Below are 144179 nucleotides of genomic sequence, written 5' to 3' on the forward strand. Positions count from 1 at the left end.
CCATTTAAATAAATATATTTTTTTGGCACAAAACACATATGAACGTGATTATACTGCTTGGGTGTTTCAGGCATGTTGTAATAAGACCCGATGCTGTATCTGAACTCTAGACCCTTTACTAATGCCTTCAGTGCAATGGGAATGAGCTAAAGTCACTGAAAAGTCCATACAGCGTCTGAAATTTGGAAACTGATTGTACCTCTCTCTCTTACATACTGTTCCCCCACCCTCAGTCGCATCAAAAGCTGTGTTTCATAGAGAGCCATAGAATATGTTCCTGCTATTACATGTTAAGGACAGCCTCCATGCCACCCATGTCAGTTATTTAAGTAGTAATCTTCTCATGAAAGGTAAAGCAAAACCGAATATTCAAAGTCCAGTAGCCCATTGGACGATGAAAATTGTGGGAGAAGCTTCAAATATCTCTGAGCTGAGCCCTTGCGCCTGGATACCCTCTCGAGTGATTAGCGCACTATACAAATCAAAATAACATAACATAAGTGCTTATTATTCGATCAGCAGTCTGTTTGCAACACATAAGCGAAACATGAATTTCTATGCTGTTCAGGGCCTATTTTTAGCAGAACATTGCAGGAGTATCTTAAAAAACTCTTGTAGGATAGCCAATGTGTATTCTTTAACCAGAAGTAATTCATGCTAGCTGAACATCCGAACTGCAGTCAAGGACCATTGTTAGCACTACCTTGCTGGCAGAAGCTTTAACAATCTCTAGTTTCTACTTGCAGAATGTATTCTTTTAATAAAGCAAATCCTTGTTATGTTATGTTAATTTCGATTTATATAGCGCCAAATCACCGACAGGTCTCTTAGCGCTTGCTTTGGGAACCCGTCCTGGCTTTCCCTGCGAGATAAGCCCTACTGGGCATCCCCAAGGTGAAGACCAGGCATCCCATTGCGGTGGGGCCGTAGTGGAGATTAAGCAAGCTATTGCCCAGAGTTGCAGACTGTGAACCCATGATTCAAGTAGGCACTGAGGCGAAAATTATCAAGTCCGTGGACATTTTCGAGCTCAAGACCCTGCCGCGTCGGGAATTGAACCCTGGTCCCGGGTCTGACCTCTTCATCAGGGTCTGCCTCCTCTAGCCTCCTCTAGCCAGTGAGCCACACTTCTCCACACTTCTTCAGTGAAACCCTGTATTCGTAGCCACATATATAAATACATCTTTCTAATTTTTACTAGAGTCAATCAAACTGTAGAGCTCAGTGTTTTATTTACTGTTTTCAATAAACATTTCCCTGTTTGAAAAAAACACTGTTTAATGCTAATAGCACCAAACGCATATATAATATAAATATATTTAATGGTAACATATGTAATATGTCCCTGTATTAGAATCTTGGCGTTCTGGTGGCAGTTACAAACCACTCAACCTTTGGCCGAGTGATTTATGATGTTTACTAAATTCCGCAAGGGCAATGTTAGACTGTATTACACAGTTATCTATTATGTATCCTATGCATGTGATTTAAAGGAAGCGTGTTAACCCCTTCCATGCTCATGACGGAACGGTTCCATCATGAGCGTCGGTTGAGCTGTGCTCATGACGGAACCGTTCCGTCATGAGCCGTTAGGCTCATTAGAACCTTCAGCACAGCGCGAAAATTCGCGCCGCGCTGAAGGGGTTAATAAATGCATATTGACACATTTATTACTACAGTGCAAATGCAAATTCCATGCTATTACCAGAGGACAATATAACTGACTTACACGAGGCCCGTGAGTCATGCACCCTCCCATATCTAGCAAAGCAATAAGTAACATATTACATTCTGCACATTTGTATATATATATATATATATATATATATATATATATATAGAGAGAGAGAGAGAGAGAGAGAGAGAGAGAGAGAGAGAGAGAGAGAGAGAGAGAGAGAGAGAGAGAGAGATATATATTGGTAGCCGTGTAATATGGCTATACATTGCCCTTGAGGAGTCCTGGCAAGAGTATAAGCCGCAAGGACACAGGCCAAGTGCTTAGTTAATAATGAAGTTTAACAATGAAGAACAGTAAATTTGACAGAGTGGGTTGGAGCTGAAACATATTTCAGAGGAGCCCATTAAATATTTTCCATATTTCACGGGTTCCTCTGAAATATAGGTTTTGATATCACTGTATTTTGACCAATGAAAGCACACAATTACTGCCATGTACATACGCTGAAGTGGGATCTGCCCATCCCGTTCACATTGATTCAGGTATTTGGGACTGGACCATGTGCTGCTAAGCATCGTTTGCCTGCCAGTGCCTCTTCCTAACATTAGGAAGAATATATGTGTGTATTTGTATGTGTTTTTGCATATGTGAATTTAACCAAAACAAACGTAAGCATGCAAGAAATAGTTGTTTAACAGGAGCCTATGAACCCCCCACCCCTGTAAACTATATGCCTCAAAAAATCTACCACATCAATGCATTTCATTTTATGTCCCCCATGTGTGGGACTGATATTTTAAACAAAAAGACAATCAACCTGAAAAAACGTAAGTGTATTGGAAAGAATCATATATTTTTAGAAAATGACATAACTAGACACGTATGAAACCTACAAAACAAACATAATTGATTATCTACAATGGTGACATATAAAAGGGGATAGACAGTGACTGTACATATATCAACAATACAAACGTAACAAAGCAAACACAGTACATGCAGCATCAATTTTTCTTTTGGTATCATTGTATAAGCAATAACAGAAACCCTAGCCAGACCTTCTTTATTGTATGGGTCTGGTTGGACACCAACGCTTAATAATGAGCATTGACGTTTCGAACCCTATAACCGCGTGTATATCAATGAAATCACTGTAAGGTCTTCATCAGGACAATAGGAATATCAAAATTATCAGAAGTGTAGAAATCTTCCTCCTTAAAGTGGCTCTCCCAGTACACTCCGAGCGCAAGATACTGAAGCTTCCAAGGACCTTGCCTAATTGATATTTGATGAGTGCAGCTGCATAGGCATAAGACGCAATCACGTTCTCCGAGTGCGCAACGCCAGAGATTTGTTAGGAGCAGGCTTGCTCCTGATACTTCAATTTTACTGAATATGCCATCAAATTGTTGAGATACGAGGAATTCCAGGAGGAAAATTTCTTCACTTCTGATAATAATAAAGTCACGGCTAACCTGGCGGCTCCAAATGATACATAATCCTGCGACTGACTGTGCAGGTTACAAGTTACTAACAGAGTTGAGCTTCTTAAACCTCCTTAGAAGGCCTTACACAACTGTCCTGTTGTCCTGATGTAGAACTTACAGTGATGTCATTGATCTACACACGGTTATAGGGGTTGAAACGTCGACGTTCATTATTAAGCATTAGTGTCCAACCAGAAACATACAATAAAGGAGGTCTGGCTAGGGTTTCTGTTATTGCTTATACAACGCTACCAAAAGAAAAATGTATTTTACATGTAATGTGTTTGCTTTGTTAAGTTTGTACTGTTGATATATGTACAGTCACTGTCTATTCCTATTTATATGTCACTACTGGAGATAATCACTTATGTTTGTTGTGTTATGTTTGATACGTGTCTAGTTATGCCATTTTCTAAAGATATATGATTTTTTTTTAAATACACTAACTTTTTTCTAGTTGATTGTATTTTTGTTAAAAATATCAGTGTTGTGCGTTTGTTAATTATTGTTGATCATCCCACCCATTGGGGACACAAAATTAAATGTATTGATGTGGCAGAACAACTGTTCACATAACGTACCTATCCCCAGGTTCTGCATTTTACTGGGTTACCCTATTGAGATTATCAATCAAGACATCTACCGTCTTTTTTTTATCCTTTATGACAAATGTATGTAGATGGTTCTGACCACTAAAGCATACGTGATTAATTAAAGAGCAAGTTTCCAGCACACCTATAACCCACTCCAACCAAAAGTATCTGCTGTTTCACTGCCTGTATTTCAGTAAAACATTCACCCTACCTGAGTGGGAACAGACATGTAACATGACTTGACAGCAAACACGTAATTTTTTAACATGATTTCAATTTATCAGAATGCTATGAACAAATCACCCTTGTTTCTTCCACAGCTGAAAAGTCCACTGTCTTTCTCATCCAGCGATAGCCATACTTAAATACTGTCCTCTTCTTTTTTCACGTCGTTGTCGCCGATCAGGGTGAAGCTGATTTCCGAGATCTGTATGTTGTCTTTGACTGCAGTAACCCCGGTGTTGGTGTGACTCTGGGTCGGGCTGGGTTGACGCACAGGAGGCCTGGCCTTGCAGCACATGACCTGCTTTTTGAAATGCTGCCTGAAAGATTTGCTCAGCCAATAGAGAGCGAAGGGGTTTACGCAGGAGTTGCTGAAAGCCAGAGCTCGAGAGAAAATAGTGGCTGTGAGGTGAAACACGGAAGAATCGATCAAGGAGTGATATGTGAAGGATCGGTACAAGTAGAGGATGTGGTTGGGCAACCAGCAAAATGCAAACAACCCAACTAACACCAACACAGTTTTGGCAACTCTTTTACGTGCCTCGATCTAGGGAGAAAATAAGGAAAGGCATAATAATTAGTCCTCTTACAGTTCATCCTTGCTGTCAAAAAACAGTAACATATTCCAAAACTGAAATGATTCACTATTCAATCTTTAGGCTGCTGTGCAGAATATTTACGTTTCTTTATTTGTGAAATATGTCATTTTCTAAAAGGTACACATTGAGCAAATTGCACCGAATTTTAGGGTAATTCTGCAAGGAGGCAATAACCTCCAGGATTAGGGGTCGTACCATGATGCCGTTTTCTGTGCTGCGCCTGCGCAGAAGGCGTCCGTGCGCATCTTTTTGACGTCTTCAGGGCTTACACTAGCTTGAAAAAGCTCCAGTTAATGCTTGTTTATCCGACAGCAGAGCTCGAAAACTCATGTCAGTAATTGCATGATTTTAGACAGCACTGCTTGGAAACAAAGGGGCATATTTACTAGGGTATGCAGTCATAATATCGATTTTTTTGATCGACCTACACTAATGTCGAGTTTTAAATAGCGTAGGGACAGAATATAGAAGTCAAGAATATCGTTGACCAGAATATCGACCTTAAGGTAAGTAATATTGTTTTTTAAAATATTGAAGTAAGTAATATCGAAGTAACTAATATTGTTAGCAAAAATATTGTTGTTATTAATATCGATATTTATATTAGTGTCATGTATTTTATATGTATGTGTTTAAAATTTTGTGTAGTGTTTTTTAATTATTTTTAAATATATGTATTGAATGTTTAGAAATTAGTAATTTATTTTCAATGAAATTTAGCTTTTTAGTATCAGAGCGGGTTGTGTGTTTATAGGGGAATAGGGTGGGAAGTAATTTAATTATAATTAATAATTTTTATTTTTTATTTTTCATGATTATTAATTTATTATTAATTAATTATTAATTATTAATTCATTTTTATTAATTGATTCATTGATAATTAAATTAATGTGTTATTTTGTATGTGTAGCGGGTTGTGAGTTTATGGGTGAATAGGGTTTGAGGTAAGTTTTTTATAATTAAGTACATTTAAATTTGTATTAATTGATACTGATTATTAATTTATTATTTAATTATTAATTGGTAATTAATTTTTATTAATTTATGAATTGAAAATGTAAATAATTTTTTTATCTATTTGTGTAGTGGGTTGTGTGTTTATAGGAGAATAGGGTGGGAAGTAATTTATTGTTATTTTAGTAAATATTTGCACTCACTGGGTGTGGGAATAGTAATTTTAACCCCTATGCTATCCAACAATTTCCCTACTGTTGCACTCACTGGAGTGGGAATAGTAATTTTAACCCCTGTGCTATCCAACACTTTCCCTACTGTCGCACTCACTGGAGTGGGAATAGTAATTTAACCCCTACGCTATCTAACACTTTCCCTACTGTTGCACTCACTGGGAGTGGGAATAGTAATTTTAACCCCTATGTTATCCAACACTTTCCCTACTGTTGCACTCACTGGAGTGGGAATAGTAATTTTAACCCCTGTGCTATCCAACACATTCCCTACTGTCGCACTCACTGGAGTGGGAATAGTAATTTAACCCCTACGCTATCTAACACTTTCCCTACTGTTGCACTCACTAGAGTGTGAACAATAATTTTTACCCCTAAGCTATCCAACACTTTCCCTACTGTTGCACTGTTTGGAGTTGGAATAGTAATTTTATTCACACCACTATCTAATACTTTTTGTATTATTTAGTTAATGTAGTATGTAATTAATTTTAACAATATTGAAAATAATTTTTGTGGTATTTATTATTACTATTTTTGTTAATTAATTATTATGTTATTTAAAACATTTTTTTATTAATAAGTATGTTTATTTAACCCCCATGCTATTCTACATTTTCCACACTGTTACACTCACTGGAGTTGGAATAGTAATTTTAACCCTAACGCTATCCAACACTTTCCCTACTTTTGCACTCCCTGGAGTGGGAATAGTAATTTTTACCCCTACGCTATCCAACACTTTCCCTACTGTTGCACTCACTGGGAGTGGGAATAGTAATTTTAACCCCTATGCTATCCAACACTTTCCCTACTGTTGCACTCACTGGGAGTGGGAATAGTAATTTTAACCCCTATGCTATCCAACACTTTCCCTACTGTTGCACTCACTGGAGTGGGAATAGTAATTTTAACCCCTGTGCTATCCAACACTTTCCCTACTGTCGCACTCACTGGAGTGGGAATAGTAATTTAACCCCTACACTATCTAACACTTTCCCTACTGTTGCACTCACTAGAGTGTGAACAATAATTTTTACCCCTAAGCTATCCAACACTTTCCCTACTGTTGCACTGTTTGGAGTTGGAATAGTAATTTTATTCACACCACTATCTAATAATTTTTGTATTATTTAGTTAATGTAGTATGTAATTAATTTTAACAATATTGAAAATAATTTTATTGGTATTTATTATTACTATTTTTGTTAATTAATTAATATGTTATATAATTTTTTTTTATTAATAAGTATGTTTATTTAACCCCTATGCTATCCTACATTTTCCACACTGTTACACTCACTGGAGTTGGAATAGTAATTTTAACCCTAATGCTATCCAACACTTTCCCTACTTTTGCACTCCCTGGAGTGGGAATAGTAATTTTTACCCCTACGCTATCCAACACTTTCCCTACTGTTGCACTCACTGGGAGTGGGAATAGTAATTTTAACCCCTATGTTATCCAACACTTTCCCTACTGTTGCACTCACTGGAGTGGGAATAGTAATTTTAACCCCTGTGCTATCCAACACTTTCCCTACTGTCACACTCACTGGAGTGGGAATAGTAATTTAACCCCTACGCTATCTAACACTTTCCCTACTGTTGCACTCACTAGAGTGTGAACAATAATTTTTACCCCTAAGCTATCCAACACTTTCCCTACTGTTGCACTGTTTGGAGTTGGAATAGTAATTTTATTCCCACCACTATCTAATCATTTTTGCATTATTTAGATAATGTAGTATGTAATTAATTTTAACAATATTGAAAATAATTGTAATTATTTTAGTTATATATATATATATATATATAATTATTTAATTTTTATTTATATTATTGTTTTATGTGTAGAGATGTATTTGTAATTTATAAGATTTTTTTAACACTTTATAAGTTAATAAAAGAATTATTAAAAAGTATTATTGAGTAAGTATATATTAAAAGTTATATGTATATGTTTAATTTATTTTTACCACATATATATTTGTTATAATATTTTAACATTTTAAAATATTTATAACTATAGTTATTTTAATTATATGTATTATTTACTTTATTTTACATTATTTTTGTAACTTTAAAAAAAACTATATTTTAACGATATTTTTGACTTTGATATTATTTTTTTCGATATTTTTGTACTTACCATAATGTAGATAGGTTGTCGATATTCTTGACTTCGATATTTTTGCGTCAATATTTCTATAGGTCGATTTTCTGTCGGTATTCTGTCATATGTCTTGGCTAAAGACATGCTCCGTCACTATAGAAATGCATGGCTGCACCATATTTAAAAGAATATGGTGCTGCACTGCGTTTCCACCTGCTCTGCCGAGCGCCAACGCATTCACCCTTGCACAATAGTGCAAGGGTGCCGTTGAAGGGGAAGATGTTTATGTGCAGGAAGCTGTCCCTTCCTGCACATAAACAATCATTAAAAGGCGTTTTGTAACTTCTGTGTGTGCTTCTCAATGCAGGACATAGAAGTTGCAAACATCACTTTTTTTAAATGATTTTTTATGTGCAAGAAGGGACACCTTCATGCACATAAACAATCATTGGTGTTTTCATGTTTTCATTTCTCCTTGTTTCGCCAGGGTAAGACCATTTTTTCCCTGGTCTTAATTTTGGCACTGCCTCCTATTAACGCCACTCTTGTAAATATGGAGCAGCATCAATATCAATGGGTGTTGTGGTGGAACGCCCACAGCAACACTCAGTGCCCTCTCCATTCATGCTAAGTATGCCTTGTAAATAAGGAGAGGCCCCTGTCATGTACACAGCGCGCAGCATGCAGGAATCACTCAGGACGCTGATCGTGTGTATAGAGGTACTTCTTTATTTCGGTATCTCGTCAGTCCGTCAGGGCACGTCTGTCCTCGTCCTCTTCCTATTGTATAATGTCCTTTCCTGTCCCTCGACAGGAAGTGGTGTCCGGTGACCTGGTCACCACCCTGTGACCCACAGGGTCCTAGCGTCCAGTGTCTGTCGTGGTCATCACATCTCCCCCTTGTCACAACAAATACTTTCCCCATGCACAAGTCCTGGCAATACTATCCACACTGTGGAAAGCTTGTGAAGGAGTGCAAGAGAGAGAGAGAGAGAGAGAGAGAGAGAGAGAGAGAGAGAGAGAGAGAGAGAGAGAGAGAGAGAGTCTCTACATTTCTTCTATCAGTCTCTTTGTCTTTTTGCACTCTCTTCTTGGTCTTTGTTCTCCGCTCTGTTCTGGTCCTCCACCTTCTTCTTTGTGTGTTGTCACTTCTCCGTTTGTTCCTTGCTCTCTTTCCTCCACTTCCGGTGTCGTTATTGCTCTTTCTCCTTCTTCCATTTTGAACTCCTTGAAGTGTGAGCTGTTTCTTGTTATCTTTCGATGGTCTGAGACCGCGGTCACCATTGACCCGTTTACTCCAGTCACTACCAGCGGATCTTTTGAAAAAGGGCTGTCGGATTTTCTATGCTGTGTTTGCTTCACTATTACTAAGTCTCCTTCCTTTAGTTGGTGTTCAGCTGCATGTCTCTTTTTGTCAGCATATTCTTTCATTTTCTTTTTCTCTTTGTTGTCTCTTTCTGCGATCTCTTGTCTGTTGTTGTCTGCTATGGCTTCTCTCTGTGGTAGCCTTGTTTTGCTTATTCTTCCTAACACCAGTTCTGCTGGGCATCTGCCCGTGGTGCTGTGAGGGGTGTTCCTATAATCTCGTAGTACCTGACACAGCGCTTGTCCAATGGAGATCTGTGTCAATTTTGCTCGCTGGATGGCTCTTTTGATGGTCCCCATAAATCGTTCTGCCATTCCGTTGGCTTGTGGCCACAGTGGAGTTATTTTCCTGTGTTTGATCCCCAGGTAGTCCACGAACCTGCGGAATTCTTCTCCTGAAAATGGAGGACCATTATCTGTTTTCAGTGTTTGTGGTGAGCCCCAGGCAGCAAATATGTCGTCCAGCACTGGTAAGGTGGCATTTGCCGATGTCGATGACACTTCCCTCACTATTGGGAATCTCGAAAATTCGTCAATGACTACCAGCAGGCACTTTCCAGTCTCCAGTGGCCCATAGAAGTCTGCCGCTAGTTCAGTCCATACTGCCAATGGCAGTTCCGACATCCTCAACGGTGTGGGCTTACTGGATGATCCAGTGACTTGACAGGTGTGACATTGTGACACTTCTTCCTCCACCATGCTGTCTAGTCCTGGGAACCACACTCTTTCTCTCAACATCTTCTTTGTCGCTACTATTCCTCTGTGTGATTCATGTGCTATCTTGACTGTTCTCTTCCTTAGTCGATGTGGTATTACAATCCTTGAACCTCTCATCAGAACTCCGTTCTCCGTCTCCGACAGTTCTTCGCCTATCATTTTGAACGCCAACAGTTCTTCTTTGTCAACCCCTTCTTCTGTGACGGTGTTGCTATTGATGTGTCTTCATCTCTGTAGCCTCACTATCGTTCCTATTGTCTTCATTGTCGGATCTCTTTTTGTCTCTCGCTCCAGTTCTTCACTTGTTATTGTCTCTGGAGTGTTTTGTTTCACGATGAAGTTTAGGTATTCTTCTGCCATTGTGGTACCACCATTCTGATAAGGGAGCGGGTGTCGCGACATGTAGTCGGCTGGGTTTTGGTCTTTGCCTGGTTTGTGTATTATTTTGAAGTTATAGTCCATCAGCCTTATTCCCCACCTTTCTATTCTTGGTGGTATTTTTGCTTTTGGGTTGCCATAGATAGTCACTAGCGCTTGGTGGTCTGTCACTATTGTGAATGGTTTTCCATATATGAACATGTGGTAGTGCTCACATGCCCATACTACCGCCAAGCTCTCCTTCTCTGGTTGAGAGTAGGCTCTCTCAACATCGGACAGGCTTTTGCTTCCGTATGCTACTATTTGTTGAGGTGAATCTTTCCCAGGTTTGTGTTGTGCTAGTATTGCGCCCAGGCCTACCGGGCTGGCGTCTACTGTTAGTTCTGTGCATAGGTTCGGGTCGAAGTACGCTAAGTGGTCTACTGCCGTCACTTATCTCTTCAAACGCTTTTGTGCACTCTGTGGTCCATTCGAATGGGTGTCCTTGTTTTGTCAGTTCTCTCAATGGTGTGCTCACCGTTGCGAAGTCTTTTATGTACCTCGCGCAGTAGCTGGCAAGGCCAAGAAATGAGCGTACGTCAGCGACGTCTTTTGGTTCACTCGTTTTTTTGAGCTTGTCTATCTTGCTCCTGTCTGGCCTCATTCCTTTTCGTGAGAATATGTGTCCAAAAAACACTAGTTCTTCTCTTCCCAGCTCGCATTTCTTTTGGTTTCTGTCAGGCCCACCTCTACTAACCGTGAGCATACTTCCCTCAGTGCCGTGTCATGTTCTCCGTCTGACTTCCCAAAGACCAGAATGTCATCGCTGTAGTTTAGACTGTTCGTTATCGGTCTTATTATCTGCCTGATCGTTTCTTGGAATATTTCTGCTGCTGAAGATATTCCAAAGCTCAGCCTTTTGTAGCGAAACAGTCCGAGGTGCGTTGAGAAGGCCGTTATGTATCTGGATTGCTCATCTAGCTCCAATTGATGATATCCCTTGCACAGGTCTAGTTTGGAAAATTTTCTCATTCCTGTCAGGCAGCTTATCATGTCGTCCAAATGTGGCCCTGGGTGCCTTTCTCTTTCGATGGCTGTGTTTGGCACTCTCATGTCCACACAGATTCTTATCTGCGTAGTGTCTTTCTTTGGTACAGCCACTATTGGTGACACCCATGGCGTTGGTCCTTCTGCGGGCTCAATGATATCCTGTGCCAGTAAGGCCTTTATTTCTTCCTCCACTTGAGGTTGTAGATGTATTGGTACCCTTCGGTGGTGCTGTGCAACTGGCCTGACAGCCTCATTTATGTGTAGTGTTATTTGTTTTCCTTTTAGTTTTCCTAGTCCTTCCGTTAGTTTCGGGAATTCCTGTAGTATGCTCTCTTTTTCTGACATGTGATACATCATTTTCAGTAGTCCCATTACTTTTGCTGTTACATTGCTTAGTAGACACGTGCTGGAATGTCTCCTCGTAACACATGTATTTCTTCTACGACAGTCTTGCCTTTGTGCGTCATGGTGTCCGTGAATTTTCCCATGTTTGTTACAGGATTTTGTGCACCCCATGTAAATACTCTTACACTTGATGGTTGTAGCGGCGGCTTCTTCTTCATCTTGTCATATTCTGTGGCACACATGATGTTGCACGTGGCTCCGCTGTCCAGTACAAATTTTGTTTGATGGGGCCCTACTTCAATTGTCACCCAATCCGTCTTCTTTATTGACTTCCTGTCTATTAGCCTGATATGTTCCTCTTCATGCCCTTCGTCCGTGGTCATGAGATATAGGCGTTCTACTTTTCTTGTTGTTTCTTCCTCTTCCTCTTCTTCTCCTGATTCTCCCGACGAGCTCCTCTCCGTCGCTTCCATGTGCCGTACATGTTTTGTTGTTGTTGTTCTTGGCTTTCCTGGCCTGCCACGTTCACTTTTGAATTGTCCACCTTGGGACATAGTAGCAAAGTGGTTGCTTCTGTTGCATTTTCTGCACGTTTGACCAAATGCTGGGCATGGTCCTCTGTGAGGGAAATTCCAGGCCGCACCTGTAGCATTGGGAACTTTGTTTCTTCGCCGCTTGTTCCTTGTGTCCTCCTTTCCAGTTCCCTTTCTTGCCGGTGTCTGCCATTCTATGTATTTGTTCACCCTTTCGATCCATCTGTTTCGCTTGTATCATCGCTCTTGCGTCTGCCCTCGCAAGATCTAGAATTTTTTCTACAGTGGTCGGTTCTTTTAGTAGTCTTGTGCGAAATTCCGTGTCTCGGCAGCCTTCTATCAGTTTGAGGCGAAGTGCCTGTTCGTTGTCGTATTTTTCAAATTCGCAATGTGCTACTAGCTTTCTCAGCCTCGTTGCAAAGTCATCCATTGACTCTTCTGGCTGCTGATATGCCATGTGAAAAGAATATCTCTCAAAGTCAACGTTTCTTTGCGGGTCGAACTTGGCCGTCAGACACTTTATTAATTTCTCATATGTTTCTAATTCACTCTGTGGCAGTGTTATGAGGAGGTCATCCACCTCATCCCCCACTAGCTTTAAGAACAGATCTAATTTTTTTTCATTCACCACATCAGTCGCCTTCATGTATCGTTCAAATTTTATGATCCACTTTTCCCACCGGATGCCCACTTGTGGCTCCGATACAACGAAAGGCACTGGTCTGCGGTATTGTGCACTCTGTGACTTTGTGTCTGGCATTTTCTTTAAACTCTTTTTATTTCGAGCTATTTCTGTTGATATCTTTGTTTCTTTATTTCTTTCTTTAACGTTCTTCTCTTATGGTGACAGTGTTGTCCCTTTTTCCTTCTTTTTGGTGCACAGGACACGATGTTTATTTCTGTGAGTGTTCTTTTTGTTTTCTTTCCTTTTATTTAGCCTTTATCTCCTATTCCTTGGCTTTGCCTGTGCTTTGTTTCTCCTTTTTCTTGCAATCGGCACTTTTTTCCTTTTTTCGACCTTTTCCTGACTTTAAAATGGCCGCCCGACTTTCCTGCTCGCTGATTGGCCCTCGCGCCTGACTCCAAAATGGCCGCCGAGACTCTCGCGAGACTTCTTCGCCAATCCGGGCACTGCCTGACTTCAAAATGGCCGCTGCGCTCATTCTTCGTTTCTATTGGCTCTCACGCCTGGCCCCAATATGGCCGCCGAGACTCTCGCGAGAGCTCGCGCTGGCTTTTCAGCTCTTCGAACTTCGCGCTCTTGTTGCTGGCGCTTACCGGCTGTGTTGCTTTTCTCTTTTGCGGCGGTCGGGGTGGGCTCCCACGTCGCTGCTGATTTCTGGACGGCGCTTCACTCTTCCCTCTTCCTTTTGGCCACGACGCGATCCCGGGTGGGCTCCTGGTTTTAAATCGCGATTTCTGCACGCAGGGACCGGATCCGTCCTTCGTCGCCAGATGTCATGTACACAGCGCGCAGCATGCAGGAATCACTCAGGACGCTGATCGTGTGTATAGAGGTACTTCTTTTTTTCGGTATCTCGTCAGTCCGTCAGGGCACGTCTGTCCTCGTCCTCTTCCTATTGTATAATGTCCTTTCCTGTCCCTCGACAGGAAGTGGTGTCCGGTGACCTGGTCACCACCCTGTGACCCACAGGGTCCTAGCGTCCAGCGTCTGTCGTGGTCATCACAGCCCCTATCGCCATCACAATGTCCTGAAAAGTGATGTTGGGGTGGCGACAAGGGCTTGAAATTATGCCCCAAAAAGTGTCAAACCCATCTCCAAGCTATGCTCTCTGCAAATCAGGCACTAACTTGAAGAACTATTGGGTTCAATGAATTCAGTGCAAGTGCATAAAATAGGAGCCAGCTTAACTGTTTAGGATTTAGCCTTGGGCGTTGAGTTGTAATGCACCTACAGAATCTAAATCTCATACATGTAACTAGAATGGATTCCAATGTGATGCATTAATTGTAGACAACACAGATCAGAAAGAGTGAGTAGTCATTTCCTCGCTCTTCTTTTGAACTGTGCTGTCTGCCTTTCATGCATTAATACAGTAGACTTCCAAGTTATATGTATACTCTTTAGACACTCCAAACACTGAAAAGTAGGCACTCGCCTCTGCACTAAACCAACACAGTTGCATATGAATCAGCCACAGTTTCGCATACATCATCTTATGTAAACAATGGTTGTTTCTCATCTTTTCTGCACATTGCGTCAATCTGATATTTGCTGGTGGTAATTTGTGTGTCCTGGGCCTATTTTGCCCCATTACTGAAAATCAGTTGGTAAGGTAAAAATGAACCGGTTAATACTCATCTCAGTCATCCTCATCAAAGTTATGACAAGACTGATATTTTGCTTCATTACACAGAACTGACCTCCCTAGCCCAGCAGTAAAAAAAAAAACATTTGTGGGAAGTCTCCTCCTTTTTAATTTAGGCAGGGACGGAATGGGAACCCAAAGCAGCCCTGTAAACAGGCACAGTCGACACAGGTAAAAGTGGTGGGCAGGGTGGGGGGTGGCGGGAGTCGACAGACTACGGGATAAGTAAAATAAAAAATATATATATAAAAAAAACAGCGATGCGATGAGTGCAAGGTAAGTGGTTTTATCATTTTTTAATTTAATTTTACTTATCCCGTCGTCTGTTGACTTCCCTCCATCCCTGCCCCACTCCACCACCGCACCGTCCCACCGCTCTTACCTGTGCCCGCCACGCCTGCCTGGAAATTTTGTTGGCCAAGCCCCAGTTGCTGGCTGGAAACGAAAGTGATTGATTTATACTTGCTTGCTGCTTGTGGTATTGCTGGGGCTGATATTGCAGCACCGCTGCAAAATCAGCCTCCAGTAACAAAACTAGCTCCCATCCTTCCAGCCTCCCAGGGAAACACCTCATGCCCTTATCAGCTGGTCTGGGCCTGAATCTAGGTTCCTCTCTCTTCTTTGCAGCCTGATATGAAGTCACCACCTTTTCACTTACTGGTAATATTCTAGCAAATGAAAATACAGGAATAATACTGTGGGTTAGTTTAGCCAGCTCTTACTCCTCTGGAGAGAATTTATTCATGTTGGATCTTGAAAGTGCAGTACTTTGTGGGACAAGATGATGATGATGGCACCCAGTATCTCATTGGACAGTGGTGTCCCCCTGCTTGTCACCCCAGAACACTGAATAAATATGTGATACCTGCATAGCCTCTCAGATCTGCTGCCTGAAACTATAAGGTGAGGAAGGACTGGAGTGTAATGTAATGTAATGTAATGTAACACGTTTTTGTATAGCGCATGGTTACCCAGAGGCATCCCAGCGCTGCAGTAGAATCAGGCTCAAGAGGGAAAAAGGAGAACAAAGGGTCATTTAGGGAAAAGGAAGATTTTAAGGAGCTTCCGGAAGCGCAGATAACACAATTTCACGGGGAGAGAGTTCCATAGCGAGGCCGCATTACAGAGAAGCGGCGGCCTCCTGTGCGTGCTTTCTCTACTCTAGGCACTCTTGCCAGGTACTCATTGTCGCAGAGCAGGAGCTGGAATCTGCCTCTGCACCCAAAGTCCTGCACTCTGAATGACTGCGTCTGTTACACTATCCGGTGCTACTGCCCTGGGAAGGACTGTTCCCTGCTTCAAGAAGGATTAAAGAGTGGGCTCCCTGCAAGCTACATGTTAGGACAAGGCTGGTCTACAATTTGTAGAAATGATTCTCAAGACAGCAAATATCCCCTTAAGAAAATCACAATGGCAAATATTCCATTGAATTCTCGTTTGCCCAAACTGTGGAATTCCAGTTATCAAATGTATTGTATGCAGATGACTTATTCCTCGTAAGCAGAACCAAGGTCGGCTTACAGGATCTGTTCAATGCAACCTTCACCAATTTAGCAAGAAATGGGCTGACCATTAACAGGAAAAAAACTCAAATAATAATAGTGAAAGGAAAAAGTTACAGAAGCATACCTGGTTCCTTGAGGATAAAAGAATCAAATCAGTAAAAAGCTTCAAGTACCGTGCAGTACAATTGAAAGGGAATGGAGAATATAGTGACTAATTGGAGGAAACAAGGAAGAAGGGCAACACAATGACTTTTTGCCTGAGGTCTATCTACCAAACTAAATGGCCCCATGCTTACACCAATCTTGCAAGTGGCTCAAGCTAAGATGCTCCCCACTCTGACCTATAGGAGCAAGGCGCTCAGGGGTGGGGACTATGCTACCTGGAAAGAATGGTACTTAAAATATACAGGTCTATCATCCAACTATCTCCAAACACATCACCTGCACAAATTAGGCTGGAGTCTGGCATTGCCAAAAAGTCTCTGGGTTGGAATGCAGACTTCAAGACCTGTTGTCATAGGCTAAGGATGGCACCAGAGGGCTCTTTGGGCTGTCACCTTTGGCATGACCTGGAACTCAATTCAGTGCACAGTTGTTATCAATGCTTGAGGATAAAGACAAAATGTCTAAGCGCAGTCATGCGTGGATGACACTTTAAAATTACACCAGGCTAAAACCACAGGGCTACCTACGTGAAACTTACAGCAACCAGGCCAAGGTGCACTTCCTGAAGTATTGGTTGAGCCTATTACCCCAATTAAAATATTTTCCCAATGGAGAAGGAGGCTGGGGCATGAAGTCTATTGGTTATGCATGCAGGAGCCAGATAACATTGTTCACGTCTTATGCCTGTGCCTTTCTGGCATAGGGGACTGATGTGGGTGGCGAGTAAACATGTAAGGCATATAAAAAACAACTTCAGACTAAAGCAGAGTTGAATTTATCTCCGCACCCAACCACGCTCCATTGCCCACTTCCCGCGTTTCTTTTGTATCTTGCACGCAAACAGCATAACAATAATGTTTTGGGGCACAGAAGCAATTAACGTCACAAAAGTAGGCACCGTATTTAATTTTGCTGTTGTGAAGCAAAAGAATAAGGCAATCATTTTGATTGTATTATTCCATCTCGAGATATATTTTGCATTAAAAAAAATGTGACGCATATTAGAAATTGCAAATTCCACAATGCAAGTCCTAACAATAAGCTGTGTGATTGAATTATTCACACCTTTGATATGCTCCCTTAATGACACCGTTTTGTAATCAGAGTGCAGAGCCTGCTACCCATGCATTACGGATGTTGCCCAGGACTTAAATGCAGAACATTATGATGCTCTCAGTGGTTACGTAATTAGTTTTCCACAAGGCAGTACTTAGGGGTCTAGTAGGATGGTGGTCGGAAAATCACTCCGACCTGCATGGTAGCGAGTAAACAGCACCCGCTAGGACCGTGGGAAAACCGCCGGTCCAATTAGTATGCTCCGTAGTCGAAATCCAACTGCAGCGGTCGGATTACGACATTTAACATTGCGGCAATTGCTGCTGCCAGCATCACTGCCGCGATGTTAAAAAAAGAATGTCCTGCATGTCCCTGCACTGCGTGACAGGCACTGCACAGTGCCTGCCACCTGGTACAGAGACATGTAGGGGATAGCATGGGTACCCACCCAGTGCACCCACACAGCCCCCCAACACATTGGGGGCCCGTAGGGCCCCCAGAGAACTTCTCAGCATGACTTTCCATGGCGGTCCCACAGCCACAGAAAGGCTGGCTACCGCCAGCATCATAATCTTGCCAGCAGAGCCTGGCCCTGCACTGGCACCATTGTGGCAGTCCAGTTCCGACTGCTAGTTAGGTGTGCGGACAGCTACTGGCGGAAAAGTGGAAGGCGGAAAATCTCACAGCCGCAGTCGTCACCGCCATGCTAATGGGACGGGCGGTTTTCCGGGTTGCGATCGCAGGCGGATGCCTTCCGCCGGTCCAGGGGTTGCTACCACTGGCGGCCATCCATCCGCCATCCTAATAGACCCCTTGGATATTAAAGTGATGGGGTAAGCGAAATTCTGTGAAATCATGCAGAATTTTTATGTTACCCAGTGAATTCCGGGGAGTGAAACACCGCAAGTTCCTCCCACTCCTAGTGACGTGAGCGCTGCGAGGGATATCCAGGATGGGTCTGGCGGCAGTGTTCTGGGTCATTTGGAGCCTTTGAATGAGTTGGTTGGAGATGCTAGTGTTGCTGTAGTCCAGTCTGCTTGTTATGAGAGCTTGGGTAACAGTTTGTCTTGTGTGCGTGGAAGCCACTTGAAGATCTTGCAGGCATCCTTAATAGGAGGAAACAGGATGAGAACACGACATTCACTTGCTAGGTCATTTTGAATTTGTTGTCCAGGATGATTCCAAGGTTTCTTGTGTGGTCTCTAGGTTTGTGTGTTGGTCCTAGTTCTGCTGGCCACCAGGAGGATTGTAATGGGCAGCTCTTGTTTCTGAATATCAGGATTTCTGTTTTGTCCATGTTGCGTTTCATGCAGTTCTATTTCATGCAGTTCGCCTGTTGATCATATAGGTTCTGAAATTAGTCTTAGTGGTGTTGTTATTTTCAGTGAGGGAGAGTATGAGCTGGGTGTCATCAGTGTACGAGGCCATGTTGTCTCGAGGGCTTTGATGATGTGTGTGAGGGATATCATGCAGACTTTGAAGAGGAATGGGCTGAGAGAAGATCCCTAGGGGACTCTGCAGTTGAGATGATTGTGTTCAGAAGTGTATGGAGGGAGTCTGACCTGTTGGGTTCTGTTGGAGAGGAAGGAGGTCATCAATCTGAGGGTAGGGTCTTGGATTCCAGAGTCGTGTAGTCTTGAGATCAGGGTGGCATGAGATACGGTGTTGAATTCTGCTGAGAGGTCGAGGAGGATGAGGGCATGAGGTTTCCCCTCTGTCCATGATGGTCCTGAAGTCATCATTAGCTGCAATGATGGTGGTTTCAATGCTGTAGTTGCTGCAGAATCCAGACTGAGTGATCTCTAGGAGGTGTTTTTTTTTGAGGTGGGTGGAGAGTTGCATGTTGATTGCTTTCTCCATGACCTTGAACTAGGAAGTCAGGAGAGAGATGAGTCTGTAGTTGCTACATTCTTCCGGGTCAGCTGAGGGTTTCTTTAGAACTTTGACCTTACCATGTTTCCAGTTGTTGGGAAGTTTGCTGTTGTGTATTGATGATGGAGGTGAGGAAGTTGCTCATCTGGGTTCTTCCCAGGTTGTAGATGTGGTGTGAGCAAAGGTTCGAAGGTGCTCTGGAGTGGATTGTTTTCATGATATGTCAGTGTTTTCCATTATGAAGAGGTTCCAGTCCATGAGTGGGGGTATTGTGGTAGTGTTGTGTAGTAGTTGTTTGATGTGGTCTTCTGTGTAGGGTTGAGGTTTGAAGTTGCTGTAGATCTTGAGTATTTTGTTGTGGAAAAAATCAGAGAGGTTGCCAAATGTGATTCTGTGATGAGTGATGGTGTTGGTGGCAGCGATGAAGTTGGAAACTTCTCTGTTGACGTTGAAGAGTTCTCTGGCAGTGTTGGATCCAGTCTCTGAGCTAGGTCTGCTTTCCTGGCTTCTTTGATCGGGGCATGGTATTTCCTGAGAGCTGCTTTATAGGTGTCCCTGGTGGTGCTGTCACTGCTGGTTCTCCATCTTCTCTTTAGCTCTTTGCAATGATGTTTGAAGTTTCTCATGTCATACGTGTACCAGCAAGCTTGAGTGTGTGTTCTTGCTTGTTTGAAATCCCTGGGGGAGCATGTGCATCGGCGCAGTCAGAGATCCTGTTGCTGAAGTCTCTTACGTCGGGTTGCTGGTTGCCAGTAGGGTCAGGTTGGTTGGATCTGAGGGTGAAGTTCCAGTCTTCTTCCGCTATCTTGCTCCAACTGCGTCTGAGGTTGTTGGTTTTCTTGAGTGTTCTAGGGCAATGTTCATTGATGTGGAAGTGTACGATTGAGTGGTGAGTCCAGGGGAGTTACGTGAGGTGCCTGAAAGTGACTTTGTTGCTAGCAGTGAAGATTGGGTTGAGGGTGTGTCCTGCGTTCTGAGTAAGGTCTTTAACAATTTGGTTGAGTTCGATGTTGTAGAGGCTCTTGAGGAGGATGGTGAAGTTGGAGTGAGTTGAGTCATCAAAATGAAAGTTGAGGTTATCAGCAGAGCTAAGTTGTTCGGTTCGATGGGCATAGGGTTTATGAAGTCAATGAGGAGATTTCTGAAGGAGGTGCGCAGTCCGGGTGGTTGGTAGGTGAGGGTACCTGTGATGATATCTGTGTGGCTGACTTGTAGACAGAAGTGAAGCTGCTTCATGATGGTAATGTCGGCGTCAGGAGGTGTGGTGCATGTGATGGTCTCCTTGAAAAGTATTGTGAGTTCTCATCTGGACTTTTGCAGCCTGTCCTGGCGGGTGATCTTGTGTCCTAGAGGGACGTCCACAGTGATGTCAAGGTTCTGTGAGAAATTGCACGTCGGAAGAATCGGTGTCTAGAAAGTACCATACTTCTGGGGCATGCCTGAGGAGGGATCTGGTGTTGAGGAGCATGCATGTGGTGCGGGGAAAGTAGAGTGTGGCAGGGGAACTGGCAGTGTACGCAGGAGAAAGATCCTACTGTGGAAAGGGGTGTGGCACAGAAGCAGTTGTCATGTAGGTGTCAGATGTTGAGAGCTAGCAGGTCAGAGAAAGTGTAGAGGCAGAGGTCAAATGAGCAAGTGTCCCGGGCACTGGACGTTATTCTGACACAGACAGTCGTGGATGGACTTGACGTTGGCATGTGTTTGGCCATCCGCTGAACAGATGCACAGTGGCTGCCATTAAGTACGTCCTGGGAGGGGGAGGTCTGTGAGGGGCTGGGCTTTGGAAGGTGTAGGAAGCGGAAGGCAGGAGAAGCATGGGGAAGATGTAGGAGAAACAGGTAAAGAGGGAGGCTGGAGAGCGCAGTTGGAAGGAAGTGGGGTGCAAGGGTAGAAAAAGCACACAAAAGGCATAGAGGCAGAAAGGCACAAAAAGGAAAAAAAAGGTGGAAAAAACGAGGCATAAGCGCAAAAAGGCAATAAAAAGGCAGGAAAAACTAGACAAATGAACAAACAAGCAACAAGCAAATGAAAAAAGGAAGCACAAAAGGTAGAAGAGCGAGGTGAGGAGCAATAAAGGCAAAAAGGCAAACAGAGACAGAAAAACAATAATAAAAGCAGAAAGATGAGGCACAAGCGCAACGGGCGAAAGAGACAGAGAGAGAGGTGAGAAGCCTAAAAAAGAGGTGACACAGAGCATGAAGAGTTCATATTAAATGTATGGTCCAACTCAAATAATACATGTGGCCATAACTATCATTGTTTTTTAAAATCTTTTTTTCTTCTTGTCTCTATGATTTATCCATACATTTTTCTTTGAGGTGCACACTAGGTGAACTTTTAACTCATGACATTTTTTGTGTAGGTATTAATGTACCCAGTGATCTTGTGTGATTTGTCTTCAGATGAACACTTTTTTCATTTAATGCAAAGAAAAATAAGTACTGTACCCCTGGCATATCAAGCCAGCGCTCTAGTATAGATGGAATCTAAAATAGTAATTTGTTTGTATGGAACTTCAGTGATGCCAATTGTTGTGCTATCATCAGGTTTAAGGACATGTGATGTTCCTTCCTGGGAATCGTCAAGGACCATGTTCAAATGATGTTCCATCCTGTGAGGTCATTAAAGTCAAAGGGTATGTGACGTCACCTCCGCTATCCTTGGCAGTTTGGTGAATAGATGCCTGGGCATTCTACATCCCTGTCTTGAGAAGACTGAGGGGGAGATATACAATGAAGTGGCGCAGCGTGTCGTTAGCCTCCTGGGCTTAACGACACGCTACAACACTTCGGAAACGCAAGGCTGCACCCTATTTACAAGAATGTGGTGCAGCCTTGCCTTTCCCCCTGAGAAGGCGCTAAGTTTCGCAACTTAGCGTCAATGCAGGCACCCTTGCACCACAGTGCAAGGGTGTCTGTGTGCAGGGGAAGATTGGTTATGTATAGGAAGGTGTCCCTTCCTGCACGTAAACAATCCTAAAATGCCATTTTGTAACGTTCATGTGTGCTGCTTCATGCAGCACACATGAAAGTTACAAAATGGAATTTTTAAAAAAGGTTTGTTTATGTACAGGAAGGGGTACCTTCCTGTACATAAGCAAACAATGACATTTTACATCCTGGGACCGATTTACGGATAACTGCCCTCATCAGCCAGGCTAGGTTGAATCCAGAGGCAAAGTAAGCAAGGGATCCACATCTGGGCATGTTCTGGCAGTTCGGGCTGGACTGTTCCAATGAGGCACAGGGTAAAGACTGATTTGCATATAGCTGTGTCTGAACTGGGATGGCAAAGTGAGCAAAAAAATGGCGAAGGATTCAATCCAGATCTGTGACTGAGGGTAAGTGTCTGAAAAGTTTCAGTGCTCCGTTCATCATCACCTTGTGTTTGCTTTGTTCGCCCGAATTTGGCAGGGTATGCCCAGACGTGGGTCCCTTGTTCACTTTGCCACTGGATTCAAGCTAGCCTGGCTGATGAGGGCTGTTAGTCCAAAACCGGTCCCAGGATGCTTTTTTCCGGTCCAGGGAAGCATGGCTTGGCAGTTCGGGCTGGATTCATCCCATGAGGCACAGGGTCAAGACTGATTTGCATATAGCTGTGTCTGAACTGGGGTGGGGAAGTGAGCTAAAGAACGATGATGGATTCAACTCAGATCTGTGACTGGGGTGAGTGTCTGAAAAGATTCAGCGCTCCGTCCACCATCTCCTTGTGTTTGCCATTTTTTTAAAACCATCTTTATTGAGTGCATATAGCGTTACAAAAACCATGAGATACATTGTGACTGTTCACGCTCTTTAGCTACACATCATGTATTCTGCAAATAATATATATATGCATGGTACATCGGAATTTGGACTCAGGATGGTACAACAATTTGAAAGACAGCAATAGGAAACAACATCGTCAAGCCGACATCCCTGATGTGGGTTTGCACATAATAAGATGTGTAGTGTTCTGTGGTACACCGGGTTATGGCCATGTGCCCATGAAAGTAAAATTAGAGCATTACCAGAGGAATACTCTTGCTCCATGTCCCTGGCAATTCCCAGTCACACTTGGGGGTAGCCTAATTTGGAGCTATGGTGGTCGGGGATCATCTTCTGAGCGGGTCTAAAGTGCATAAGTGAGTTCGTCCCATGCTGATGCTATGGGGCACCTACGCAACCAAGCATTTTCTCCCGTCACAGAGCCATACATTCCACCTGTGTCCATTTAATCATTGCAGCCTACCAATGTGCAATCCCATAGAGTAATGCCATCTTCCGACGCATCTAAATCATGCATCTAGCCAGTAATTGTTCCAGCTCAATGAAGCGAGTGGCAGCCCCCCGACTCATTACTCACAGGAGTGCCATGCAAATTGTGTACCAAAAAGCCCTCATTAGGGGACAGTCTCAAAACATATTGAAAATATCAGCAGTACAATGAGGACAGGCAAGTGACGCTGTGCGGTATGTATACTATGTGCACGACTGGACTGTGTGAGGTAGGTCCGGTGGAGGATGTTATCTTGAATATATTGAAATCAGGCTTTTTGGGAGACATTTTATGGTCTATGAATGCCCTTTGCCACACTTTGGGAGTTAACGGATGCCCCAGTCCTGCTTCCACATGTGCCGCAAGTCAGCGCAGGTGCTAGTAGTCCTTTCTTGTATGGCTGTAGTCATCCAGGATGTAAGCCTCCTTCCACTGCCAAATGAGAACATTTTTTGAGTTAGTGGGTGTGAGGGGAGAGTCACTACCTGTAAATTCCGAGAGGCATTGCAGTTTGAGCAGAAGATGCCTTTGATTCAAAAACTGCCCTGCCGGGAGGTCTGCCTTCTCCGACAGAGAATCAAAAGAGATTAAATTGCCTTTTAATAAATCACCCATTATGTCCAACTACTGTGAATGCAACATCTAAGTTCACTTCCTCCGGGTATAAGGCATTACCTCCAGTGAGACCCACAATGCACGCTGATAGCTGGCGTATGTCACTCACAGTCGATACTTCCATCAGGTTGAGTCCCACTAGCCAATGAGCTGCCCATTGGAGTTGGGCTTCAAGAAAGTAATGTTCGAACATAGGGACCCCAAGGCCGGCATTCCATATTAAATTCCCCACCATTCCATCTAGTACTCAGAAAACCTTGAGAGGTATGGAGATGTGTAGGTTTGCAAAGTGATAAAGTAATCTCGGGAGCATCATCATCTTGGACATTGCGACCCGATCCTGGACCGTGAGTGGGAAGGACTTACAGAATACGATTTGAGGCCCGAGGGCAGCGATAAACCTTATCAAGGACATCAGAAGTAGAATGGTATATATTAATACCCAGATATCAGAATTTATGGGACTCCCATTTAGTCCAGTGGTTGTCTACCATAACTGGGAGAATCAGGCAACCCTGATGCAGAGGAATAAGCACGTTTTCAACCAGTTAATCCTCTAACCTTGAGGTCATCCTAAATTTGCTCAGCTCTTGCACTAGTGTCTACCTCACCTTTTATGTCCCCGATGAATATGAGTACGTCATCAGCATACAATCATTCCTCATGTGTTTCACCCTGCAAGGGAATATCCCAGATCCTTCCAGAGAGAGTGGCACTACAGTGTCTACCCCACCTCTTATGCAGGTCATGCCTTGGACTATAAAGGGACTGGTGTTGGGTTGTGAACACCTTACGGATATCTGGTTGCGACTATACCACAGTAGAGGGGCTCGTACATATGGTAGTCACTGGGCATGTGCGCCCTCTCTATTTTTTTTTTTTTAAATACTTTATTGACAGTAGGGCAGAGAAGTTATTCACAGTAACAATTACGATCATTAGGTCCATATCTGTACTTAGTCGTATCAAAGCCACGCATAGAAAAAACCCATAGTCCAATGTTTGTGATTAAGTCCACATTACGGAGATGCAGGAAATAAGAGCAACTATTTTGCACAGAGTCTCAATCATCAGTACACCACATCCTATTCCCATTCCCAATTTGCCCAGTTACGATACTGCATTCAGTTTTTACCAATTTTTAACTAACAGTAAGAATAGAAATTCTGTAACTTGAAAACGCAACTAACGTCATCGTCTTAGTAGAGTGTCGCACCCTTACACAGTTAATTGTCGCGCATTGCATAGTGTCAGTACAGTTTATGGCATTAGCAAGTTCCCACTCCACCCCAACATCAAACCGGGGTCAATATACAAGTCCGCCCCTTTTAGTCCTCATCTTCCTCCGACTCTGAGTCGTCACTCTCCGGCAGGGGTGTGCATGGTTCCCCTCTGTATTTATTCCAAGGCATCCACACTTTATTCCATTTTCGGGGGCAGGCCCGCAGTACGTATACCGCCCTCTCCTTCACCATCAGAAGGTCCATATTCCTAATCCACCCATTCACCGTAGGTAATTCCGGAGCACCCCATTTTTGTGCAATGTCTCTCTTGGCCACTGTCATAGCCAACGTGGCCCACAATTGTTCGTACCTGTTCAGGTTAGTAGGGTCCCAAACGTTTAGCAAACATTTACGGGGCTCAGGTGTAAGTGAGACCTCAAGGGCCTGGGAGACTGTGCGCATAACTTGTCTCCAAACATTTTGGATTAGTGGGCAGTCCCACAGTGTGTGGAGTAGAGTTCCCTCCTCCCCGCATCCTCTCAGGCAGAAGGGGTGTGGCGCCCGTTGAATCTTGTGTAGGAGTGTCCTGGTGTAGTACGTGCGGTGCAGAATTTTAAGCTGTACCAGCCTGAACCTTGCCGATATACCCACTTCTTTTGGTGATGCAAGCGCCTCATTCCATTCTGTGTCGTCCATGTCACCCAGTTCTCCAACCCATCTCTCCCTAAGTTTCTGCGTGGGGTCTGGGAGGTTATTGACTAGCTTTTTGTATGTAAGAGAGGTTGCCTTCTGTTCCATGAAATCTGTCAGTAACCTGTCTTCTAGTGGGGACGAGTCCGGGAGTGTTGTGCCAGGTGGAATTGCGTGTAGCAGTGCGTGCCGGATTTGTACATACCTATACGTCTCAGTGGACCCTAGACCATACTGCTGTTGTAATTGGGGGAGCTCTACCACTGAACCCTTGTCCCAAAGGTCGCCCACCACAGAAATTCCAATTTGGTCCCAACGCGAGAAACCCTTACTGGATCTCAAGTTCCCCAGCGATTTCGAGTCCCATAACGGCGTCATCATTGTGATCTTTCCCTTCCAACCCAGTCGAGCCTGTGCCGTGTGCCAGAGGGTTGCTGTATGTAATGTCGGGCCAATCAATTTCCGAACCTGGGAGTGAGTATACAACACTGAGAGCATGCCGTCCGTTCCTAACTGTGACCAGTCTGCCTTGTAAGCGGGGTCCTCCCGTGGGATGTGGATCCAATGATTGATTATTTTAAGTTGGGACGCCCAGTAATACAATTGAAGATTGGGTAATGCAATTCCCCCTTCATACCAGCTTTTTACTAGTTTGTCCTGTGCTATACGGGCTGGGCCGTTATTCCACAGCAGAGCAGACACCAGTGCAGCGACTCGTTGGAAGTAGCGTGCAGCTACCACATAGGGGGTGTTCTCCAGCACGTAAAGAAATCTAGGGAGCGCCATCATTTTATATAGCGCCGCCCGTCCCAGGAGGGTGAGCGGCAGGGTAGCCCAGTATTTAATGTCGGCACGGAGACGCGCCAAAGGCGGCAGCAAGTTTTCGGTGTAGAAGTCCGCCGCGTTAGTGGTGACGAAAATACCCAGGTATTTAAATGAGACGGTCGTTAATTGCAGGGGGCAGTCGTCCCGCAGTGATGGCTCTGGGCCCTTGAGGACGAAGATTATAGATTTGGACCAGTTTAAGGTGTATCCTGATGCCTTCCCGTGCTCGTCGAACAGGGTCAATAGTGCAGGAATACCCTCATTGGGATTAGTCATGTAGATTAGCATATCGTCTGCATACAGGGAGACTTTGTCCTCCCAACCCTCCTCCCAGACGATGCCCCGAAACAGTGGTGTTGCTCTAAGCAGGATAGCCAGTGGCTCCAGTACTAGTGCAAAGAGTAGGGGTGACAGCGGGCACCCTTGTCTTGTCCCGCGGCCCAGGGGGAAGGCTGGCGAAATGCGGCCGTTTGCCACCACCTGCGCCATTGGCGAGCTGTATAGTAGCCGCACCCACGCGATATATTTCGGGCAAAAGCCCATACGCGCCAGGACAGCAAACAGGTACTCCCATTCCACCAGGTCGAATGCCATTTTGGCATCTAGAGACAAAATGACCGTCTGTTCGGAGAGGAGATGTGTACGTGCCATGACTCCATGGACCCTACGTAGATTGAGTGCCGTGCTTCTATGTGGCATGAATCCCGACTGGTCAGGGTGTACTAGGGTATGTAGGTGTTTGGTCAGGCGACTCGCCAGGAGTTTCGCCAGGATTTTCGCCTCCACGTTGAGCAGAGAGATGGGTCGGTATGAGGTGCATAGCGTCGGCGGCTTCGCCGGCTTAGGAATGGCGACTATAGTGGCCGTGCGCTGATCCAAAGGGAGCTCCGCCCTGCTCATACTCTCAAACATACATATCCAGCAGGGGTTTGCTCAACAATGGAGCCGATGCTTTGTACCCCTCCACGGGTATCCCATTGGGTCCTAGCGCCTTGCCAGACTGCAATGACTGTATTGCCAACTGTATTTCGGTTTCCGTCAAGTCCGTGTCTAGTTCTTGTTGCGCTTCTTGTGAGAGTGTGGGGACTGCGATGTTGTTGAGTGACGCCGATGCCTCCCGCTCAGAAACTGCCCTAACCGGTGTGTATATGTCCTGATAATGGCGCGCCAGGGTGCGCACTATTTGCTCAGGGTGTGTCAGTAGCTGGCCCTCCGGTGTATAGAGTCTCTGAATACCTCTGTTGCTGCCACCCCGCTTGTCCAACCAGGCCAACATCTTTCCGGCCTTGTCACCCACATCATATATCCTGTGTGCTGTGCTTGCCAAGTGACCTTTCGTGATCGACGTGAGATGGGCCAGGTGCTGCTGTTGTCTGAGCTGCAACGTATGTGTAGTGTCAGGGGTAGGGTTTGACATGTGTGCGGTATTCGCAGTGTCAAGTGCCAGTGCTAACTGGGCCAGTTCCTGTCTTGAGTCTCGCTTGTGCCCTGTAATAGCCGCTATGGCTGCGCCGCGCAGGACTGTCTTGTATGCCTCCCAGAGTATTGCTGGTGAGGAAACCGTCCCTGCATTTTCTACAAAATAGTGCGATGTGGCCGTTTTAAGCTTCTTCCGGATAGCGGGGACGGTTAGGTAATTGGGATAAATTGGATAGAGCCTGGCGCGCTTCCTGTCTTTAGACGTAATATGGAGGGACACAGGTGAGTGGTCAGATATACCCCTGGGCAGGATGTCTAGTTTATCTACTGATCCCAGTCCTACCCCCAAAAAGAAAAAGTAATCTATGCGTGAGAGAGTGTCGTGCGTAGACGAGTAGTGTGTGTATTGAGTCGCTGTGGGGTTCAGGTGACGCCATACATCTGTGAGGCCTAGCGCGGTCAAAAAACCAGGAAGTGCGGAAGTCCCCCTTTGGCGGTCCCGTATGGGAAAGGTGTCTAGCAAGGGGTCTGTTATGGCATTAAAGTCCCCCCCAATGATCATGTCTCCTTCAGGGAGGTCAAGAAGGAACTGGCCCAGCGCCGGCAGCGCCGTAGAGTGTAGCGCCGGGGGGATGTACACAGACACCACGTTGAGGGGTTTCCCTTCCCATTGGCCGGACAGTGCCGCAAAGCGACCCTGGTCGTCCGTCTTACAACTTCGAACCATGAAGGAGGAGTTCTTTTTGAGGAGTATCCCAGTGCCCCTGGACCCTCTAGTGAATTCTGCATGCGCCGCCATGGCATACCCCCGCCTGTCGAGCGCTTTGCACGTTGACCCGGCCAGGTGTGTTTCTTGCAGCATCACCAAGTCAGGCCCGTGGCGTTTGATGGATTGGATGACCAGGCCTCTTTTAATTTTATCCCCCAGGCCTCTAACGTTCCATGTGAGCAGTTTTATAGGGGGCACCCCTATTATTGGCTGGCCGCCCTCAGCGGGTACATGTCGATCTCGTCGGGCCATCCAGGTAGATATCTAGGGGTACTGATGTGTGGAAGTGGATTATGACATATGTGCAATGACTTGTGTTGGGGCACCATGAATGTATGGCCCGGTGCGATTCCGCTGCCCATACTAAAGTGACGATGACTAAGAACATTAACCATAACATTACAACTCCCCCCCCCCTGCCCCCTCCCTGCTCCCCTGCACCACGGACGAACTCCCGCCCGCTTCCCCAACTTTGCAGAGTGCTTTGTCCCATCCCCGTTCATCTTACTTGCTCGTGGGGTTGGTGAGACCCCTACAGGCACCGGCCAATGCCCGCCCTACTCAGCTTCATCGGCATCAAGTCCCCAAGGGCTATAATTTGTTGTCCCACCTGCAGTCTAATCAAATCAGCCCCGTACAGGTTGTCCAGAGTCAAGCGGGTCCCTTTCGAGATCTGATTCCAGTTCCGTTGCCTCCCCCCCATTCGCGGGGCTGCTGGACGGATGATCTGTCGGCCCTCCGTTGCGCTGGTGTTGCCTTTCCCTGTGTGGACGTTGGGGCTGCCCCACTTGCCTCCATCCATCAAGCCATTCTCTAGCTACCTCCGGAGTATCGAAGAACCATGTTTTTCCTTCAGCCACTATGCGCAATTTGGCTGGGAACAGCATAGAGTATGGCAGGCCCTTGTCTTGCAGCGCCTTCTTCACATCCGTGAACGATTTCCGTCGTCTAGCCACCTCCGCCGTGTAGTCCGGGAAAAAGGCCAAAGTTGAGTTTTGAATCTTTACCGGTGGGGAGACCCTTGCTGCCTGCAGAATTGCGTCCCTGTCTCGAAAGTTGAACAGTCTGGCCAGCACCGGCCGCGGGGCAGCGCCCGACTTAGCCGCTCCACCCGGAACCCGGTGTGCCCGTTCTACAGAGAAGAAGTGTGACAGGCCCATGGGTTTCAGCTGGGTTTTGATTAGGTCCTCAATGTATAGATCCATTGCGGCCTTACCTTCCGACTCCGGCAGGCCCAGGATTCGGACGTTGTTTCTTCGGGAACGCCCTTCCTGATCGTCGAGTTTCTCTTGTAACTGTTTTGTGACTCTCTCCATGCGTTCCATGGCGACTTGCAGGTCTGAGGTGTCTTCAATGAGTGACTTTGTGACCACCTCCACCTGGGACACTCTTTCCGCCATTTTCTTGAAGTCCGCTCGGAGGAGAGTCACCTCGGAGGAAATGGAGCCCACTGTCGTCTGGACGTCGGTAAGGGTTTTCATGACGTCCTCTAAGGTTACCTTCGGGGTCCCGCCCGTTTCTGGGGCTGTGCCAGCAGAGTGGCGGCCGCCACTCTGGGAGTGCCCAGACTGGTTGTACGCAAATTTATCCAGTTTTGCTTGGGTCGACGTACTCCTCGTGCCTTTGCCCGCCATATTGTTGCGCTGGCGGAGGGAGCAGAAAGTCTTGTTTTAGGAGGTGTGTGGTGTGTCCGGTCTCCAGGCGGTCAATTGCGCGCCCCACTGAGATCGAGGGGCACCGTGTAGTCGCCACAGGGTCCAGGCGAGCTGCTGCTGGTGGCTGTGCTGATCGGTGCACCGGCCTGCAAGGCGGTCCTGCGCAGTTCAGTGCTCTGTCTTGTCCTTTCCTTCGCGCTCCTTGTAGCGCCGCCAGTCGCTGCGTAAATGTTATTTTGTACAGGAGGCACCCTGCGGGGCGCGCCTAAATCTCCCCGTGTGACGGTGCAGGTTCGTTAGGATAGGATTGTCTTAGCAGTAGTGCGCCACAGGGGGCGGGTGCCACTGTAAGTCCCACACGGTACTTTCCTACCGTTATCGGAGTGTAAACTGGCCCCCGCTGAATCAGAGTGTAATCCAGGTCAATTTGTGGCGTGGGGGGGCAGCAAGTTCCCTGGTGCAGAATGTGCAGCACCTCAGCCTGTATGGTTCGCCTGGCCGCCTGACCTTGTCAAAATGGCGCCTCCCGGGGATCCGATAGTTCTTCGCCGTCACTGGTGATTGCGCTGTCTCCGGACGACACCTGCAGTTATGCTGGGCCCCCACCGCCCTTCCAGTTCATACAGAGGCGGGCGCTGGACAGGTGGCGTGCGCCGGTACCTCTAGCGATAGGGATGCTTGTGGCCGGGTGTACCTACTGCACCCCCGCCGATGAGGACGAGCTTCCGCCCGGGCTTTCTGGCCACTCCAGGCCGGTGCGTCCAGGCAAGTGCGGGCCGTTGTTTGTCGCTGCAGGATAAAGCAGTTCCCGGCAGCCGATCACCACCGGGGTTGGATCTGGCTGTGCCGCTCGGTTCCCCGAGTCGATGTCGCTCCTTCGAGCGGGCGTAGGATCGGATTATTGTACGGATTTGTGATGCGGGCTGGTTAGCCTTGAGGAGCTCCCGTCTCAAGCTGCCGCCATGCTCTGCAGTTGGCCACGCCCCTCGCGCCCTCTCTATTTTAAGGAGCCAAGTGAGTAGACTGCCTGGCTTTTCTCGCACTCCATTTTTTTTAAGGGTGATACATTTTATACTTCAGACCTCATAAAGATTTGAGTAAGCGACTGTGGTGTTTTCGCCCCTCTTGCAGTTTAGCTCAAGCCGTAGTATTCGCGATGGTATTATCTTCTAGTCCCTGTAGGGCCCTCTCTAGTTGGTCTAGATCCGGACTCATTACTCCCCATCACCGATGAGCGTATATAAGGAATGCCCCCTGACCACTGTTTTCATTGCATCCTATTCCACTGCACATGTAAAGGCCAAATTTGCATTTTCAGTAAAATAAGTTGTAAGTGTGTCATGCTTGGTGGTGCGAAACCTTGGTCCTCCAGTGCTGCGGGCTGAAGACGCCAAGTGGGCACTGGTGGTGTGTATTCCCCCTAAAAGGGTCACAAGAGGAGGGTGTTATGATTAGAGAGGGTTTAACCCAGGTATTCAAAATCTGACACAAGGAGGTGTGTAGCTGAGTACCACAGGAAACTATTGAGGCGAACGTGTAAATCATGAGGAGGGGAATAGGAGTATTCTCTCACATATGGGTGCATCACTCTCCAGCTCTCATCTAATGACCGTTGGGAGGCCCACGGTTACATAGGCTGCAGTGTGGACCGTGGGGGGGTTTGGTGGGGTGCAAGCAATCTAGTGTGGTATCAAGGACACAAAAAAGCCCTTCCTAAAATCCAAGGTAAACGTGACCAGTGCAGTAAACGGGCCGATAGGGCAGCCACAGCCTGGGAGGCAGGTATACACTAACCAAAAATATTGCATTCCATCCTAGATTCCTTCAACCAGAATATACCTCCAATCTGGGTCCACCTCCACAGCAACTCAGCTGAGTGGTACTGTTGGCCAGATCCATCCAAACTCCTGTTACCATAGCCCGTCAAAACAAGGTCACATAGACTTTGTGGCTCGAAAAGAGGAGATAGGTGTGCAGTGTACATATGAGATGAGACCTTGATGGTCTGGAGCTTGCCCTCAGAAGAATCAGCTGGGGGTGTGACAAGGTCCATATGCCTTAGTCACACATGAGCAGCATGCCAGTCTCATTGTGGAAGAAAAGTACCTTAGGTCAAACCATGTGGAACAGCAGAACACTCCAGAAGTATCTGAGCTCTTCTTTTGCACTGCACTTGAAGGTTCCACACAAAACTCTGCTGAACTTTGAGTAATTGATGACTATTGTATGTCTTATCCGCAAATTGTTTTACAAATTTTGCATAAAATTCAGAAAGACCTATAAAAGATCTTACGTCATTCTTGTGTTTAGGGGCAGGTGCATCATTAATAGCCTCCGTAATCTTCCTCTTGGGGAAGATCCCTTTGTCACTGATCTCGTGTACCAAATACATAACAGACTGTCAGCAGAATTTACATTTGTCCTGTTCAGCTGTTAGCCCATACTCCCTCAGCTTCTCCAACACTTTATACAAATTATGATGATGATCATCTTTACTTTCCCCCATGACCAGAATATCATCCTGGAAGAATACTACAGAGGAAAAATCATTCAAGCGTTTGTGATTCAATTGCTGGAAGACCACCGCAGTGGATGCCAACCCAAACAGCTCCCTAACAAATGGAGTGGTGTGGCTCACTGGTTATAGGCGGCAGACCCGTAAGCAGAGAACGGCCAGGGACTAGGGTTCAATTCCCGACGTGGCAGGGTCGTGGACCAGGGTCAACGGACTCGATAATTCTCGCCTCGGTGCCCACTCAAACCAGGGAACACACTCGGCAACTCTGGGCATTAAGCTTGCCTCATCTCTACAACGGCCCCCCACAGACGCCGGGGATGCCTGGTTTCACCATGGAGATACTCAGAAAGGGACCATCTCACAGGGAAAACCAGGATGGGTTCCCCAGCGGTCATCAGCGCTAGGACACTCCGATGGAGTCACAGTGCACTTTCCAAGTACACACACATTTACATTTTACATTTACAAAGCGGAAACCTCGCATGGGTATAATGAAAGCAGTCAAATCCCTATTTTCTGCATGTAATGTCAGCTGGTGATAAGCAGAAGCCAGGTCAATCATGGAAAATCACATGACGTCCTTGGTTCTTGCCAGTAATTCAGATTTCCTTGGCAATGGGAATTTGTTCAACACCCTAAGATCAATGCATAACATCAGCTTCCCATTTGTATTTCTGGCCACAACTAATGGAGCAAGGCACTCTGTGCTTTTTATTGGCTCTATTATGCCTTTCTTTTCCAGCATTCAATGTACAGGAATGTTCCTTACCTGATGACTTGCAGGCTTTGCTCTATCCTATAAAACAATTCCGTAAACAAAGTTCCTTAGTTTACCTACTCTAGCATTAAGTGTGGGACAATTCTTATCTCTTGTCAGATGATCCTTGCTGACACACCAAAAACAACTGAAAATCTTGTCCTTTTATGGCCCCTTAAACTTCCTTTTTGCGCCATCACTGTCTTTTATTTTTTTGTTGCGCACACCAGAATCTTGGCACACTGTTGCTTTCTCTTGAAGATTAGATGAGGTAGTTGCACAGTTAGAAGCCAAGCTAGCACATCTCTTGGAATGTTAACTTTTTTAAACTGAAGCAATTATGTCCTTGAGAGAGGAATCACCACTAACCCACAACCTGTCTTGTGAGTTAGAATCATTTGTGAGCATAAATATCTGGTCATGTATGAAATCATAAAGCAAGGTACCAAATGTACAAGAAATAGACAACTTTTTAAGAGTTGATACGTAATCTTCCACAGGTTCCGATTTCACTTGTTTCCTCTGGAAGAAATTGAACCTATCAATCACAGCACAAACCACAGTTTGATAGTACCCATCAAGCTCCTCCAGCGCATTACAAAAAACATCTTGCTCCCCCCACTCTAGCCCTTTTCTCCAAATGATGCAATGGTGGCAGTGTAGTATGACAGATTGTTTTTGTGCAAGAAGGAGCACCGTCCTGCACAAAACACTCTTGAGACGCAAATTCCTCTTTCTATGTGTGCTGCAGAAAGCAACACACATAGAAAGTAACGTGGAGAAATATATTTATCCTCATTACTCCTCCCCGGGGAAGTCACTATCTTTTTGGTACATTCCCAGGTTTACCAGTTCTGATAAATCTGGGAATGTGTCAAAAACCATGGAAGTTGAGTGAGAACACCCATTCAATGCCCATGGAATGCCTTCCCAGGGCAGAGTAAGGCAACTCAGTGATTTACGCTGCGTTCTGTTACTCCAGATTTATGAAGCCACTCAGGGCCATGCAAGGTGGCTTGCGTAGCTCCATAAATCTAATTTTGGACTTGCATCGTGCTTGCACCACCTTGTATGGTGCAAAAACGATGCAACTCTTGTCATAAATATGCCCCAAGGATCTTCAGGAACATCCCTATTTCCATCAGAACCTCCCAGACGCTTCTGCAATTTTGAGTTGAAGACTCATCTCTATACTGCATCACACTGCATTAACCATCCACAATTCAGATTTCTCTCCTATTCCTTGCTGTCTTTAAACTTGTCTTTGACCATGCTCCTCCAGTGCCTTTTGGCTATGTTTGCACTATAGAAAAACTATATTCATACATACATACTTCTGAGCCATCCCCAAAGCAAGCCACATCCTGGCCACACCACTTTCAGAAAAAAAAAAACTTTTGCCCTGCTGCTTAGCTAGAGTGACCCAGACACTGGGAGTCCAAAAATATCTGTTAGTCATCTAACTCCAAATATGATGCATGGCTCCATGTGGTACAGACTGAGACAACTTGATTTCTTGGGAGTAAAATTCACATGGTGTGCAACAGTCAAAGAAGTAGGATGTATCTTGTACATTATCTAATTGGGATCATGCAACAGTGGCTTGATCTGGGCATTTGTCTAGGGTTAGCTGACATTTGGAGTTGTTAAATTATGAAAGCGCTATGTGATAATTGGATTATGTCTGTGTCAGAGTCTGTAACACTATATCACTTGATCAGCAGTACCCACCAAAGTGTTTCTCGTGAAGATTTCAGAGATTGATCTCAAACGATTAAAACAGTATGTGATTTAAATATGTAAAATTTTCATCAACTGGAACACAGGGTATTAATACACAAAGTATGTGTACTGTAGAAAAGTAATATTGATTTAAAAAAAATATTTTAATAAACATGTGATGATTAAACATTTTTAGCTCCTTGACAAGAGGCACGCAGTAATATTTAAAGTGATTTATGTATGAAATTTAGGGTCTGATTTCAAGTATAGTGGACAGCGTGTACTCAATCAGGACATTACCTTCACCATCTTGAGGGACCTCTATCTGTCAAATTTAGAGATATTCTCCAGCCCCACATTTCTCTACATTGACAGGTACTGATGTCATAAGGGTTCCTGTCAATGTAGTAAACGTTTGATGGATGGTACCGTCAGCCATTATGGGCAGGTATCACAGTTTTTCAAAGGATTTAGTTTTTGTAATCAAACTCCCAAATGGGGGGATTTATTTTTGAGAAAAAATAAAACTAATGACCCCCATGCCTTGGGAGGTTACTCCCTGGGCCTAGTGTTATTTTGCGTCCTGGTGGCGACAGACAGAAAAATGGGCACTCCACGGTCCACCTTTAATAGGTACAATGCCTGTCCTTTGACGGCCCCTACTTCGTTAGGCTGTCTGAGGAAGTATTGCAACAGGGTCTCCATCCACAGAATATTTCTGGTCTGCTCATCTCTAAATGAGGTGGGCAGACCAAAGGTTTAGTGAGCAGGGTACTCTGTTGCATTTGCCTTGGTGTACCTGTTCGCCAAACTCTAAATTTGGCCTTTAATAGTGATCACTTATTTGTACCATAACAGTTGTATTACATTGTAATTTGGTTATTTGCAAAGAGGTATTCCTAATATTTAATAAAGCTGAACTGAACTAAGTACTGCAGGCACTGTGCCTTCTCCCACAATGAAACTTGAAGTGGATGAGAGACTGATCCTCATATCCAATGCTTTCAATTAAATGTGGAAGAGAGCCCCAAAGTGACTTTTGACAAATTAGAAAGGTGACCCAGGAGTGCTTGAAGAATGGAAAGAACATATTATTTTTTTGGAGTGACTGAAAGCAAGTATACCCAGCAAATGGAAAAAGAGTATGTTTTTGGTGTAGTATCGTGTGATCATAATGTTTCATAATAGATGCCTTTCCTTGAGAGAGATGCAATGATGCTCTCTCAATAGCGTAGGCCAATCCCTAAGATAAATCTCATAGTGGAAAGGCTGTAGAGTGCTCCTGGTGATTACTTTTGACATGTGGGTTTGGTAATTTCTTAGAGGGATAGATTGTTGGCAGTTATTTGCAGTGACAGTGTGTTGTGGCTCATTGATTTGAGTAGGACATGATGTCGCGTTCTAATCTAGGACCCCGATCAATACTGTGACCTTATGCCCCTATACAGCTATAATCCATTTATTCCCCTATAATGGCATAAACGATCAAGAGTGATATTTCAGAAACTCGTCTCTGGCCTAACACGATCAGAGCCACATTTCAGAATCTCTTCCTCTGCAGCTTCCTCTGAAGCTCATTAGAGCAAATGACACAGCAGAAGCCACTATCTAAGATTCCTAGATTACACTCCGAGTTCTTCAGCAAGATAAAAACTCAGCAACCTGGGAAAGCCCCGCTTGCTATGTTTTGATTAGTAATAGAACTCTAATGAGCACTGAGAGACAATCACTTCCTAGTGACATCTTTATTGACTTCTTATGTCCAAAAACTTACGTCAAACAAGGCACCTTTCAGGTATAAATATTACCAACCTTGCCATAAGCAAACGCTGCCTCAATGACATCGATGATAGCGATGGTGTGGTGAACATAGGAGCAGAACAGCTGTCCCCTGCAGAGCCCAGCAGATACAAGCTGCCCACGGACGCTGCCCCTCCTCCTCCTCGACGCGCTGAGAGAGACGCTATCTTTCCTCCTGCCGAGAAAATCCAGCTCCGGCGTTTCCAGCCTACTCTTGCGAGTGACTGGGATATCGAGTCCTGGAAGGAGATACAAGACCTCCAACATTCTTTTCCAGAGGTATGGTGTTGACTAAACCCTTAGAGAGAATTCTTGAAGCAAACCTTGGCAAAACCAACTTAACTAAAACTGCTACTTACTTACTCCCTCCCAAGTATTAGGCTTAGGTCAGGTACACTGGGGTAGGCGTAGTTAGAAGCACCAGTTGAGTACGTTAGTCAAATGTATATATGAATGTATATATTTTATTCATTTTAACCATTGTATGGCTAAGAAACCATATCAATGCTTTTACAGTACTATTTCGCAATCCTCATTTTACTGTACGCACTTTTTATAATAACTAGTCTTGCAATTGTGGCAATTCATTTCTCTTGCACGAGAAGAAAGACTGTTCAATAAATAATACCTTTTTATTGAAAACGCCCGTCTCTCTATTCTCTGCATCTTGGTGAAAGTAATCTGCACAACTGACTGAGTAAAATAACTGTCTATTGTTTCACACGACTCTAGAGATTGACTCTTATTCTAAGGAGCAAAGTTGTCATGTTTATGCGGTTATTGGAAAACTGAATCCCTTCTTGTCTGTACCAGGGAAGCTGATCACTTCCTATTCAGTCAAGAAAGTTTCCAGTGACCTCTGAGCTAGTTGGTAACAAACCCAATTAAGTTTAGCATAGTCAGTGGAGACCTGGAAGATCCGCACTTCTACGTCCATACTACTGTTTATGTTATTCCAATGCGCAGGGCCTATTGGGAAAATAGGAACTACACTACAATGAAGCTCACTTAGCTTATGTTCTGTGCAAATGATGTTCAGGTGCTTTGCCTGACAGTCTGATGAATGTTCCTATACAAGTCACCCCTTCGTAGACAAGAACTAGACCAACAGTTGTTTGATTCTGACATTACCATAAGAATATCATACATTACCACCTCACAAACCTATTCCATGATAATGTAAGTGAAGGACAATATGATGCTGGACATGCATCCTCCACTATGGGTACCCACATGGTTAGGAAAATTGTAATCTGGTGCTTCTATACCGTGGGAAGGATACCTGGATCATGGAGCTGTAAAACTATTGTTAAACATACACATTAAATGTGTTTATTAACACAGATCAGAAATAGTTAGGTAAATGGGTCCAAAATAGTCTAAATAATACTGTTTCAATATTTGTCCCATTATCATCTGACACTTGCTTAAAAACACCATTGGTAAATTGAAGGATAGAGCATTTCTGGGTTAGATAACATGCACTGTATCAGCGACCTTACAGTGTTGCACTGGTGACTGAGCTATTTTACACTAAATGTAGCAATAAGTAATCAGTGCAAAATTTCATTTTAGGAAGTAAAAGTGTCGTCTTGCACTGATAGATTCGTTTAAATGTAATTTTGCACTGGTCGATCAGTGTAAGTGCTGTTTTGAGATAAAACAGGTGTCTGGTTGTCCTGCTGTTCAAGTGCAGAGAATTATTTCTAGGCAAAAAAAAAATCGAAGTTGACACCAGGCATGGAAGTTATCTTCCTAGAGCATAAATTGTTACTGTGGTCAGAGAAATGTCTGATAGAACTTAGCTTCCACTTGTGCCATACCAATATTAATAGAACATGATATACATAGAACATAGGGCTTAGACAGAACTGCCTTACTGCACCATGATGCTTCTATACCTCTCTCACTCAACCATTTTCACCCAGTCACAAAACCAGCCACTCCTCAGAGAATTCGTCCCTGTTGTTGGTTTATCTCAAAGAGAAGATGGCACAGTGTTAGACTTTTCCCCAGGTTATCAAATTTACACATAAACAAAATTATATACTGCATGTATTTTTTTTAGAAATGTGATAAGATTGTGTATCAGGCTTGATGAATTATGATTGGTACAAAAGGGGGTGGTGATGGATGGAGCATCTGAATAAATCAAACACTCACACCCAGTCAAAAGATCTGGGTTTAATCCATCACCGTTCTTTAGCCCACTCTGCCACCCCAGTTCAGGCATGGCCATATGCAAATCAGTCTGACTCTGTGCCTCATGGGAACACTCCAGCCCGAACTGCCAAGCCATGTCTTCCATGGACCGGAAACAAGCTTCCGACTATAGTCCACGAAAAATAATTAACTTAAAAAGACTCAGAACATCATTAGAGGTTTAAAACTGAAAAGTACTTGTAAAATGCTGACATTACATACCTGTTTCCGAGCATGGCCATGCACTTCTGCCGGCATGTTGAATGTACTTCGGTATAGTGTTCTAGCGATCAGAAAATAATAAATGGAAATAATCGATAATGGTATGATATAGAATACCAAAAAGCACATGAGGGAATGGACCTCTTGTAGTATTTTTTCAGAAACTGGGTAAGGAGCACAGGCTTCAAAAGTAGTATTTTTATCTGGACTTATAAATATGTATATATCCGAAAACACCGCCTCTGGAACAGCAATTAACATAGAGATGATCCAAACGCAACCAGCTTTGGCACAAGTCTTCATTACTGCATCTGATGTCTGCAGCTCTAGTGGCTTCACAATCGCTCTGTATCTGCAATTAAAGTTCACAAGAAAAAATATTTAATTAAAACTGAGATTTTTTCTTTTTCTGAAATATATTAATTTTAAAATCATGTTATTTAAATCAAATTCTTTTTTGCATCTTATTTGGCGCATCAATGCTAAATCCAAGCAGATGAAGAGGCTTATATCTGTAGGACTAGCCATACACAACAACACTGAAATGAACAGCTGCTTATCATGAAACATTTCTGAGAAAAAACAGAGGATAAGGTGGGATCTCAGAGTCTCAGTAGAGGTCGATACCACACAAACCAGACATTTGTAATACATGCTTTGCTACACTACTTGCTCTTGAAATAAATACTGGATTTATTTCACAAAAATAAGTGGTTTTACAACTCATGTTTCACGAGTATGATGTTATACCTTTAAATTAATTTCATATATATTATTCCCTCTACTAATTAATCTCTAATAGTACTTAGATAATGACAGACCCAATCCACACTTCTGAGATTCACCTTAGCCCTTTCTGTGTCCTCTTTGAATTCGGGAAAAAAATAGCTTTCTAATTGTAATCAGAACTTTTGCTAGCTGAGTGCAAAAAAACAGGACTTGCAAAACCCATGCTTCACAGGGATGATGCCATACTCATAAATGAATCTTCATAATGACCAAGAAGACGCATGATCGTTCTGATTTACATTGCTAACAAACGAGGGACAAAGTGCTATCTTGCCTGCTTCTGGCCAAGTGGATTCTGTTTCAGTATTTTACCAACTCCTCGCGGCCCCCGCTTCGAGGGAGCCGCTCGAGGCCAACTTCACTGGGGAGTCCCTGATCACAAGAGGAGCTGCCCACAGACGCTTTTACCCCTGCGGGACTGCGAGGACCAGCGGGTGCTGCGCTGAAGACTCGCCGCAGCTGGTCCTCTTCCCGCCCCCCTCCCGCCTGAATGAATGAGCAGAGTGCTGGGGAGGTCAGTGCATTGCTAACAAACGAGGGACAAAGTGCTATCTTGCCTGCTTCTGGCCAAGTGGATTCTGTTTCAGCATTTTACCAACTCCTCGCGGCCCCCGCTTCGCGGGAGCCGCTCAAGGCCAACTTCACTGGAGAGTCCCTGATCACAAGAGGAGCTGCCCACGGACGCTTTTACCCCTGCGGGACTGCAAGGACCAGCGGGTGCTGCGCTGAAGACTCGCCGCAGCTGGTCCTCTTCCCGCCCTCCTCCCGCCTGAATTAATGAGCAGAGTGCTGGGGAGGTCAGTGCATTGCTAACAAACGAGAGACAAAGTGCTATCTTGCCTGCTTCTGGCCAAGTGGATTCTGTTTCAGCATTTTACCAACTCCTCGCGGGCGCCGCTCGAGGCCAACTTCACTGGGGAGTCCCTGATCACAAGAGGAACTGCCCACGGACGTTTTTACCCCTGCGGGACTGCGAGGACCAGCGGGCGCTGCGCTGAAGACTCGCCGCAGCTGGTCCTCTTCCCGGCCACCTCCCGCTATATCCAGATAGCGTCTGACGCGCACGCGGGACGTGCGCGGGGCAAAGCGCGGAGCGAAGCCCGGGCACAGGGCGGGCCGTTTGAGGCCGTTCGAGGACCGGAGAGACCGGGCCCGGGCCACCCCTCCTGGCCGGACCTACACCCTCGTTCTACTTCCCACGGACCTGGCCCATTAAGACTTTGTGATGAGCACCAGGGAAACAAGAAGTAAATCCGCACAGGCCGGAGCTGGAGTTCCCAAAGGTACTATTGACAACTATTTTGTTAAAGCTGGCTCATTGTTGATAGATGAAATCTCCGTTCTTGAAAGACGTATTTCCCAAGAAATTGACTGGGTGAGGAGATCATCAATGGGGCCAATGGCTCTAGCAAAGACCCCTGAAGGAAGGCCAGAACCTCACAGTACCACCCAGAAGGGCTCAGAGATAAACCAGTCAGCCACCAACCCAGATCTCACTATGGAGGGTTTAAATGACCTTGAGGATATGAGCCTCATGAACTTACCAACGATTCAAACAACATCTGTCCCCCTCCCAACCCCTAGTAGAGATCCGGCTACTCCCTGCACCAGCGAGAAACCCCCTGGTTCACAGAGAGGAGTAAGGGAGGGAGCTATTCAAAAAAAGAAGAAAGGGGGGAAAACCAAAGGTGGTAGCAAGTTAAAAGCATCTGAGCTTAAGCCTGTGAGTGATGCTGCTAGCTCTGGCAGTAACACTCTGGGGCAACCACCTATTAATATCATGGATACCCAAACAACTGCTACTCTACCTGCAGATACCCCCTTCTACCCTACTAATACTTCCATAGACCTCACGAACGAGGACATTACTCTTGCAGATATAGGCTCACTGATTAGGTCACTCCTAAGCCCCTTGGAAGCCCGGCTGATAAAGATCGAAGCAAGGCTGGTCAATATAGAAAAATCAACAGTCCAGCTGGCAGACAGTCTTAAGTCAGAAACCAAGGGTACCAAAGGAGGGTCAGATAGTATGCCTAAAAAGAGCACAGATCATATAACTCCAACGAATAAAACTGGTATATCCACTTCCCAAAACATTAAACCTAAACCCAATCATAATAAGATCATCCAAACCCCTGCCACTGTAAATAAAACCATACCGCCTATACAAACCCAATCATCCACACAAATTCAGGCATCCATACCTACACCATCAATTACATCCATCAAACCCACAGATAAACCCGATCCTCCAGACAAAGCCAAGAGCGTTACGAGGCCCCCTGATAACATTCAGATTAATTCTCGGAAAATCAAACCCGTAAACTTACCACCTGAGGCGTCCCCCTATACAGTGATCTTGGTGGGTGTGCCTGAACTATATCCCAATTCCATTGAGACGACAGCCTCTCTCATGAACAAAGTTATCAATTGACTGTCCATATACAGACCCCTCCCGCAAGGAACAACTGTAGATGTACTCATGGTGAGACGCGTCGCCTGGGTGGGCAACCTGAGAAAGACAACTAGGGGTGATTGCATTGTGGTCAGTTTTAGGGAACCAAGGACAGCCTCGTACATTTGTAGTTGGGCCCCCGACGATCAAGGGAACCTAATCCAGGCTCTCCCTCTCTCATCCTTCTACCCATCAAGTATCTATCTATCAGAAGATCCAAGATGGGGCACCATCAGGAGTTATTGGGAGAGTGGGAGAGCAATAGTGCAGGAAGGAGGGAGCCTTACTACCATAGGAACATGCTGCCTGAATATCCACCGTCATATGGAGAGGGGGAGGGTTGGGAGTACAGCACTAGGAGGAGGGGGGGATGGGGCGGTAGACCGAGAGGAGTCCCTGGCCCACATAGAATGCACCATCCAGTCTACCTTCCAATTTCGAACAGGTATAGTAGCCTCGAAATGGTCGACTGACTGGTTGGCTGCAATGCCAGGGTGGCAGATCAGCTTGCTATAATATATCATAGTGAGGATAGATCCATCTCTGGGGAACAAACCCAGCTACAAACAGAATTGAAAACTGCTCCCGACATATTCAACCACTCCCAAGATCCCGCTAACCACACAGTTGTTGTAGGGGATAATATTACCAACCTAGAGGATGAACAGGGTGAACTGTCACAAAGTATAAATCCTAATCCCGACCCCACAGAGAACAACCTTTCTAACACCGAACCACCACCTCCAAGACCTGCTGCGCTTAACATAATTTCATGGAACGTAACTTGCTTGGGAAACAAAATAGAATGCCCAGAGTGGCTGTCATTTATCAGCTCAAAACGCATTTGCCTCTTTCAGGAAACCTGGGCAAGAGAGGAGTTCACATGCCCAGGTTTTGAAGTCTTTTTATAAAAAGCAAAATGGGGGGGAAGGGGATGTCCGTCAGGAGGGTTGGCAACATTGATTGCCTCCCACCTGGGTTGTAAGGCTAGGTGTTTAGCCAAGGATTCTGAGGATATATTACCCGTCCAGCTAGAATGGCCAAACTTGGCCAAAATTTTGGTCATAAATGTCTACTCGGGACCCGTGGCTACATCAGGTGAATCAAAAACGATTGAAGATCTCTCAGCTTTTCTGACTGATATCCCTAGGGACCTCCCATATATGGTAGCAGGAGACCTCAATTCCCACTATTAGCCACTCCCTGGCCTGCTTGATGGACCTTCCCTAGAGGAGGATGCCAGTTGGCTGATACCAGACACAGTGGCTCCCCCACCAAGAGCCTGGACACCCCTTGCATTACAGATAACTGCACTGACCCTTAACCACGGTCTAAGAGCATGTAATGGGCGCACAAAATCAGACAACCCAAGTAAATGCACTTTTAACAAACCAGGTAGTGAATCCAGACTCGACTATGTTTTAGTTCAATTATCATGCTGGTCACGTATAATTGATTTTAGGGTATTGAGTAGAGAGGACAGTGACCATAACGCCCTCGAACTCGATTATGCTATTTCTGGCATCGAGGATATGGGTCTGAATAATGAAAATGCAACCACTGGGTTACTCTTAGAGAACAATAGGAGGAGAGTGAGGTGGGGGAAGCTGGCCACTAACGACGTAAAGCTACCCAGGCTCTACGCCAGAATTACTCCAGTGCTTGAAAAGGCATTTGGTCTTGCCGACAAATTAGATGATCGAGCGAACATAGAACTATTGGGGCAAACCCACAAAGAACTATTAAATACACTAGAGCTAGACCTATTTTCTAAAGCACCAGCTAAAGTCAATGGGTTAAACAAAAAAATCCTGGTATAATGCCACAACCCGGGATTCAAAACGAGAACTCCTATCTGCAATAAAGGCGCGTGAATGCCACAAGATAATACAAGGGAAAAGACGGCCTATAGGATATTGCAGGCAAATGCTAAGGCCGAATGGGATCAAAAACACTGGGAAGACCTCTCCAGGGCATTAGCCAATAAAGACTCACGTAAATTCTGGCGATTGGTTAACCATGGGACAGAAGATCTCCCCTCGGCTATTGAACCTAATATTGCCCCTGGCACATGACAGGAGCACTATCAATCCCTATACGCAATGGAGGATGCGTCTCAAAGCAATACTAATTGCATTATTCTGAGTAGTCAGGAGGGTGAACCTTTCACGGAAAAAGAAGTCCGTGCTGCAATTGCGGGGCCGGCAGGAGGAAAAGCACGATGGCTGGATGGGGTCCCGGGAGATCTCTTCAAGCAGGAACCAGAGATATGGGCACCGTATCGGCTGCTGATATTTAATGCGGTTCTTAGGGGAATGGAGGTTCCCGATACTTGGCTGGGCGCAGAAGTGGTCCCAATATTTAAAAAGGGATCCCCTCTGCTCCCAGCCAACTACCACCCCATAAGCCTCATAGATGTCTCACAGAAGCTTTTTGGTAGATTAATATTGGATCGCTTGCAGAACTGGCTGGAGGAAACGGACACTCTCAGCCCGTATCAGGCAGGATTCAGGCGGGGTGTCTCCACAATTGACCAAATATTTAGATTAAATCTTATATATTGGAGGACGGCACTCATCGAGGGCGGCACTATGTACAAGGTCTTTGTGGACCCACGTGCCGCCTTCGATTTAGTGCCAAGAGCAAAATTGTGGGAGGTAATAGCAGAACTAGGCGTCCCGAAAGACATCCTTGCAATCTTGATCAAATTACATCATAACAACTTCGCAAGGGTCAGATGTGGGAGAAGTGGGAAACTTACTGACAGATTCCCCGTTCGCAGAGGGGTGAGGCAGGGTTGTGTGCTCGCACCTACCCTGTTCTGCCTCTTTGTGAACAGGGTAATCGCACACCTGACCGGGATTGCCAACAATGATGCCCCAAAACTGAATGGTAGCAGGGTGCCGGCTATTATGTTCGCGGACGACACCCTGCTGCTATCTAAAACTCTGATGGGCGTACAGAGATTGCTAGATGGCTTCCTAGATTTCTGCACAGAAAGGGGCCTCGAAATTAACCCCCAAAAAAACAAATTTATGATCCTAAATCCCAAGTTCACAAAGCGTCCAAATCCCCTACTTGGTTCAGTACGTTTGGAAAGGGTTCATACCATTGAGTATTTGGGGATAACCCTAAACCAAAACCTGACGTGGGGGGCTCACCAGATTAAAGCTAATATGAAGCTGGCCCAAAAGGTGGGGGGCATTATGAGAATAGCGTCCAAGTCAACTTTCCGCCCCCTGACCTCCGCTATCCAAATTTACAAAACACAGGCGCGGGTTGGTGTAATCTACGGGGGAGAGATGTGGGGTTATACCTCATCCTCTAACCTGCAGGTGACGGAAAATAAATTCATAAGGCAGCTGACTGCCCTCCCACCTAGTACTCCACTCCTCCCTCTGAGACTGAACTTGGCTTTGAGGCCCATCACAGAAGAATTAGGGCTCAAACCCCTAACATTCTGGCGTCGCATTTGGAGCAGCCAAGACCTCATCTCCTATCGAGCTGAGCTGCAGGAATTTTTAACATTACCCAACGCCACCAAGATTCCTTGGTTAAATTACATCAAGACAACATGCGAGACCCTTGGAATACCAGAACTGTGGTCACACCCAGAAAGCACGAGTACCAGGATCCCAAGGAAAGCGCTCTCCAGAGCATACTATGAAAAAATGCTTACCCGAGTCCTGGCCAGTACGCGAGAGGGTTCTCTGACACATCGTTTCACTGTACTTAAAGACTCATATAACTTTGAAAGTGTCTTGGATGGAATGGCTTCAGCTTTAACAAAGAAACTATTCCTGCAATGGCGGTATGGGACTCTCCCTCTAAAAACTTTCACCAAAGCATGGGCGGGACAGTATTCTATTGAGATGTGCCCTGCTTGTGCCCATACTAAGGAGAAAGAAGTACATGTCATCTTCTTCTGTCAATCCTACCATAAAAGCAGACAACATTGGCTGGTCCCACTGCTCAAAAATCTGGGTTTTAGAACTTTCCTTCCTGCATTCAGAGTTTTAAAGACAGACTTATCCCCGCCAACGGTGTTCGCTCTGGCTAAATTTCTAACAGCAATGTGGCATGCCAGATCCCGGTACGCAAAGTTGGCAGGAGACTCCTGAAAATCCCTTGTTTTGATATATTGTTATTCTTGTTTTAACACCTTTTAAAAAAAAAATTCAATGATGTGTCTACTGTACATCTTTTATGATCAATCGATCGAAATAAAGATTTGAAATTTGATTTACTTCCCTCCACATAACTGATCTCTAATATTATGTAGATATTGATGGCCCTGATTGACATTTCTGCAATTCACCATTTCCGCATCCTGTTCGTATAAGCTAAACAAACCTAAACATTCAGTTGCAATCTGGATTCTTTGTTATCTGAACTTTGCAGATTGACTTCAAGAAACCTCTCGACTCTAAAGAAATCATGTTCTTCTTAGAATAGGAAAATGTGTCCTTACAAATACCATACATTCTGAATGACATAATTAAACACACTTTGAAACATGTTTTTCAATCAAAATATATTAAATTAAACAAGACATATGAACGTACTATCGGGTGACAATGATTTGTGGGAAAATACAGAATAACAAGCACTAAAGTACAAAGGGATATGATGTGCAAATGACTGTACTATATTTCAGTAGACAATACATGCATTAATATAAATACTGTTTTGATACTTTAACATAAATGTTTGTATTTGTCTATATCTTGTCTGCCTAGTCTACAATGTTGCTTATAAGAAGAAAGCCATATCGCTAACAGGCTGCTGGAAAAGTCGTGAAGACCCCTTCTAAAGGAAGGGGAAGCACTGGTAGCTTAAGTGTGGGAAGGAGAGAGGAAGTGCACAGTGACATCTTACATAAATACATGTTTATTTAAAGAGTGGTGCTTCTGTTTGTTTCTAAATGAACAAACAGCTAATTACCATTAAAGGTTGTTAGATGACACTTGGAAAAAATATGATGCTTACAATTGTGAAATGAAATATGCACAACTTGCAAAATGTAATTTAAAAAGCCAGGGTCTTGAAATATTCGCAAGCGTTCAGCCTGAATGTTATTTTGCTAAAATAAACGTAACGACATTAAAATAGCAATGATTGAATAGATTGCAGAACACAAGAGAGTCAATCCAACCAGTTGGGAAATCATATTTGCTAGATATCTGATAAACAAAGTAACCCCAAACAATGTGTACAACAAGGCAGACACTTTGTTGACTGAACTTCAAAGGGATTAGATATTACTCATATTAGTTATATTAATGGTAGACTCTTTATTAATGCAAGCACTTCAGGGGAGTCCGGGGAGGTAATAGGCAGAGGGTGTGTCCTAAACTGAATGGAATAATGATACCTTTGCCCAGAAAAGGACTGATCGGTTCCTTGTCTTGGAATTATTTTTTGAAAAATAGGTTCCGCTGTGAAGGGTTAGTTTTTTTTACCGGAAGCTGAATTTTCACCTACACACACTTGTGTGGCATACGTAATTATCTAGTTTGACCCTAGCTGTGGAATTGTACCCTGCGAGATGGAGGCTGAGAACCCAGATAGTAAATAAAGGATGTCAAACTCACGATGAAAATCGAATTTATTTTGTTCCAAGGGTAGCTGAAGCCTGAAGCTGTTAAAATTGTGTCGTGAAAGGTATGGAAAGGCACATATATTTTACCTTCCTAACACATGATTAAAAACCAGTTGAATGGCACACGGATATGAATATAAAAATCGTTGAGTGTCGTAACTCAAGGTGTCAACATGTTTTTGCTCTCACAACATCACCACAGAGAGCCATGGCATTCATCAGAGCAAAGTTGTCTGTGAACCACAACATTGGCAAAACTACAGACAGTCCCAAGTAAGGATGAGATAGCATGAAATATGAAAGGAAAAGGGTCACATGCAACCTGATTCGGCAATAGTGAAAGTGGACCCTTCCTGGATGTATTCATCTCAGGGTTAGAGAACCGCGCCCCTAAGGTCCAGGGGGTGCAACACTCACAGTTGGCTTGTAAGGTGTGAGATTCACACAAATATGTTGTCTCAGCTTGGAGACAATTTTAATTGTGAGTTATCTGATTGCTTAAACCCTAAAACATATATTGACTCGGCTATTTATTACAGATAGTAGTCTTACACACACGCCTTCTTTTTTCATATTTTGTTTGGGTGCCCAACTCATTTTTATGCCTATAACGTGAATAATTATCAATTAACAGAGCAACCACAAGCAACTTGCACAACATGGCAGACACTTCGCTGATTGAGCTTCAAAAGAACTAGACATCACTTATTACTTAAGTGATGTTATTGGTAGACTATTAATTACATCTTTGTTGGCAGTACATAGCTGTTATAAATTACAGCTCACTATTAGGTAAGGAGGAATAAAGATTCCTTTGGATTCACAGAACATACCTTCTACCATCAATTTTTCATTTATTAATACGTTTTAAGGTTGCATACAGTACTTTGTAATAATTTCAGCCTCACAATGGTTGTTAGCTTTATTATGAAGTTTAATGGAACCACAATGATAATGAAGATTTTTGCAAATATACCAATAAAATAATGGAGTGCTATTAGACATGATAGTGTTAGTTGGAATATATGACCAAAATAGTCACAATGTTTCTGGGATGGTACAACCATGAGTACAATTTCATATGAAGAATTCCCCATGGAGCACTTCTGGAATCTCTTTGAGCGTGTACCTGTGCTGTCAGCCTGTTAAGCCTGGGACTGTCTCATCTACCACTCTATAACATGTGCTGGAGGACTGCTATCCTTTGAGAAGGTCCTCAAGTCGCCCACTTAGGAGTAAGAAGTAGGATTCACTACTATTGGGCTACTACTTCTACTACTTTTGGGCCATACAGTGTAGATGGAGTTCTAATTGGCAGGGGGCCTCTACTCTTCTCAGGGTTTACAGTTTGTCACTGGATCACCTGTGTAGGTGCATTTGGATGGTTCATCTGACCTTCCTTGCCTCCTCTCAAATCCACCATTTGGGCTTTTATTATAAACCCATTAAATGGCCTAGATTTTAACTCTGGAGTTGCAGGTACTGTGGGTGCTGATAACGCAAGGGGTGGGGAAAATCTAGCCTATTACAAGTTTGGTCATTAGAGTTCACAGAGAAATTAGGTATTGCCAGGGGAATACGTTTTTTAGGATCCAATTTGACTGGTCAGTCTTCATTATGAACCAGACTGAAACCCGGGAATAAAAGCAGAAATCTCAGTGTGAGAGTTAAGACATCTGCAGTTTTCCTGCTGATCAGAATTAAGAGGCAACTCGTAATAAGGGCCTTGGAGTGCAAAATGTAAATCACGACTAGAGCAGTCTAGTATCTGGTCCCCATCCCAGCTGTTTCCTTCCCCCAAGTGAAAGGGAAAGCAATGTTTCACTCACCTGCATGGGGAATGCCACAATACAATTGGAGGAAGTCCCCAGTCTAAGGCAGCAGCAGAGGATCTCCTCTGACATACATGGAATTACATATACAAGCTGCACGTAGTATACATAATGTAGGCTTCTGAAGGAATTCTTTCTTTCATTGTATAGCAATTACTAAGGGTCTGATTTAGATCTCGCCGGACGGGTTTCTCCATCACAATGGTGATGGATACCCCATCCGTCGAAATATAAATCCCATAGGATATAATGGGATTTATATTTCAGTCGCCGGGATATCCGTTACCGTTGTGTCTGAGTTACCCATCTCCCGAGATCTAAATCAGGCCTTAAGTTCCTGAAAACATTTAAGGCAATCGCCTCTGAGGCAGACTTTTGGGACAGAAATGGCCCCCTGCATGGCTTTGTACATTGTGCACCCGTTGCCTGAGATCCCACAGCAAGTCCCTGGTTAATTTTGATGTTTTACCTCATTGCACTAGACTACAATGCATGTACAGCGACGGCCCATTCTGACACAGAAAGCAACAATGATTTGGGCTCTGCGAGCTGAAGTGCCATACCATATGCACTCCTCCCCCTTTACTGCATATGACTAATGTCAGCTCATAGGCTGGGGTGGCTGACAGTGGAGGCAGTGACTGACTGTGGATGCAGGACAGCCATTTTTACCAGTTGCCTATGTAGGGATTGTCTACCGGTCTGCCTGTTTCACCTGGTCCTTGATTCCATTTGCAAAATTGATGTTGCATACATTTTTAACTCATTTATATCTGTAGTAGGATCAATGAGGAGCATTAATTCCAGAGCTGGCTGTGACAGCACAGATTTAATTTGAATCGCGTACATAATACCTAAGATGATGGTTTGGCACGGCACGGTAGACAGCAATATGAACTCCAGTACTTCTCCAAAGCCCATCAGAAGTCAGCGCAACAGGTTGTGTGGTGAGGCCTTGTAACCTTGGATCCCCTGCAGCAAGCCTTAAAACCAGTGCTTTAAATTAGCTGGTACTCACTGGTACTGAATCCCTGCACTTTTTAATGTTCTCCTTTTGAGTACCAGCACTTTTTCTAGAACAAAGAGAGTACTGGTACTCATGGGTGCCTGAATTTGACCCAAGCAGCACTCCTCTCACCAATCAACTGATACCTAGGCAGAACCTTTAACATGCACAGCACAGATGTAATCACAGCTGCTTTTGACACCAGGACACAGCGTGAGCTACTCTGGAAGTCATCAAAGAAGGGGTGTGGCTGCAGGGTGTTTAGCTTATCCTTTGCTCTTTCACAGCGAGGACGGAGAGGGGGGCTGTACAATATAAAGGGCAAATCTGTGGGGCCTTTGACAGAACAAAATAATATTTTACTATTACTTTCACGATCTCTAACCACTTATTTGCCTATTTGCATATGTAAATAATAAGGGATTTTGTTATCAAACTCCCTGGTCTCTATTTTATCGACCTTGGACGGATGCGATGGTACACCACCTGGGCTTACATACCTCTGTGTTTTTAACAAAAGCCACTAAATGTGTTGCATGGCTAGGTATGTATGAGTTATTCGCTCTCATGGTTCCAATGTATTGCACACTGTGATCGACTACCAACAGTAGGAAAACAGACATTTTTCATTTATTTTGCACTCCCAGGTGGTCCTCTGTACAAAGTGTTTTGGTATAAGCACAGAAAACATATTTAATTTGTAATAAGCCCCGTCTCCTGACCTTGACTTCATGTCATTGGTCATATTTCGTTTCAAAAAGACCATTTTGCCATTTGTATCATGACTTGAAGGCCTGTTCCTTTTCATTTTAATATTTATTTAATCGACAATTGCAAATGTAAGAATACATTTGACATTTAGTACAGTAAATATATGAGACATAATACACATTATTCGCTGAACTAACACAAGTGGGCTCATAAACATTATTGTAAATTATTAGCTGGATTTAAACAGGTGGGATCTTGGTATGTGCAAGATCCCACGTGTGTGAATTCAGCTAATAATTTACAATAATCAGATCAGCCCAGTAGATTATTTATTCTTTCTGATATCACATCTGCAGCGTTTACTCCGTCTGCAACTCATTTTCAACCACATAAAGTCGAATGCTGAGCCACCAACAGCAATACTGACTGTGTCTCTGTGTCAGCATTTCTCATCCACTGGTAGTGAGAGAGGGCAAAATATAATATGCTGCTCACTAAAGTTTTTTTTTATTTATTTTTTTTTTATTTTATTGTTAACACAACGAACTCCGAGTACACAGCTTCAGGCCTACAACCTCATGGGCCGGCCGCGTATTATACCTATGTCAGATGAATAATGATCACTTCGGTACACATCCCATCAGCCGACAACCCGGGGGTCCGGCGGCGAGTTCGTCATAGCAACTAATCGGTTCGCCGTCGCCACCGCCAACAGCACTGGGCGAGAGCTTCTTGCCCCAATACTTATTGCAACTACAAGTGCGACACCGCCCTTCCCCCCGTTATTCCGCAGCTAGGTATGTCCGGGGCTTAGCTAAACTCAAATAACTAACCCAACCCCCTCTACAGTCCCTCCCCCTTTCCCACCGCAACATTGTGAAGATCATTGTGTGCAACTATGGAGCGCACGCTTTAGTGCAGTCAGGCTCTGTGTTATAGCTGCTCACTAAAGTTATACAAAGTATGTCTCTTGGAAAGGAACTCTGGTTTCCAGGTTTGACAGAAACACACACTAGTGCCGAGAATCAAAAGAGTGCCCAATGAATTGCTTACTTTTTTGCAGCTGCGTATTCACTAATTGTGAGAAACAGGAAGATGAGGCCCTTCTCTTAAGTAAGTAAGCTCTGGGAATATTAAGTATCAATGCATTGGATAACTTTGAAAGATCTGTGTATATTCAAATCAAAGGTTCAACTCACCATAACATTTCACAGAGGAGCATTGCATCTGATGGAAAGCACAGCATGCAACATGTAAATCACAGATTTGTTTTTTATGTAGATAGCTCAGTTGACACTGTAATTGCTGCATAGAGCCTCCTGTTACCTGCAGGTCAAAAGTTAACATCCTTATAAAATAGCTTAGTGAATTGACAGCAAGGACCTGCATATTAACAACAAGGATTATATTTAGAACCTTATTGTATTTTCCTCAATCTTTCCTTATTTTAAGGTTGCTAAAAAAGGGTTACTTTGGGTAGTAATAAACACGTTTTAGTATGTGTTATCTAAACGGAAATCAGTGTGATAACTATTGGACAGATACATCGGACATTCTAACAACGCAAGTAGATTTCTTGCATAAAACCTTGGTAAGGTCAAAAGCCTATCGCTGCCCGTTGTTTCGCCTTTAGCACCACCCTTGTTCCCGTCCTAAACACTCCTTTTGGTGATACCTGCACTTACTTTTTTCCATTTAAAGCACTGCTTGAAACGAAGCAACTTGCTCACTGATTCTGTATTTGCTTGTAATCACAGGGACCCTCTCTCTCCCTGGATTGGAAGGAAGCCTTGAGATGCACAAAAACCATAGCTGTTTTCTGTAGTGTCAACAAAAGCTGGAGCACCTGTTACAGCATTGAGCTAGAAGACATCACAACAGTAATTCCCATTACATACCCTCAACAATGCTCACCGCTGTGATTTGGAGTGGGGTCTTCACTTGTTTGGGTGGGCAGTTGAGAGGAAGGTCCAAAACCCAAGCTTTGTACCCCATGAGAAGCATTAGTGAGCGCAGTGAGTGCTGTCCGCATTGAACTGTGCCTGCATAGCCCCATCTCCTTTGGGCTGGATGTTTGCTTTCACGCCCAACTGCACCATCAAGGACTGGCGAACGAGTCAGCAGGACTGCAGCACTGCTGCTTCCCAGGGACTGTGTAGAAGCATGAACCCTAGCAAGAGTGGTGCCTCCTCCTCACAGGCAAGGTCCAGCAGAAACACCAAATAAAACTGCTCGTATGATACAGTATGTAGGGCCAGCTTTAGAGCTGTGTGATAACCATTTTTGGCGCCCCATCCGCCATGACCACCTCCTCGGATTCCCTCACGACCACCCGGCAAAAGTGCCCCTCATCTCTCAAAAGGCCCTCTCTCACATACATTTCATTTGTTTAAAAGCACTGGTAAAGGCAGGCTTTACTAATAAGAAGGTATATTTAACCAAAGGTATATTTAACCAAGCAAACCCTTTTCAGCAATATTAGGAATAGATAATGAAAGACCGGGGAAAAAAGCCACAACATTCTAACCTATTTTATGCAGTTTGTATGCAGCTCTTTCATGAAATTTCGGAACAGTCACTGCTCTTTATTAGGGTTGCATCTTATGAAGTTTGGTAACAAAAGGATCTCTGTGACAAAAGCAGTACCCTCCAGGCTAGTCACATAAAATACAGATAAGTGATATACAGTACGCGTTCCTTGCAGCAGGCGTAATAACCCTCCGCGCCTGAGATGTTTTAAGGCATGGGCTAAGCAGGCAATTGCCCGGGGCCACCACCTTTCAAGGGGCCCACTGGTAATAAATTGGGAAAGTCCAATGAGGCTGGTGCTGTGATAAATAGTTATTGCCTGTTTTTACAAAAAAAAGGATTGACTGACATTCTCAGCCTTTGTACAGTTGGCTGGCCCACACAATCAGTAGGTAAAGGCTTCCTGGTCATTAACTGGAGAAGAAAACAAACCTACACAAACTTGGGCAAACACAGAGAGATCTTTCCCTGGATCCAGGGTGACCAGAGAAAACCAAAAGCCTAGAGGAAATGAGGCATTTCCTCCTACACTCTATAAGTTAAGATAGTGTCAGATTAACATATGTTACTTCCGGAAGCAATTTGAAAATAATACTAAAGAGAACGAAAAGAAAAACTGCAGCATCCTAAAAGAACTTAGAAGTCATCTACAATGGCGGCAAGATATGTATCATTCTGTCATTAAGTCACATCCGATATACAACGTCCAGCATGACTAGTCCACCAAATGTATGTATATTGTTTGCATGAAAACAAAATAGGGGCAATGGCCAAAGCCTGCTCTGTATCTATTGGTTTTGTGGGAAGGTGTTTCTGTATTATTTTTGGTAACACTGATGTCATTTGTCTTGCCAGTAACCTTTATATGAATTTTAAGTTAATTTGCGTCGGAGCCCACCGTTACACACTGTGTGACCTAGCCCTCAGCCACTTTTAAAAAAGCATTAGCAAAGCCAAAAGGTTAGTATTGGCAGGTTTGTGCGATGATTCATGTTTTTTACTACAAGGACGTGCCACAAAATGTAAAAGAAGAATATATGCAATACAAATTTTAAACTAACGACGATTAGCCTTTGTATATCATTTTAATATAACAGTACAGTTATTTCCTAGCAGGCAGGAGTACATGTACAGAAACCCTTATAGTTTGCCCGAAAATCACAGAAAAATATGACTCTTAACATAATAAAGAAAATATACGATTGACTCTGAATTATTATAACCTGAAGATATAGTTTAAACATTCACTATAAAGTGCACATCTTTTTAGGAGCATGTCCATATATGATCAGGAAAAGTGGGGTTCCTCGCAGTGCAAAAAGGGCCAAAGGTTAAATTACGCAGAGTCACTGCCCCATGATGCATGTTGTGGTGTGCAGAAGAAAAATATGCATGACAATTGCACAGATCAATGGATGAAGAGAGCAGACCTAAAATCCTACTGTTCATGTATGTATCTACGTATTTTTTATTTATGATTTTTAGGTCGAGCATTCAAGATCTCTTGTACATACTTTAGAATATACGTACATATGTATGTGTTTTGTGGGCTCTGGAGATCAGCCCTGGGACTTGTCTGCTTCCGCTTAGGGACTTTTTTCTGTTCAACTGCCTCTATTTAACTGTCTTGATAGAAAACGACCAGCAGAGGTCAGTAAAATACCAGAACTGCTTTCTGCTGAGGGACTTTCCTTTTTTTAAAATTTTTCTGGCAACTACCTTTATTTAATTTTCTTGATAGAAAACGACCAGCAGATGTCAGTAAAATACCAGAATCACTTAAGCATTCTCTAGATTCCAGTTCATAGAAATTGTCTTCCATGAGCACCCATAGACAATAATTTTTTTTTCAAATCTTGTATTTTCAGTGATATGACCACCAAAGGCCCTGATTTTATATTAAAAACAAATATTTATACTATACCATTTGCTGCTGAAAGGCAATATTTCTCTCCATGTGTTTCCATACCTGGTGTGTTCACTCAGTTTGGTGCTTACTTTCCCTCCATGTTGAAGAACATTAGATATTTCAGCACCGAGGCTAATGTGCTGCATAGCTAAATCCAAAGGCTAGACTGATTGCATTGCAAATGCTTGCAATGCATTTGAAGCTGTTTTGCTAGGCCTGTAACAAGATTAAAGAAGTTTCACTTTCGGTTGTGACTCTACCTCCTCCATTATTTGCTGTTGTTGCTTAATGGCAGCCGTGATATGGACTCTCTTATAAAACACATTGTGAATTAGATCTGGTTTCATTTTGACATCTGCTTCTTTTCTTGTAGCTGAACATCTAGTCCCAAGGGATGCCTGGACCTTACAATCACATTATTTCAGCTGGTTTGCTTTCTTTGGTATTTTCTTCTTGAACTTGGGTTTGTCTGACCCTATGTACATTATTTTAATGTATTGGTTTCATTTTGTTCATTTTTGCCTGGTCTGCCTCATGTTGATTGGGGGCTGGTGCCGTTCTCTCATTGGCTGTGAGGTGCCTTGGACAGCTGTTAAAAGTGACCACTCCACAGGTGTGGACAGCAGGCCCCCCTACAGCTTATCCATCTGGAATCGTCCATACCTAAATGCAGCCACTGGCTATCCATTCTGTTCTTAATGAGGCCTGCTAAAACTACATTTGCGAATTTCTGGTTTTACTGTTTTCCACCAGCTGCACTTTAAATCCCTAATCTATTTATTTTCTTCACATAGGAGACCTATACCATCTGGTGCCACATACACAACATGCCTCTGGGTTAAATACTACTCACCAGCTAGAGCTAAATAAGAACATTTATAAGACAACATTCTTATTAATGCCAAGTCTGTAGTAAAGAAGAGACACATATAGTGCACTTATTTTGGAATAACATTTAGAACTTTTGTTTATTACTGAAACATGGATTTTGGAAGAACTGTATCGCTCATTGATGTTGTCCCTCGGTGATTCAAAATATTGCCATGACTATACCAATTATAAAGGTGACAGGATACCAGTTATGTTTCATGAGTGTCTCTTGCTTACAATTAAGACATGTAATCAATTTGCTGGTGTAAAGTCAATGTAATCTGAAAGCAGCCATGATAAAACAGACCAGAGACTGTAAAATATGTGTAATTTGAGGGATGGTATTACCGTCAGGTGTCTAAGTAATAGGACTGCTGTCTGAGGTTTGAGACTGTAAGATCTATGTAGCATGTAGGCCAGATCTGCAGTCTGAGGTTCGGGTTTGTCCAATCTATTTTACCTGAGGGATAGCTCAGAGGCCAAGATTTAGCGAGATACCTTAGCCTACACAATCTACATGTGCAACTTTGGGGGTAGTTTTCCTATGTGAAGTCTGAGTCCATGTTTGTATTTGTGTTTTGTGAGACATTACTTTGCTGGCAAAAGCTTGAATGTTTATGATTTGAGAATTATGAACAAAGCTCAGTTTTCTAAAGTCAGAGTCTGTTACTTTGGTTCAGACCATCATTAGCTGAGCCTCAACTCGGTGTAGAGCACTTGGATGACTACAAAACGTCTACACAATCACAGGGTTCCTGAAAAGGCTGTAGTGTGCCCCCTATCTTAAGTGAAGTACTTTTTTTTAAAGTCCTAAACATCTTTCCTATTTTTAAGTTTACTGATGTTCAAGTCTGTCCCTTCTGTTTCATGATCTATGGTTGTAAGGTCTTGTAAGTTGATGGGCCTTTGAAATTGTTAGCTTTCTTTTTTACCTATGAATGAATACAGGGCATTGTGTCTTGTGGGTCTGAAATGTGTACCATTTATCAAGTTTAAATTGTCCAGTTCGGGGTCCCAAGAATTTTGTAGCCAGGGGTCCAGTATTTCCTTTGATGGATGCCTGTGATCTGGAACAAAATAGGCATAAATGAGCTGAAAATGGTCAATAAAGACAAAGTTGTTCCACGTAAGGGCCACAAAATATGTTTGCCCCAGGGTCCCCAAAATCTTCAAGAAGTGCCTGCTCTGTGCTACTTTATGGCGATTCAAAACCGGCACTAGACAAAACTTTGATCTCTCTCTTTCTCTCTAGCAGAAACATTAATCACAAGAGTTATCTTGACAATTTTAATGCTGCATGAAACCTGAATGCACATGGAGCTCTGCTGCAGGTGTTTTAAAATGTTAAATTATTGCTTAACACAGAGCCCCTTCCCTGACATCAGCACCCCTTCCCCAGGTCAGCACCCAGTGTAGCCACACTAGTCTCACTTCCCTAAAGCTGGCCCTGACAGTGTGCAACAGAGACCTTGTGGTTGGGATGCGACAGACATTGAGGCAATAATACCTTACTAGGTAGTCAGTCCTTCAGAGTGGGGCGTGTAACTGTGGAGCTGAAGGAATGTCAAAGGAGTACACCGTAACAATCTCCCAGTGATCAAATTGACCTATTCCTCATTGACTGTATCAGTACGATATCCCTTACCTACATGCATCTGGGAAATGTATTTGCTGGTTCCCCCATGAATGATAACTCTGAAACTATAACTGTGGAAAATATTTTGCCCTGTACTTTTTATGTACTGTATGGAGTTGTGTGCTGTGATTAAAGTACCTTTTCTTTTATAAATTAAACACGCTGGATGGATAATACATTATTAACTGTTACTATAAGCTTATTTGAGTTTTGAGCCTTTACCCTACTCACCTTCCCTAAGTAAGCATTGGACTGCTTGACTCTGTTACGCTAAGTCTTGAGTGCTAGAGGGTTGTACTCGGTGCTCACTTTTGCATCCAATATTATTTGAGAATATGGCTGTTTAAAACACATGTGAATACATCGCATGCCATTACAACACAGCTGTTACAACGACCACGTTGCTAGAATGCATACCATTACATTGCAAGTCATTACAGCGACTTGCCGTAGGGGGCGCGCTGGACTTAGGAATAGTATTATTTACTGTTCCTACTCCAGTTTGCACAACAGCAGGGAAGGTGTTGGATTTGAAATACAAAACCAGTGCGCCCCCTACAGCAAGTCGTTGAAACTGCTTGAGATGTAATGGTATGCGTGGTAACAACACAGTCTTTGTAACAACCGCCTTGTAATGGTACTGTGTAGTGGAGATAGCGTTCTTATATGTTTCCCACTATTTTATCCCCGGAACTTTGACTGCCCTGTGAATCCCAGAGTGATTTACAATAAAACCACATGCTTGTTTGGTCTGAATTCCTCTTGTGATGCTCTTGGTTTTTGCCTGAATTCCAGGTGTAAGTCGGGAACGGCACAAGAGTAATCCACAACAAATTCTGTGTGAATAGGGCCCATGGATTACCTCTTACAATGCGCCAACTATTATTCAGTTCAAAAAGTCTTTATTTCGAATATCAATTCATAAAAGACAGTACATAAAAAACACCAAAATTTTATAAAACCATGATACCAATCATCATCTAAAAGTTTTCTTCATCTAAAAAGATATTAAACAATTTAATAAACAGTTTAATAAAGACTTCTAGTTATAATAACAGCCAACTTTATCAGAGTATAAAGTATATAAAAGCGAGCATTAAAAGACATTGGGGTTCCTAGTTCGAATGATCCATGCCCAGCCTAGATACTTGGCCACACCGACCACTACCATCTCAGATGTGTTAGTACGAAATATCCTCATGGCTTCTAAGAACCCTTTGATTTCAAGATTACTACATAGGGGTTTAAGCCATTTTAACCGTGGAACACGGTAGGCTGGGCATGCAAAGAAAAAATGACCCATGCTTTCCGAATGGTTGGGGCACCAAGGACAGGTATAATTTGAATTCACAGACCATTTCCCGGCAAAGGAATTGACTGGGAGTGACCCGACACGGAACTGGTGGTATAATTTCCGGTCGAGAATTTTAGTGATCACATCCCAGTAAGGTTTTAAGGAAGGGGTCAGTTTATGTACCAAAAAAAGTCCAGTTAAGTTAGTGGCGTCTGACTGGACCACTGCTAAATGCTTTACTGTGGCCCAGTATAGGTCCTTGAAATCCTGTTTAGAGGGAAAGGGGGAACCCCCCGGATTAGACCAAAGGTGGTTGAGTCCCATCTCTTCCAGCACAGATTTTACTTCCCTTAGCCAGGGGATTCGAGATGCGCCCCACAATGACTTAACTTTGTCCAGTTCCTTGGCAAATAGGCTAAGCTCTGGTGTGGTCCAGAGCCGTCACCACATGGCCACCAGACGAAAGCGGGCCAAATCATTGAAGGGTTTGCAGCCCAAATCTAGCAACAACGGTTTGGTGGGTGTAGATTGAGGGAGACCCACCAAATTTCGCAGGAATTTATTTTGTGCCTTAACAAGGAGAGACAAATCTTTATACCCTCACACAGCAGCGCCATATAATATGGCTGTATTAATTTTTGCTTCATAAATTTTTATCGCCGGGGCAATACGTTTGGTCAGGGACTTCTTTTGCTCCTGTAATAAGCAGCCCGAGAGGCGGACAAACTTAAGATATAAAGCCTCAATCTGGGGTTTCCAGCTAAAGCGGTAGTCCAGGGTCACACCCAAGTACGTCATTGTGTCCACTTGTTCAATCAGGGCACCATTCAAGGTGATAGAGCTTTTAATTGGGCTTTTATTGCTAAAAATCATAAATTTGGTTTTATCTGTGTTGATCTGCAGATCATTAACCCTGCAAAACATAGCGAACCTGTTGAGGGCTATTTGCAACCCCCCTCGTGTTTTAGAGGGAAGCAGGGTATCATCTGCAAAAATCAAGATCGGGTATTTAAACCCGCCCAAAGATGGTGCATCAGTCGGGGTATCAGAGAAGAATTTTACAACCTGATTGATAAACAAAAGAAATAAGGTGGGGCCAACACACATCCCTGTCGCACACCGCGTGTAACTGGAAAACTATCAGTCACCTGACCTTGTTTACCCCATCTTACTCTAGCGAAGTTTTCTTCATGGAGTCTAACCACTAAGTCAAGAAGTTCAGGTGGCAGACCCATGAGTCTAAGGGATTTCCACATTTTCTCTCTTGGTACCAAATCGAAAGCCGACTTAAGGTCCACGAAAGCGGCATAAATAGCACCACCACCCAGCTTGACAACCTTCCAATACAACATATTAAGTCTAAAAACCTGATCTAGGGTACTGGTGCCTACTCTAAATCCAGCTTGCATAGGGGACAGGATATTTTCCTGCTCCATCCACCCCTGGATTCCCGCAAGTACCATCCTGGCAGCTATTTTTTGAAGGGAATCTATCAGGCTTATAGGGCGATAGCTCCCCGGGACTGAGCGGTCTCCTTTTTTAAATACTGGTAGAATCTCCGCCCTTTTCCAGGAGCCCGGGATCCTTGCCCCTGCAGCAATTGCATTCACAAGCATGGTTATGTAAGGAACCCAAATGTCAAGATTCATTTTAAAAAGATCAGTGGGTATTGCGTCCATCCCAGGCGCTCTACCTGAATGGACTGCACCCAGGGCATACTTCGTGTCAGAGGTATTAAAAACAAGCAAGCAATCAGGGTTAGAGGGCAAGACTGCTTACAACTCTTGATGAGTATCCTGATCCACGTTCGGAACTGCAATGAATAGAAAGCCACCCAGTCTTCCGCAGAGACATGATTCACAGGGGTTTGGGAATCCGGGTTCGCACCCCACTTAACGATTTCCCAAAACTTAATTTGGTTTGATGTTAGACATGCCGAAAGGAGCTCTGACCAATGACGGTCATCCCACTCCTTCTTCGCGGCCCATAGCGCCTTTTTGTAGGTCAGCCGAGCCGTTCTAATAACGGCAATGTCTCTAGATTTAATCGCTAAAATCAGTCTACTGTGCGCTACCCTACAACTTTTATTATACCATTTGTTCCGGACTTTATCCTTCCTTAGTATTAATGGGGTTGTTAACAGGGTTTTTAGTTTCGCAAAGCACAGGTCATGAAGATCACTAATCTGGGAGATAATCCCCTGGGAGAATGATGCAACTTCCATTGCAACCAATGTCTTCGTGACTTCTTCCTCTATATCTTTTATTATGGAAGGATCTGCAACTACCCTAGACCATTTTACTCTTTTTCTATCATTATACAGAATGACCTCTGAAGTTAAACAGGCGGTAATAGAAGGCCCACCTCCAACGCCTAAAAGCTTGAGACTCAGTGAAAGGGGGTTGTGATCGCTCTCTCTAGGCATTCCACAACCTCCATGTCAATAACCAGGGACCAGAGCTTAATTTTAACAAGAAAATAGTCGATACGACTCTTACTGACCCCATTATTAAAGGTCGGGTGGCCCAATTTATCGGAGGGCGTGCGTCCATTAGCAGTACGCAGCCCCCACTCCAGACATAGCCCCAGCCAATGAAGTGCAGCCTCAGTGCCCTTGACGCCCCTTGTCAGTGATAAAGGCGGGATGTCCCATGCCGCATCTTCGTCAGCCCCCAGATCCTCCCCCACGCTGTTCAGGGGCTCAAATGAATAGTTTAGGTCACCAGCGACCATAATAAAACTGTCACTGCCTATTTTCCTCAAAAGCGAGTCCAAATCATCTATAACTGGCTGCTTACGACCTCCAGGGCGTCCTCTAGCGTAAATATTTATAAGTACTAAGTCCTTATCGTTACCTCTACTAAACTTAATACACAGGAGATCCGGATTTTCTACCGAAATCTCCGATAGACTATACCCCATTGACTGTCTTATCCATACCACTAACCCTACTGAGGGTCTACCCTTTGGGCCCTGTACAGCAGGCTTGAAAAAGTTTAGGCACCCTGCCCTATGAATTGGGGCAATTGCCCAAATTTCCTGTAAAATGACAATGTCAAAGGAGTCAATGAAATCAGCCCAATTTTCACTATCCATATGACCCCTTAGCCCTGCCATGTTCCAGGAGACTATTTTAGCTGTCCCCACCTGGTTACAAGTTGGGACTGCGTCTAAGGTACACCTATCCTCCTCTAATACAACATTCGCCCTCCAAAGGGGACTAAATCTCAGGGAAGGTGATTTAGGGTAACATTCTACACAATCCTTGCTTTTATCCTCCTCAAGGGCACTATTTCCTGGGGAGATGGGCAATTGGCTACAACCTATGGAGTCCCTACTGGTGCTATCTGGACCATGATCATACCCCAGTCAATCAACGCATTCCAGCCCAGACAGTGGGTCAAACCTGTTCGAGAGACACGGGTAGAAGGGTGAGTTGGGAAACCGCTCTACCACGTTTCTCCCCACCGGTCTGTATAATGGAAAATCGTTAGGAGGAGGCGGACCATGCCTTTTAGGATAAAAGTAAGACAAACATAAGGATTGTACATCCCCTGTTCTTCCGAATCTTGCCTCCCTGTGAATATGGTCAACCACCCATGGATCCCGAAAGTTTATGAGGATGCAATCGCCTTCCAAGTCCTTTACACAATAACCCACCCAATCAACTCTACGGACTGTCAGAATCTTTGTAGAAGAGGAGGGGGGAAGGGGACGATTTTTATTAAGCCAAAAGGCTACCTTGTTCATTAAATCCCCATGTGATTCTGATTGCCCGTCCCTAAGGGGTGCGACACCTGTCAGGACAATAGTATATGGTGTGGCATCAAATGGTAGGTCTGCTGGTGGAGGCCCTCTTCTAGTAACTCGCTTAGGAGGTTGTGTATGCCCAACTGCAACACAAGTACTGGCAATTTGAGGGGCGGTCGATTTAGAACTGCCTACCCCCGAGGTAGAGGCCTGTGCCGTGCTCATAGGCTTGGAGGTGCTTAACAGTGGTAATCCATTAGATTTAAAACTTGCCTTCGGGGGTGTAGCTGTTTGAGTAACCGTGTAGGAGGTTTGTTGTGGACACTAGGTGGCTTCGGATTCCTAGCTTTAGGGACCAGTCTAGTATTGCTAACATTTGATGATTCCCCAGGTGGGATAACCTTGGTAGCTGTAGAAGTATTGCCTTGAGATTAAGGGTTAGAATGACCAGAACTACTGGAAGAAACCAACTGCTTAGCCTGGTCGCTGACCAGTTTTTTAAGTAGGCAGGAATTATCTGTGATAAGGGTCTCTAAACTGTCGATTTTAAGGTTCATAAGTCTGGTTCTCTCTAATACCGGCAGCAAAAGTGTCTTAAATAAGATTTCCATTTGCACCAGCAGGTCGACATTATTTCCATTCGTATTTACTTTGCTAGTATGGGGGACCCCTGTGGGAATAATAGTGGAGGTAACAGAGCCACCCGATAGTATAGTATGCAATGGGTCCTCCCTTAAGTGGTGAGTATCAGACACAAGCAACGATGGGCTAACGGTTTTTAATGCCTTTGAAACTCCACCTTTCCGCTGGCCCTTGTTACGCTTCCTCTTACCAGGGCGATTCATCTCCAAAGTCTCCTCTTCAGAGGAGGAGTCTAGTAGTGATGGTGTAGCAGATAGTACGCTATCTTCTACTCCACTCACAGATGAATCTGCATCACTAATGTTGGTATCAGAATTACAATGCAGTAGAGGGGAACCTTCAGTGTCATTATGTATCTCTACTGGTACAAGAACCAAATTAGGGGGAGGTGGTAAACTAGGTAAGGGGCTTGTCACAGAGACAATATGCCCCAAGGAGGGACGTTTCCCACTTAATAAATCTAATGACAACCTTTTCTCGACAAAAGCTATTTCTTTTTCTAAAATGCCCATAGCTTTGGTTATAAAAGCATCCAGTGGGCCTGATACCACCCCCTTTGAAGTCTGAAGAACTACAGAACGGTCTTTACCCGAACGTAGCGGCATACTGAAGAGTTAACAGACTATACAACCGGAATACAGAAGTTATAGCCACAACAGACACCCAGCAACAACTATGACTGTATGGGCGACTACAACTACTCTGCCCTCTGTACCTAATATTAGTGTTCACCAGGTCATTGTCCAAAGGCCAAAAGGGGTGGCCCAGCCCGGCCTCCTTCGACCCCTGACGGCCACAGACGGTCCCGCCCTTGTCCCGGGCTTCTCCCGGTCGCTCCCGCGCAGCGGGACCGGACTGTTGGATTTGTATGATCAGAGTAAAGGGGAGGAGCCTGCAGGGAGAGCGTCCAGGTGCTGACAATGGAGGCGGGCGGGCGCTCCTGGGACTTGTAGTCCTGCGCCCACCCTCGCTTGCAGCCCTGCTCCAGCAACAGCCCCTAAGTGTCAAAACAAACGTGTTCCTCAGGCAGTCTTCGCCAATGGTGCAGTAACAGCAGCCCCACACGAAGCGGGATCCGCGCAGCGGGTTCCGCGAGGAGTGAAGGGAAGAGAAGAGCATCGTGAAATACCGCAGCCCGCAGTCCCAAACTATAATTAAAAGTAACTGTATCCGGCTACATGTATGATAAATCGAATTGATCAAGAAATAACAGACTTATGCATTGCTGTATTTGTGGGCCGGGACTACCGGGAGGACTAGATGCCCCAGGCTCCTCTCCCAGCCTCAACTGCGCCATATAAGGAGCCCTCGAGACCTGCTGCATGGTATGCACTTGCCGATATTCTTGGGCCGGGGCTTCCAAGAAGGACTATACAATGCAGGCTGCTCTACCAGCCTCACCTGGACAATAGAAGGAGCCCTTGAGACCTTCTACGAGGTGTGCAGGACACCCCGGGCGCATGCCTGGGGTGAAGATCGGCCCAGGATTGGGCCCTTCTGCATCTGTAGCCGATCGTGGCTGAGCTGGGCCACCCCATTTAGTTAATTGTTTTTAGTAAATAGCAGGTGTTAAGAAGACCGGTTACGCACCGTACCCTTGCGCACTATGGGTAAGAGGAAATCTCTGGCTGTAACTAAGTCCACCAAGGACCGACCACTAACTGCAACTATTACTTGCTTTCCCTATAATGCTATGGTCGTCATCCACTCAGAGATAGAATGTGTCAAAGAAAGATTGGGAGCCGTTAGGAAACTGTTGACAAAAAGGGCAAAGAGAATGATGCGGCTGGTGAATCCCACTCTGCCAACATGACTGGCTATAAAGATCAGAGTAATGAACATGTTAGCCCTTGTGATTTTTATGGGAAGCTCTTTATTAACTCAGGAATAATTATTTCTGACAGCAATGAGCTCACGGAACCCCCCCCCGCTTAAAAAGAAAAAGGGGATGGGCTGATTGACACATTCCCTGGTAAAGAGGGGGCCGACTGAGTCTCTTACGCCAGCGTTACCTGCAAAAAATATAGCATCTTCTACGAAAGATGGTGCAGGAGCCTTGACTTCAAAATTATTAAGCACGGTACATGGGTAAGGGTCAGCACAAAACACTTCTATCTTAAAAGCTGCTGAGGAATCTTGTGCTTATGCTAGATCTCGTACCAGCTCAAGCTCACAAGAAATTACATCGACAGGGAAGAGCTCAGGGAGTATGATCGATTTTACTGCTGTTTCAATGGGCTGGAGCAACAGGGCTAATCACTTCTCCATTCTACAAAATGGTTTGAGAGATTATTACCCACTACCACTGAAGCTGTCAACCAACTGTTCTTTGGCAAAGCCTATTTTTTTGATTCCACCAGTAGAGATTAATAACAAGAAGAGCATTCTGAGAAAATCGGCCAGAGTGGACCCGGGACACCGTTTAACAGGGATCGTGATACAGAATAGAGAACATCTGATTATCTACCTGAATCAAGAGACAGAACCATCTGGTATGCTTACAGCTTTTAGTGAGATATGCAGAACTCAACCCAACTTTTATCTACCAAAATGCCACGGGGGAGGGTAGGTAACAAAAAAGCAATTGTTTGATGTTGCATGCTCCTACCTACACCCGTAGTGGACTATTAAAAGCTCTTAAGAGGACCCCAAGAAAAATAGATGAAGTGAGGTGGTGTAGGAGGTTTTATAAGCTGGCTATCAAAGAGAGAAAGGCAATCATAGGAGGCCTGGGACAAATTACATGAGGTCAGCTCAAGAAATAATACATCACTTTTCTTGAAAATGGTAATGCTCCCTTTTTTGCAGACAGTCATAACACATCTACAGATATGGTTATTCCACCATTTAAATGGGTTGAACATTTCTTCCAAGGTACATAATATTAGCAAAGAGTCTGACCACCCTTATATTCCAACTCTGAGCGACAATACTATGGGTAGTCGCAAACTGACCCCAATCACTCTGAAGAAAATAATCGAACACAACTCTAGTAATATGACTTTAGAACAGATGGGGTTCCAATTGATTTATTTAAACATAACACAGTACTGGGAGGAGAACATTCTTAGGATTCAGTCTAATCTCCTGAAGATAAACGCTAATGAGGTTGGCGGTATTTAGTCCAATAATACCCCCAATACAGGGGAACCTGCCGCATTTGACCCCCCACCGAAGAGGAACTGAAGAGTTACCTAAGTAAATACAAATAAGGCTCTCCTCTTATATCCTGAGGCAAATAGAGGACAGTATAAGCCCAATATATCTAGAACTCCTTACTGCATTGTTGCTATCAGTGAGGTTTACTAACCCTTGGAAAAGGATGAATGCTATCCCTCTCCTTAAAAAGCCTAATGCTGATCCCAGAACCCTGTCTAACTCTAGACCCATATCTCTGCTCCCAGGGGTCTCAAAGCTGCTTGAGAAGATTGTTAACACCCAAATATCTGCATTTTTGGACACTTTCAACCTCCTGCACCCATAACAATCAGGTTTAAGAGTCTGTCATAGCACAGAAACAGGCCTTAGGGAAAGAACTGATTCCATTAAGTTAAATCGCGGCTCTGGCCTTAATGCCACCCTGATTTTTTTAAATCTCTCTGCAGCGTTTGACATGGTCTCTCATGAGATACTACCGCAGAACCTGGCTACGACTGGTGTGGACGGGGGGACTTCGACTGACTTAGTTACTTTTCAGATCATAGAGAACAGGCGGCCGGGCAGCTGAAACCTTTCTATGCAGGGTTGAAGACCTTTAAGTGTGGGGTACCACAGGGCTCAGCCTTGAGCCCTACACTTTTTAACATCTATATGTTGCTGCTTTCTGTTCTGATCGAATCCTTTGGTATTCAAGTTGTCTCAAATGCAGATGACACCCAGATTTTGCTGACCTATGAAAATAACTCTTGGGAAGCAAAAGAGAAATTCTCAGCCTGCATTGTGGCAGTGATGAAGTGGCTCAGAACATTCTGCCTTCAATATAGCCCAGATAAAACAAATATCCTGCTCTTTGGCTTTAACCACCGTCCCTGTTGGTTGGGTGACTGGTCGAGCAGCTGCTGACTGTCTCCAACCCTGGCGGATGTGGCACATAATTTATGGTTGCATTTGAAATTCACCTTTCTTTTAACTCTGTATTTGAAAAACTTCCTGTTGGATGATTAGAATGTTTAGAAAATTTCTTGATATCCTGCCCTGGAAAGATTGGAGTCCTGATTCTTTCCAGATTAAATTAGATTATGCCATCCTGATTCTTTCCAGATTAGATTATGCCAATGCTCTCTGTCTGGGGACCCTGGATTACCTAATTCATTGGCTGCAAACTGTGCAGAATACGACAATTCGGTTTTCGTTTAATCTTCTCAAATGTGCCACGATGTCCTACTATTGCAATCAATTGCACTGGCTACTGCTGAGGAAAACGATTGTCTTCAAAGCCCTGACCATTGCTCACCAAGCTTTTTACAAGATCAAGTGCTCCCCCTCCAACTCAGAACTAACCCAGATCAACCATCTTCCGGAAGCAACTCCAAACTCATCTGTTCAATTTGTAAGGTTGTTTTCCTTGTGCCTTAGCACTAGTAGTAGCTGTACGTGTTAGAATATTTTTATTAATTCATTAAATTGTGAGCCCTGTTAATAGTAAATATCTTGAGGAGTTCTGTGATTAGTGGTCGTTTGTAGTCCAGGTGTACCTCCATAATCATAACCATTTCCAAGAAGGGAGATAGAGCTGATCCATGCTGTTATAGACCCATCTCTCTAACAACTGCTATGGTAATGGGCAAGATTCGACTAGATCGATTAGAAGATTGGCTCACTGAAAGTGTATTTTTTTCTCAAGTTCAGTATGACTCTTGAAAGAGCTAGGCCGTTGCAGGCCTCAGGGTGAAGTGGGCGAAGTCCTGTCTGTTCCCCACTGCCCCATCGGACGAAGGCCTTTTAATTGCTGATGGTGTACAGTGGGAATATCGCTGTCTGACGTATCTGGGAATCCTTATTGATCATACGCAGTCAGACCTATTGGTGGGATATGTGGGTAGAGTTATCCGGGGCCTTAAAAGTTACCTGGAATTTTGGGGGACCTTACTTCTCTCGGTGGTCGGCCGAGTGGCCCTTCTTAAAACGGTAGCCCTCCCTAGGCTCCTGCATTATTTTCACACCCTCCCGATCTGGATACCTGCGACGATTTTTAAACAGCTTCACTCGATGATCACAGGCTTTCTCTTGGCTACCGGTAGACGAAGGGTAGTGCTGAAAACTCTAATAAGACCAAAGGCTGATGGTGGTCTGGCGGTGCCTGATTTTGAGACATATTATTTAGCGGCTCAGTTACAGTGTCTTACACAACCAGTAGCTCTGGAATTTCAGGGACTGGACAAGCTGGAGGATGGGTGGGTGTCTGGGACAACCTTGTCTCGTATTATTTTACAGCTGCCATTGCGGCTCAAGGCACTTACTTGCAAGCTACGGACGTTTCACCTTTGTTGGAACAGGAGTCAGCGGAGGGCGCAGATTGCGGGACCATACGCACCTGAGATCCCTTTGGTCATGTGCACTGCTCTACCACATGGGGGCAATTGGGTTGCGCTGACTGACTGGGGGAGAGGGGCCTGTCTACATTGGTGGACCAATATGAGGATAACATCCTGCTTCCCTTTGAAGCATTGCGGGACAGGTATGATCTGCCTCGTGGGGACTTTCTGCTCCACTCAGCCTTTGTCTCAGCCATTCAAAAGCACTGGAGAGAAGGAGTATCTGAGCCACAGACCTCCATGGCTTGTCAATATTTTGTACTAGAGGCGGAAACCTGCAAGGCAGTTACCAGTCTGTATAGGTGTATGACGCGTGAGGCGCTGACTCCGCTGCTAGGGCTGTGACAGAAGTGGGAAGCGGACCTAGGTGTAGAGAGGTGTGGACTGAGCTGGTAGAACAGGCATGGAAAAGCTCTAAAAACGGCCGTTTCTAGCCAGTGCTTTTTTTATATGGCATAGGGCGTACCTCACCTCGGCAAAGATTAACAAACTTTGGCATGGATACTGTGCAATGCCCCTGATGTAACACGGAGGGTGCGGATTTCCGTCACAAAATGTGGGACTGCCCCCAGTTAGGAACGTATTGGAAGGAGGTGGTTACTAAGCATGAGCGAATTTTGCGGATCTCGCGTTCGCGAATTTTGCGGATTTGCGGATTCGCAATCCGCAAAATCCGCGAATTCCCGCGAATTTGCGGATTTTTTTTTTTGTGTTCGCCCGTGTTTCTGCCAGTTCGCGAGGGTTTTGTACACTTTCGCAAATTGCGAACTTACCTGTCGGGTCGCAAGTTTCGCGAACTTGTTGTTTCTACGTGTCCAGCCTGTTTGGGACACTCTTCTTCATCACTGCCACTCTCTGTCACCACTGCCACTCTCTGACTACTCATGCCACCCTCTGGCCCACCCATGCCACCCTCTGTTTCATCACCACACCCTCTGGTTGTCCAGTGTACATTATTTTCGGCAAAGCAAATCACACCTTCCCTGCCTCAAGTGACCTGAATTAATTTGGGGCTGATTAATGTGTCACAGAATATTTTTTTAGCTGGCACCTGCTTCCTTAGTGCGCCCTGATTAGTGATCTTTTGCACTTGCTAAGTGCTTTCATTGTTGCAAAATTAGTTACAACACCTGCCCTGCCCCAACTGACAATAATGAATTAGGGGCTGATTAATGGATTTTAACTTCCAGCCTGGCTCCTGCTTGTCTCCCTTAGCTGTAATTCAGGACCTTTGTGGCATATGTGTAACTATTCTGAGGTTCAGAGCAGGGTCACATAATAGTTTCAACTGGCAACTGAACTCTGGAGGGGCCCCTCAGGAAGCACTACAGGAAATGGCTACTAATGATGAGCCTGAACTTTTGAACCTGGTAAGTAGTTACTTTCAGTTTTGCTAAGATCGTATTTCTGCAATTTTGCACTTATTCGCGGGGCGCGAACTCACGCGAACTCACGCGAACAGTGCGAGCAGTGCGAGCAAAATCCGCTGCTCGCGGATTTGCGGATTTTGCGGGAGATTCGCAAATCTCGCGGATTGCGGATTTCCCGAAAATCCGCAAAATCCGCGAGCGGAACGGATTTCCGCCCATGCCTAGTGGTTACACTACTGTGCGATGTTACTGAGAGAGAGATAGAACCTGCTATAGGCCTTTGCCTGTTACACTGGTTCCCCACACCTCCAAGACCATGATCACTAGCAAATGTTTGGATATGGGTCTCTTATTGGCCAAGAGGGACATTACGGCACATTGGAAATCCAAGCGGGCCCCAGTGTTCAGAGGTGGAAGCTGACCTCCTTAAATGAGGGAATGTGATGGCACTGTTACAGTACAGCTTGCTAGCCGCACGGAAAAAGCTTTGGAGGCTGCGAGGGCTTTGGAAGCATAGGTAGTTTTATTGAAAGCTCTGGATGCTGATCTGGATGTGGACTCCACAGCTGAAACCCCGCTGTCTTGCCCTGATGAATGTTTGTTCCATACCTAGGTTAGCTATACCTATTGTATTCTTGATTACTACTCTCTCTGTTGCTCCAGAACTACACCCTACTGTTCTTATACAATTTTGCTCTGTGTGACATGCCAGAGAGGGGGGGGGGGGTAGGAGGGTGGGCGGGGGGGAGGGGTGTTAGGTTTGTTTGATTTTCTGGCTTTGTGTGGCTCAGGTATCGCTTACATGTTTCTCTTTCGTACCTAGTATGTTTATTTCTTGGCATACTGGATGCCACTTGGTGCTCTTATCTTGGGAAACGGTATACGGAAACTGTTGGCTTCTGCTGCGTAATTTGTACTTGGGAGCGACCAGAGTACGTTGCTGACAGATGACCACCTGTTAGATTTTGTATCCTGATTATGTCTGAATCTATTTGTTTTGAAGCTAATAAAATAATATTTTTAAAAAATGAGTTTTGAAAGAGCTTAGCGACAATAGATTCATGTTTAAACCTACATCTTATAATCAGTAAATTTACAAAGGCGCGGAATGGCTTTTTATATTTAGTATTCATGGACCTTAGTTCCGCGTTCAACTGTGATGACTGGGGAAAGCTGTAGGAGAGAATGTTGAAGATGGGAGTGGAATCACCTATCGTACATTTCTTTTGTCAACTTCAAGAGGATGTCTCAGGCATATTGGTATGGGCCAAATGGTGAGTGCAGAACTGCAATTAGGATTAGGCGTGGAGTGAGACAGGGTTGCGTGTTGGCACCTGTTCTATTTTGCCTTTAGACATCCTTATTACAAGTAGAGGCTCATATGCATAGCTTGGAATCTAAAAGTCTCCCTTGATTTTTATACGCATGTGATTGGGTTTTCATGTCCAGAACAGTGGTAGGCCTACAGGGGTTATTGAATAGATTTGTCCTCTTCATGAGTAGGCTTGGGCTGTTAGCTAACATCACAAAGACATGCACTATGATGTACTGGTGAATACCAAGCAATTTGATGGCGCACTACATTAATGGGTGTAAACTTTTGTGTGTTCCCACCGTTACATATTTGGGGGTTCCATTTGATAGTAAAAGTAGTTCGCTGCATCTGTTAAAAGCAAAGTAAGTGCAATTTGACCAAGCTATATAAACATTTTCAGGTTTTCCACTAAACTAGGTGCAAAACCATTAAATGTTATGGTCAATATATATAAAGCATGCTGCACCTCTGTGCTGTTGAATGGTGCTGGTTTATGAGATTACTTTAAGACAACAAATATTCAAGTTAGCGAGAATGGACTTTCAAGAAGATTATTGTTTGTGCCCACTAGTGTCCCAACTCCCTTTGGAACTATGAGTTCTGTACCGGGAGGATCGTGTTACATTAGCTCCACTTATGTTAAGTTTGTCCATATGGTCGAAGCCTGAGACCCTCGTTATTCAGAATATCATCATTGATTGTCTCCGGCAGGATAAGTCTTGTAATATAAAAAGAACAATTGATGGACAGAATGCAGAACAATGTCGTACATTCACCCCAGTACATAGATCTGGGCCTAAATCCATCGTTTTTTTGCTTACCATGCCATTCCAGTTTGGACCTAGCCATAAGCAAATCAGTCTTGACCCTGCGCCAATAGTAAAAGTCCAGCCCAAACTGCCAGGCCAGGTCCTCCCTGGACTGGAAACAAGCATCCTAGGATCAGTTTCGGGCTTTCAGCCCTCATCAGCCAGGATAGCTTGACTCCAGTGACCATTAATATGCTTGGGAAACTGAGACCTGAACTTTTCAATTCAGGTGGGATAACGGAATTAGCTAAAGTCAGTGCTAAAGAGAATTGCTTAGTACAGCGAGAGGGAAAAGAGAAATAAAAGAGAAGGAAGAGAAGCTTGGCTGTGCATTACATGAAAACTACTACAAGTTGCATGGAGCCTTTTTTGTACATTTCACCATTACATCATCAGAGATTTACCTGATCAGGTTTAGATGTAATCTCACTCAATTTTGGTGTCATATCCAAAATGGGTGCAGGGAAATAGGTGTCTTACATCATGCCCATGCGATTCAGTTTCAGCACATTCTACGCTTCATTTTGTCATTTTTAGTAAATTGTATATGGTCCAAGGATACAGCTCTTGATCCCGTACTGTGGTCTCTTAATACTAGAAGATGCAGACCACCCTTAATAAACCTGAAATTGATGCAGTTGTAATTAGAGTGTACAATGGTGTATGCGTTCATTTTGGCTGCTGTAAGAATACGAAATTTGGTGGGCAAGTAATGTCTTAATTGTATTTTACCTGTTTTCATTAATTTTATTTGCTTGAAAGATGCATTTATAGAAATATGTAGAGTGGCATGATTTTTCTAACAAGGGAGATACAAGAGTTCCTTCCCCACGCACATTTAGTTTTATGAAATATTCCCTTTACGACTGCATTTTCATGAGCATAATGGTGCATAAAAGCTACTTAGATCCTAAACCAAGCTATCTTTAATTATATTTTATTGGATAATGAAATGGATTGAGATGTTGTATCAGGGATTGTTGATATTGTATTTCATGCACAGAGCCACTTTATGAATTATTTACATAGGAATGTACTTCTGACTTTGTCTTCATGACTGTATATTCATGAGTATGATGGTGCATAAGGGGATCTTGGTTGTTAGGCTAGACATGTATTTGTAATCATGTTCTATCTGATTGGTAAGTAGTATAAGAGATTACTTTTTGGATTGCTGCGATGTTTTCTTTTTATGCATCGAGTAAATTTATGAATTACATTACATTTCTGCTGTAAAGTTTAGGTTTTCTTTGAATGTATCTGTGGTGTGCTCTTTTATGGTTTTAACAACCCGAATAAAGATTATTAAACAAACAAACAAGCAGACTAGCAAATACACTAGCTATTTCTGCAAATATTTTGAAAACAAAATGCCATACTTTGTAATTGGTATGTGTTACTGTATATAGGATTCCTAAATTGAAGGAACACAATTCACACTTTCCTTCAGATGCAGTTTCCCTATCACTCTCTGCCACTAATGTAAATTGGGTGTCTCTGGATTAAGGATTGTATTTGTGAAATAGTAGAAACTTATCTGGATGTAATCACATTGGGTACAAACTCCAGGGAATATACTTTATAATGCAGTTTTTATATACGACACCACGACGCTGGCAAGAGTGCAAATTGCATTAAAATACAAAGATCATAAACTGTTAAGGTAAATAATACGTTGAAACAAAGTTATAAAATATATGATAACGTGGCACTTTAGCTCCCTCTTGTTCAATTTTTCTCTAAAAAAATTAATTGTTAAGTTACTTTCTTAGAAAAATATCAAAATGCATTCCAGTGAAATCATTTATTTTCATTCCAATTGTTTGGACTCTGCAACGGGCAGCTTTAGCTGTCAATTGGTCATACCTATTGTTTCCAATAGATCACAAATACTTAGGGACTTATTTAGAGGTTAGTGGTTGGGTACTCTGTCACAAATGTGAAAGATAACCCTTCTACCTTATTACAAATGTATTAGCATCTAATGCTCTTGTAATAAGGTGGCCGGGATATCCTTCACATTTGTGACTGAGTACCTATCTGCCAAATTCTAAATCAGGTGGGCTATGGGTCAGCCCCTTTTAAATGAATGGATAGCTTTGTTGTCTATCTCACTCCTGTGATCTGGATTTGATGGCTTTCCTTGCTATTCTTGCGTTGTCCCGTCCAGGAGCATTTTAGTCACACAGTGTTTCCATCAGATGGTGGCTATCAACTTTTTATTCCTCCATCCCACCCTCTCACCCATTGGCTGTATGCCCCCCAATGCCCTCAGGCTACTCATGCCATTTACCCCGCTATCATGGGCCGGCTCCTCCTTTCTAAGTTAGAGGAATGGGCCAAAGAAAACAATATCTTAATTCTGGCCCAATATGGATTCCAGCAGAGAAGGGGCACCGTAGATCAGTGCCTAAACCCGGCACTCATAATAGAAAAATACACCAAGATGAAGGAGGGGAAGATATACATGGCTTTCATGGACCTGTCGGCAGAGATCGACTGTGTGACCCATAAAAAGCTGTGGACTATCATGAGGGAGATGTGGGTCGATCAATTAATATTACGTTTTATTAGACAGTTGTATTCTAACACTATGGCCTCGGTACGTTACACAAAAAATGGAGGTTGCACACGCCCATTTAAAATCGCCAGAGGAGTAAGGCAGGGTTGCACCCTTGCTCCATTTCTCTTTTCTATCTATACAAATGGAGTAGAAAAAGCCCTTACCAAGTCTATAAGAGTTTTCCCCAACTCGCAATTCCTACCTATCCTGGCATACGCAGATGATGTGGTGTTGATGGCCAGTACTGGGTCCGGCCTCCAACATCTGATATCCTCGTACGCATCCTTCATGGACTCACTTGACCTGAGGGTAAACAGCACTAAGTCCTTTGCAGGTAAAGTGGGAGCAAGAAAAAGAGAGAAAACACTATCTCCATGTTGAGAATGAGAGGAGAGAAGTGGTGGACTCCTTCCCGTATTTGGGGGTTCATATCGACAAGGACTTGTCATGGGCAAAGTTAGTGCAAGGACACAGAGGTATAATGGAGAGAACACTATCTGCTGTAAAAACCTTCGCTAAGAAATTGGGTAATAGACTATTAGTACCAATAAAACATATTTATCAGGCCAAAGTTATGGCAGCAGTGACATATGGGGCTGGAGTTTGGGGCACTGTAGAAACGGGTGCCCTAAAAATGATCGAAAATACATTTTGAAAATTCCTTGTTGCCCCCCCCCGTCTCGACCCCTAATTATATTTTACATTTAGAACTGGGACTCCCCTACTTCACAGATACAATACATTTGGCTCCTGTCCTTTTGTGGCATTCAATTTGGAGAAGGGACGCAGTCCCGCTGACACAAACAATAATAAAGAATTGTTTAAATATGGATAACTGTAGTAGGAGATCCAGAAGGTTGTGCTATGTAGAAACACTCTTGAATAAAATTGGCCTACCACAACTGTTCAAGGACTCAGTCGAATGTAGAAAGGTCTAAAAGGAAAAGATCAAAAATAAGTTCATGAGGAGGGTGGAGTATGAGAGAAAGGAACATCATGGACAGAAGCGGGCAGTGGTAAGCTTCAGATCAATCCCTCCAGTGCTAGAGAGAGGACATTTATTTTATCTGGCAGATGTCACAAATGCACACCATACATTCATATTGTTAAGGTTTCGTCTGAATATGATCTCACTTATGTTAGGTTATCCTGGTAAAATATATAACCATGCTGATTTAATTCTGTGCCCATGTGACAGACTGTCAAGACAAACTGATTTGCACTGATTTGAAGGAAAGGAGCGATTACTTAAAACGGATATTACAGAAGATTAATTTTAAACAATGCCGGGTGGCACTACATTTTTTAAAAAGTTAATCTGATCCCTTTACTTGTTTTACATTAGCTTCATTTTTATGGGCCTGTATGAAAAAAAGAAAAAAGACAGCGATAGTAGTAGCTACTGGATGAAGATTATCTTACAAGAGATTAAAACAGGGTAACAGATGTTTTTTTATAGATCTAATTTAAAGATTTTACTATGGATAAAATGAACTATTGTACTTTTAACCTTAAAATAGAATGGTATATTGGAAATTGTTTTTTTACATATGTACTTTTATGATCATTTAGTATCTGATCAAATAAGGGATTTGACTATGACTATGAGTCAGTTCGATCAAAGTTCCCCCCCCCCCATAAGGCTGAGTTAAGCCACGAGGTAACAACGGACAGGTAAGAAGCAACTCAATTTAATTTCTATTAATTTTTCTATTTGTGGCCACATGCAGGTCTCGAATGAGAACTCCAAAAGAACAGAACAGTGATATGCTGCTTTTCCCCTTAGAGTAAGAAATCGCCCTACAGTTTGGCCACTTGCTCCACCTGACTGAACATCATGCGCGTTGAAAACCGAGACAGTACATACTTCTGCTTCTTAGTGCAATACATGTTATCACCGGTGGTGAACATGATTGTGTTAAATTCCGTCTTTTGTCTCCATAAATGTACAATATTGCGCTTTTTAATACCCGATAGAACTTTGCTATGTAAGTGGCTGTTAGTCTATACAATGTTTTCCTGCCCTCGTCATGGCATACCATACCGATCGCAACAGTGGCCGCCATCTAATTTTTCATAATGCTGCCTATATCATGTAACCTATCTTGGGCTCATACTCAGTGTTCTTGTTAGGCAACCCACTTCTTTTGTGGTTAATTTGTCTTGTTGGGAGAGCAGTAAGGTCGCCTTTTTCCTCCCAGCTCTCTCTTTGTGATTACTTGCATTGGCCATGACACCCATCTACTTGTGTTTTTATTCTTGCTATTTGCCCACCCGGGTCGATCCCCAACCTCAGCCACAGAATTTTGTTTTGTAAGGACTTGTCTGGTATCGTATATAGGTATGGACAGAAATCCATGCTCTCCGGCGACGCTAAAATGGGTATAAGTGAACTTTTAAATTTGTGATACTAAAGGTCCTCTTTCCAACTGGTTTCCATAGTGCATTGTCTGAGTGTGCTTTTCATATGATTAACTTGAACTACTGTCCCTCCCTCAGTGCATAAGTCAGGAACTTACATGTGCTTCAACATTTCTATCACAAGGTTCCTCTTAGAGGGGAAGGTTGCCTACACCTCAGGTAAAATTAGCGCTGAGAGTTTGTCGCCTGGGAACCCCATTTTTAATGGAGCAATAAAAGTGGAAAGCTCTGGCGTCCACTGCAGGCTACTGTTCTCAATTCCCTCCTAACAGCTTATATCTTAGCATTTTTCTGTAGATCAAGGAGCAGTTTCAAGGAATTACCTTCCAAGCCTTCCCAAGCAACATGCCTATCCATTGCCAAAACCTCTGCGTCATAAAGAACCTGGGGTATTAGTTTTCCTTGTATCACATTACTTAAAGGCTGAAATGTATAGCTACCAAATTTGCGGTCAAACTTCTTCAGGCCATTCACTTCGGTTGATATTGCGAGTCTCCGGGAGGCCACATGTTAATCCCACCTCAGATCATGTGAAAAGATTATACCCAGATACTTATACTCCCTAACCTGCTCCAACTGCACATTTTCTAGGAACCAAGCTAAGTTATTTTTCTTTCTAGTAAAAAACAAGGTGTTTGTTTTCTCAACACATATTGTCAATTTGTTTTCAAGACAATAGGTTCCCAGGGCTTTTAATTTCCTTTGGAGCCCTATAGGAGTTAGATCAATAACTACCAGACCATCTGTGTACATAAGGCAGCTACCCCAAGTCTGTAGAGAGTAACTGTGTGCTTCGTATAACGTCTGGGGGTTCACAATGAACAGATTAAACAGCAGGGGTGCTAAAACGCACACCTGCCGTAAGCCATTCTCAACCGGAATTTTCTTTGACAGGCTTCCTTGTCTGTCCATGTCAACCTGGACCCAATTGTCACTATGCATTTTCATCACTAGGCTTAACAGTGCTCCAGATATATTCCATTGTTGAAGTTTCTACCAAAGCGTACCTCTGTCCACCCTGTCAAATGCTGCTTGGAAGTCAACGAAGCAGAAGCAAAGGCCACCTACTGACTTTATTGACTTCCTTACGACTCCCCACAGTGTGGAACAGTGATCCATCATAGAATGCTTGGGCCTGAAGCCACCTTGCTCCAGCGGAATTAGCCCAGAATCAAAAGCCCAAGGAGTATGGGTTTGAACAATGCTTGAGCATAAAGTTTAGAAGATATATCCAGGAGAGAGATCATGCAATAGTTAGCAGGCTGATCCAGTTTACCTTTTTTATGAATGGGCTTCACTATGGCTCCCTTTCAGGCCTCTGGGAAGATGCCTGTTAGTGTTACCTATTTTTATTATTATTACTTTTTTTTCCCAAAGGTTTTATATAGCGCTGCTGGACCCAAGAGAATAAGAGTGCTTTACAAGGAGGTGCAGATAAATGAGTGATTGTGCGGAAACACACTAGAAACACAGAAAGCAAATATACATGAGGAAGCAAATAAATAAAATGACAGTGTAATCATCAGAGTGAGCATAAGGTACCCCAGTATTTGTTGAGAAGAAGTACTTTGAGTTCTTTTTTGAAGAGAGAGTAGGAGGGGTTGCAGCGAAGATCCTAGGGGAGAGAGTTCCAAATTGTGGGCGTGTTACCAGAGAATGCACGGGATTGGATCTTTTGACATTTGAGTCTAGGAGGGATAAGGACAAGGGAGTTAGTGCTTCTCAGGGACCTGGAACATCCTGCTTTGTGTAGTTTGGTTAAAAGGTAAGAAGGCGTGTTTTGGTGGAGAGCTTTGTAAGTGATGCAAGCGATCTTATAGATGGATCTTCCTTCTATTGGGAGCCAATTGAGGTTCTTGAGGACGGGGTAGATGTGATCAAATTTTTTACAGTCAGAGATGAGTCTTGCAGCAAGATTGAGGACAGATTTGATCGGGCAAGATGGATTTTAGGGGTGCCGGCCAGAGTTGCGTTACCATAAGTCGATCCTAGAAAGGACAAGCGATTGTGCAACAAGCTTGAAATCGACTGCTGGAATAAATGGTTTAATTTTCTTGAGGTGGAGAAGGGTGAAAAGAGCACTTTTTGCTGCATTTTTAATGTGTGGGCTGAGATTAAGGTTCTGGTCAATACTGATGCCTAGGGATTTCACAGAATTAGAAGTGGAGAGTGAACAGTCAAGAGCTTTGATGTCATTGATCCAGAGTTGGATGGGAAGGGGATTGTTTTTAGGGGAGAAGAGTATGGTTTCAGGTTTTTTCGGGTTTAGTTTTAGATGGTTCTGATGGAACCAGGTTTGAACTTTAGTCAAGGTGTCATTTAGGTGAAGTATGTCTTTGTGGGAATTGATCTTGTAGTATAGTTGGGTGTCATCAGCGTAGAGGTGGTAGCTGATATTAGCTTGTTTGAGGATGAGAGTGAGTGGTTCCATGAACAGGTTGAATAGGGTAGGGGAGAGGATGGATCCTTGGGGGACGCGGAGTGAGACGGGTTGGGGTTGAGAGAGGAATTGGTTTTGCTTGATTTGTTGTGATCTATTATTAAGGAATGAGGTGAACCAATTGAAAACATTACCTTCAAGGCCAAATCGAACTTTTAGAGTGTTGAGAAGGGTGGGGTGGTGCACAGTATCAAAAGCAGAAGAGAGGTCAAGGAGGATAAGTATTGAGGATACCCCTTTGTCTAGTGAGCGATGGATGTCATCGGTAATGTTTAACATAGCAGTTTCTGTACTACATCCCTTTCTGAAGCCAGATTGGAAAATATCAAGGAGATTGTAGGTGCTGATGTGTTTTTCTAATTGTAATAGGACACATTTCTCAAGGGCTTTAGAGAGGAATGGAAGGTTTGAGATAGGGCGAAGGTTGTTGAGGTCATTAGGGTCGGTTGTGGGATTTTTTAGAATGGGTGTGATTTGACCAAGTTGGAGAGAGGCGGGGACGCAGCCAGTGGAAAGAGAGGAGTTGATGATTTTGGTCCATATAGGTGCGATGATAGAATTAAGTTCTTGAACCAGATGGGCGGGAAGAGGATCTTTGGAGTGGGAGGAAGGTTTTAGTTTGTTAATGATTTTCATGATCGTAGATTCGGATACTGGACTAAAGTCGCTCCAAGAGGCATTGTTTTTAGCCGGGAGGTTTAGTTCAAGAATGGGATCTGGTTGGGAGGGAGCAGGGAGGGCTTGAGAGGGATTGAGAGGTGATAAGAGAGTGAACGAAGAAGAGTTAGAGGTGGTGGAGAGGGTGTGTTGGATGGGGGGAGGTTGGAGTGAAAGTGGGAGGGAAGAGAAGGATAGTTCGATCAAGTTGATTTTGTTAGTAAAGAAGCTTGCAATTTCTTCGCATCTGTCGGTAGAGGCAAATATTTTGGGAGGGCCAGTGGAAGTTTGTTTTTTGACAATGTTAAAGAGTTCTTTAGGGCGGTTTCTCGCCTGATCAAGCTGAGTCCGGAGAAAGGAGGCTTTTTCATTGAAGATATCTTTTTTGTATTGGGCTCTAGCAGCTCTAAGTAGAGCCAGATTCTCAATGGTTGGATGGTTCCTCCAGACCCTTTCAGAGTGTCTAAGGGTCCGTCTTTGATTATTTAGTTCAGTATTAAACCAAGACTTGGGAGGGATGTTTTTTTGTTGTTTGAATTTGATTGGAGCAATTTGATCGAGGGCTTCACGAATAGAGTTATTATAGTGGTTAGTTAGATCGGTGGTGCTGTCAGAGAGTGGGGGAAGAAGTACGTGGTTCTTAATTGTGGATTCCAGTTGTCCAGGGGAAGGAGGTGAAGGTTGCGTGTGGGTTTCTTTGGTAAAGTGCTAATGGGGGTGAAGCGAGGAAAGGGTCTCTTCATGGTAAAAAGGATTAGGTAGTGGTCGGACCAGTCTACCGGAAGTATGTTAGATAGGGAGGCCAGATCATGGCTGGTCGTAATAGCATCGAGGGTGGCACCTTTGTTATGGGTAGGAGAAAGGCAGAGTTGGGTCATATTGGTGACGTCCATGGTGTCGTTAAATAATATGACAGCAGGGTCATCATTTTTGTTCCAATGGATGTTGTAGTCACCGAGAAAGAGATTGTTGGGGTGTGAGAGTGTTGCTTGGATAATAAGATCAGTCATCTCATCCATAAAGGGGATATTATTACCCGGGGGTGGTAAATCGTGTGCAATCGGGTGGAGGGGGCGTCGGGTATAATGAGATGGGCACAGAGGTATTCAAAGGATGAAGGATCTTGATGGGGACAAGTGAGATGTTAAGTTCAGCTTTATAAATTAAGACGACTCCTCCTCCTGTTTGTTAAATTGTATCTTTCCTAATGATAGAATAGCCTGGAGGAATAAGTAAGTTGAGGGTGGGAGTGGAGTGGGCAGTGAGCCAGGTTTCAGTTAAGAATGCGATGTCAATGTTTTCTCTGAGAATAGTTTCAGCAATCTCAGTGGCATGGCAACAGGCGGAGCGGCAATTAATCAGCATGCAACTTAGGGGAGTGGGGTCTGGCGATTGGGAGGGGGAACAGGGGGGGGATAGGTCTAAGTTGTTGGGGAGGTCTCGGGGAGGTCGGAAGAAGGGGGAGTCTGCTAGTTCCCAAGAGGACTGGGATATTAGACTGATGGATAGGGGGAGGGGTGGGCAAGGGTGGGGAGGGAGTGATTGGAGAGTTTGCAGAAATATTAACTTCAGAGGTTGTTGGGTAAGTACCAGGGTGCTGCGGTGAGGGTGTTCTGTCCATGAAAGGGAGGGACAATTAAGGACGGATGAGGGAGTAAGGAACTGGTTGGGGAGGCGTGTGGTTGTAGGTAATAGTGTTAAGTGGACAGAAAGTGGATGGGTTGCGGAGAGTGTCATTGTGTGTGGAGATGGAATTGATAAGGAGGGAGATGTCACTTCTAAGGGAGGAGAGTTCTAAAACTAGGGATGTGAGGACCAGTTCAATATTGGGGGATGTCCATGTGTGGTTAGATAGGAGAGGTGGATCAGTATTTATTGGGAAGTTGACAGTGGGAGAATGGATTAAGGTTATACTTATCGAGCTGACAGTTTGGAGAAAGTGGCATAAGGGAAGTTCGAAGTGGTGAACCTGCTGACTTGAAGATTAGGTTAGATAGGAGTGGTGGATCTGTATTTATTGGAAAGAACCCACTCAGCAATAATCCCCATTTCATAGGGTTTTTATTAAATATCACAGATGGGAGCACATCAAGGCCATCAGCGCTAGAGGCTTTCATATTACTGATTATTTCACATAACATTACCACCGTCTAAGTGCTTGCTATCACTTCAACCTCCACTTCAGAGCTGGCCTGAGAGATGGACACATTTTCAGAGTCTCTGCCCCTATATTGTGATTATAAAAAGATATACCAATCTTCCTCACTTTTCAGGGTCTCTAAAGAGGATGGTGATGAAAGAGTTACGGAATTCACTAGCCGCCAAAAGCGCTTACTATTTTTAATAACACTGGCAGATAGCAGTAATTCCCAATTTAACCTGTAAAACTCTCTCTTTTTATGCAACCCAAGCAATTCCTGGGGACGATTATTGTTTAGATATAACTTAATGCACCCATACAGTCAACACAGGGTTACTCAATCCAGACAGAAATCCTTTGATGTGCATCATGCCTGAAAACATACTTGGCATCTGTTAGTTTTTTTATAAAACATGTATTTATTGTTCACAGATTAATTTCAACAAATGGTAGGCACTCTACCATATTCATTGTTTAAGAAGGAAAGGTTGCTCCAAAGAGAGGGTGCAGGTAAACTGTGCTCAAGTGTTAAGTGAGTAAAGGTGAAAGAAATGAAACTCAAAGTCAAAGGAATTCAAAGAACAAACATCACTAAAATCATTCTGGATATAACTGATAACAAAACCAGTTAGATTAAGCCCATCCAACAGCAATCAATTTCCAAGTAAGTAATTCAAATAATTTGCACACAACACAGAGAGAGATATCATCTGTAGCTCGGGCTTGGTAATAGGAACATGTGGTACAGGCCTTATTGGGGGTACGCGTCGATGTTTTCACCCGACTTGGAAGTAGAGACAGTAATTGGTTTCTATTGGCGGTGTAGGACTACCCTTAGAGGCCCTGTACCTTTATACACACACACACTGCCATTGCAGACTGCCTGTTTTGGTGCAGAACAAAGTGAAGAGTTGGCATGGCACACATCCCTGTGTGCCGTGCCTACAACCCACTGCTCTGACATAGGTCAGCCACCCCTCTAGCATGAGCCCTGTACCCCTATAGTGTCTAAGCCAATTCTTAGACATTGTAAGTGCAGTAATGCCAATAAGAGTGTATGATGCTGGGAGTTTGTCATTAGGAACTCCACAGCACCATAATGGCGTTGCTGAAAACTGGGAGGTTTGGTATCAAACTTCTCAGCACATTAAACCCACACTGATCCCAGTGTGGGAGATAATGAAAAATGCACTCAGAGGGCATCTTAGAATGCTCCCTGAAAACCAACCAAACACTAGTGTCCAAGCTAAGTTTGTGCTACCACCAGACATGTTTCTGGACCCCTGGGTCGAGAGCCTGATGCTCTCGGGGTCTGAAACAATGCACATCCTGGGACGAGGTGCCAAGCCTTCTCCAACAGGATGGGCAGGGTCTACGACGTGAAAGCTTCAAAGGCTTGTCGCTTTTGTGAACTACCCCAGGCCCTTGCTGCTTCCAGCAACTGGCCCCAACCGGTCCTGATCCCCAATTTGGGCAGGAGAATCAGCAGGAAAACCATGTGAGGAAGGGAGGTGTACCCACCTTTACCAATCCCACCCCTCAGGTGGGGGAGGTGAGGTGAAGCAAAACTCTCAATCCCTGCCATCTTGCAGATGGGAGGACTCAATCCCTGCCATCTTGCAGATGGGAGGACCCAACCAGCCAGAGTGAGGCATATGCCCCCCTCCCACTGGAAGGTGGCATATTACAGAATGTACCCACTCCAAGGAAGGGTCCATTGGTGCCAACCTTTACTTACCTGCACCACCCCTAAATCTAGTATTTAGGGGAAACCCTGAACCTTGCCTCCTCAGACAAGAATCGACAAAAAGAAGAGAAGAAGGACCGAAGAAACCGTGCTGAAACTAAGAAGAGGAGGACGCCCACTGACTTTGTCTCAGCCCTACTGGCATGTCCCCACCTCGACCCTACTCCTGCGAAATCCCAGTGTGTCCTGCAGCCTCAAGAACCCAAAGGACCAGTCCTGCCTCCATGTCAAAGACTTTGTCTCCCGTGAGTACCGGATTTGCGCACCCACAGACTCAGGCTCCAGCAGTGGCGTAGCTAGGCCTTAGGCCACCCGTGGTGGCCCCTGCATTTGCCGCCCATGGCAGCCTGATTGAAGAGCAGGGGTCAGGGGAGGGTGTTGCTGCCAATGTTTGTGGCCGCGACGGCCGCAATTAGGAGCTGGGAGAGGGGGGATGGCCACCGCCCCCAAAACTTGTGGCGCCTGGGGTAGTCCACCCCCACTGCCCTCGCTAGCTACACCACTGGGCCCCAGCCAAAACCACGAGTCTGCATTACTCTGCACCCGACGCCCAAGTTTGAGTGTCCCAAGACCATGAGGAGGTCTCCACGGCGATCTATTCATCTATTGATCTGAGATCTGGTGAACTCTGACCTGCCTCAAATCTCAAAGTGAAGCCTGTAGCCCCTTTCTGGAGGATCCCCTGACCGTGACCGGAGCTGGAAAGAAAACCTGACGCCAAAAGACAACCCTGCACCCAACGTCCCATGGCCTAGGGTGGCCCAACCGATGATGTCCCAGCGTCCCCAGGCATCCCAACTTACCTCTCCAACTGGTGGTCACCTCCAGAAGATCTTCGGACCCAAGCCTGCAGTCTTTGTTGCAACCAGAGAATCCCCTTTGAAATCAACAGGGCAACAGAAGCCAAAACAGCAGCCTAAACCCAGCCTCCCTTGCGCCACTGCAGCTGTACTTTGGGTGCTAACTCGGATCCCCCTTTGCCCTCAGCCTAACACCAGGAGCTTTGCTCCCAAAACCTTGTGGCATGCTAGTGAGCAGACACTAACAGGAGGACCCCTATCCCCCATTGGATAACATTAGGCCTCAGCATCCTGCACCCGGCTGCCCTAGTGCTGCTGAGGGTGTTTCACGAGTTCATCCTTGACCCTGGGGGAACCCTGGGTCTAATCCCAGAATACCAACTCCCACAAATAACTACTTAGCTGTAAACCGATAACTCAATATCCGTCCATAGGATTGCATTGACTATTTTTCTTGAAAATTGTTTCAAGTGTGGAGTTGGTTTTATATGAGAACTTGAAAACTGCAAAGATCAAAAAACTGCTTTACTTACCTTTTCTCTAGATAATGTCCCAGTGTGACATCTAGGCATATCACACTGAGTAGAAAAAGTAATCTATTAAGTCATCTGAAAAGTACTTGTTAGACCTGACACCCTTGGCGTGGTTTTCCCCCATCTTTTTGCCTCTGCCTCCTGTAATTTTTGATGCTGTGCTGGATTTCGTTTTTGCTGGTTTAGATGCCTTGGACACTCTGCCACTGCTGATCAGTGCCAGAGTGTAAGTGCTCCCTATGTAAATTGTCATATTGATTGGGTATACCTGATTGGCATATTTGTATCACCATGAAGTCCCTAGTAAAGTGCACTGTGTGTGCCAGGGCTGGTGATGACAGATGCTACTAGTGGGCCTGCAGCGCAGATTGCGCCACCCACATAAGTAGCCCTAAAATAGTGTCTCAGGCCTGCCAGCGCAGTGCCTTTGTGCAGTCAGTGGACTGCCATTTCCGCCTGGCCAGTGTCCCCACTGGCTAGGCCTAACCCTTCCTGTCTGTGCACATCAGTCACCCCTATGGAAGGCTCAAGGTACCCCCCTGGGCAGGGTGCAGTGTATGGGTAAGGTAGAGCATATACTAGTGCAGGTAACATGCTCTGGTAGTGAGCAGCAGCCATTTTGTGTGCTCACTGCTGCAAGGTTATCTTGCTCCATAGATTAATTGTAATTGTAATTTATATAGCGCATTATCACCAACGGTCTCTAAGCACTTGCTTTGGGAACCCGTCCTGGTTTTTCCCTGTGAGATAACCCGTACTGGGCACCTCCAAGGTGAAAGCCAGGCATCCCGCCGCGGGGGGCCATAGTGGAGATTAAGCAAGCTATTGCCCAGAGTTGCAGAGTGTGAACCCATGATTCGAGCAGGCAGCGAAGCGAGAATTATCGAGTCCGTGGACATTTTGGGCTCAAGACCCTGCCGCGTCGGGAATTGAACCCTGGTCCCGGGTCTGACCTCTGCTTCATGGTCTGCCTCTTCTAACCATTGAGCTACACTTCTTAACATGGGGGAGGCTGGTCCCAATGGATACCAGCCTATCTTCCCATAGGAACAAGATTGGACATAAGTGATTGATAACCCTGAACTCAGAATTTAATAACACATCTTTTAGGAAAGGTTGTTTTTAAATTCTGTGTTTGAGAATAGTACTTTTAGAAAGTGGCTGTTCTTTTGTCTAACCTTTCTGTGTGCCTGGGCCTGCTTGTGGATTGACTGTCTGGTTTGAGGGTGACAGGGGCTGCAGACCCCCAGGAGGTTGTCTGAGTCAGCCCGTGGATGAAAAGCTACATCTGCTGCCAGGGAAGTGGGAGGAGATAGCACCTGGGAGTGACTAGGGCTGTGCCTGCCTGACCACAATGCTGGCTCCACCTCCCGCTCGGCGACTGTCACCTCTGTCCCTGATACTGAAAGAAAGAAGGAAGCCAGGAAGCCCAAGGGCTCCAGCAACACCCAGAACTGGTTTAGACCGGGCTCAGGGCCCACTTGCACAAAGACTTCAAAGACTTTTTGGGGTATAAGAGAAGGACCCCTGACAACAGAAGATCAGATTCTACAATCAAGAGGAACCTCTGCTGGAAGAAGGACCGCTGGAGAACTGAAGGAAGATTGCCTTGCTGTGTGCTCTAAGGGCTGACCTGTTCTGCTGACCAACTGAAGCTGAGAAGAAGAGGGACTTTTCTGTGTGCTGTGACCCTGCCTGCTTGACCTACAAAGACTTTGCTGTGTGCTGTGTCTTCTAACCGAATATCCAAGGGCCTGAGAAGAGCTGGCCTCCTGTTTGGTAACTCAGGGACAGAAAGGTTGCCAAAGACTACAAAGCTCTGCTGTGTGCTGCAGAGATCGTGAGCTGTTTTCATAGAACGTCGATCATCTGCCCGTGTGGAGCGCTGGCTGCTCTCTGTTTGGCTTGAGAGCGCCGCGCTGAGCATCGCCTGTCCACCAGCTGCTGTGCCGTGGTATCGACGTGCTCGTTGGCACGTGTGAAGTGGTGGCCGTGAGCCCGTAGGCATCCCCAGGACGAAGGAATCCTTTGTTAGGATTTGCGATATTCAGATCGCCCTGCTGACCCTGGGCGCGTTAAACTCATCTGCCCGCATTTCACCGCCGCGGCCCGGGGGCCTGAAATTGACCAGAAGTCGTTCCAAGAGCCGCGGAGAAGAATACGAAGGGGCTGCGACCTGATTGGTCGAGCAACGAGAGGAGCCGCGTTCTGATTGGCCTTTGCCATAGGCCTGCCCCGAGAGCCGCGCTCTGATTGGTTGCCTGGCCGCCGAAGCTGTATTGTGAAAGAGGGCCTGCCACGGGAGCCGCGCTGCTACTGGCTGACTCCCGGGTGAGGAAGAAGGCTCGCCGCGAAGACCGCGACGTGATTGGGCCGAGGGAGGAAGAGCCACGTCGACACTAGGAGGCTCGTCTGGCAGAGCCGCTCACTGATTGGTCCGTGTGACCGGGACCCAGGAGGCAGCCGCCGAGAGTCGTGTTGCGAGCGCCGAAGCCGGGAAAGACTGACCCGACCTCGCCGAGGGAGCAACGGGAGTACTTTCCACCCCTGGCCTATTGTCCCTGCTCAGGAGCGCCGAGCTAGCTCCCCGCCGCTCCCCGGGGATCTGAGAGCGGGCGGAGGGCTGCTGGGACCGGCCGGGGCTGGGAGCGAGTCTGTTCTGCTCGGCACGACGGTGCCTGACTAACCAACGGTGAGGCACCCTAGCCTTGCTCGGGCCCAGTAAATCGAAGGGCTCATCAGTGAGAAAACACGCTGGCACTGCTTTGGCAATTTATTTAAAAAGCTGATTTGAGCATTTCGGTGATATTAGTTTTAACACTGATTACAAAACTAGAGACTATTCTTTTATAATAAGAACTTCCTAAAAACAAGTGCAACCATCAAGATTAAGTGCAACCTATTTTCAAAGAAGCAACCATTGTGTATTGTTGATTTTTAATTGCTGCAACTAGATAAAGTTATATTTTTATAAATATACTTACCTGTGTGGTCTCAGTTTGTGGTGGATTGGGGATCATTGTTTGTGTTAAGTGCATTTATTATACACATTGCCTTGGGGATAAGCCTGTCTGCTCGAGCCAAGCTACCTAGAGGGTGAGCAGGGGTTATCTACTTTGTGTACTTCTTCACCCTGACTAGAAGCAAGGGTCCCTACTTGGTCTAAGGTACTTACCTCTGCCAACTAGAGACCCCCAGATCTAACAGTACTCTGACAGTAATTTTCACTGTATTGAAAGTATTTACAAACCTGTAACACAGTCATTTTCACTCAGCTTGCTTGTATTGTTCAACCTGCCTTGAAAAGTACCATTTACACTTACTTAAATGTAACTAAATAATATTTTTATACAAGCAAATTGGTCTAAGTTCAGTCTTTGAATGCGTGCCATCCATTGCTGCCTGAGAGTGTCCAACACATGCTTAACACTCCCCTCTGATAAAGCCTTACTGCTCACCCACACTACCACAAATAAGGAGCAAGGTGCTATCTACTTTTACCTCTACCTACCTTTGGGGATCCACTGGACTCTGTGCACACTATACCTTACTTAGGTATAGTACATACAGAGCCAACTTCCTAAAGTGGCTCACTCCAGGACTCTACACCAAATGACCTCAAACAGCTCCTATGCTTTCAACCTCCTCTCCATCCTGAGCTCTCTTTCTCAAGCGGGGTCTGAGTAATATTAATAATAATAATAATAATAATAATAATAATAATAATAATAACAATAGGGGGTCTTGTAAAGCGCTTGGTGACGCACAACGGTGTGTCCCCGCGCTAGGATGCGAGCGCTAGCATGAGAAGGTACTAAGGTGGGAACCCACTACCGGGCATATCGAAATGTTTTTGGCTTGGCTCTGAAAATGGGCTCTGAGGGTTCCAGGCGCAACGCCACAGGAAGTTTGTTCCAGCTAGATGCAGCCAGATACCTGAAGGATCTGCCGCCCATCCGTGCTTTGGACACCTTAGGGATGGACAGGCGCCCCGAGCCAGAAGATCAGAGAGAACGAGAGGGCTCGTATTGTGTCAGCAGACCCTGCAGGGGAAGAGGTTCCCTGCCGTTGACGATCCGATGACAGGTGCATAATGCTTTAAATTCCACCCTGCTTCTCACCGGAAGCCAGTGCAGGGCCTGGAGCGCGGCTTTAGAAGCTGATCGTCTGGGCAGTCTGAGAACCAACCGGACTGCGGCATTTTGTAGAACCTGCAGGCGGCTCAGATTTTTCTCAAGAGTCCCCAGGTAGAGCAGGTTGCCATAGTCCATCTTGGACGTGACTAGTGCATGCACTAGTGTTTGGCGGGCTTTGATAGGAAGGAGCTCCAGAACCTTCCTGAGGGTCTTGAGGATCCCGAAACAGGTACCAACCACCCGATTCACCTGGGGTCCGAAAGTTAGGTTGGAATCGAACCAGACACCTAAATTCACCGCCTCCTGGCAGGGAATTGGTGCTGGTCCCAGGCAAGGTGGCCACAACGCCGACGTCCAAGCCGCTCGGTCTCCCCCCACCACCAGTACCTCAGTCTTGCCTCCGTTGAGCTTAAGGCAGTTGGCAGACATCCAGGCAGCTAGGTCTTGCATGCATGCTCTGAAGATGTCTGCCGGGAGACCGGGTGCACGCGATAGGGAGATGACCAGCTGCGTGTCGTCGGCGTATGACACCATGCGCAGACTCTCCACTATGGTGGCAACCGGGGCAACGTACAGATTGAAAAGAGTTGGACTCAGGGACGAGCCCTGCGGCACCCCCTGGTCCAAGGCTACTCGCTCTGAGTAGCAGTTGCCCTGCCTGACTTGGAAACCTCGGCCAGATAGAAACGATTGGATCCATTTTAGCCCTGCACCTCCTACCCCTCCTTTGTTCAGACACTGTAGCAAGATGGAATGTGCTACAGTGTCGAACGCAGCGCTAAGGTCCAGAAGGATCAAGGCCATAGTATGGACCTCGTCGGGTACCCTGCCTGATGGTTTCGGATGCCATGAGGAGCGCTGCCTCCGTCGAGTGTCGAGGCCGGAACCCAAACTGGGTGGGATGTAGAAGATTGGTATCTTTCACAAATTGCATTAACTGCAAATTGGCCACCTTCTCCGCCACTTTAGAGAAGTAGGGTAGGAGGGAGATGGGACGCAGATTCTCCAGCTTTTCGAAGCTGATATTAGGCTTCTTGCAGAGGGGAAGCACCACAGCTTGTTTCCATTCCCTAGGCATAGTGCTGGACCAGAAGGAGACATCCAACAGATGCCTAATGTATGGTTCTAGTGTCGTCAAGCTGTCCCCCAGCCGTTTAGGTGATGCTGGATCCCGTGGGGAGCCTGATTTCACTGATCTACATATTTTGATCAGGTCTTCTACTGGCGGGTTGGAGAAGTTAAGAAACAGATTTTGTCCATCTGCCTCACTTACTGATGCTTCGAACTCTCCCCCTGCCATGGGTTGGACGGGAAAGGTTGAATAAAGTTTGGACACTTTGTCGCCAAAATAGTCAGCAATGCGATTGCAGGCAGCAACTGAACAATCCTCTAGTCCTGCCGAGGACTTGGGGACGACCAGGGATTTATAAACGCAGAACAATTCTTTCGCTGAATTCTCTGCACCCATGATCCTATCGGCATAGTGGGCAGTTTTCGCTCTCCTGATTAGGTTGTGATATGCCCGTCTATTGACGAGATATCTCTCTCTCGCCTGGCTGTCATAGGCTACCCTCCACTGCCTTTCTGCTCGCTTACAATCCCTCTTAGCGCAACGCAGTTCCTCATTGAACCAAGGTGCCGTTCTCTGTTTACTGCCGCCCTCCTTCGGCCGGCCTTGAGGGGCCGTACGGTCCAGGGCAACCGTGATACGGTCATTAAGCAATTTATTTGCCGAATCCGCATCATCACCTCCAGGGGGGCCCTCTGCGATAAGAGCCTCATTGAACTCTGGCAGGGAGAACCTGGCCCATTTGCGCCTGAGGTAGTTAAGGGGAGTGGGGTCTGTCACCTTATGTTTAAGGAGATGGATTTCAAATGGTACCAGGAAATGGTCGGTCCAGGGGAGGGGCACGGGGAGAGCCGCTATGACTTCCTCCCAGTTCGCAAATACTGGATCAAGCAAGTGGCCATGCTGGTGTGTTGGAAGCTGGCCCTTTAGCTCTAGTTGTAAGGCCTGAAGTTCTTGACGGAACTCCATCGCTCCTTTGTCCGACAGATCCTCTAAATGCATATGAAAATCTCCGAGTAGCAGAAACGTATCTCTACGCAACGCTATCTCCGTGACGCACTCTGGTAGGTTACCTTTAAACCTTGCCAGGGGTCCTGGGGGACGGTAAATTAATAACCCTTCACCGTGGTGCCCCCATTAATTTTTATGGTAAAAACACCAGCTTCGCTTCCCGCCATATGTACTAGTTCCAATTGACAGGCAAGCTGCTGTTTGAATGCAATAGCTATACCCCCCCCTCTGCCCTCGGGTCTGTCCAATCTCACCATCAGGTATTCTTCTGGTAATGCCTGAATGATGTCGGGGTCAGAGTGAGCATCCAACCACGTTTCTGTGAGGAATAGCAGGTCCAGTTGTCTATCCACAAGTAGGTCGTAAATATCTAGCTTATGGCATCGTAGCGATCTCACGTTGAGCAAGCCACAGGACAAGGTGGGGCTGCCCCGGGTATCAGCTATCAATGTACTAAATCGGAACTGACAGTGTCTGCAACCTTCTTCCTCCCCTATGTTTATGGTGTGAAGGCCGGGTGTGCAAGTAATGGTGGACAGAATTACAAGATCGTTCCTACTCCAAAGGATTCGGTTGTCAGGACCAGAGGTGGTGGCCCTGGGCCGTGTCTGGTCGCGGACGGGCGCAGACGGGCTTGGCTTAGGCGCGGCTTCGGCGCGCGCCCGGCGCGCCTGCTGCGCCAGTCCGCTGCGCCGTCTGGCCATGATGCACATTATATAGTGGTGAGAGGAGGGTGGGAGGCCGGCGCGCTAGAGCGCTCCCCCAGCCACACCTAAGATGGCGCCCACCGCCGCCAGACACCGGCTCTAAGATCGGCAAGGCGAGGCAGGGAAGAAGTTAGGAGAGTGTGGAGGGTGTCAGAGTGCCTAGGTTAGTAATTCCCACATTACCACAGTTTAAAAGCCCCCAATGCTAAAAAATGTTGATCAATTTCGAAGTGCTCGTAAAAATGTTATTAAAGATAATCAGCACACAGAGTAAAATTCCAGCAAGCAAGCTCGCAGCCCTAGTAGTACTCACTAGGGAGAGCTACGAATGGGCCCTAACATTATGTAACATTATGAGGCTTCAATTAGATAGTACCCTTTGTTTCCCAAATACACTTCCTCTTTTTAAAACTATCTAGGGACTTCTGGAAACCTATATCTCGTCATTTGTGATACTAGTAGACAGGTGGGTCCCCTCTAGAGGGGGTAGAAGAAGGGCTAGGATCAGGGATAACACCATTTAAATTCCCTTCCAAGATTGCATCCCTAGGACCATCCTTTAGTGATTAACTAATACTTTCGAACAGTTGGATTAGTATAACATTTTTAATATTATTCAAAACCAATGCCTTTAACATTCCCTGAAAAGTTGTTTGCATTAGGAAGAGGAAGTACAACATTGACAAACCTTGGGCAAAATCAGAAACCTTCCCCAGGGAATTAGTCTCATTTGTTAGTTTGTGTTTAGCGTGCTTATCATTAACATTGTCAACAATATTCCTGCTAGACCCAGTCATCAATTCCTCATGCTCCTCATACACATGGCAAAAGGAATACATTCAGATTGTTTTTTATACAGTGGCTCAATTGGGGTTACACAAGGCCCTGCTCCTCTCATAACCATTGGAGAGGCTGAAGATCTTGGGGGTCTGGTACCAAAAGCACCCCCTGACCTTGGAGCCCCTCAATCAGATTAGGGAGACTTGCCACTCCTGGTCCCCCAAACTTTTGCTTGACACACTCAAGGAGGCCTCGGGGCTCTGCATCAATTTATATTTCCATTTTTTCTGCTGGTTCCATAAGGAAGGGAAGCTCAACACCACAAACTTCTCCACCAGAGATAAATGTCCTCTCCTCTCCAATAGATCCATTCTTGGTGTCAACATCATTTATGACCACACTCGAAATGCTCCCCCCCTCAGCCAGGGCGCACCTTGGACTTTTGGCTTTAAAATGTTTATCAACAAAATCCTGCAAGGAGACAGCAACCTAGCAACAGCCCCAATCGAACCCTTTTAACCTCAGGTTGTGGAGTACCGGGTATTTTAGAACACGGCGGTGCCAGGGAATACACCTGAAAACTCCGAGTCCTTCCTGTTTCAGACTACAGAAACACAGAGTCTTCTAGGTGAAGTCAAAGATCGTATTTATTGGCTGCAACCAGTAACAGGTATCCTAGAAGTACAACAGCATGTATGTTCTCAGGAGACTGCTCAAAATTACAAAGCCAGACTTCTCCTTTTATACAAAATAATATGCTTCAGGCAAACATTCCTTATTTTACAGTTGACCATTCACATATTTTCATTACAAAGAAAAAGCAGAGTCATGATGACAAGCCCACATTTCAGTTTGTCCAGTCCATAATCAATTACCCGGCAAGGCCCAGAACTTTCATCAGATATTGACGGACCCCCAATAAAATCGGGCACCTCCTCCTCGTAAAGCAGGTCATAAAGAAGAAACAGGGACAGGTGTGAGTGAGATTAGACATGGTTTATGTACGGTGAATGGTTTACGACATGTTGCGCCTTGATACTAATCTCATTCGGCCACTGGGAAAGGAGCTGGCCGAACAGGTTTGGCTTCAGGCAGTGGAGTCAGCTTGCCCAGGTCACAGAGGAGTCAGTAAAGGTGTACGTGTCCTTTCAGATCGAATTTAGCCTTAGTTATGTGGCTATGTGAGGGCAATCACAAAATGGCTGCCGTTCACAAAATGGAACCCAAGGGTTCAGGACGAAAACTCCGATTTCAGGGTGATTTCATCACTCGAACATGACGGAAATGCTTGTGCATAGTATTCGAACCATTTCCGGTCTGCTGATACCAAAATCGTCATGGTACGAGAATGTTTATGACACGGGTCCAGAATTTTCAGTACCACAGACCCTCCTTTTGCCCTTACATAGGCAATAACCTATACTCATGCTAATCTGAGTCCAGGGCTGTATTCATAAAGTCATTGAGATGTTGCTGTAGCATCATCCTATTACTTAGCTCGTTTCTTGATACAGTTTTCCTCACACACGATGTAGCACAGAGGCCACATATTGCAGGAGCACACTGTACACACAGACAGAACAGGAAAAGAATGGCTAAGACCATCCCAATGACTATCAGAATTTTCCATCCCCAGGTAGATATCAGTTCCCAGAACCACCCCATCAATGACCAGTCTCCTTCATCCACGTGAATGGATTCAGAGATCTTATGCAGTTTGGAAATGGCCTGGTATACTGTTGGAGCGTTGTCTGGGATAAAAATGCAGGAACTTGAATGGATCACTTTACATACCCCACCTCGGTCTGCATGTATGACGTCTAGGGCGACCCTGTTCTGAAGAGTCATAAGGCGGTCCGACTGGAGCTCAGCAGTCAAGTTACTAAGGGCACCAGCAGTTTCAACAATAGTGGATTGAACCACCCTCGTCAATTGGCGAATGTTCCTGCTGTTCACCATAGGCCCCCAAAACGGCAGAAAACCTTTGACGAAGTCTCCAAATTCTTGTCCCGCAGTGTCGTCTTTACTCAAGACACCTCTAACTGTCCTTGCCTTATGGTAATCTGCCGCGGCCGTGTAGGTGGGACGCAACAGGAACAAAATGAAACATGTGCCCGAGAAGTCAGGGGGCAACCATGTATACGCTCTATCATGGCAGATGAAGTAGGTACCCTTAGATGCTAGGAATGAAGGGGAGGTCTGAGACGAAAAAATTTACGTTTCAGTACAGACACTCTTCCCTAACTGAGCTCTGGAGTTCTTGCCATTTCCCTGCAGACATAGGTGACCCTAATGGGGTACAATCAAGATTGGGGAGGATTTCTTTGCTCGCCTGTTTTCACTCAAGGTATTTCCATACTCTGTTACGTTCCATCTACTGTAAGCCTGCAACTCATCTCAGGGAATTGTTCTATACGAGTCAATATCTCTGCTCATGTTTGTGATTCCCACCACTAATGCCTTGTTGCTCGAGTTACTTCTCGTGGAACGTGTGGGGTATGGTTCGATGGCAAATATGAACATCGTCTGAAACGCCCACAAAGAACCGTAGTAGCTGAATGGCAAGACAAAATATGGGATACCTTTATCTGTCGTATGTGGCATAAGACCGCACACCCAACAATTTGTTGTGTTCATTACTAATTGGTGTTGGTGTAAAAGCTGAACGAATGAATTATTGACAAACTCCAATCTTCTAGCAGACTCGTGTTCAGGCAGGGGGTGAAAAACATGCGTGGAAACAGGAGAAGGAGGTGTGGGCTGTGTAGTGGGTGCGAATGTCACTTGAAAAGTGAATAAAACATATCCTATTAAAAACGTCATTACACCAAGCAACATGAAAATACAAAATATCAAAGATCTTTTCTTTGTCATCAATATACACATTTTATCTTTAAAGTTCATTCGTTTGGCAGGTCTCTCCATCTCGGAAAACTCCATCCTCTCTAATTTGCTGCCCGCGGTGGTAGTGTGTTTCTGCTAAAGAGTGCTTCTGTCAGTCCAGGGCAACTCTCTTAGACCGACCAGAACTGTCGACCTAACGTCTTCAGCTGCACTCCAAAGACTTGGGCAACCGCGACCCTAGCAGCAGAACCGGATGGCGGTTCGAAAAACAAAAATGAGCAAGTTTCTCAGATGAGAGAGCTGCACAATCAAAAAGTAAAAAGAAATATTTTATTTGTCCATAGTCATAGTTCTTGGTCTCAAATTGTAACGGTCTCTTCCAGGTGCTGTCTGGTCTTGGAATAAGAGTTCAGGCTCTGTAGTGTTTAATCGAATTGAGGGAGGCACAGCCTCTTGCAAAATATCGTCGCTTTCCTGTTCAGAAATTGTTCCTTTTACACGTGCATCACTAAAAGGTAGGAAACGAGGCACAGTCTCAGTTTCAGAGTCAGTGATCCCCTCCTGGACCCGCCGGTCGTACTGAAGAGGCAGTGAGACCTTCTTACAATGAATGCCGTGGATCCAGTGTTTCTTTCCTTCCACTCGAACAGCTGATCTTGTTGAGAGAAGGACTAGATGGGGGCCGGTCCAGCGGGGCTCATCATTCTTTGTCCGCTGAAAGTTCTTTATTAACATGTAGGACCCAGGCCCGATAGGATGTCCTGGAGCTTCAGTAGCTTGAGGTAGAGTGTCATGAACCTGTTGGTGTAAAACATGCAATTTAGCCGTCAATTCGTACAGGTAATCAAGCAGTACAGGGTGTTCGATTTCGCTAAACCTGATTGGCCTTGGCACTCCCCATATGTTGGCCGGGCGGCCGAACCCAATTTCATAGGGACTGAGTCCCACTCTCGAGTGCACCGTCATTCTTGTTGATAGGAGTGACAAGGGCAGGGCGTCAAGCCATTTAAGGCCAGTGCTCGCTTGGATTTTGGCCAATTTAAGCTTCAGGGTGCCATTATAGCACTCTACTAGCCCAGCTGATTGGGGGTGATTTGCAGCGTGGAACTTTTGCTGTATACCTAGCCCTTCACATACTTTCTTCATCACTCGACCCACAAATTCACTCCCATTATCACTCCAGACTATTCTCGGCATTCCAAATCTGGGGAAGAATTATTTGACAAGGACTTTAGCTGTCGATACAGCAGTATTGTCTTTTAGGGGATATGCTCCCACCCATCTTGAAAAGCACAAACAACAATGAGTACGTATTTCAAATTGTTGCACCTTTCCATGTGGATGAAATCTAGCTGCAAAACCTCGAACGGATACGTTGGAGGCGCAAAATGACCAGCTGGAGTTGGGGTTCCGCTACCAGGATTGTATTTCAGACATACCATACAATTCTTGACCACATTCTCTGCACACTTAGGAATTCCAGCATGTTGCCATACTGGAGGTAACAACTTACAAATCCCTTTCACACTAATATGAGCCATTCCATGTGCCATTGTCACCACCGCAAGCACATACGCATCGGGTAACAACCATCGCTGATGCTCTGATAATTCAACCCAACAACCATTTGCATCCAATTTACCCGTACTTTCTCTCCACACACTCAATTCTTTCTCTGTGGTTTCAGCTTGAATGGATTTCACACTCTCAATCGTATCTTCACACATACCAACGTCACCAACCCATCTTGCAGGGCCTGCAACATACATTCGACTCATTACATTCCTTGCAGTCTCTTTCGCAACTTAATCCGCAAACGCATTTCCGCGACCAACATCATCCGTAACCTTTTTGTGTGCACTGCATTTCACAATCGCGACTTGTAACGGCAAGGTCAGTGACTCGAGAAGCTCATTCACCAACTGACCATGCTGGATCTTAGCACCATGCGAAGTCAGGAACCCACGTTCTTTCCACAATCGTCCAAAACTGTGAGCCACACCAAATGCATACTGGCTGTCCGTGTACACATTCACTTGTTTTCCTTTCGCCAACACACACGCTCTTGTAAGTGCAATCAACTCTGCTGCTTGCGCTGAATTGTGTGGGATACGTGCAGCTTCAACAATCGTATGCAAAGTCGTCACAGCATATGCTGCAGTCGTATCACCATTCGGCAACTTGAAACACGAACCATCAACCCACAAAGTACCATCACATTCTGGAAGAGGAGTGTCCTTGAGATCTATCCTTCCTTTCGTTTCTTCCTCAGTTCTAAAGAAACAGTCGTGCTGCTTTTCAGCATTCTCTGTCTCAACTGGAATCGGCAACAACGTAGCTGGGTTTAATGCGTTGCATCTTTTAATGTGGACATGACTTGCTAACAAGGTTAACTCATAACCTGACAATCGTGCATTGGTTAAGTGCTGTGTCTTGGTTCTATTTAACAAAGTGTCCACCGCATGTGGAACCATTACGATCAGCGTGTTATTCATCACTAACCCAGCAGACTGTTGGATAGAAACAGCTGCTGCCGCAGTGGCTCTCAAGCAACTCAGCAACGCCTTAGCTACCGGATCGAAAGTCGACGAAAAATACGCGCATGGACGCTGTTTGTCCCCAAAAGACTGTGTCAGAACTGATAATGCACAACCTTCTTTCTCATGGACATACAATGTAAAGGGCTTACTGTAGTCGGGGGTACCCAACATAGGAGCCGAACACAATGCATCACGCAATTCAGAAAAACTTTTCTGACATTCTTCAGACCATGGGATGGGATTCGGTGTATCTTTACAAGTCAATGTCACCAAAGGTTTGGCCAATAATGAGAAATTCGGTATCCATTGCCTACAATATGATGTAATGCCCAAGAACGCATGCACTTCTCTCTGTGTCCTTGGCACACTCAATTTTGCAATTGCCTGTATTCTTTCTGGGGTCAGTTTCCTTCCCTCCTTCGATAAGAGGTGACCTAGGTAGGACACTTCTTGTCGACAATATTGCAACTTCGAGAGAGACACTTTGTGATGCAAATCAGACAAATGACGCAACAACGACAAGGTGGCTTCTTTAAAACTCTCCTCAGGATCTGCGTCAACTAACAAATCATCGACGTACTGAATAAGGGTAGCGCCGTCAGGTAAAACAATCGTATCAAGCTGTGTTTTCAAAGCTTGGCTATATATTGATGGACTTTCGCAGTAGCCTTGAGGAGCGCGTTTGAAGCGGAAGCTTCGGCCTCCTAAACTGAAACCAAAAATATCCCTGCTCTCCTTGGCAATCGGGTTGCTGAAGAAGGCATTCTTCAAGTCAATCACTGAGAACCAAGCCGCTGAAACTGGAATCATTGTCAATAGAGTAGTTATATCAGGGACAACTGAAAACTGTGGCACAACGATCTTATTCACCTCTCTAAGTTCAATCACAAACCTATAAACAGGTAGTTGGGAAGGATCAGTGCGCTTCAAAACAGGCAGAACAGGACTATTACAAACGTTGCCTCTTGTCTCTTCAATCACATCTTTATCAATCAGGTCATAGATGATCGCTAATAATGCCTTTTCACCTTTGCTAGATATTTTGTACTGGGGAATGCGCGGCATTCTAACATTGGCTTTCAATGTCACAACATATGGCGATATTTCCAAAAGACCCACATCATTAGGACCAGTAGCCCAAAGAATATCCGGAAGAGAAGACAATTCTGTCGGAATTTTATCCTTCGATAAATACATTGGAGAAACCACTTTCTTACTCAGTGTAAGTTGTACTCCCGAAGGAGAACAGTACAAAGTCGCATATAATCTTTTTAATAGATCCAACCCCAACAAATTTTCGCCACAACCTGTTGTAAGAATAAGGGGTGTTTCCAATTCACAAGGTCCAACAGAAAGAGACATAGGACTAGAAATCGGGTTCCTAACCGGGGTGCCAGAAAAACCTACTGAAACATTCATTTCGCCAGACAAAGGTGCGCCAGGGAGTTTTGAGTGCATAATAGAACTCTTTGTAGCACCAGTATCCAACAGAAAAGGCTCTGACACACCTGATGTAATCACCTCAACATAAGGCCCACTCTGATCTACTGGAACTGAAACAACTCCCTCTCTTTGTCCAAGGCTGTCCTAGCAATCATTACCCTCCATATTCTCATCCTCTGCATAGTAGTCATCAGCATAGTACTGAGTCGTCCTACCAGATGCGTTATTCTGCTGGTCAAAACTATTCATTGAATTCTGTGGCGGAAACGAACGTGCGTTTTGCGGGAACGCACCGCGTCCCCTACCTCTAGGCGTTTGTTGAACACCGCGACCTCGTACACCAGAAGCGCCATTCGTACGCTGCAACAAACCCAGACAATTATTCTTAAAATGGCCCTCCTCTTTACAATACGTACACTGATTGGGTCCATACGGTAAACGCTGTTGAGAAGACTTGTTTCTTTGCGAGCTTCTCGAATACTGCTGAGGTTGCTGATAGTCGCGCTGACTATTACTACGGGGTGGATAAGCTTGCTGTAGGAGAACTTTAGTTTTCAATTCCTTAGTCTTTTTATCCGCTTTCTCTAATTCATCTTTGCGCCTATTTTCATAGTACTGGGTCGTAGCTTAAATCTGTGCTGACGTGGAAACAGCCCAAGCACTCTCGGAATCCTTCAACTTAGCACACAACTCGGGAAGTAAATTATGCACAAATTTGTTGACGAACAATCTCTGGCCACCTTCAGTAGCCATATCCTGACCGTGGCGAATCTTCCCCCATAAAGGCTGCGGAACCACGTTCCCGAACAACATGTCTATTCGGCTAAGTTCATAATGCATGAGCTTACAGTCTGTGATAATTCCTTATAATACCCTGCAGGATTTTTACGGGGGTCAGGTAACGTCTGTTTGAGAGCCAAAACCTCTGTTCGTTTCCATGGAACGTGTACCCAAACACGCTGAAAGTGAGCCGGTACAATTGGTGGATTATTACCCGGACTAGCGGCCACTTCTTCCTTCCATACCGGCGGAACCTCTCTCATGGGATACTGTCGCGCCTTTTTCCTACCATCACGCCCAAATAGTGACCGAGAAGTTCCTTCCTCACTCCGATATGACAACAATGTCGCAACCGCCCTCTCAACATCGGGACCTACGATCATCCCCTCTGAAAATTCGAACCACACACGGCACAATTTAGGCAGATCGTGTTCCAGATCATTTTCCTTCAGATTCTCACAGAGAAAAGCACACATGTGCTCAAAAACATATCTCTGCTTCGATGCTTCCCATTGACGGAAGGCTTCTACAATAGACTGTACATCATATCTTATAGGATCGACAACCCATTTGTGCGCCAAACAATTCAGTAATTCTCTCTCTTGATAGTCAGGCAGCTGGCTCCGCAGCTGTCTTCGTTCTGCGTTAGGAGTCGTACTATGCGACCCAAAGAAAGGTGAGAGAAGACCAGTAACAGTGTTGGCCATTCTCTGTCGAACAGAAGGAGAAACTGACGGAAGGACAGGAGGAAAGACAGGGTGAGGCAAGGCAGAGGCGGAGGCAGTAGCAGAGGGAGTATTAGGAGAAGTAGTCGGGACAATAGGCAGAGTCGTAGAGAGCACAGGTGCCATCATAAAATCTACATGTTCAAGTGCTGCAGCGGGCCTTTAATCCAGGTTTACTGACAAAGAGTTTCAGCAAACAAAAGGAGTGCACTTGACCCGCATGTTTTTTTCATATCCTTGTCCTAAATCAAGTTGCACCCAAGATTACCGAGGATAAAACCAACAAAAAGAATCATCATCCATCTACTAGCCATAACTCGTGGGTACTTTTGAACTGCCACAATGTTCACATCTTATTACAGACTTGATATCTACGGGTGTTCTCATCCATAATGTTCTGATTGACATGTATAATACCATTTAGGGAGGGCGGGGCACACAAGTGTACTATCTTTTAACCAAGGTTATAGCATGATTACAACGTTGCATATGTTTTATAAAAAAGTGGTGGGTTAATTGGTGTCTCATATATGGCATTATGGGACTCGTAGTATAAGGGTGTTTTCACCTACCGTTTCATTGGTTGAAAATAGCAGGGCGGAGTCCCGAGGAACACCTATTAATGATGAGCATGTTGGAAAGTAGCGTAAGAACTCATTTTTAGAAACTGAAGGCCGAAAGGACCATGATCGAAGGTATGAAATAACTGAATTGCCCACATTCACAGTTTTATTAGAACGGGATAACATCCACGTGATTTTGGTTAAAGGTTACAGCGCTTTACTTAGCGCATGGAGGGAAAATGTCTTTGGGAAAATGTTTACTGGCATATGTAATAAGGCTATGTTTACAATATAGTTGGGACATGATTATACATAACAGTGATGTTTATTTAAATTTGTAGTGATTCCCCTGAAGAAGGGCTACATTATAAGCCCGAAATGCATTGGGAACCAGCAGAATCACCAAAGATTTGTTTGAAAGTAAAAGCATGCGACAGCAAGAAGTTTCTGAACACAGCTGCCGTGTAGAAGCAATGTTACTTTTTACGTTCTACTGTGTAATAAGCACAACTGAGGAAACAATTCGAATACAAATAAAAGGATTAAAACTTGAAACTATTGATGAACTTTTGATATACGCCGTTCCGGCAAATGCGGCGCGCTCGAACTTGAAGTTACTCGCTTCAATTTCATTCAGACCTTGGCAAACCCATATGGTCAAGCCTCCTGATGGCTGACCTTTTGCTCCTTTTGTTGCCGGTATGGGATAGTTTAAATAACCTACACAGTTTTGTGGTGCCAAGAGCCATGTCTCCTGAAAGAGACAAATATCGAAACAATTAATGAAAACCAGACAATCTGGGTATGTGAATTTAGAACTCAACCCCGCAATGTTCCATGATATCATTGAACATTGGCTAGCGGTGTGGTGAATACTCAATAGGCCATGTGACTCCACTAATGAGATTTGGATGGGCTCACTCTGGCCCGCTAGCTGAGGAGAAGTTGGGTTTGCCATTTGGATGGAATTGGTAGATCTATTATAGCAATTGGAGTCCCTGACTGCGTGGCTGCCACTGAGGGCTATCGCATTACCAGCGCTTCCAAATGCATAGCATGAGGTCACTGGTCCTTTTGGCTCCACTGGAGGGTTTTGACTAGGCTCGTATGGACTTACTAGCTCGGTTGGGAATGATGGGACATTTTCAAAGGACATGGCAGTGCTACTGTTGCCGATGGAATTCATGACTGTGTGCCTACCCTTGGGGACTGTTGGATAACCAACACAACCTTGATACAGACCAGGCTCACCTAACAGTCAATCAATACCTTCTAATGTGCAACTACCCATCCTACCTATATGTTGCTGCCCCAAATGATTGCTGGTTGGTGTTACAGGTGGGGACCTCCTTAGTTGGACAGATGAATAGTCAGGGGAACTAGTTCAAAATTCAAGGGCAAATAGACTTTCGGCTAGCTCCTCACCTTGCAGGGTTAGTTCTATGTAGTCCAGTTGGTTGAAGGGGGAGGTGAGTCTGCGCACCTTGGTAATATCTTCTCTGATCACTGAACGACATCCCCTTACGTGGCGTATCCAGTGGATTGCCTTGTTGGTCAATGACTTGACACTTTCTGAGCTTTTACTATGATCCAACTTTGGGATGTTCACCATATAAATTCTATGTCTATTATATGCTTTGGTAATACTCCCACCTCCCTTCTTGTGTATTGTGTTGATTGTTTGTGCGTGCAGGCTTGTTAATGTTAGTACTCCTATTAGTGCTCCTGTCGTGCAGTGGGCGCCCTTTTGGTGTTTCTGTATTACGAGGCCTGGTAGTAGTGCAAGTAAAAGGGGGTGCATTATTTCTGCTAGGACACGATGATGAAGATGTTTGGGATGTTTTCCGCTTAGCCACCTCGCTGAACGATAGGGTAGCTTTCTTCTGGCTACCAGTGGACAGCGGGCAGTAAGTTTTGCCTGAGCAGGTATTTGAGTAGATAGTGGTGGGTTGGTAACTCCATTAGATACACTGTTTAGTTTGGGGGGGCCCTCCTTCAGTCAAGAGCCCAACCACCACAGCCAGATTCTCAATTGTTTACCTCAAAGACCCAATTTCATCTCGGAGTGAGCATATCACTTTAAATATATCCTCTAGTTTCGGTGTTTCATTGACTACATGCTCTGTGATGACACCTGGGATTAATACGGGACTGCATAATTTCCTCCTCCTGCATATTTGACAATATGGCATACCTATTAGAACAAGAAACTATGGGTTCAAGAATTTGGGGGTGGTTGCCATCTAGTTCTACTTGGCTAGGAGCACTAACAGCAGAATTAACCTCCATAGTTATGTTTGGTCGACTTTCTCCCTTAGTATTGTGACTTTTTTTGCACGTTATAAACAGTGGCGGCTGGTGACATTTGAAAGTGGCGGGGCGTAAACTTATTGTCGTACTGCACAATGGCGAGCAAGAGTACCGAGCGAGCCAGAACAACCTACAGGTTTTTTTAAGGGAAATTGTGGACAAATGATACATTTTCAAGCAAACTTGAGGAAGCAGGAACTTAATAAAGGAGTACGATTTAATTATTTATCAGTTAAGAAATTCCATATGTCTTCTGTTACATTTTTCAACCCTTTTCAGCATTCACAAACATTACTCATTTACTCCCACTGACTAACAGTTCTGTTTCCTTTTTCACCACATAGCTTTTCCTACTCATGGCCCACATCAACAGGCCCTTTCCCTCACTTCACTGCTGATCTCTCAATCCGGCCCTGCATATTTAAAAAAAGACCACGGCAGTTCAAAATGTCCAATATGGTATTCATTAATGAGGTTAAGGGTAATAGGGCTGAACATCAAACCAATTGCGTTTTTACGTAGATGCTTGAAAGGTCACAACATAAAGCAGGCCGAGGCACTAGCTTAGATTTATAAATGGAGGTGGGATTTAGAGCTACACTGCACAAATGCGAATCACCTAAATAATCTTGCGGAGGGGTAAAGTGAAAGCAGCACAACAATCTGTGCCTTCCAATACATCTGAACGCATGGTGAGACAAAGAAAATAAAAATCTGATTCAAATTCTCATGTCGGCTTCCATTGCATCTGCTTTGTTTTGCTGTATTACGGCGAATATGCACCTTGGCGTGATGTTTGCTTCAATCTATATTAATGTATGCATATGCAGTCCTTTCTCAATCAAAAATCCTGGAGCATAACCCGGCCACTGAGTCTCGGGCCGCGCTGCTGTGCACCCGGTGCTGGCTGCAGTCCCTCAGACCTGCAGGTCCCCTCTGCGGGCCGGCGAGTCGCCGAAAAAGTTACTAATCCGCCCAGCAGTGCCAAGGTTTGGACTGGAAGGGCCAATTACATTTTGACAGGGGGAAGAAAAATCAATTTTTCCCGCCCGCGCCGCCAGGGAAGAGCCACCTGGCTAAGCAAGCAGGGCGGGGTGCCGCCTGCTCTGGGAAATGAGGACGGCGAAATTAGGCAGCTATGTTACAAGTGGCATTTGATGTAGTCTGTAAAGGGCTCTCTGGAATAAACCGATACGGCCTCTACATAAATAAATCCAAAGCTTACTTCAAGCCCACTTTCAGCCGAGCCTCCTCTCATGCACCTCGAAATGATAAAAGATGGAGTCAATCTCCCTTTGATTCACTGCGTCACCACGAGGGTTTGCTAATCTTACAGCTGCTCCATGTTCTGAACAGCGACCTCTCTAGTCTTCTTTACATATTCTTTTACAGCCTCTTAAATGTGCAGCCATTACCGCCTTGTCCGTCTTCATGCAGCAGACATCAACAAGCAGATGGCACGAGTGTCTTTGCTAGCACAGACCCCACACACCTCGACGGCACTTGATACACACAACCTGTGCTGGCCGGCTAAAGCAAAGCCGAAGACATTTTGCAAAGTTTGTCTGACGAGGTTAATTTGAAAATGGAAAACTTACCTTGGCTTCCGGGCTCGAGTCCCGAGACTGCTCCGATTTTGAATGCTGCCGCTCTCCGGAGTCCTCACTGAACCTGCAGGCAGCCTCCCTCCCCTCCATGGCAGCCGGCGCTGATTGGTTCGGCCGGCTGCCCTAACTACGTAATTTCTCCGAGTCTGCATCCTGCAGAACGGAGAGTGGGAGGTGGCTTGGGGGAGCGGCTTGCCCACTGTTGCTAATACTGTCTGTTTGGACAGCCTCTCAGGCTGTCCAAACAGTCAGTATTAATAACAGTGGGCAAGCCACTCCCCCAAGCCACTCCCCCTTGCCCTGAGGCTCGAGTTAGTAAACACAGGAAGTTTGCTGCTTTCTCGCCGTGCGAGAAGGGCAGGCAGAAACAAATGGTAGTTATAAATAAATAACTACCATTTGTTTCTGCCTTCTTCTCGCACGGCGAGAAATCAGGGGGGGCGGCGCCCAAACGCCCCCATGTAGAAACCGCCACTGGTTATAAACATGGCAGGGATAGCAGGGCCATTTACAGAGCTAGCACACAAAGTTTGGACATTACCAGAGGGAGACTTGAGCCTACGCATATTCGGGTTTGTGTCTGGTACTAAAATATCCTCACATTCTTTAATTAGCATATCTATACGGTCCATTACACAGTTATTACCAGGCTGCTTGTTTACCTTCCTTGCCTTTTTCCTTTTAATGCTTCTATCCGTGTTCCCACCCTCCCCCACACAACTTTCCATCAGCTTTCTTTTCCCCATAACAGGGAGGGTAGCTTACAATTGCGAGGGTTTGCTCTTCCACCTGTCCCAATGCTAGATCAGTCAATGTACAGATTTTAAGTTCTGAGTGGCTACGGAGTAAGCAAGGGAGATGGATGCACAGTACCATTCTATCCGGGATTAGACTCTTGTGACATTCCAGCACTAAAGGGCAGACAACAGGGCGGTGGCCCAGCCCTGCCCTTTTCCTGGCGATGATGGGCTAGGTCTGCCCTTAGCCGGGCCGCAGCCCGTGCGCGTCTTGCGCTACGGGGGGAGAGGCAGCGCTTTATGCACAGGATGGTCCGAGCACCTCCCCCTAGTCAGCGACAGCTGCAGATGGCGCTAGGCACCCAGGGCTCATTAGTCCACTGCTCACGTCAGTTGGTGGTAAAACCAGGAGTGGATTGCCAGCATGGGCGGATTCGCTCCGGTTCTCCAGGCACACCAGTGGTCCCTTGAATGATGGCAGGCAACAGCGGTCACGGGCAGGAGATGGTGATGCGTGCGCTAAACAGTGTGTTTTCTTTCTATTCTTCCTTCTTTCATTCATACTGCTTTCTTTTGTTTGTTCTTTTTTCCTTTCTCCGCTCTTTCTCCCTTCTTGCTTTTGTGTTTTTATTTTCTTTCCTTTTCCCTCTTTATGTTCAATTCTTCTTTTCTTCCTTCCTTTCCTGTCCTTTTTCTTGTTTGTCTACCTTCTTAATATCTTTTTTAATGCCTTTTTGCTCAAATGCAGGAGGCTGACAACCATTGCTAGCCCAATTGGCTTTTTAGGTCTGTCTGAGCCAACACCTGTTGAGTTTTCTTTCTATCTTTCTTGTTTTCTTCCGTTCCTTCTTGTTTTCTTTCTTTCCTTTCTTCTTTCTTTGATGCTACTTTGTAAATTTATTTCGTTCTTTTTGTCTTTCTTTCTATTTTCTTCTTCATTTCTTTATTCCTTTTTCCTTCTTGCGTTATTTTCCCTTCTTGTCTTATTTCAATCCTTTTCTTGCTTTCTTCTTTCCTTCCTTCCTTTCCTTGTTTCTTGTTTGCCTTCTTTATTAATTTCTTTCTTTCCCTCTTTCTTTCTTGCCATCTTTCTCAAAGGCAAGAGGTTGACAGCCAATGTTGGATCAATTGCTTTTTAGGTATGTCTGAGTCAAAACCTGTTGATTTTACTAAAAGTATGTTTATTACATACTTATTTATATGCTTTTTCAGCCAGACTTTACCCATTGGTATGTGGGTACATCATTCACATTTTTCCTTCAGCCACTTTTACATGCATCAAAGGGCAATATGACAGCCCCTTTCACGAGAAGCACACCCATCCACAAGGTAGTGTCCTCAGAGCCAGTGAGTTCTATGGTAATGTCTGTTTTTCAGACCAAAAAATATTTTTGCATTTAGCCAATGTTTTCGTTAGATTGATGAGGGCCCAACAGATTCTTAAACAGGTAAGTTTTACAAAACCCATGACAAAACAAGAATTGCAAAAAGGCTGGTGGCCAAAGCAGACCTATTACCTTTGCCAGTGCCCTTTTTTAGGTCTCGCTGAGCCAGCGCGCATGCGCTGTCAGCGAGACATTTAGTAAGCGGGTTTCAAAAATGCTACCCACCACAGGCTTGCAGGCCACCAGCTGTCTGTTACGCGCACACGTGCACGCCTTGTGCACAGCTGCTGGCATTTGCCTTTATAGTGTTAATCACCTCCCCTACCCCTCCCTTCTTTCACTCCCATGTCAGCTCCCTCATCAGCCTCATGCCTGTTTCACAAGCGCGCGTACTTTTCCTTAATCGCGGCATCGGCGCTTTACTTTAACACTGTTAAAGGTAATCCTCTGGTCCCGCGATTGCTGCAAAACAAAAGAATTCACAAAAAAAACTATTTGTTTACTTCACAGCTGGCATCTGCCAGGCCGCGCGATGTCTTAAATCATTTTCAGCTTCCCTTTTCCTTAATCGCGGCATCGTAAACTGTTGCACGAGTAAAGCTTTCCAATGCCTTCGGGATTAGTTTGCGCTATATAAATGTGCAAATGTTATGTTCTTATATTTCGGACTCTAAATACCTAACATAATAAATATTTTTACGATTATTCATGTCGGAGAACCAGATGGGCCAGATCTGTGATATATCTAGTGCTGGGTCAGGAAACAGAAGTCAAATGACAAAGTAGCTCAAACCATAGTGTGAGGACTCCAAGTATCTTAAAAATTACATATCAAGGAGAGGGAATATGGATGCTTCAAGTAGAAGTCGCTTTTGGACACTCCTAAAAAGGATAAAAGACGCTGGTGTAAGCTCCAAGTATCAGCAGTAAGTTGGGTCACCAAGTTTAAGAAGATAATTTTAAAGTGGTTAATATTTATTTGCCAAATGTATACATTAAAAAGCATTAGCAGTACAGGCCTCAGAATTCAAGACACATTTGTATGTCCGCAACACAGTTGGTGATGACTTTTGTGGGCGCCCCTGATTTATTATCTGCCATTAGCCTGTTAACTCAGACTTTTGTGGGCCCCTTGCTGTACTATCTACCATTGCCGGTCTTTCAGTTACTATCTGTTTTTGCAGCTACTTGACTCTACCCTCATATCCCAACTACCTTCTATGCTCTATTGGGACTTGTTTCTTTTTCTGTGTTATGCAATGCTCTTTTAACAAATGTAACTATGCAATCACTGTTTGCATGTAAAGTCATCTGATACCTCCGGGTCTAGCCTGCGTTTTTTATGCTCTATTGAGATGTTTCCTTTTTCTGTATTATGCTATGCTCTTTTAACTAATGTAACTATGCAATTACTGTTTGCATGTAAAGTGCTCTGATACCTCCGGGTCTAGCCTGCGTTTTATTTATTTATTTATTTGTTGCCATTTATAAAGCGTGACAAATACCCGCAGGCGTCTTGGCGCTAAAATATTTGCGTAAATACTGCTCAGTGTAGCTTGCAACATCCGGGATCTTTCTAGGAGAGAAACTATTGGTTAAACAACCAGGTTTTTAGTTTCTTACGGAACTGCAAGAGTGACAGACTTAGTCTGATGTCCTGCAGCAAAGTGTTCCATAGTTCTGGTGCCGCTATCAGAAAGCGACGATCACCCCAAGATACTGTTTTGGACCGGGGGATCACTAGCTGGTTAAGGTTAGAGGACCGAAGCTGTCTGGGGGGGTGATATGGAACCAGCTGGTCCATTAGAAATTGGGGACCTTGATTGTTTAAGGATTTGTACACTATGCATAGCGATTTAAATTTGATCCTGTTCTTATAAAACTTTTCAATTGTAACAGATGTAACTTTAACGCAACATTCCTCTGATAAAGCGGTCTGATACCTCCGGGTCTAGCCAGAGCTAGATAAACTTTTCAAATTATATCAAATCAATACTTTCTTTTCTGAACGCTGAGACTTGCGCAACATGGCGGATGCCCGATGGAGCTGCTAGACAGCTATTGAGGAGATTGGCCCTGGTTTTTCCCCTCGACCGTCACCTACTCAGCTGGTCATCGGTCACAGTTCCTCCTCGTCTCTCTCCTTCGATTTCTTGCAACATTGTTTTGTTTACTGTACCCTACCTTACTCTTGTAAATGATATAACCTGTAATGCAACAATCCTAAATGTGAAGCGCTCTGATACTCTCTGGGGTCTAGTTTGCGCTATATAAAGCTTTAAAAATAAATAATAAATAAATAAATAGATAATTTTTTTTAATTAAAAACAAATGAAGAGAGCAATTTACACAGCTAATGTGACAAACAGGAAGAGATAAATTGTCTTCTATGATGGACCACAGTCAGAGGTTCTCCTGCCTGACAGACTAGTTGGGCTCGGTGCTGGCAAGCAGCACTCAAGGTGAGTGGATGGATAAGTAACATTAACAAGCATTGGCATAGCCAATAGGTCTCGCCTTTGGGACCTTATATGTGTTTTGCCACAAAGAAGAGATAAATCTTCTATGATGGACCACAGTCAGAGGTTCTACTGCCTGACAGACTAGTTGTTATGTTATGTAATGGTGTGTTTTATATAGCGCTCGGCTACTCCGAGGAGTGTCCCGACGCTTTTAACCCAAAACGAACAGGGGACAGAGACAAGAAGGGAAAAAAACCTACTGAACGAACAACCAGGATTTCACGTCCTTCCTAAAGGCCAAGAGGTTAGGTTTCCTTCGAAGAGTGACCGGCAAAGTGCTTGGGTGCTGGCAAGCAGCACTCAAGGTGAGTGGATGGATAAGTAACAATAACAAGCATTGGCACAGCCAATAGGTCTCGCCTTTGGGACCTTATAAGTGTTTAGCCATAATGTTGGTGCACCAAGGATATTGTGATGCATAACTAAATACTTAGAAGGACCCAAAAGCGAGACCTATTGGCTATGCCAATGCTTGTTATTTGATTACAGTTACCTCCTTTCCCTGGTAGCAGTGTAATACATTTTTGTATATTGCTGTAGAATTAGTCTCTTGTGTACATTTGACCCTGTTTTTCAAAATTTTCACTGGGTGGGGAGCACATTCTCTGTTCCTCCCTCAATGAAAACAGTTGTGCAATCAATAGACACAAGTACATTAAAAAATTATATCCATTCGCAATCTGCAGAACATGTTCCTATGCCCCCCCAAAAAATCTTACAGCCGTCTTAGAAGTTGTAAATTATTGTATACATTTACACCTGCCTGACCCTTGAACGTTAGACATAATTGGGGCCCTGCTGGAATAAGCTTAAACTACAAAATGCGTATGAATATTTTTACCTAAATAGCAGCTCTATAGTGCAGTCAAATACAGTTCTATACTACAGGTCCAAATGATCATACCCATCAGAATAAATAAGACTCTGTATTGCTGTATATAAAAAATCTAAACTAGAGAAAACAAAATACATGGTCTTTAATGCCAATTCCACAAACTGCCCACAGCCAATGATGGATGATAGACTTTTGGAGAGGGTCCATATTTTTTATTATTTGGACCTCTCTTTAAACAATAAGTTGTGGTGGGGTCCACAAATCAATAAGGCCAACCTGAAGTTAACCCAGGCAATCGGGGGAATTTTAAAAGTCCAGAAGAGTTGCGTTCTAAAGGTTATAAGCCCATCACTAGAAGTCTACAAAGTACAAGCTAGGTTGGCTTCTTTATATGGGGCAGGATTGTGGGGGCACAGTCCATCTAATGCCCTCACTCTAACTGAAAATAATTTCATTAGACAAATTCTGGCTATGCCAAAAAACACACCCCTAGTACCTCTAAGGATGGATTTGGATATCCTCCCAATTATGGATCTAATCTCCTCACGTCCGTTGCTCTTTTGGCGACGGCTGTGGAGTACTCCAGAGCTGAGATACTACAGGGAGGAACTAAAAGTGGTAATGTCATCACTGGGGGCTGTGAGATAGTATACCCTGGCTGTCCTTTGTTATGGATTCTTTTTGTGCAATGGGAAGAGAGGATTTATGGTCCACCCCTGAAGAATCCTATTTAACTATTTCTAAAAAAACTTTGGCAAATGCAGTGAAAGAGTATAAATTGACCAGCATTTTACAAGTAGTTAAACCCACAAGCTTACACACAGGTTTTTGGACTTTAAGTCACAATATAAGTTTGAGCAGGTGTTAGATTCAATACAACCGCCATTAGCTAAGAAGTTGTTTTTGCAATTTAGATATGGGACGCTCTCGCTTCATGCTATAACTAATAAGTGGGTGAGCGTAACCCATTGCCTATGTCCTGGATGCCTAGTGGAGGAAGAAACAGTAATCCACGTAATGTTCTTCAGCTCGGCATGTAAACAGGCTAGGTCTAAATGGGTTATACAACTATATAGAAACTTGGGCATTAGGAACTATCGTGAATTCTTTAGGATCCTAAAATCTGATACTGACCCGGTCTATGTTGTTGTAATCTCGAAATTTCTCTTTGCTATGTGGTCTAAACGAAGGTATCTACTAAAGCCGGATCTGATTATAAGTAACACGTCGCTCTTTCTCTTTCACCTGTTCTGATCACTCATTTTGTAATAATTAAGCCTGTAGGCAGGTACTGGGAGCTAAATCTATGTGAGAGATATAACTCCCTGCATGCTGGCTGGTATATCGATCCTGGGCTTTTTTAAAGACTTTTTTATATATTTTTACCTTAAATTATATTCTTAATGTATGTTTTAATTCTATGAATTTCCCACAAATGTCGATTTTGTACTTTCCCTTTTCCATAGTGGCTTGCTTATTTTCACATGTTTACATTCCAGTGTTCTCTTTGATTTTGTACCTTCTCCTTTTGACATGGGTTTTAACATGTTGTAAATTTAAATGTGCTTTTATGGCTGTAATAGCCAAAATAAAGTTTTTTTGATGATGAAAATGATATTGGATGGGAATTAATTATTACAAAAGTACTTTCCATCGTGAAAATTTTAATTAGTCATTGGGGAAGTATTTGATTATACCAATCATTATTTATTCTAATTTCATCACATGCATACTAATCTTCACTACGGGTTCCCATATAATACCATTTTGTCTAGATTAGATTGTTTCTTGTCCAGGCATTTTGTGATCAATTGAGCAAACCTCTATACGTGATTAAAAGAATATAAAAAAGTCTATCCGAAAATGATGGTCTTAGGGCCATATGTATCAAGATACCCATTTGCGATTCTCAAATAGCGATTTTTAAGGAATCGCTATTTGAGAATCGCAAATGGGTATGTATGTATGTACAAAATCGCAAATTTTTTGCGATTCCTTAGAATTCCTTAATTGCGGTTAGCGAATCGCAATTAAAGAATACTTTCCCATTAATTTCTATTGGCCAGGAGGCCCATAGGAATGAATGGGAAATAATTAACAATTTGCGATTCGCAATTTGTTAATCGCAAATTGAGAATAATTTCAAGGGTGCAGGGGTGTCCAAAGGAAACCCTGTTGCACCCCTGAAATATGCACGGGTGCACATGTGGCGCACATACATGCCCTAAAGGCATGTATGTGCGTCACATGGCACTTTGAAAAATACAAAAATATGCATATTTAAAGGAATTCGCAACTTACCACCAACTGGAAGTTGGTGGTAATTTGCGATTCCTTAAGGCCAATTTGCAAATTTTTTTGGCTTCTTACATTGCATTTAAGGAATCGCAAAATTTGCGATTCCTTAAATGCAATCGCAAAATAAGGAATCGCAAATTTTGCGATTCCTTATTTTTAAAGCACATTTCCTTCATACATACCATTTGTCCAAATTGCATTCGCAAACGTTGCGAAGTCAATTTGGCTTGATACATATGGCCCTTAGAAACTGTACTCTAATAGCATGATAGTGTATTACCATGACTCCGGAAATTGTATGACTCACTACGCTTATAGATGACTGATCACTGGCATAGAGCTCCCAGAGAATAGTGCACAGTAGGAGCCTCAGTGCCTCGTTACAGCAGTGAGCGCTATACAAATAGCCACACCATGCTACGTGCACGGTTACACTTTCACAGTGTAGCGGTGACTGATCTATGTTCAACCCTGGAGACAGCTCGACGCTACGCTGCAGGTGTCTGCAGCTCTTTTTATTTCAGTCACGCGCTCCAACGATTGCTTGTGCGTCAACGGAAAACGTACGTCGCACTTCAACGCCAGTGTTTACTACCCACGTCCTTCCAATTAACATTTCGGGGCATCATTTTCAAGCAACTGCGCAACCTACTGTTTATTGAGTTTATTTCATATTTTAGACCACGACGTTGAAATTAATATTCTTATAAATAACACTGCTGTCGTCATCAGCAAACGAGAACGATTTCCGAATGCATGTGCTCCAAACAGAGGCAAAGGGAATCATCGAAAGCATTGTTTAGATATGAAAATGCCACACTGCAAGTTTTAATATATACTTTTCTTTTGTAAATGGCAGGCTACCGGACTTCAGATAGGGTCAGTTTACAGGTGAGCGTGTATATAATAAAAATGCAACCCATATTTTAAATTCCACTGGATGACCACTTCCAATTTCTTTATGCAACCCTACCACTTATGTGAGTTTACTCCCTACCCACACCTTGCGCATTTTCCACGAGACTCCCTACCTACACATTCTGCATTTTCCATCTGTTCTATGAATTTACTGAACACATTTTACCACTAGATGGCAGACATGCACCAATTATTTTTTCTCACTACTACTACTACTACTTCTACCACCCACTTCGGTTCCTTGAGAAACAATGCGATTGCCGTCCAAGCAGTTCCGTCAAATAGTAAATGAATCAAGAATCTGTAAACCTAATTTATTTCTTGACATTTTCTTACTGGGTAAAACTTCTCACCATATTGTATAATTAGCATCTTAGACCCGTGGTTGTTTATCTATGCTTCTTTAAAGAAAGTCATTACATGCAGTCAAACTTTAAAGTTGTACCTCGCCACAGAACACAAGATGAGAAATGAATAAAATGGCAAGGGCGCGGATTCTCTTGAAGTGAAAGTACGACGCACCTGTCGGCGCTGAGCACGGTCAGCGTGAAGACGGACACCCCCACCGAGGTGAGCTGTATGAAGGAGAGCGCCTTGCAGCCCGCGCGGCCGAAGGACCAGCTGTCCGCGATGTAGCGCGTGGCGTCCACCGGCACGCACGTCAGCAGCAGCAGCAGGTCCCCGAAGGCCAGGCTGGTGATGAAGATGTTGGGCACCGTCTGCATGGACTTTATCTTGAAGAAGACTTTGATCAGGATGACGTTCCCCAGGAGACCGACCGAAATGATCAGGGCATAGGCCACGGTGATGGTCGTCACGACCTCCAGCCCCGGCGAGGGATCCTCGGCGCCCTCCTGGTCCGCGCTGGCATTGCCAGCACTTCCTGTGGCGCCTCCGGTGCAGTTTGCATCTGTCGACAGAGTCTGGTTGAACGGAGAAAAGTCTTCTAATGACATTCTTCCCGAGGCGCATGCAACGGTCATCTGTCCAGCGCAGCCCAGCTGAGATTAGTTTAGCACCTTGGCCCCCACGTGTCAGCTGGCCCCAAAGTGCCTGGATCCGTTCACCCGCCAGACACGAGGCACCATCGCGTGTATCCGCGCTTCTGACTTCTGAAGGGTCCTCGGATAAATTGCTTCACACAATCTGAGCGCTGAACAGTGTGGGAGGCGGGGGGTCTGTGTTTTTTTTATTGGTGTTCAGTTTAGGGGGTGCATTGGAGACACATTTCTTTACTTCCTTATTTGCAGTTCATTAGCAGTCCCTCTAAATAATTTGAGATTTTTTAACATATGCACTTTTTCACATATGCCAGACATATAATCGTTACTAACAGGCTGGTGCCCACACAATATAGAATATATTTTGAATAACGAGGCGCCTTTGCAAATAAAATAACACATTTACAGTCGCATTCATATTTTAAACTCAAAGAAAAGTGAAAAATAAACATTCACAGAACCTTCGCTTAGAACCGTAACTTGCAGATGGTATCTCTGATCCGAATTTCTTCCTACAAAGGGCGCTGGCGCGGCCCTCTAAGAGAGTGAAACTGTCCATTACTTGTTGTATGGTTTGATTAGTACCCTTCTTTGGTATCTATTGGGTCCAGCCTGGTCGCTGCCTGTAGAAAGATGTGTCTTAATTACAACAGAAGTGACAAGGACAAGGACAGAGACGGTGAAAGTTATTCCCCGCTAAGAGCAAAAGTGAGGGGCTCGGTTTCAATGTTTAACACGTTTTACTGTCTCTTAGCTGCGACTGTACCTTCTGTCATGTTGCTACTTAGGGCGGGCCTGCATCCACCATGTTGTGATGTATTTATTGAAGTTGTTGGTGTGAAGGAGACATCTGCGTGATGCTTGTCTGTAGGCAGGATGAGTTGTGTGACGGTCGATGTGAGTGCATAGGGTCTGAAAAACAGTCCTAACACAATTCAAAAGACAGGCAGAAAATACTGTGGGTGTTGGTTTTGGCACATTGAGGCAGGACAAGAGGAGGTATTCTTTGACTGAGGAATACATATGTGTGTGCTGTGGGAAATAGAACACGTTTTAAGCATTCATGTCGGGTAAAGTACAGGGCCCGGCCGGACTGACTATTTATTTGACCGGGCATTTCCCCGGTGCTCTGGAGCCCTTTTTGAAAGCCCACGGTCGCTCCAAGATTAATTACAACAATTAGGGGGGTGATTCTTCAGATAGAGAAAGAAACGGAGGGGGGGGGGGGGCGTTAGAGGGAAAACGATTGGAGCGGGAGAAGAGAGTGAGGGCATAGAGAGGATGAAAAGAAAGAGAGAGATTGTGTGAGGGGAGGAATTAGGTGGGCCTGACTTGGGCATTTTTACCAGGGCTGTTTTTAATTCCCCAGTCCGGCAAGTTCCAAGGGGCCCCCTAGACACAGTACTCTGCCCGGAGAGCTCCTTAATGAGTTCGAAGGGGACCCCTCCACGTGCCTTGCAAGAGGGCCCCCTCAAGTTTTGTTATGCAATTGAGAAGAGGATGATATGATAGGCCAGTAGGGCGTGTCTCGCAGCAGGGGTTGATATATGCTTGAGGGTGTGTAGTCCTGGAGACTAACGGTGTCGAGCAGACGACGCACAGTTGAATAGGATTTTCAGTTGTTTTTGGATGGCTAGCCGGTGAAAGTAGTTTAAATAGCATCTTACAGGGAGTCTGAAAGGCAGACCTGCCAACTTCCGCGGGGCTACTGTGTGCCACATGATTTTGGCTCCCTTCACACGGTCACCTGGTGAGGAGCTGAAATCACATGTTGGCAGGGAAAACTATCTGAAAATCACTGTAAACGGTGGGGTTTTAGCTCATTTTCGAAGACAGTAAGCAGCAGATGTACATTAAGAGGTGCGAAAACACCCCAAGACATTGGCAACAGCCTCAATGACACTTTGTTTTGCCTTTTTTTGAAGGGGCGTGGTGGCTTGGTGAGGGGCAGAGTGCCACTTAGAAATCTCCGGCACAAGGCCCGCCCTTAGATAGCTCTCGACACAAGGGCACCACCCATCCTCACACAGTGGCATCAATTTGTAAGTTTATAGTAATGTAGTGCGTTACAGAGGGCGTAAACGCATCCTTGATTTTGGGCACACACTCGGGTTTAGTCTAAATAGACAGACTCCATGAGGATTTGAATATTCACTTTATTTCTATATTTTTTTGAAAGTTCATTATTTTCATGGTTTTCAATATATTTCTAGGAGAAAAAGGGCATCTCGCCCGAAATGCATTGGAGCATTATGTGTAATCTACAAAAGCGATTGTAATATTTCCGCAACAGTTGGGAACATGTGATTTGTGAACTATATTGAAAACCATGAAAATAATGAACTTTCAAAAAAATATAGAAATAAAGTGAATATTCAAATCCTCATGGAGTCTGTCTATTTAGACTAAACCCGAGTGTGTGCCCAAAATCAAGGATGCGTTTACGCCCTCTGTAACGCACTACATTACTATAGACTTTCGACGTGCATGGACGGTCACGTCACTTGTTGGTGCACCCAAAACCTATTCTTAAATTCTACATAACGGATAAAAACTTATCAATTCAACACTAAACCAGTAAACAGCCCGTGCGCCACACCACAACCAAACGAGTACATCAATTTGTAAGTTGGCAGGTATGGTAAGGTGTCTGACGAGTTGCCCGTGGAGAATGGGATTTTACTGAGGGAATATAAGTTTGTTTTCCGCAATTTGTGTGGTGGTGGAGGATGGCCATCTTGGTGTAACTACAACAAAGAAAAGGGTGAGGGCAAGTGTTGGGATGGTAAAGTCTCTTACATGGTAGTACACATGAACCTTTGCTCTGGCCCTCCAACTGCAGTGATAAAAGGATCCTTAGTAACAATTTTTCATCATGAGCAAACACAAATAATGCATGCACTCCATGACAAAGGTCTGTCCCATGGGTTGAAGTCTGGTTAGAATGGGAGGTACACACCACGTGTTGCCCTCATAGTGGTACAGGACAATTGTCCTCACGGGGAGGTAACATAAGCACGGTGGTGGCAGCATACAATTTTTATAGAGAGTCATTTGACCTGTGACATCGGAGTTTTGCCTACTGATCTATTAATTGACGGTCTGCTACGTATGCTCAGCTCAACCTTGCCCTACACGCGGGAAGCTGTCGGGACAGTGCATGCATGTGTGAGTGCACTACACTAGTATGTACCTGAGCCTATGAGTTCTACAGTACATGGGGACAGCGTGTGCATGTGTGAGTGTACCACGCTGGAGTGTGTGAGTCTATAAGAGTTACAAAGCATGGAGACATCATGTGCTGGTTTATGTGCATCGTACTGGTAAGTGCATGTGCCCAAAAGTTTTACAACACATGGAGTGCTACACATGCGTTTGTATGTAGCGCTAAGGATGCATAGGTGCCTGTAAATGATACAGTGCATGAGGGTGTGTGATATCCCTGTTGAGAGCCCCAGGGCCTGTTGCATAAACAAGCGGAGGTGGAGGAGACCCCAGACAGATTTGTGGATTGCTGGGTTCCAGAGTGTTCTGTAGGACACACACTGGGGGTAGGAAGGACTAGGCTCTTCAGTGAACTTCAGTTGAGCTCTTTGAATCTGAGAGCAATCACTGGTGAAAGGAGCCTTGACTCATCTCAGGAAAGAGAGCCATAAAGAGTAGGCCTTTATAACCTTTTGATACACTTCTCATTGAGGCTGACATCCAGGTGTGATCCTCTAGTCACTCCAATGACCTGTGTTTGGGGTTATCAAGTATGGAGACACTTCTTCTGTGATAGACGACTCCCTGGAGAAAGAGCACACCAGAGGATTGGGCATTTCAAAGTAAGCAACTCCCTGAACCCAAACTTCACAAACAGAGATACTGAATCACATTTGTGTCTGGAAATAGATGATAAGAAAGGGAGTTTGAGACTCCCAAATTGTGAAACTAAAGGTGTACATAGGTGCGGAGAAGCTCAACACAAATTTGTTGTGATGGTTGTGACCAGGACTTGAGACTTAGGGTCTCCCACTTTGCCATGCTAGTTCTTGACATCACTTAAGAGAATCAAGACCACTCGCCTGGAGCACCAGCTTCTGCCTGACCCGAGACCAGAGGACCCTGCGAGGAGAAGTAGATTGCTTTAAGGGAGCCAGGTCTGTGGGCATCCTATCTTCAACACAATGAAATTGTACATTGAACGTTCCACTTTCTTCCCCCTTATTTTCAAAAAGAAAATCCTAAAGTGAGATTTTATTTTTGAAGAAAAAAACAAAGACTCCTTCACCATGGGAACATATGAAAAAATGTCACACCCCTAACTGCCAAGTTTTTTATGGTGGTGACAGGCAGTGAAAACTGGAATGTGTCAATCCACTCTAAATAGGGTGGAAGGACACATGGCCAAATCTACGATGTCCCTTACTCCGTCAGAGGTGTATGTAGGCGGCAGGGATGGAGTAGTCTCCTCCGTCTACACACACTGACGGTCAGCACATCTCTAAATTAGGTTGTCAGACCTTCAGGTTGGTGGAAAGGGTACTCAGTCGCCTTTCAACCGAGTATTCTTTCCGCCAACATCTAAATCAGGCCCCTAGTTTGGAGACAAGTTTCACAGTTGAGGAGACAACTTCCCTGAACCAAATACATATTAAAGGCTTGTGATCAGTATATATTTTAAACAAACTATCCTAAAGGAAGGTCCAAAAAATGACAAAGATGTAGTAAGTAGTACAAGAAAGAACATCCCCTTTAACAGTACAGTTTCTTTTTCAGTTGTTTTTAGGATTTTAGAAGTAAAAGCAACTATATTTTCAAAACCGGCTATGAACTCTGCTAGCAAATGCTCTGATCCCAATGTACATTCCATACCAGCAATAAATAGTACTAAAGCAGGTGCACGCAGAGTGGCTTCCTTAATCTTAAGAAAAATGTTAGCTGCTCTGTAATGCGCACATACACCCTTTTTAAACATTTCTAAAGATGCTCCTTCAAAATCGAGGCTTAGGGACACTTGTACCCTACGAAATACTCCAAAAAATGATATTCTATTATCTCTTCTGTCTGACTCTGCAGTATCCTCTGTGACTTCACACGCTGTTGGTCAACAAATGATGTAAATAATTCACTTTTACTAACAATGTGCAATTATCAAGCTTCGGGAACATGCCCTATTTTATCAAGATGGGTACAGGTCTGCAAAAATCAACATGCCATCTTGAAATACCATTGCACGTCTTTCATCTTAAAAAATATTCCTTAATTTCTAGAAGATGGCCGGAACATATGTGAGACCAAAAAAGAAGCTGTAGATACTGAAATGTAAATTCCATTCAATGGTGTTCTTCTGAGGATCTAATGTGGAAAAATCTTTGCTCTCCCACCTCCCTACAGCATCTCTTTGATCTTGAGAAATGAATGACCTTAAGTCAGCACATAATCTTAACTTGCATGATTATTTTAGTGCTATGTTAAGAGGTGTAATCAGTTCAGCAAACAGCAAATTCAATGAACAGGTGACTGCACAATGGTTTAACCAATTTTTCTCTAATACTTAACGATACATTTCTAGCATTAAGAGTTACATGTGTGGCATCCAGTTTCACAATACGTTTAAGGATAAAGACCTTGAGAAGCTTGAAACAACTGCAACACTTCCTTGTGTTGGCTCGAGATGAGCGAGGCCTAGTTACCCAAAGGCAATTGCTGTTCTGTGCAAAGATCATATTTGATTTGCAATTATCCTTTGTGACTGAACTGAAGAATGTTTACCCATGCATACAGCAAATATTTTTACATGAATTTGTCTCCATGAATGCAATATCGCCCACAAAATAACCCAGTATATCAGCAGTGCCCCACAATATGCAGCATGCCAACAGATACCCCCGTCTTTACTATCCTGTCTGTTTTTGCACTGGACGTACCACAATAAAATTTGGAAAACTGCGTAGATAATTCTTAGCAGTGAATCCCCTTCTCTGTGTGTATGGTGTGTAAAATATTATCTCTAGAAAACTATGGTGTGGGCGACCAATCTTGGATCTGCTGGCACTCACTGTGGAACACTCCATCCCTTGGTGGGGAACTTCTTTTACAGTTTTATAAGTTTTTATGAGGATTGCTCTATTCAGTCTGAAGTGATGGTTGTGCAATTTTATGACAACTCTGCTTCACCCCATTAGGAATATGAGAGGATGGCAGAGTTGCTATTTACACAACACTCCACCGTTTCTACATGGCTTCAAATGTGAACTTTTTATGAGTGATCTAATTGTCACCAAGGCAAATAAATATAATTGTGTGCAGGTAAGTACAAATAACGACTTTATGAGGGCTTCCCTTTACAAGGTAAAAACAAAAAATGGTGTGGTTTTATTCCTTCTCTTCTTTTGGGATGTTTCACTGTGATTGAATTCTTCTCCCTGTGCAATGTGCACATGTTACGCAGTGAGCAAGTATTGTTATGTTGCAGTTAATGATGTATTCCAGTATTTTGCTTCTACTGATGTTTTCCAGTGATCTACTGTGTTCCCATCATGCACTGACTCTGAGAGACACTGTGAGGTGGAACTGGTGTCTCCATCATAGTCAGAGTTTGGCTGGTAAAGGTCCTGAGAAGATCCCAACGCTTGGCCTTCTACACTGATCTATTTTGTTTGATTAGAAGCTGGGTGCCTGAGAGATTTTAAGTAGACAGAGATACATTTTTCACTGCTAGCATATCTGAGTACCCCAAACATGTGGGAATATTTCAGTTACAACACGGAATCATCAAAACCCTCAAGTGAAAATGGTGGTAGGGAGAGGAATGTAGACCTCATTTTCAAGTGTGTTGCTCTCATCCCCTCAACTCATCCCTGCTTGAAAGTGGGGTGGTATAGAGAACTGTCTCTCTGGGAATGTCTCCCTCTCCGTATCTGTCAATCCTATCTCCTTACATATGGATATTTGATGATTACATAATTAATCTAGACTCACGCTTTAAAATGGCAGACACACATGGTTTTCTTGTGTGTGAGGGCTGATAGATGAGACCTGGCTGATGGTGGTGGCTCGCAGTTGCACTGTGTATAGGTCCTTTTTCATGTTGTCAGATTTTTGGTTTGTTGTTGACACTTTAACCTTTATATCTTTGTTGCAGATATGATTTTATTGTTGGAAAAGAAGTCCGTTGGTGACGAGGAAGGGATACAGTGATTAGTTTAATGGTTATAGTTGGGGTATCATTTCAAGCAGAATATTTTCTATGTCCACATTATGTTTCCTTTGTCTTTTAATGTTTCAGATTGTGTTGTTCATGTGTCTTTTGGCACAATTACCAGTTTTTTATCCCATAACTCCCTGGCATTAGCTGAGCCCGGCTACAGGCAGCAGATTCCTTCCTGCTGCACTATATTTTTATATAGATTACATTTGATAATTTTTCGAAAGCCTACAGCGAGGCTCCATTTCACCTTATTTCCTCCTCAGTCTTTGGAAGCACTTTTAAGAGTCCTGTTTGATATGGCCAGGGACTACCGAACACCCCCCCCGCCTTGTGTTTAACCAACATTTAATAAAATGGACTTGAGAGAGGATTTCTTTGGAGGCGGGGGGTCGTGCAACCCCCTGGCCGTATTTATTAAAATATGAAATCAAATAAAAATTGAAATAAACAATATTTACACAATTATTTACGCAGAAAACATACTTGACATTAGATTACAATCCATGTATACAGATATCAAATGCCTAACCTTAACATACTTCTAATACAAAGTATTTCTTATCCGAAACTAATATCTGAATGATAATCACACAATAATGACTTTTCTACGTATCCTATTTGGGCCTTCGGCAAGGTCGCTAACTGGTGTTAGATCCTTATCAATCAGCCACACCCTCCCGTAGGAGTGCGCATGCGCAGAAGGCCTGTTTACCGAGAGGGTACTCCCCCCCCCCCGGTTACACCCATACGCTCCATGAACTCCATTAACAAGGGGGGCCCTTGCACTCTGCACCGTTTAGTGATGTCATTGTGCCCGTGCGGGGTGGTCAACCAGCCTAAAGAAAGCGAGACTCCCCCCTCCCCCGCACCCATCCAGCCAACCGGATGTACCACCCCTGGAGTTCTAGGAGAGACCACTTGTCCCTCCCCCTGGGCGACCCCATTCAAGAATGGCGCCGCCCCCTAAGGACCTTAAATTGACTGCTCACCAATCATGATTTTACTGTCACAGGCCAGCGTATTTGCCCGACTATATGGTCCCCCCTATCCTCCTACACTGAAAGGCCATGCCCTGCCCTGACACCCCCTATTCAAGCCTTTATGTTCTCCAATAAGATTTCATTACCTAATCTAGTCAGATGGACCCCGTCTTTTAAGAAGCACGGTTTCTCCTGACAAACCCATGCGCTATGTTTTGCAGCTGAGGTGACCTAAACAATTTCTCTATTCTATTGTTGATCCTCTTTACCGAGTGATTCAACACTTTTACAGAATCTCCTCCCCTCCATTTAAATCAGGGTATCATCTGGGACCAAACTATGGTGCAGCCCTGGCATGTTTTAGCTAAAACCAGCCTACCTCAGTGATTATCTCCTCCATTAAGACCCTTCTCCCCAAATGTACCAGATCGTTCCCGCCCAAATGCAAGATAACGACTGTGGGTGGCGGACTGTGTCTGTTCAACAGATCTGTAACAAACCCACTAAACTGAGTGAGGCAGAGACCCCCTTTACCATGGAAAGAAACCTTAAAACCATCCTGCTAGCTCTCTGTCTGTAATTACCTGCAAGAAAAACAGATTTAACACGCCGTACATAAGAATGACCAATGACCCATTCAACATGTGCACCCTTGTCCTGTGAATGTGGCCGCCGTCGTGAAGAATCTTGCTGGTGATGTGCTGACAACAGTTTCCCCCCCTGCATGACAGGTTTGAGAAACTGAAATATAAGCAAACAAACAGTACATGCATCAGTCTACAATTGCCTTGTCACCTTCACAACATGTGCAGCCGCACATAACGCTTGTAACAATTAGAAGACTATCTTCCAATTCTTTTTACCCTATTGCTGTGCAACCCTCTAGCTGTGGCCTCTGTGGCAGCCCCTATTCGGAAAGAATGTGTCCCAAAATCCATTGGACCTAAACCAGTCCTGTCAATCGCCATGGACAATATCCTTTTGAATTGGAACCTGGTAAGAGGGGTGCCGTCAGCATGCATTAATAATGCCCCCCCCACTGGACAACCCTCTGGAGGAGGAAGCCCTCTAGGTGCATCAATGGGCAGCATGGGTTGCTTTGCGCCTTATGAAGTACCAACCCTTCACCACGGGCTTTTTGATCAGTTTTAGATTTTTTAATGGCAATTAACAGTGCATCGCCCTGTATCCTTGCGTGCTCAAGCTGGGGCCCATCTAGCACATCCTGCTTATTGCGTGCAACCAGTTCCCCCACCCTAAATGCCCCAAAAAAGGCAGCTCTATACAGTAATGCTTCTGCTGTTAAACTGCAAATGCCACCCAGGGAAGTTAATAGTGATGCCAGCCGCTCTAAACCTATCGGTTGTCTTGTATCTGGGGAGGTCCCCTGGAGGCACCGCCACCCCTCCATAGCCTTCCTCACAATGAAACTATTCGTGGGGTCCCTGGTGTCCCTGATCTACGCAAAGAAAGAAACTGCTGCCACTTGCCACCTGGCTGTCGCTGCAGAACACCCCTCTTTGTTCAAAGTGTCTAAGTACTGGAGGAATTTCCCTGACTTATCCCAGTTCTCTGCCCAATCTTGCCCCAAAAAAGTGCAGTAAGACCAAAACGCCCCTTCATACGCCCTCCTGGTCCTGGGGCTAGGCTAGCTGCACAAGGTTCTGTAGCTGGGGGCCCCAATCTGCCAGAGTACTTCAAGGAAGTGTGTTGGCGTCGCCTCCGCAGATGGTAGATGTTCCCTGAAAACCTGCATCTTGAAGCAAGAGGGTGCATCAGCTGCATTATTTAGCACCCCGGGACATGTTTAGCTTTAAACTGTATGTTCAGCTTCATACACAACAGCACTATCTCTTTCAGCAGGTGGAGTTTCATTTTACACAGGGCTGCCTATTGATTGATACATTCCACTACTGTCATGTTGTCTGACCCAAAAATCACAGATTGATTACACAACTGATGAGGCCAAACCGCCAGTGCAACCCAGATTGGAAATAATTCTAGGAAACCTATATTGGCTGTCAGACCACTCTCACCCCACCAAGCCGGCCACTGCTGAGCCACCCATTCGTTCCCAAGTATGGCACTAAATCCCACACTGCCCGCAGCGTCAGTTCATAAACCTAACACCGCAGACGTTATGGAGGGACCGGGCCACACTACCCTGCCGTTGAAACCTTCCAGAAATGCGATCCAAATCAGAATGTCCTGGCGGACCTTAGACGACAGTCTCGTGTGATGATGCTTCTCCTGCAGACCTGTGATGGCCTGTCAGATGGAGCGGGAGAATGGTTGTGCCATGGGTATTACCCTCAGTGCAAAGTTCAACTGGCCCACTGTCTGTTGTAGCTGATGTAGTGTTACCTTGTCTTTCGCCAAACATTGCTGGAGTGCTGCTTAAATTTCAATATTTTTTCTTTAGGTAACCTAAAAAACCTTCTACTGAGTCCAACTCGATGCCTAAGAATTCTATTGTTGTTGCTGGACCCACCGTCTTTCCCGGCGCCAGGGGGACCCCGAAAGCCCGCATGAGCACACAAAATTCCTGCAATGCCCACGCGCACTCTCAGGAGCCCGCCGACCCCAGAAAGAGAAAGTCATCCAGATAGTGCATGACATATTGGTGCCCCGTTGCCTGTATCAAAATCCATTCCAAAAATGAACTGAATTTCTCAAAGTAAGCGCAGGAAACAGAACAACCCATGGGCATGCACATATCCATGTAGAATTTGACCTGGAATGAAAAACCTAGAAGGTGGTGATCTAGAGGATGTACAGGCAGTAGCCGGAAGGCAGATTCAATATCTGATTTGGCCAGCAAGGCATCTGGTCCCAGAACCCTTAGCATATTCACTGCCTGGTCAAAAGAGGCATATTTCAAGCTACAGATTTCTTCGTTGATGGCGTCATTTAGTGAAGTCCCTCTAGGTGCTGAACTCCCCTTTCTCTTTCTTCGGGACCACGCCCAGGGGCGAGCAAACAAAGGTGTGCACAGTAATGTGATCAAAAAGACCTGCTATTCTGCCCAGGCGTGGCTCTTTAGTCATTTTGGCTGCTGCTACCCTCGGATTGGTCCTAACAGACAGCTGATTTCTACACTCTGGTGTCCCTGTGTAGTCTACCGCTGGAATCCTAAAACCATACAAAAAACCATCTAGCAACATCCTAGCAGTGGCATGGTCTTGGTACTTGTTTAGCCAAGGAGTCATAGCCAGAATCAAGGGGTGAATGTGACACCATTCGTACCTTCTCCTTATTCCTGTTTCTTCCTCCCCCTATTTCCTGAGAATGTGTTACCTTTTCTGAGGCATTTTGTTACTGGGTGGGAAGGTTGATTACATATGGAGCATGCATGTCTGAATTTACACATGCCTTGAGCCCTGGTGCATGACTGTTTATTAAAATCCCAGCAAACCCTTTTTCATCCCCCACTGCTCCCTGGACTAGGGGCCGTGCCCCTGACCTGTGCCGGACGAAAAGGCTTAGGTGCTTTGGAAGTGTGATCTTTGTTCCAGCTTTGCATTGGATTACCAGGCTGTCCTGGTGTAAATTGATCAAACCACGAAATTGAGTCAACCCGGTCCCAGGTGAGAAGCCCGCCGGTTCCTACCAAAATCACAACATGTGTTCTTTATCAGCCACCGATACGCCAACAGGGACCAAATTTTCCGACCAGTACCTGCCAAGCACGTGTGTGTGCCCTACTTTAATCTGGCACTAAACCCGCTCCGTGAGACCAGAAATCCGCTGGCTCCCGTTCTCAGCAGCACGCCCCTGCAGGCTCGCACTGTCCAAAGCAATTTTTCTCCGATGGGCACCGCTCACAGCCGGCCCGCTCCTGCTGCGCTAAGGATCCGCTTGCTCATGCTCTCCGCCGCATGCCAAAACAACCTGCAGAACAAAAACAATAACGCCGACCACCATCTAGTCTCGAAGAGAGTGAAAACACCCTGGCGCCAACGATGGTCTGAAATACAAAGGAAAAAAGATGACAGCCTCTTAAAAGGCTGGTGTAGGGCAGGCCTGGGAGCGCGGGAACAAGAGAACGCCTCCCGCACTCCCCGGGCTTTTAAATCCCTATACAGCCAGACCAGTTCCAACTGGCCTGACCCCAGCTCCCCCTTGACCCGGAAGTGATCCAATCGCTTCTGGGTCCCGTCGGAGCATTTTGCACCAATCGATGGTGAGGCGCGCTCACCGCGCCACGATGACGCGGCGGGGCCCGCCCCACCATGGATCGCAAGCGAGGGGGAGGGGGGACCGGTGCCCCGTCATACCAGCAGCGGGGCCGATGACGGCCCCGTCCTTTCTCTTTATACAGTTTTTTTGCCTTATGACTATAGCGGTTGACCTTGAAGCTGGGGAACCGGGTTTGAGTCTGGGCAAGGACACTCAACATCCTCTGATTCTGGGCAAATCACTTTATCTCCCCGTGCCTAATAAAATGAATGTGTCCGTCTGTAATGCAACTGGTATTCACGTAAGCGCTCTGATACCTTCGGGTCAAGTTCGCGCTATATAAAACTGAAAAAAAAAGAAAAATGTAGAAACATCCTATGAGCTGGTTTTGAAATAATATCACCAACATACATGTGTGATGGAAAATATCACATTCAATAATACTCCTATGTAAAACCGTAAAATGTGTACTATATGTGTACAATCGGCAAAATATGGCTAGGTTCTCATCGGGTTGCATGGGATGTATGACGGTACAACGCGGGCTATTACCACGCGTACCATTACAACGCGTGTTTTACAACGCAAGTCGTTACCACGACTTGCGCTGTAGGGTTCGGACTTAGGAATAATTTAATTTACTTTTCCAAACCAGTCCCCGTGGATAGTAGGGAAGGTGTTGGAATAGTAAATTAACTATTCCTGGTCCTTGAGCGCCCTCCAGCGCAAGTCGTGGTTACGACTTGCGTTGTAAGAGACGCATCGTAATGGTAGCGCGGGGTAACATCCGCGTCGTAAAGGAGGTCCCCCCGTCTGCATGCACTGAATGGTACAGTTGCTGTTTTGATACACGCAGACACACGGGTTCAGCAAGAAAGCGAAAAAAAATGTTATCCCAGCCCACCCACACGTTCAGTTGTGAAAGATAAGCATCCTATGTAATTTAGTAATTTAGCATCTGACAACTTAATGCTGTAAAATACCCTGAAATATGTGAATTGGTGTACTTCTTCAGGGCGCTGCAACCTTAGAGTTTCATAGCATATTGTGTAGACGTCATTTTATTCACTAGGGTAAGGCTGTCACTCCTTTATCACAAACTATAATGTAGCGGGAATGCTAAGGCACAATTTCGAAATATTACCGTTAATGCATAAAACGGTACTGAATTAAGTAAGTGTTCATGCAGAGTTGTCTATGTCAAAGGGTACCCTGGCCTGCACTAACAACATTTCAGAGAAAATGTTCGCTCGTTTTGAATTCCATGGTATCTCTAACTTAAATAGATGCTAAATATTAGAAATATATTCGATGTTTACACATGGGCATCGATTCAACAAAGTGGCACCGGTAACGGAAATCTTCAACCGCTGATGACATCACAGAAAGCTGCATCACATGACCTTTTGATCCAGATGATGTAACAGAAAGGGTCACATGACCATGTACACACTGGCATTAAAGCAGTGCCACTGAACTGCAAAAAACAACTATAAATGAAAGAGTAAACATGAAATGCAAGATTAAAATAAGAATGCAACAGGTTTCTGAAGCATTTACAATTCTATGTTTGTACCACACCGACGAGATAGTGCCCTGTTGTGGATGAGTGAAGCCAGTATGTGCCACAAGGGCTGCCTTGACATGTCAGGGTTGCAACAGCCATCTACCCAGATACAGCCGGTATGGACATCCCGCCACATGCCTCTGCACAGGGCCCCATGCGAAGACACAGCTCAAGACGCCCAGGCACAGCCAAAGGCCTATCACATCACCCAGTGTCAGGCCACAGCCCTCAGTTCCTGCACATGGCCTCAAAAGAAATGCACAACCATTAGTCCAAGGTATAATCAGCCAGGCCATCTCTGGGATCTGGTGTTCTCTCCTCTCCTGAAGGCAGAGGCGTGAACTTTGAGCAGCCGCAGAGAAACTGCTGTTGACACCTCTGAAATGCAATGGGGCTTTGGTAATAAGCCTACAGGAAAGCCAGTGGCACTTGAAGAAAGGGTGTGAGAGGTGCTGCAGAACCCACATGTATCCTTGGAGAATTGACAATTACAAAGCATTTTAGTGTTGAAGCTTTTACTGTGTGTTTAAGTTTAATCTGTATCATGACAAATATGCAGTTAATTCTTTAAAAAATGGATAACTGTATTTCCTATTCCTTAGTTGGATTGCATATTTCAGTTTTTTTTGTCATTGTGACTAGTGCTAGTCTTGCTCTGGATAACTCTTTCTAGTGTCTCTTTACCAGGCCTCTAATAGTACTTTTGGCCTAAGGATTTTTATAGATGATAGTGGATGGATATTTTGTTTGAGTCCTAACTACATAGTTCGGATTATTACGCCCTGAGGAAATCTGTGGCTCACACCACAAAAAGACGAAACAGGTGTTGGCTAGGAAATTGTTGAAGCACTGTAAAGAAATAAAGAAGACAAAGATCAACATTTGTGTCAACGTTTATTATAAACTGTACCTATTTACTGTGGTTAACCTTTGCTCAGGATATATACCTTTCTTGTAAATGACAGTGTAGACTTTGTCTGCATCTCTGGTAATTGGTGGATGGCCATTACTCATATCCTTGGAGCAACCAGATATATTGTATACTACTTTCTCATAACTCTGCGCAACTGGTACCCAACCATCCTTGTTCTATTGTAGTCACAAATCTACTTGTTTCTATGTTGCAAAGAGATGGTGCAAAAAGAACAATTGATGGACAGAATGCAGAATAATGTCATACATTCACCATAGTGCAGAGAACTAGGCCTAAATCCATTGTTTTTGTGCTCCCATGCCATTCCAGTTTGAACCCAACCATAAGCAAATCAGTCTTGCCCCGGTGCCCAAGGTGATCAATCCAGCCTGAACAGGTCCTCCCTGGACTGGAAACAAGCATCCTAGGTCCGGTTTCGGGGTTTCACTCCTCATCAGCCAGGATAGCTTGAATCCAGTGGCACAGTGAGCCTTGGTCCCACGTCTGGGCATACCTGTCAAACTCGGGGTGACAAATGCAAAAAGAACAATTGATGGATAGAATGCAGAACAATGTCATACACTCATCCCAATACAGAGATCTGAAACTAAATCCACCATTTTTCTTGCTCCCCATGCCATTCTAGTTTAACCCAGCCATATGCAAATCAGTCATGACCCTGCGCCCAATGGTAACAGTCCAGCTCGAACTGCCAGGCCAGGTCCTCCCTGGACTGGAAACAAGCATCCTAGGACCTGTTTGAGGGTTTCACCCCTCACCAGCCAGGATAGCTTGACTCCAGTGGCATGGAGCGCACAGGGCCCACGTCTGGGCAGTTTCTACATTGGCAGACAAGGTGGACATCCAATTGGTCTTCACCTTTTGAAATTGAGTATATGGACTTCATATATTGAGAGTTTATATCTTTTAGTCTGGGACATGCCTGCTACATGTGGTTAGGGATGCTTTCAAAGCTTCCATCAAAGGGCTCATCGTGAGCCTCCTCATTCTTCATTTACAGAAAAAGCATGAAAGAGAACTTTGGATAATTTACTTTTGGGAAAAATGGTGCAGCTTCACTGCAAGATGGTGCTGGAGGGAGAGTTGGGAGAAGGGATATCATAGTAACAATTATTGGCATCTTGGGCACTGGTCTAAGGTCGTATGGGGACAATGTAGCAACAAACACCTCTTAGAATCCTGAAGTAGGTTAAATACTGTGGTTTTGCTAAAAAGAGTGCAGGTCACATTTACCAATTTCTTTTAGAAGTGCTGTTGCCAAAATATATTCAGAATTCTTGGCCTCAGGACTTGGTAGGGTGATGACCAGACCTGTTTACCCATGGCAGAATGATTTCATACCAATGAAAGACACAACTTCACACAATAACGTCAGGTATTAGGTTAGCTGTGGTGGTGGCAGAGGGACATGGGCCAAAATGATCCTGCTAGGTGCCAGTGCAGTCAACTGGTTTTGGCAAAGCTTAGGCTAAAACCACCAGCGGCTCCTCCACTGTGGTGGAGGAGAGTCGCCCCCCCTGCCAGCACTTTAAAAAAATGCAAAAATAAAACAATAATAAAACGGGTTCAAAAGAAACCCGTTTTATTATTGTTTTATTAACCTTGGGGCGGGGTCAGGGTTATGTTAGGCTTGAGGGGGAGTGGTGGGCTCCACCTACACTGCGCATTTGGTTTTTGGCAGATGGCCAGCCAAAAACCACATGTGCAGTGACCCCTCGCTAAACCTAGCTGCATTGCTGAGGCTGGAGAGAGTAGGAACAGACTCACAGTCTACTCCCAAGAGCACATCATTGGTGCTCAAGCCAATCCTGAAGCTGCTCTCACATGAGAGCAGCTTCAGGATTGGCCGCAGGGCAGACTGTTAGCCTGTGCCTGCCTGCAGCAGTTGAGAGGAGCGGACGAGCACAACGCAATACTGGAGACCCCCGCCTCTTTTGTAAATACATTTTTTGTCTCCATTGTCCCCCGGCCCCCTACCCAGCTCTGCCCTTTTTCCCCAATATGAGCCGCTCCTGGCTAAATCCTCAGTAGTTGGCTACATGCAGGCTTTGTATAAGGCAGCAGTTACCTTTGAAATCGTGATGGCTGTAGCATGAAGACTTCATAATCAGGGATACCAGTCCGGAGGTGACCTGTCTTAATTGCTACTGTTAGAGCTGGACTGGCTGTAACAGGCATCAGGCATTTCCTTGAGAGGTTGGAAGGGTGGGGCCAGTTTTCATGTGGTGGGGGCGATTTTGTTACCGGTGACCAGTTTTACATCAGTGCTGCATCATTGCTGGCCCACAGTAACAAAAGCAGAAGAGCTTCATCCTTGTGCCCAAGGGGGCTGGTCCGACAAAGTTCCCAGGGCTGGTTTGGGTACCCAGTGAGGCCCTGGCTACAATTTTCATTTTGCGTTGAGAGGCCTGTTGGGTTCCTTGAAAGCTGTTGTCTTTAATGGAATAGAAATAAACCTTTCTGCTTAAGGGGATGAGTTTTTGCAATGAATTTGAGGCTTCTATTTCTGATATTGAAATGGAGGCATGTCTTGGCATCGGCTAAACTGGAATAACACAGCGTGATTGATAGCAATACTGCTGTTGATGTAAGAATGGACTCGTGGGTAGTGACACTTGCACCATATTTGTGGTCCGTTTAACTACTAATGCTGGCAATAATTCCTTTATAGGTTTCCACTGTGTCTTAGGCTCTGGATGTAGGCCATGGACCATAACTAATTGGCGAATAAATCCCACCCCCTTTCTCTGGTCTGTCTAACTTACCATGCTTGTTAGTGGAACTCTTTAGGTAATGCCCTGTCTGTATTCACTTAAGATTATTTCCTTACACGATTCAGTGACTATATTCTGCTTTTTTAAAGGCTGTCTATCTCGTGGGTGTCCCTTGACATTTGTCCTTATAATGGTCCTTGTTACTTAAACCACACTGGTCTAAATATTGCCAGTTTTCTCCCTTACAATATGGACTGCTTCATTTGTGCAATTGCATAAACTTGGAGATTGTGTATGGCTCGTAACTAGTTACTATATAATCAAAAGCAGCCTGTTTAAGTTGTCATATCTTTCCTATATAAATGATTGCACCATACCTTCACCAATTTGCACTGCACCCTCACAATATATGCACCGCGTTGATGTAATATTCTTTCATTGCGAGTTATAAATATGCCTTAAATTGACTTGAATATATGCAGCATTATGGTTTCGCGTGTATGTTTTAAAATGTACTCTATGCACGTGGGTTTACCTGTTATAATTTTGTTTATCTTGTGTTTGTCATCCTGTCCCCCATCCTTCCGAGTAAACCGTTCACTTACTTGATGTATTGACAACATTATTAGGGTCAATTAAGAACTTCTGCTATCAAAATTTTGGATGCCAATGATTACCCCCCACAAGCTTTTATTTCTTTTGATCCTGCTTTTGAACCCCATGGTTTTTAAAATTAAAACAGAGTCGGCTATCAGCACTTTCGTCTGAGGATATAAGAAACCCAGAGAACAATCAGATTTTTCAAGCAGCAGTTGAATAGAAATTGGTGGTCAAGCAGAAGGGAGGATGATGGTTTAGTGGCTATATTTAATCTCTCAATGGGTGCTGAGGCTATGGTTTGATTTCTACAATTCACTGAGACCAACTGTTCAATGCAAACCAGACTCAAGTCATCAATGTGGGCATTTGTTCACATTTGGTACATTTGACACCTGTTACTCGGAATAGCTAATTACTTGGCCCAAGTCCCACATTGAGGAAGATCTTCTTTGCTCAGCATATTCCAATACTCTAAAATTAGAACATGCTAAATATTGGAGCTACATTTTGTTAGACCGTTATTCCAGTCTAGTTAACTCCTATCATTTAACGAGATCCAATGTATTTACTCAAATCACAATTCTCATTTAAAAAAAGAATTTGAAAATCTTACATTTCCTTGACATAGTTTAAGAAAATACATCAAGTGCAATCCATTGCCCTTTAATTGAGCCAACTCAAGGAGTGCAGAGATATATTTCAATATGGTCTTTGGTCACTTTAGTTTTAGTGTAAATGGGTGATGATTTGGCATGTCAACCAGCAAGGTGGTCTGATGGTTTGATATACTGGGTGAATTTTCTAATATTTCCTAAAAGTACTAGCACTTGGGCACGACTTAATAAAATATACCAATCTTAAAATACTGCAATTCAGAACTCTTTAGAACTATCAACAAGTTATGCACCTCTGAAGTTATTTTATTGTGACTGCTGGAGGAATTCCAATTGTCCATGGTTTGGAAAAAAAGATGACACAGACATAGTTCATATGTTAGCTGCTTGTGCACCAGTTACTTATTACTGAGATACAATATCTGTTATATTGCAAGACCTAATACCCAGTAGAACATATCTGTGGAAACCACTACATGGTTGACAGATGACATGATACGTAGATATTTTGTGGAATTAACTTTTATTGCAGCTGGAATGGCTCAGCCAGGTATTGCCAATAATTTGATCAGTGAACACACTGCTGACATTTTGAACTAGACCACATAGTTTGTCAGATCTAGGGCAGGAGGGGTAGAAGAAAATACAAGCATAACCTGGGATGTTAGGGGCTTGAATTAAAGGCTCTGATACTGCAAATACTACAGATGAAGTAATATCATGCTCACATGTCTCTCTTAATATAATTTCAAGCAGACATTTTATGTGCAGGATAAGTATTATGTAGATATGTACATTTAATCAAGTTTCTTTATTGTATTTATTATGATTTATACTTTTCCACTTTATCAATAATAAAAATAAAAGTCAGACTGTCGACTTTCAGTGCTGATTCCTTTCCATCCCTGAAAGAAGCCAAACAGCTCCTACCTCCATGGTTAATTTTTTTCACAACTCTGGGTTGCACCATAAAGATCAAATCCCACAAATCATTGGGTCCATCCAATGTTGTTGATGTTAACTATCTTTATCATTCTTTTATGATTAAAAAACAGCCAAGCAGCCATCGCATTTCGTCCAGCTTTAGTGGACTTCATCAGGGCTCATTTCTAAATTTAGATTTCAAGTTTTTTGCTCTTTAAACAGTTACAAGTGAGCCGTGATATTCGGCATGTCTGTTACTCAGTAATTGGACTATATCCTCTCATATCCAGGGTGGTACACAATGAATTGGCTCCTGTGCCGTGCGAGTTATTGGTTCCGGGATGCCAGCAATCTGTGTCCCCCAACATGCGTACTAGCCCGGATACAAAAGGGTATAGTCCGATTGCGGAGTAACAGACATACCGAATATCGCAGAACACCTGCAACTCTTTACAGAGCAAAAAACTTAAAATCTAAATCTACAAATGAGCCCTGATGAAGTCCACTGAAGCTGGATGAAACGCTTTGGCTGCTTGGCTGTTTTTTATCATAAAAACTAATAAAGCTAGTTAACATCAATAACATTGGACAGACCTAATCATTTGTGGAATTTGAGCTTGATGTGAAAAAAATTAACCCTGGTCGTGAAGACTACTCTTTAGAGACAGCAGGAGCGGTGGTGTTGCACATCATTGGAGAATATTACTCCAAACATTTAGACTTCTTGAGGGGTATCCTTGTGGGGAAGTTCTATATTTTCCTTCAAGGGGAGGTGCTTCACATACACACAGTGGTGTGTATGTATGCTCTAGCTGTTTCATTTTCGTATTGTATAGCTCCTACCTCCATAATTGGAATTTCTACTCCCCCAAGCCCCCGTTACTCAAAGTACAAGGCAAAGGTCTCCCACATTACCCTGCAGGTAGGTCGGCCCTGACAGTCCCCCTGCACAATCACCTCTGTAGAAGATATTTCTATCATAAGGTACCTTTTCGCTACTGCAGTGGTAATCACATCACCCCTTACCCTCTTGGCTGCTGCAATGGCTTCCATTTAGACATCTTGAATCCCTATACACCTCCTCCAAAGGTCCTACAGCATTTAGTCTTTGTAATCCTGTAACCCCTTAGTCTTAGTGTTCCTTCAATTTCACACCACTCCAGTCCCTCCATTTTCTGAGCTCTCCTCAGTTATAGTACTACAGTCAAACATGCAGCCAACATTGAAAACTACTGTCTTTATCTACTTGCCATCACAAACTCTTCGTTTATCGTCAGTTCAAAGAGTACTGGACTAGATTATTTTAAAGACAGCCTTCTCTTTGTCGGACTCAGTCCATCATGATCACCCAATGACCAAACTGGTTATTATGTGTCCCAAGAGGAACCTCGAACATGGCGGTACATGAGGAACTGGGGGTATCGTATTTAAGTGATACCCTTGCTCTGCGTTCCTTGATTTTCTGGCTAACGTGTTGGTTAAACGAAGAGCTAATACTCACTCAATTGATTTTGAGAGAGTGTCAATCCTTAGATAATGTCGCTCGTATCCGCTGGTTTAATTATATTAAAAGAGTATTCAAATCGATTGGGCGCGGAGTTTTATTTTTCAAGCCAGATGCTATTGTAAAAGAGGACGTGGAATTAATCAAGACAACCTTTTTGAGTAGGAGGCAAGCAGATCGGGATGCAGAAGAGGTACGGAAACCAAGTGTTTGGGCATACCTACTGCTCAAATCGACGCCACTGTCTGAACCATACCTTATGGGGTCCTTGACGTCACATGAAAAATTTCTTTTAACCAGGTTCCGGATGAATCTCTTCCACCTCCTGTTTGCAAGACCCAAGGGGGCTCCTAGAGGTCAAGTGCTAGCTTCCTGTGGATGCGACGGAAAGTCTCCTCAGGATTTGCTGGACTTTATGTTCTTTTGTAAACTGTATGAAGTCCCCAGGAGGCATTTTTTAGTACCTATTTTAAAGAAATTGAATTTTAATCAGGTTAGACCTGCATTAATGTATCTCCAATTGATGAAGGATGATTGTATTATTTTTATTGTAGGGTTTTTAAGGCAACTATGAAATCTAGGCACTTTATGGACATGTAGAGTCTCTTTAGCTAGACATGTTTTTAGTTGATTTTTTGTGTGGTAAAGGAGTCTGCTTTTTATTATGTCCCAATTTATTGTTTGTCTGTATTGTATCTGTGTAACTTTTATGTTTTTATTAACAAAAACCGAATAAAGTTTATTGACTTGACTTGACCCCTAGGGGAAGTGGTTTGAGATTAAACAATATGCCAAGATAAGAACTAAAAATAATACAGAAGGCACTTATGTTCACCTGAAAATATGTAGCATTACTAGAGGTTGGTTACTCAAATCTGTAGGTTTTCGCCTCCCTTCTAATGTGTCGTAACCTATCCTCTGTTTTTAGTTGGAATACTTTCTTTGTGACTGAGTGTCTTTTTCTGTCTGCTTCTTAGATGACCTAGCAGAAATATCTGCACCTAACAACATCCTCACTGTTGTTTATATTCTCTCTCTTATTACCCCTCTTCATATTCGTTGATACATGTGCCCTACCTGCCTGCTAGAAGACCCACTTCTTAATACAAACCCTGAACAGCTTCTTGCTTCCATGTACATAGTTGATTCCAAAACATAACATGTTCCACATTAGTTTGTAAAGAAAAGATAGACATACTCATTTGGTTTTGCTTCACACTGTCCTGATTTTCTACCTATAACTCTTGTATCTTTTCTCAAAGTTCACAGTTTCCTGGTTCAAATTACTAGATCAATTCATACAACAAATCATTTGTAGCAAGAAAAATCCCTCAGAACGTCTATAGCGTGTGTTCGTATCAGTTTAACACTCAGGTCCTGCACTGATGACTGAATAGTCTAACACCACACATTTCGCAGGGCCTCTAAACTTCGGTTTGCATCAATAAAACACTCTATTCTTGCACAAAGAGTTCCAAATTCTTACTCTATGCTTGTGGATCAACATGTTATAATACATGTTTTGTTTATCACGCCTCCTGCATCAAGTTCTCTCATACTAAGTCTAAATGACATACCAAATAGTCACAGGCAAAAATGTTTTATTCATAAATGCACTCAACTGTAAACTGCTATAGAACATGCAGAATCACCACTCTTCAATCAACGTTTTAAGAATTTCTTTAGGACATCGGCACATTAGTGTGTGACTCTGTGCTAACTTTGGATATCTCAATGGGAAGCATCAAGAACCTGACACCTGCATTTTCAGAGGACAGGGAACCTTCCCAGTCTGATAAGACCAGTTAATTGCAAACTTAACATAGTGACTAAAAGTCTAAGTAGGAGGTTTACCTTCCTTTTTGGCTGACCCAAACTTGACAAAAAGAGATAGAGAATGATGAAAGGAAGCAACCCTCTTAAATTATGTAACTCTAATTCCTCTTGAGGCAAAGGAGAAGGAAACAACTGTGGTAACACAGCCTCCTATTCCAAAAGAAAAGCATGAGCAATTCTTGGAATGAAAGAAGGACCTGACCTCAGAGCGAACTTATCTGGGAATATTCTCAAAAATGGGTGCCTTCAAGAGGGAACGCCTGGTTGCCTCACCCTCCTATTGAAGTATCAGCCACAGGAAAAATATTTATTTAGAGTAATAGCTCTTGCGATCAATCTCCTGCAACATCTCAAAAGAACTCTTTAAGGCATCCAAAATCAAGATCAAATCCCAACTTGTGGCATAAGGACTAGAAAAAGCAGGAGAGAATAAAACCCCCGTAAGGAGAGAAAGAACAAAAGACTCACAATACTCTGCTCCACCTGAAACTTGAATGAAAGCTCTAATAGAAGGACATTGTACCCTACTGCAGATGCCTTCAGACCTAAGTGGAAATTTTCCTGAAGAAAGGAAAGATTATGACTGCCCTTCCCACTCAGATATCAAGGTTTTGTATGGGCAACAAAGCCTAAAGGATTTCCAATGATTAAATGAAGCCTTCAAAGTAGACTGCTTCTAGATGCTTGTAGAGCTATAGATAACTCTCTTCATAAACCCATTCCTGCAAACAGCTCCTTCAGGCCTGAGTGGCAAAAATCTGATGATCTTAAGGCAAAACTGATAATTTTAGGTGAGGGGGAATGGTTGGAAACAACGATTTTGGAAACAGTTGTCTGAATCAGAAGTGGATGTCAAGAAGAGCAAGGCCGGTCTGGAGCAATCAGAACAACTGAAGTTTTCTCTCTTCTTACACTTGGACGAGCCTTTTTAATTAGAGGGAACAGGGGGCAAGCAAAATGAAGACCCTGAAGCCGTTGACAGGACAGTGCATCTGTTCCTCAGGTCTTATCCTACCAATCACTCACACAGAATGTCAGAAGAGCATTCATGTGGTCTGCAAAAGAAATCTAAAAGTGGCCTAACCCCATTTAGGACGGAGAATCATAAACGCGTGAGGGCTCTGATAGTTCTCCTAAGAAAAAGGAAATGTTCTGCTGAGCCTGCCTGCTGGTACATGCTCTACCTTCTGATTATGAATTGCATAGAGGGCAAATAGAAGTTTCTCTGTTTATTTAAAAATGTCTGTTGCAGACTTCGCCAGGGATATAGAATGAGTTCCTCCTTTCCTTGCTATATATGACTTGGCTGTCATATTGTCTGTCCTGACCAACACAGCTCTCCCTTTCAATGATAGATCAAACCCTGAAACTGTCTACTCTTCAAAGGAGATCATCTTTCTTAAAAAGTCTGATCGCTCTTCTATTCTCCTCATCCTTGATTGCTGGCATCCATGGAGACAACTGCCCAATCCAGAGGAAAAAGCAGAGCACACTTCCTCAGGTGGAAAACATCTGATCACCAGTTCAGTTCCTCCTTGATCTCTGATTGTATAATCACTCTCTGACTAACGTCCCAGGACTTTGCCTTCCATTTTAACAAGATGAACTTCAATAGTTGCACCAGATGAAATCTTACCCAAGAAAGTACAATCAATATGGACTTCACATTCCTCTGAATCTGTATCTATGGTTTTACTGTTGGAGACTTCTGTTTCTTAGTCGCTGTGATATGAGAACTAATTTTTTTTAATTCAAGCCTATCTGTGCAAAATCAAGGTCCCATAAACATTACATCATGTGAGGGTCCTAGATTAGACTTTTCCCAGGTCATGGGTAAACATGGTCAGGAAAACTGCCTTTAAAACTCAGGCAGAGCCACGCGTGCCATTTCCCCGCAAGCGCAACCACACTTGCCTTAACCACGTATATGCCGTGACCACATGTGGTTAAGGCAGTACGCGGTCTAGAGGCATGGAAGAGGAAGGATCGGGAGAGAATGCAGACTGGTAAATGGGTCTGAGGTGGGTTTTGGGTGTGGGGTGGTAGTTTTAGGGGTGAGGGGTAGTTTCTAGGGCTATGGGGGTTTGGGTTGTTTATAGGGCAGGGGCCAGGGTTTTAGGTCTCAGGGAAGGGGGGGTCGGGTAGTTTTAAGTTTTAGGAATGGGGTAGTCTTTAGGGCTTGGGGGGGATCAGGGTAGTTTTAGGATTTTGGGATGGGGTAGTTTTAAGGGCTCAGGAGGAAGGCAGGTTGTGTATAGGGAAGGGTCCAGGGTTTTAGGACTCAGGGTGGAGAGGCTGGAATGTGATCTTTACCACACATCCCTTTACTAATCATGCTTTTACCACACAATTGTGTCGTAAAAGCATGCGTGGTAAAGGCATGAGTGGTAAAGACATGCTTGATAAAGGAACGCAATTTTCAGACGCATTTGTTGTTTGGGCTGCATTGTAGAGACACACGTGGTTTAGCCATGCTTGCCTCTCTCATACAATCTATGATCGTGAAGGGTCTTTAGCACCATTCTTTGTCCAGAATATGCTGGTATCCTTGACGGACCAGCTGTTCAGATAACGATGTAGCATAATCCTGTTTTTGTGCTGCAACCCTACAAAAAGAGCCAACACCTTTGTAAAGAGGATGTGAGTCACCCTGAGACCAAAACTGATAACTGGAAGTGAAGTTTCCCCACTGTAAACTTGAGATACTTCTGGTGTGACTGGGAAGAATCACCTTCTGTAAGCCGTCAATTGTCAAATGGATCATTCTGACTATGTAGTTCATTCTTTTCAAATTCAATACTTGTAAAAATATGCCAGAAAGCTTTTCTTGACCTAAATTGTGACGTTTCTTAAAATATGCTTAGGAGACCTTTCCTGAAGTTACATGATTACAGAACCTGGAATCTCTATCTGAACTTTTAAGATCCTCTACTATTATGGGAGGAGGTGTGATGGCCCGTAAAAATCCTCCCATCTCTCATTTTGTTTATATACCAGAAGCTTTTTTTACAAGAAAAATAATTTAAAGCACAGGCACTCCTTCCTGTGTAGGTACTGAAACAAATGATATGTTTCTTAATAACTCCAGGATCCCCTCACATAAAGCCTTTGCTTTTGTCTTGTTCCTTGGGACAGGAGTACAACCTTGTTGTACAATATTCAGAACTCATTGATCTGAAACGCCCTGTTCTCCAAAATCCTCAGTCTCAGCAACGACTGTCTACTGGGTATCATCCTCCCTTGGACTCTAATAGTGAGGATAAATATTACTTCCTTTCTATTGGCAGATAACTTAGATGGAAAACTCCCTGGGTGTCATAACTGAGGAGGGTGAGAAAATGGCAAAAATATGTGTTTTAAACACATATTTTTCCCATTTTGTCAAGCCAGGGGAGACAAGAAATTTTGCGCACCGGGTACCACTTGACCTTGCTACGCCACTGGGAAAACGCCTCAAACAGTAACATTATAAATCCTACTTACTTGGGTTCCAAAATCAGCGACCTGAAGAGGAATCCGTCCCTTTGTACGGTAGAGCTGTGCAGAGATGTGGCCTAACAACCAGAGCTGCTGACTTTGGAGCTAGTAAACTAAGGGCCAGATGTACGATTGTTTTTAGCGGTCACAAATTGGAGAATCAGGCCATTTGCGACCGCAAAAAATGCGGCAAGCATGTACCAACCTTTTTTTGCGAGTTGGTAACCTATTACCGACTC

At 44.4% G+C, this 144179-nt stretch overlaps 1 protein-coding gene across 1 annotated transcript; it reads right to left on the reverse strand.

Annotated features, from left to right (window-relative positions):
• Positions 1–3743: 3743 nt before the first annotated feature.
• Positions 3744–117477, reverse strand: BRS3 (bombesin receptor subtype 3). Its single transcript, XM_086966765.1, has 3 exons — positions 116938–117477; positions 39852–40203; positions 3744–4527 (listed from the first exon to the last, which is right to left on the reverse strand). The coding sequence occupies exons 1-3, from the start codon at positions 117396–117398 to the stop codon at positions 4120–4122; spliced, it is 1221 nt and encodes a 406-aa protein (XP_086822891.1). The 5' UTR covers positions 117399–117477; the 3' UTR covers positions 3744–4119.
• Between the last annotated feature and the right edge of the window lie 26702 nt (positions 117478–144179).

Source organism: Lissotriton vulgaris, chromosome 4_1 (genome assembly GCF_964263255.1).
Source record: "Lissotriton vulgaris chromosome 4_1, aLisVul1.2, whole genome shotgun sequence".
NCBI classification, from domain to species: domain Eukaryota; kingdom Metazoa; phylum Chordata; class Amphibia; order Caudata; family Salamandridae; genus Lissotriton; species Lissotriton vulgaris.

Bases quoted from the DNA above. Each gene is read 5' to 3' on its own strand.
- BRS3 (XM_086966765.1), bottom strand. From the start codon at position 117,398: ATGACCGTTGCATGCGCCTCGGGAAGAATGTCATTAGAAGACTTTTCT. The intron at 40,204-116,937 runs GTGCGTCGTACT...CTTTAATTGCAG, and splicing joins ACCGTGCTCAGCGCCGACAG to ATACAGAGCGATTGTGAAGC. The intron at 4,528-39,851 runs GTATGTAATGTC...TTTTCTCCCTAG, and splicing joins ATGGCCATGCTCGGAAACAG to ATCGAGGCACGTAAAAGAGT.